The 142841-nt window shown below is 50.8% G+C and overlaps 4 protein-coding genes and 1 long non-coding RNA gene across 16 annotated transcripts; 2 read left to right on the forward strand and 3 right to left on the reverse strand.

The window, feature by feature from the left end:
- Nucleotides 1-12034: 12034 nt before the first annotated feature.
- On the reverse strand, nucleotides 12035-29567 carry dido1 (death inducer-obliterator 1). 4 transcript variants are annotated; one of them, XM_079242972.1, is made up of 16 exons: nucleotides 29460-29567; nucleotides 25574-25688; nucleotides 24072-24990; nucleotides 23587-23998; nucleotides 23148-23483; nucleotides 21281-21500; nucleotides 19086-19599; nucleotides 18856-19015; nucleotides 18649-18765; nucleotides 18470-18577; nucleotides 18083-18236; nucleotides 17506-18001; nucleotides 17240-17381; nucleotides 17059-17148; nucleotides 16781-16976; nucleotides 12035-15828 (listed from the first exon to the last, which is right to left on the reverse strand). In XM_079242972.1, the coding sequence occupies exons 2-16, from the start codon at nucleotides 25653-25655 to the stop codon at nucleotides 12470-12472; spliced, it is 7305 nt and encodes a 2434-aa protein (XP_079099098.1). In that variant the 5' UTR covers nucleotides 25656-25688; nucleotides 29460-29567; the 3' UTR covers nucleotides 12035-12469. The 4 variants fall into 4 exon arrangements, with proteins under 4 accessions (XP_079099098.1, XP_079099096.1, XP_079099097.1 ...); XM_079242970.1 differs by having other exon boundaries at nucleotides 18422-18577; XM_079242971.1 differs by having other exon boundaries at nucleotides 18422-18577; nucleotides 23148-23476; nucleotides 23583-23998.
- A 282-nt stretch (nucleotides 29568-29849) lies between these two features.
- On the forward strand, nucleotides 29850-31076 carry LOC306757226. The gene is made up of 2 exons (XR_013771345.1): nucleotides 29850-29962; nucleotides 30732-31076. It is a non-coding gene; the product is annotated as an uncharacterized lncRNA (long non-coding RNA).
- A 4400-nt stretch (nucleotides 31077-35476) lies between these two features.
- Nucleotides 35477-54210, reverse strand: zmynd8 (zinc finger, MYND-type containing 8). 6 transcript variants are annotated; one of them, XM_079242192.1, is made up of 21 exons: nucleotides 54104-54210; nucleotides 48815-48888; nucleotides 48501-48646; nucleotides 45219-45362; nucleotides 43920-44033; nucleotides 43525-43590; nucleotides 43233-43325; nucleotides 42923-43010; nucleotides 42662-42717; nucleotides 42512-42589; nucleotides 42315-42430; nucleotides 41724-42214; nucleotides 41140-41244; nucleotides 40864-41019; nucleotides 40275-40772; nucleotides 39744-40193; nucleotides 36736-36932; nucleotides 36548-36628; nucleotides 36386-36464; nucleotides 36055-36294; nucleotides 35477-35982 (listed from the first exon to the last, which is right to left on the reverse strand). In XM_079242192.1, the coding sequence occupies exons 1-21, from the start codon at nucleotides 54115-54117 to the stop codon at nucleotides 35819-35821; spliced, it is 3450 nt and encodes a 1149-aa protein (XP_079098318.1). In that variant the 5' UTR covers nucleotides 54118-54210; the 3' UTR covers nucleotides 35477-35818. The 6 variants fall into 6 exon arrangements, with proteins under 6 accessions (XP_079098318.1, XP_079098316.1, XP_079098315.1 ...); XM_079242190.1 differs by having other exon boundaries at nucleotides 41140-41241; nucleotides 45219-45440; XM_079242189.1 differs by having other exon boundaries at nucleotides 45219-45440.
- A 4527-nt stretch (nucleotides 54211-58737) lies between these two features.
- Nucleotides 58738-115187, forward strand: LOC306757220 (nuclear receptor coactivator 3-like). Of its 4 annotated transcripts, none has more exons than XM_079242185.1 (23): nucleotides 58738-58802; nucleotides 81154-81210; nucleotides 101442-101546; nucleotides 101653-101813; nucleotides 103111-103211; nucleotides 104412-104586; nucleotides 104680-104865; nucleotides 105206-105292; nucleotides 106651-106794; nucleotides 107712-107859; nucleotides 107933-108426; nucleotides 108557-109518; nucleotides 109611-109737; nucleotides 112086-112322; nucleotides 112421-112636; nucleotides 112714-112831; nucleotides 112912-113083; nucleotides 113506-113862; nucleotides 113957-114055; nucleotides 114137-114356; nucleotides 114429-114621; nucleotides 114698-114881; nucleotides 114954-115187. In XM_079242185.1, exons 3-23 carry the CDS (start codon nucleotides 101461-101463, stop codon nucleotides 114963-114965), a joined length of 4479 nt encoding a protein of 1492 aa, XP_079098311.1. In that variant the 5' UTR covers nucleotides 58738-58802; nucleotides 81154-81210; nucleotides 101442-101460; the 3' UTR covers nucleotides 114966-115187. The 4 variants fall into 4 exon arrangements, with proteins under 4 accessions (XP_079098311.1, XP_079098314.1, XP_079098312.1 ...); XM_079242188.1 differs by having other exon boundaries at nucleotides 114137-114347; XM_079242186.1 differs by lacking the exon at nucleotides 58738-58802 and adding an exon at nucleotides 73272-73411.
- A 3523-nt stretch (nucleotides 115188-118710) lies between these two features.
- On the reverse strand, nucleotides 118711-119650 carry id1 (inhibitor of DNA binding 1, HLH protein). Its single transcript, XM_079242200.1, has 2 exons — nucleotides 119242-119650; nucleotides 118711-119148 (listed from the first exon to the last, which is right to left on the reverse strand). Exons 1-2 carry the CDS (start codon nucleotides 119581-119583, stop codon nucleotides 119113-119115), a joined length of 378 nt encoding a protein of 125 aa, XP_079098326.1. The 5' UTR covers nucleotides 119584-119650; the 3' UTR covers nucleotides 118711-119112.
- Between the last annotated feature and the right edge of the window lie 23191 nt (nucleotides 119651-142841).

Consider the following 142841-nt stretch of genomic DNA (forward strand, 5'->3'; position numbering starts at 1 on the left):
CCACTCTCCACTGAGTCTTTAAACAGCTCATGTAAGGGCTGCAAAAGAATATGATGAAACAAGATTCCATCAGGTCCAGGGGTTTAGGCCCCCCTTACTTTTAATTGTAGATGCTAGTTCATCACACAAAATATTAAGGTCCAAATCAGCAAGAGAACTCCCATCTAATGATTTGATATTTAATGATTCTCGGAAATTTTTGCTTTTGCAACACTGAAGGGGTGACAGAGTAATACAATTTCTCACAAAAGGCTTGAAAAGCCTGATTAATTTGATAAAAGTCCCTTGTTTCTGTATTTCTGTTTATTTCCTGTTTTTATTTATGCTGAAAGGCTTCGCAGGTCACCTGCACTATGTCGTCTACTTTACCAGTAACAGTTCAACAAGTGGAAAATATAAATAAAAATATTTGCAATGAATTCAAATTAATCTACTATTTTACCAAATTCAGAGTTTTCCATCATTTTCTTCCTGAAATCCACCATAAATCCACCCTCGCTGCTGGGATCCGGATCCTCCTGGGTCAGTGTGATCCATCCATCCATTTTCTGCACCGCCTGGTCCAGTTCACGGTGGCGGGAAGCTGGAGTGTATCCCAGCAGATTTAAAGTAGAATTAAGATAAGGCGAATAAACGTGGTTTCCATAGAAACCTTTAGTCAGAATTACTATTTCCATGTAAAGTAGAAAAATACTTTCATTCTGATTTAAAAACTCTGAGAGCGCAGCTGTGGTGCCAGAAGCAACGATGAGGTTACGGGTGGATGGAAACCACACCAGAATCTTTACATTTCTTCTGGGACAACTGATCTGTTTGATGTATGTCTGACTCTGGACTCCTGCTGGTCTCTCTGGATTCCAGTCTGTTGAGGACTCTGGTGGTCTTCATTCACCCAGCAGGTACCAAACGCCTCTGCTATCTGGCCTTCAGCTCTTTCTGAATCTGATGACAGCCACTAATCATGAGAAAACAACTGAAACTAAATGATAAAAAGTCACCTGGAGAGGAAAAACCGGAACGTGCGCATTCCTGTGCGCGCGCAAAGTTTCGTTTCTCAGTAAAAGGCTTGAGAAGAGAAAGAGAAAGTAGTTCTCCGTGATGCGGCCTGCGTGCTGCTACTGCAGGTTCAACATGCTGTTTTTCCTGCTCAGCAGGACCCGTCCTGATCCCGGCTGGTTCTGGAGGATTCTGGAGAGGCTGTGGCGCCTTGCTGCCAGAATCTTCCAGATCTTGGTGACTTTCTCCGCCAGGTTGGCGCTGCCGTGGCGGGAGGAAGGCGGAACCGAGCCGGCCACCGGCGACCAGAACAAGCCGCCTGTCAGGCGATATTCTGAGGATGATGTGGAGGGCTTTCCTGGAGAGGAACCCGGAGAGAGAAGCTCCACAGACCCGGAGACCCCCCGCGAGAGGACCAGCGTGGACGCGGAGGAGCCTCGCGTGGAGCCCACGGATGAGTTCTACTGTAACTATGATTCAACCTGGGAGACCGAACCGAAGCAGGACGGGATCAAGGTGTTCAGGAAGTCTAGAAATGTAAGTAGACACAGAGAAACATTCCCTGCTTCCTTTCCCACCAAACGGACTGAATCTAGATGCATTTTGTGCTTCAGGAGAAGTTCAGGAGCTTCGAACGCGCTGCTAGAGACATGCAGAACTACAGACACAACTACCCGGTACCAGTAGACCCGCAGAATCCCGCAGAGTCCCGCAGAAAACTCCTGCTTTATCTCACGTTTCTCCTCAGATGCTGAACGGGGCGCAGTTCCAGAGACATCCAGTTTCTGTAAGTAGCAGTTTTTCCATTCTGCAAAACATACAAGAAAAATAAATGCTTCTTTCTGCAGGACAAGCCCAACCTGAGCTTCTACCTGGGACAGACGCCCTCCTTACCAGACGGTAGGCCTGATCCACAAGTCCCGTTTTTCCTCTAAACCTCGTTAAAAACACCGCAACAGCTGAACAAATTGTTTTACGAAGCAGAAGACAAATATTAAAGCCCAAAAACGGATAAAAATCACGAGAACTATCAATCATTTCCAATAAAAACAGCATCCAGACACAGATATGAACCTGAAAGACAGGAAATAAAAGTTTAAAAGCAACAAGACAAGCTTCAAGGTTCCTCTTCTCCATGCAGGACACCAGTTAGACCAGTAGCTTCTCCACGTCTCTTACCAGTAAGTTTAAACTCCACATCTCACTGATGAACCTGGAGTTCTCCGGTTCTAGTCTCCTTTTGGGTTTTAATCACAACTTGGAGGAAAAACGTCCCACTCCCGCCACCGTAACTCGCCCTGGTGGGACCCCTGGGCTTTAGGCCAGGAAACCCTGTGCCTTAAGGCGGCCTCTGCCGTACGACCATCTGGAGGATCTGGGGGGGGGGCTCATCTACGAAGCTGTCGCACAAAACCCGGCGTACGCCATTTATAGTCAACTTCTGGGATTTATCAAAACACGACCCGACCTCCACGCCAACTCTGACCCTGGCGTACGACAACATCTGGAGAAACGGCGACACCAAAGGCAGAAAATAAAACAAAAAAAAGGGTGTGAAATTTGAGACATTTGTTCAAAATCAAGTATAAACCTTTACGCAGAATGTTGGACATTAACAGCATCTGCAAAAGAAAAAAAATGCACATTTGATATCGTTCCTCCACCAAGTAAAACATCAACCACTAAAATCTGTTCTGAAACCAAGCAGTTCTACATGTTATAAAAACCATTTCACACAGTTAAGTCGTACAGAAGCTGCCTTAATAATAAAAGTCTAAATGAATAATTGCATTAAAATGACGTGTCGCCATGACAACAGCCCATCATCAGGCTGCTCAGGTGTTTCCTCCACCTGCAGATACAGAACATGAAGTGATGGTTGGATATAAAATGCTCCCCAACGTGGCTTATCTGTCCCTGCTGGTGGACATGGAACATGGAGACTCTGGACTCCAGTCCGGCACCTTCCAAAGGGAAGGGACTGACAGGTGGGGTCCGCTCCTTTTCCCAACCCAGAGCAGAGGAACAGAACGATGTTCTCCACAGCCAGACGTGGTGTAGCGGCCATCGGGCAGGTGGAGGCAGGTGGAGGTGCCTCCATGCCCAGGAGGAAACCTGTTGTACAGCTGCAGATGTGTGCAGATAGTGGAGACGCTACATAACATGCTACTAAATGGCGTCAGCGCTTCACCTGCGTTCACCTGATCAATCATCCAATCTGAATGATTGTGTTGTCAATCATCCTCTCACGTTGGAACCAAACGCTGCTGCTTTACGTCTAGAAGTGATGCAACACATCAGAGGAGGAGAATTCTCATTTATTCACAAGTTTATCTTTAGTGTGGTTTCTGTCAGGGTGGTGTTTATTTCTCTCCATCTCCTGCACCTCCTCCTTCATGGCAGTTATTGGTTCCTCTGCGAGGACACCGCAGCTAGGACACAAGGTGGAACCACTGCCCCCCCCTCTCCGACCACATCTGCAGCGCTGCAACCCAGCTGGGACACACAGGAACACCAGTATGTTCCCAGTAAATAAACTGGAGTCAGAGACGTCTCATTTATGTCCGTTCATTTTATAATCTGAAACCAAGGAATGAAGCACTTCCAGCATCATCTGGAGCATTTTGTTCCAGCGTATCTCTGGACTCCTTCATTTTCCCGCCAGCTTCTAATCTGTGGGAGTGGGCAGCGCCCCCCCTTCCTCCTCCTGTGGACCAAGATGTCCTCTCTCCCTACATTTTACTGTCTGACCACTTTATTTGTCCTTTCTGGATAAGTCCGGTGGTCTGATGAGACGCTGACAGCATCTGTCCCCTGCTGACCTCCTCTGTCTTTCTGCTGGTGCTGATGTCCATCCCGTCTCCACCAGATAAAATACTTTTACATTTTACTACTTTATCTGTTAGAATTTCTTCCTCATTTTCCCAAAAATTTCCTCTTCTTTTCCTGCAGAACCGTCATGGAAATGAGATGGATTAATATTTATCAGAGCGTCGGCCTGACCTTTTATGGCCAACATGTGGGCGTGACAAGATGCTCCCTCACGTGCGCAAAATTTAGTGTTGATTCTGATTTCTGAAGGAAACAGACGTGGGACGTGCTGCTTTGTAAATCGTGAAGTTTTTTTTAGGCCGCATTTCCGGTTTTCCGTACGCCACCTGTAGTCATCGTTGCTACGCACAGTTTGATAAATGAGGCTCCTGGTCTACCTGGTTGGATCATGATGAAGATCCTGGAGTTATCTGAATCTTCTGTGGAGAGGGGGTTGTTGTGAAAATAGTGGTCTGGTCCAGATGATGGTCCAGACCTGTAATGAGTGGTCCTTGCTGTGGTCTTTACACTCATCACCGCAGTAGATAGATTTTGTTTCCGTCATTTCTTCTTTCCAACTATCACCAATGAATTACTCTACGTTTTTAAAAAGTTTAATTAGTTTTTAGATGCTTCAAACCCATTTTCATCCATTAATATCTGCTAGGACGCACTCTGGAAATAACCTGCTTTAATTTAGGTTTATTATTTTATGTTGCTTTAGTCATCGTACGGTCACTTGTTGGATAAACTGATTTCTTTCTGCCATCGGGGTGATGCGATGAACATGGACACATTACTCACTGTTATAAATAACAATCTATAACGGTGGTCCGGACCATGGGCCACTTATTACAGCGGGGGTCCCGGTCCGGTCCTGGAGATCTGCAGCGGCCTGCTGGCCAGACGTTCATCTGACCAGGTGTGTTGAGAAGAGACGCTGCAGGTGGTAGATCTCCAGGACCGGACCGGGACGGAAGGTCCTGACCTCTGAAGGACGGGAACGGCTGCAGAGGTGAAACCAGGTGTGTTTTATGTCAACCAGGTGTGTTTTATGTCAACCAGGTGTGTTTATACACAATTTCCACAGTCAGTGGCACGGCGACTACATCCGCCTGGAGCACGTGCACACCTTCATTCAGTGGTAAGCTTCCCGGATCACAGGTGTGGAGCATCGGCTGCAGCTGCTAACAGGGTTTCCCATCACAGGTTGTTCCCGCTGAGGGAACCAGGGGTGAACGATGAAGCCAGGACGCTGAGTGAGGAGGAAATCCAGGTGATGTGGAGACGGAGGACTGCGGAGTGGATTCCGTCACGCGCAGCTTTTAACGCCTTTCCGACTTTCTTCCAGGAGTTCCGTGAGAATGGCGTCGCTAAAAGCAACCTGCTGAAGTCCTACAAGCTCATGCTGGACTTCTACGGCATGGAGCTGGTGGACGAGGCGACGGGGGAAGTGATGCGCGCGGCCAACTGGAGAGAGAGGTTCGACAACCTGAACAGGTGAGTCTCACGCTGCTTCTTCACAACATTCACGTCGAAGTGTTCTTCTCATCCGCTGTTTGTTCCGTCAGAAACACTCACAACAACCTGCGCATCACTCGCATCCTCAAGTGTCTGGGAACGCTGGGATTCGCCCACTTCCAGGCCCCCCTGGTCCGCTTCTTCCTCCGGGAGACGCTGGAGTTCCACCAGCTGCCGCGGGTCCGAGACAGCGTCCTGAACTACTTTGTGTTCTCCGTCCTGGACAAGTCGCAGCGCAGGAGCCTCCTCCGCTTCGCCTATCGGCACTACAGGCCCACAGAGGAGTTCGTGTGGTGCCCCAAGAAAATCCAGATGTTCTGGTCGAGACGAAGCGTCCCGACGTGACGAAAGAAGTCAGTCTGACGCTCAGAATGACGCAGAAACGGCTGATTGCGGCATTTATTCTTTAAAGCAAATGTAAATCAATAAACTCTGAGGATGATCCGTGTTGCTGCTTTTCATGAAGCGGAATAAACATGTGGAATTGTTGGTTTGGGGGATTTTTTTGTTTTTGCATTTGTTTTACATAAATTCTTTGTTTACAATAAAATCATTTAAATTAAAGCAGAAACAGTTTGAATCAGATTTCATGAAGCTAGAAGGAAAATTCTGGATCCTGGTCTGAATTCTGGTCTAGATTCTAGTCTCTGGTCTAGATTCTGGTCTGGATCCTGGTCTGGATTCTGGTCTAGATTCTGGTCTCTGGTCTGGATTCTAGTCTCTGGTCTAGATTCTGGTCTGGATCCTGGTCTCTGGTCAGGATTCTAGTCTCTGGTCTGGATCCTGGTCTCTGATCTGGATTCTGGTCTAGATTCTAGTCTCTGGTCTGGATCCTGGTCTGTGGTCTAGATTCTGGTCTCTGGTCTGGATCCTGCTCTCTGGTCTAGATTCTAGTCTCTAGTCTGGATTCTGGTCTACATTCTAGTCTGTGGTCTGGATCCTGATCTCTGATCTGGATTCTGGTCTAGATTCTAGTCTCTGGTCTGGATTCTGGTCTCTGGTCTGGATCCTGCTCTCTGGTCTAGATTCTAGTCCCTGGTCTGGATTCTGGTCTCTGGTCTGGATCCTGCTCTCTGGTCTGGATTCTAGTCTCTGGTCTAGATTCTAGTCTGTGGTCTGGATCCTGATCTCTGATCTGGATTCTGGTCTAGATTCTAGTCTCTGGTCTGGATCCTGGTCTCTGGTCTGGATTCTAGTCTAGATTCTAGTCTCTGGTCTGGATCCTGGTCTCTGGTCTGGATTCTAGTCTAGATTCTAGTCTCTGGTCTGGATCCTGCTCTCTGGTCTGGATTCTAGTCTAGATTCTAGTCTGCGGTCTGGATCCTGGTCTCTGGTCTGGATCCTGATCTCTGGTCTGGATTCTAGTCTCTGGTCTAGATTCTAGTCTCTAGTCTGGATCCTGGTCTCTGGTCTGGATCCTGATCTCTGGTCTGGATTCTAGTCTCTGGTCTAGATTCTAGTCTCTAGTCTGGATTCTGGTCTAGATTCTAGTCTGTGGTCTGGATCCTGATCTCTGATCTGGATTCTGGTCTAGATTCTAGTCTCTGGTCTGGATTCTGGTCTCTGATCTGGATCCTGCTCTCTGGTCTGGATTCTAGTCTCTGGTCTAGATTCTAGTCTCTGGTCTGGATCCTGATCTCTGATCTGGATTCTGGTCTAGATTCAAGTCTCTGGTCTGGATCCTGGTCTCTGATCTGGATTCTGGTCTGGATCCTGGTCTCTGGTCTGGATCCTGCTCTCTGGTCTAGATTCTAGTCTCTGGTCTGGATTCTGGTCTCAGGTCTGGATCCTGCTCTCTGGTCTAGATTCTAGTCTCTGGTCTGGATTCTGGTCTCAGGTCTGGATCCTGCTCTCTGGTCTAGATCCTAGTCTCTGGTCTGGATCCTGCTCTCTGGTCTAGATTCTGGTTTCTGGTCTGGATTCTAGACTCTGGTCTGGATCCTGCTCTCTGGTCTGGATCCTGCTCTCTGGTCTGGATTCTAGTCTCTGGTCTGGATCCTGGTCTCTGGTCTAGATTCTAGTCACTGGTCTGGATCCTGCTCTCTGATCTAGATTCTAGTCTCTGGTCTGGATCCTGGTCTCTGGTCTGGATCCTGCTCTCTGGTCTGGATCCTGCTCTCTGGTCTGGACTCTGGTCCAGATTTTAGTCTCTGGTCTGGATCCTGGTTTCTGGTCTAGATTCTAGTCTCTGGTCTGGATTCTAGTCTCTGATCTGGACTCTGGTCTGGATCCTGGTCTCTGGTCTGGATTCTAGTCTAGATTCTAGTCTGCGGTCTGGATCCTGGTCTCTGGTCTGGATCCTGATCTCTGGTCTGGATTCTAGTCTCTGGTCTAGATTCTAGTCTGTGGTCTGGATCCTGATCTCTGATCTGGATTCTGGTCTAGATTCTAGTCTCTGATCTGGATTCTGGTCTCTGGTCTGGATTCTAGTCTAGATTCTAGTCTGCGGTCTGGATCCTGGTCTCTGGACTGGATCCTGATCTCTGGTCTGGATTCTAGTCTCTGGTCTAGATTCTAGTCTCTAGTCTGGATTCTGGTCTAGATTCTAGTCTGTGGTCTGGATCCTGATCTCTGATCTGGATTCTGGTCTAGATTCTAGTCTCTGATCTGGACTCTGGTCTGGATCCTGGTCTCTGGTCTGGATTCTAGTCTAGATTCTAGTCTGCGGTCTGGATCCTGGTCTCTGGTCTGGATCCTGATCTCTGGTCTGGATTCTAGTCTCTGGTCTAGATTCTAGTCTCTAGTCTGGATTCTGGTCTACATTCTAGTCTGTGGTCTGGATCCTGATCTCTGATCTGGATTCTGGTCTAGATTCTAGTCTCTGGTCTGGATTCTGGTCTCTGGTCTGGATCCTGCTCTCTGGTCTAGATTCTAGTCTCTGGTCTGGATTCTGGTCTCTGGTCTGGATCCTGCTCTCTGGTCTAGATTCTAGTCTCTGGTCTGGATCCTGATCTCTGATCTGGATTCTGGTCTAGATTCAAGTCTCTGGTCTGGATCCTGGTCTCTGATCTGGATTCTGGTCTGGATCCTGCTCTCTGGTCTGGATTCTAGTCTCTGGTCTGGATCCTGCTCTCTGGTCTGGATCCTGCTCTCTGGTCTAGATTCTAGTCTCTGGTCTGGATTCTAGTCTAGATTCTAGTCTCTGGTCTGGATCCTGGTCTCTGGTCTGGATTCTAGTCTAGATTCTAGTCTCTGGTCTGGATCCTGGTCTCTGGTCTGGATTCTAGTCTAGATTCTAGTCTGCGGTCTGGATCCTGGTCTCTGGTCTGGATCCTGATCTCTGGTCTGGATTCTAGTCTCTGGTCTAGATTCTAGTCTCTAGTCTGGATCCTGGTCTCTGGTCTGGATCCTGATCTCTGGTCTGGATTCTAGTCTCTGGTCTAGATTCTAGTCTCTAGTCTGGATTCTGGTCTAGATTCTAGTCTGTGGTCTGGATCCTGATCTCTGATCTGGATTCTGGTCTAGATTTTAGTCTCTGGTCTGGATTCTGGTCTCTGGTCAGGATCCTGCTCTCTGGTCTAGATTCGAGTCTCTGGTCTAGATTCTAGTCTCTGGTCTGGATCCTGATCTCTGATCTGGATTCTGGTCTAGATTCAAGTCTCTGGTCTGGATCCTGGTCTCTGATCTGGATTCTGGTCTGGATTCTGGTCTCTGGTCTGGATCCTGCTCTCTGGTCTAGATTCTAGTCTCTGGTCTGGATCCTGCTCTCTGGTCTAGATTCTGGTTTCTGGTCTGGATCCTGCTCTCTGGTCTGGATTCTAGTCTCTGGTCTGGATCCTGGTCTCTGGTCTAGATTCTAGTCACTGGTCTGGATCCTGCTCTCTGGTCTGGATCCTGCTCTCTGATCTAGATTCTAGTCTCTGGTCTGGATCCTGCTCTCTGGTCTGGATCCTGCTCTCTGGTCTGGACTCTGGTCCAGATTTTAGTCTCTGGTCTGGATCCTGGTTTCTGGTCTAGATTCTAGTCTCTGATCTGGACTCTGGTCTGGATCCTGGTCTCTGGTCTGGATTCTAGTCTAGATTCTAGTCTGCGGTCTGGATCCTGGTCTCTGGTCTGGATCCTGATCTCTGGTCTGGATTCTAGTCTCTGGTCTAGATTCTAGTCTGTGGTCTGGATCCTGATCTCTGATCTGGATTCTGGTCTAGATTCTAGTCTCTGATCTGGATTCTGGTCTCTGGTCTGGATTCTAGTCTAGATTCTAGTCTGTGGTCTGGATCCTGATCTCTGATCTGGATTCTGGTCTAGATTCTAGTCTCTGATCTGGACTCTGGTCTGGATCCTGGTCTCTGGTCTGGATTCTAGTCTAGATTCTAGTCTGCGGTCTGGATCCTGGTCTCTGGTCTGGATCCTGATCTCTGGTCTGGATTCTAGTCTCTGGTCTAGATTCTAGTCTCTAGTCTGGATTCTGGTCTAGATTCTAGTCTGTGGTCTGGATCCTGATCTCTGATCTGGATTCTGGTCTAGATTCTAGTCTCTGGTCTGGATTCTGGTCTCTGGTCTGGATCCTGCTCTCTGGTCTAGATTCTAGTCTCTGGTCTGGATTCTGGTCTCTGGTCTGGATCCTGCTCTCTGGTCTGGATTCTAGTCTCTGGTCTGGATCCTGATCTCTGATCTGGATTCTGGTCTAGATTCAAGTCTCTGGTCTGGATCCTGGTCTCTGATCTGGATTCTGGTCTGGATTCTGCTCTCTGGTCTGGATTCTAGTCTCTGGTCTGGATCCTGCTCTCTGGTCTGGATCCTGCTCTCTGGTCTGGATTCTAGTCTCTGGTCTAGATTCTAGTCTCTAGTCTGGATTCTGGTCTAGATTCTAGTCTGTGGTCTGGATCCTGATCTCTGATCTGGATTCTGGTCTAGATTCTAGTCTCTGGTCTAGATTCTGGTCTCTGGTCTAGATCCTGGTCTCTGGTCTAGATCCTGGTCTCTGGTCTAGATCCTGGTCTCTGGTCTAGATCCTGGTCTCTGGTCAGGATTCTAGTCTCTGGTCTGAATCCTGGTCTCTGATCTGGATTCTAGTCTAGATTCTAGTCTCTGGTCTGGATTCTGGTCTCTGGTCAGGATCCTGCTCTCTGGTCTGGATTCTAGTCTCTGGTCTAGATTCTAGTCTCTGGTCTAGATTCTAGTCTCTGGTCTAGATTCTAGTCTCTGATCTGGATCCTGGTCTCTGGTCTGGATTCTAGTCTAGATTCTAGTCTGCGGTCTGGATCCTGGTCTCTGGTCTGGATCCTGATCTCTGGTCTGGATTCTAGTCTCTGGTCTAGATTCTAGTCTCTAGTCTGGATTCTGGTCTAGATTCTAGTCTGTGGTCTGGATCCTGATCTCTGATCTGGATTCTGGTCTAGATTCTAGTCTCTGGTCTGGATCCTGCTCTCTGGTCTAGATTCTAGTCTCTGGTCTGGATTCTGGTCTCTGGTCTGGATCCTGCTCTCTGGTCTGGATTCTAGTCTCTGGTCTAGATTCTAGTCTCTGGTCTGGATCCTGATCTCTGATCTGGATTCTGGTCTAGATTCAAGTCTCTGGTCTGGATTCTGGTCTGGATCCTGCTCTCTGGTCTGGATCCTGCTCTCTGGTCTGGATCCTGGTCTCTGGTCTAGATTCTAGTCTCTGGTCTGGATTCTGGTCTCTGGTCTGGATTCTGGTCTCTGGTCTGGATTCTGGTCTCTGGTCTGGATTCTGGTCTCTGGTCTGGATCCTGCTCTCTGGTCTAGATTCTAGTCTCTGGTCTGGATCCTGCTCTCTGGTCTGGATTCTAGTCTCTGGTCTAGATTCTAGTCTCTGGTCTGGATCCTGATCTCTGATCTGGATTCTGGTCTAGATTCAAGTCTCTGGTCTCTGATCTGGATTCTGGTCTGGATCCTGCTCTCTGGTCTAGATTCTAGTCTCTGGTCTGGATTCTAGTCTCTGGTCTGGATTCTGGTTTCTGGTCTGGAGTCTAGTCTCTGGTCTGGAGTCTAGTCTCTGGTCTGGAGTCTAGTCTCTGGTCTGGATCCTGGTCTCTGGTCTGGATTCTGGTCTCTGGTCTGGATCCTGCTCTCTGGTCTAGATTCTAGTCTCTGGTCTGGATCCTGCTCTCTGGTCTGGATTCTAGTCTCTGGTCTGGATCCTGATCTCTGGTCTGGATCCTGATCTCTGGTCTGGATCCTGATCTCTGATCTGGATTCTGGTCTAGATTCAAGTCTCTGGTCTCTGATCTGGATTCTGGTCTGGATCCTGCTCTCTGGTCTAGATTCTAGTCTCTGGTCTGGATTCTAGTCTCTGGTCTGGATTCTAGTCTCTGGTCTGGATTCTAGTCTCTGGTCTGGATTCTAGTCTCTTGTCTGGATTCTAGTCTCTGGTCTGGATTCTGGTTTCTGGTCTGGAGTCTAGTCTCTGGTCTAGATTCTAGTCTCTGGTCTGGATTCTAGTCTCTGGTCTGGATTCTGGTTTCTGGTCTGGATTCTAGTCTCTGGTCTGGATTCTGGTTTCTGGTCTGGATTCTAGTCTCTGGTCTGGATCCTGGTCTCTGGTCTGGATTCTGGACCAGTTTGAGGAACCTGAACCTGAAAGTGAGCTGAAGAGGAAGGACGAGTCAACATGGTGTCCAATCCGAGTTGGTGAACATCAGCGAGGTTTTGGTCTTCGCCACCTTCACCGTGAAGCGGTCGGAAGCCGGACTTCGGAACAAACATGACGACAACAACCAAGTTCACCAAACAGCTTTAATGGATGTGAAACTAAACGTGGACATTTCATCGACTGATTACGGATGTTTGCTGCTGACACGGACCGTCTCGGCTTTATGGCTTTTATTTTCTGCACTTACAAAACGTGGAATTAAAAACATCGGTGTATTTACAGATATCTTCATATTTACATCCTGCAAAGGCCCCTTCATCCGCTTCATTATTATCTTTTTAAAAAAGCTTCAACAGAAAAGTTTATATGAAAAACATCCTGAAAGGTTTCTGTTCTCCGAGTTTTCCTCCGATAACATCGTAAAAAGTAGAAACGAGACGCCGGCTTTTTGTCAGGAACCAAAGTTTAACATTTACATTTGTCCTCACCCGCTGCAAGGAAACCACAGCGTCCTTCAGAGATGCCGTCCACCGGAGACGGCGTCCACCGGAGACAACGTCCAGCGGAGACGCCGTCCACCAAACAGAGACTAGGACGTGGTCTTGTCATTTTCTGCAGTTTTTGTTTTGTCCTTGTTTGTCTCATATTTACTGTCCTTTCTGTCCTTGTCTCTGCTTCTGCTCTTTTCCCTGCGATCTCTGTCTTTGTCCCTGTCTCTGTCCTTCTCTCTGTCCCTCTCCCGGTCTCTGTCCCTCTCCCGGTCTCTGTCCCTCTCCCGGTCTCTGTCTCGGTCTCTGTCCCTATCTCTATCTCGATCCCTGTCCCTGGCCCGGTCTTTTCCACGGTCTCTGTCCCTGTCCCTGTCCCTGCTTCGGGATCTTTCGCGTCTTCTGTCTCGCTCACGTTCTCGTTCTCTGTCCCGGTTTCTCGCCCTGTCTCGGTCGTTGTCCTTCCGGTCAGAATCCCTGGCTCTGTCCCGGTCCCGATCCCGGTCTCTGTCTCGGTCCCTGTCTCTCCTCTTGTCCAAGTCTTGATCCTTGTGTCGTTCTCCTTCTGTCTCCCTTTGCTTCTCACTGTCCCTGCCTCTGCTTCGGTCTCGTCCTCGGTCCTGGTCCCGCTCCCTGTCTCTGCTCCTGTCCCAGTCTCGCTCTCGGCTCCAGTGCCTACCCTGCCCCCTGTCCCACGATGGCCGTCCACCATGAAGGACTTCCTTCTCCCTGTCCCTCCGCCGGTCCTCAGACGACTCCCTCTGTCTGTCCTCGGAGGACTGCGAGGAGCCGGGACCGAGTTCAAAGCGACTGAAACGTTCTGGATCTTCGTGGGCGGTGCTGCTCCTTCTCCTCGTTTCGGGAGAATGGCGGCGCCACAGTTCGTCTCTGAGTAGGTCTGGGCTGCTGGCGCCATGGCGACCAGAAGGACCCTCTGGAGGGGTCGGCAGCAGAGGCACAGCGTGGCGAGCCGCCCTACGCTCATCCGACGGCCAGTCAAAGCGGTACCGCTCCGATCCGCCGAAAGGCTGAGAACTGAGGGGTCTACTTTCCGGAGCGGAGGGGCCGCGGTGCTCATCGTAAGACCCTCGGTGCGGTGGCGAACAGGACAGCCTGGAGCTGCTATACTGGTGTTGTGGCTTGAAGAGCTGTCCAACCAACTCCCCAGTGGGAAGTGGACCTCTCCTGTCCTCGTACTGGTTTGGTGGGGGGGTCCGATAAGCCGGACCTGAAGGAGGACCCTGACTGTCCGTAAAAATGTGGAGCAGGTTTGGACTCTGGTCCATGTTTGGCTTGAAGGCGTTACTGGGAGAATCTTTGCTATACTGCTGGTCACCGTACTGAGCGGGGGAGGGGGCCCTGGGCCCTGAAAAGAGGGCTGGAGGAGGGAGCCTGTTATCAAAGGGACCAGGTGGTGCTGTGAAAGGTGAAGGGGGGGCTCTGCTTGCAGGAAAACTGAAAGGAGGCGGAGGAGCAGAGAATCTTGGAGGCAAGGTGCTCTGTCCGTCAAATGCAGGAGGGGGGGGCAGGCCTGGAGGGGGGCCTTGCCCAAGGTGCTGAGGGGGATTGGAGGGATCGTACATCTGAGGTGGGGGGCCTCTCTGGGGAAGTGCAGGGAATGGAAGGGGTGGTCCTCTGGGTGGCATGATATTCTGTGGTGGGGGTCCAGGAGGGGCCTGCTGCTGCGTGTTGGGCCACTGGTTCTGGTAGGAGGGGTACGAGGACGGAGGCGGGCCGTACTGCTGACCACTGTCACCTTGCATCGGGGGAGGAACGTGGATGGGCAGGGGGGGCGCCTGCATTGGAGGAGGGCCTGACATGGGAGGAAGACCCTGCATGGGCGGGGGCCTCATCATCAGGTTCTGGGGAACGGGGAAGCTGGACTGGGGGGGGATGTCAGCTGAGGGTCTGAAGTCGTTGTCGAAGCTCGGCGCCGACACATGATGCGGCACGTGACGGGGCTGAGAGTTGGCCATGGTGAGGACCGGGATGGTGGACGCTACGATGGAGGAGTCTCGGTAAAAGCCTGAAGCCGGCGCACCGCGACTGTTTTCCTCGTACTCCGATTCCTCGTTAGCTTTTAGGATACTGGCCGCATTCGGCCACAGACTGTATTTATCTATCTCTGTATCCGACTGGACCGGCTCCGCTTCCTCGGGCTTCTCTTCGTTTTTATCCATGAAGCTGGACTCCATGTCGGGCTCCACCTCCTCTCCTAATAAAGGAATCGACACCTCCTCCTGGTCCGACTGCATGAAGGGTAGAGCCTCACTTTTCACTTCCTCTTCAGGCTGCGACACCTCGGCGTCTTGCGAGGAATCTGCCGGTTGGCCGGGATCGGGCTGCTGTGGTTCAGGCTGTGAAGGAGGAGCAGGATCAGTGGATGGAACAGGAGGCTCCTCCTGCTCCTCGGATTCCTCGGAGGGTTTATTTCCGCCCGTAACCTGGCGAAGGTCTCTGCTCTGTCTGGGATCTCTCCTCTGGTTGATCGAGGGAGTAGCAGATGTAGACTTTACCAGTTCTTCTGCCTTTTTGCCAAGCTGAAGAGGCGAACCACCAGCACAGACAGACTGGGCAGGTTGCACCAGCGGTGTGTTCGGAAGCGCAGATGAAGCTGCAGGCGTGGAGGAGGTTTGCTGTTCGGCCCGTTTATGCGACGCCTGATCTCCCATCTTCTTAAGGTTCTCCAGGATCTTTTGAGGATCACTTGCACACTCCGTTGCAGGCTTAGCTTGACTAGGCACTGAAGTTTTGACCACTTCAAAAATAGAGTCGTCCTCTGGGTCGTACGCCACGTCATCGGGTTCGCCTCCCGCATCCTCGGCGTGCTTTGAGACCACAGGTTTGCTCACAACCTCAGTCAGCTTCTTGGGAACATTGTAACCTCTGCTGGGATCATATTCCTCTTCTGGGTCATATGGCCTGTCATCTTCATCATCCTCAGCCGATTTCTCCGTAGTATTCTTCGCGTACTGCCGCACGATGGGGTCTAACATTGCAGTGGGGGTGGCAAGCTCCCCGGCTATCTCAGGAGAGTTGGAAGCGTCTGAGTCGTGTTTCTTCTTCTTGAAAAGCGTGTTCAGGATGGTTTGAAGAGGACTAGCTGTCGCTATGGAGGCAGATATGGATGGAGAATCCCTGCCGGTGGCCATCGATACGGCTGAAGCTTTAACGGACGACAGGATGGACAGAACCGAGGACACAGCTGTGGTGCAGCTGGAGGTCTCGGAGCTAGATGGAGGCGACCCTGGCGGAGTCGTGCTGAAGGGGATTTCGAGACTCTGTCTTGAGCTCCGTTCCGCTCGGACAAAAGATGGTTTTGGAAGCCCAGTTTCTTCCACGTCTTTGGTTTGAGTCTTTGAGCGCTTGTCCTCGGACTCCAACGGAGCACCAACACGTTTTCTGTCCTTCTGGCAGATCAGCAGCCCAAGGAGGAGGTTGGGACGAGCTGGTTCAAGCCCTGCAGAAACAGGCATGGAATTAGGTGCTTTAACAGTCAGAATAAATTTTTAAAAAAAAGGGTTTGATCAGGTATTACCAACACAATAGCTGCCATTTTGGAAATTCGGTTTGTGTTCTAAGCTTTTTTCCAAATCAAACTTTATTAATAAAACGCTGTTTATGCAACAAGCAGCACAGAGAGCTTTACAGGATAAAACCATATCCCCGTGTAGGATCCCCATGAGGAAAACATTGGAGGTAAAACTAAAGTTAAATAACCATAAGAAACAATACGGAGAAATAAAAACGGTAATAAAAATACATACAAAAGTACCTCACATTAAATAATGTGCTAAAAAGAAGAGATTACAGAATGCATTAAATAAATAAAATTAAATAAATAAAAAAAAAAGATAAAATTCCGGTAAATGCTAAGCTAAAACGGTCCTGAGCCTGTTTTTTTAAAAGCACGGAGCATCTGCGCAGCGCTGAGGCTCTCTGGTGGCTGTTCCACAGTCGAGGACCATAATGATGGAAAGAAGTCTCACCGAATGTTCTGGTTCTGACCTGAGGAACAACTAAGTTCAGAACGTGCCAAACAGATCTGTAAGTTTCTTTAACAAACCTGTTTGTCGTATTTTACCATCAGTCAGTGTGAGAACATGAAGCCAGAAAAGTCTCACCTTGTTGGAATATAAACAGTAAATAAATAAATCGTGTTTATAATGAAGTCTTATAAAACAACGAGACTGGCCTGAAACGGCAACACCCTGCGACACAAACGGTCTTCATCTGAAACGTGGGACAGAACCGGGGATTCTGGAGGGACCCCAGCAGTAAACAAGCTCCCATCCAGTCAAACATCACAAGAAACAAACCGACGACGTGCAGAGCAGTGACGGACAAAGATAACTCGGCTAGAAGACGCTGTAGCCACAGAGGCAGGTCTCTGCTGCGTTCTCGGTGCTTACCTGGCCCATCGAAGGGCAACAGCTTGGAGGGTAGAGGGTCCTTCGAGCTGAGTGGGATGAGATAGAGGTCCTTGATGCGGCGGTTGTTGTTGGCCACCACACCAAATTTTTTCCTGCTGCTGAAGTACGAAAAGAGGGAGACATAAGCTACCTCCTCTTCTTCTGTTGCTGGGTGGAAGCGGATCAAACACAGCTCCTGCGACAGAAAAAGCCAAAGATTTAAAGCATTTAAAGCGAAAAACTAAACGGCTCTGTCAAAATTCTTTGTGACAACGAACCTTTGAAAGTGAAGTTTTCAGCTTCCCAACGTAGTCCCACACGGTGGTGGGAGAAATCCGTCCTCCCACATGAATGGTGTCCGGCAGATCCTGCACAACAGCAGTGGTTACTCAAGGTTTTATGCCAAATATGAAAACGATAATTTCCAAGGTTTATTGAAGACTGCGCTGCAGAAGCTACCTCTTTCAGGTGCTCAAAGGATCCTGAAACCAGATACGCTTTGGTCACAAACTTAGCAACCGACTGCATGTTGACAAATCCTTTCCAAATCTTTTCTTGACCGTGGAGGAAGATGGCCGTTTCTCCTTCGGGAGGAGGCTCACTGCAAACCAAAACACTTCCGGTTAGACAGCATTCCACACCAAATGCTAAAATTTACTGGTTTCTGCAGCGTCGTTGCCATAATGCCAGAAGCAAACACACGGCGACTGGAACAGAAGGAGTACCTTGTTTTTGAAGCTTTAGGAAGCAGCACAGATGCGGTCGGAGCCAGCGGCGGCGGCGGCGGCGGCGTGGGCAGCGGTGTCTTGGCAGCAGCCTCCGCTGGGACGCCAGCGGGGGCTGGAAGTGCTTCTGCTGCTTTCTCTGCAGCTGCTGGGAGGACGTTCACCCCGGAGGCGTGCCTGGCCATGCGAGGGTCTCTGCGGGTGATGCTGACCGAGGAGACGGCAGGGGGGACGGGTGCAGGGGTCTGAGGCGGAGCCGCCATCTTGTTGGGGTTCTCCGGAGCAGGTGACTCCATGTGGGGCTGGAAGGACGGGGGGGCCGGGGGCTGGTACGTTGCAGGGTCTAAGTGTTGGTAGGGTGAGGAGCCCGATGCTTGGCTGACGGCAGGGATGTCCCCGGGCCTGGACGGAACCGACTCGGGTCTGGGCGTCTTTGAGTCGGGTTTCTTGGCGAGTCGAGCTTTTTTAGCTGCAGGTTCTTCGTCTGTTTTCTGCCCTAAAAGGCAAAATTCAAAACATGAATAAAAGTCAAATTTTTAACAAAAATAATGAGCAATATATTTCCTTTCCATCTCACCGGTGCATATTTTACAGTTGAGGTCAAACAGATGAGTCCTGTGCTCAGCAGTGGTGTCTTTGAGCATGCTGCTGAAAACGTCGGCCACGTTGCTCCCGTCAGCTGCAGAGGACTGAGCAGAAGCCGAGGGAGGGAGGCCAGACTCGTCCTGGTCCTGCAAACACATCAACAAACAGTCCAGCTCAGAGTCTACCGGCACATATCATGCACGGCTGGCTTTGTGAGCAGGACGAGGAAAAGCAGAGGCGGAGCGCCGTTCTTTGCTGGTTTTGTGGCGCTGCGAGCGAAGTGAAGGTGAAAGGTGTGAAAGCAGCAGAAGAGCAGCCTGCCACCACTTACTGTAGCAGAAGCCAAGTGAGAAGCTGAAGAGCTGGCAGAAATACATACATCTGCATCGGATGTTGGAGGAGCGTCCTCCGCATCCACGCTGTGGGAGTCGTGCCTGTTTCCCAGTTTGGACTGGGCCGACGGAGCCCTGCCACCGGAGGACTGGCCCTGCACAGGAAAACCAAAGCTTTAACCACGTCGTTTCCTGATGGAACAGCAGGTCCTGGTACGTAACTCACCTCGGGAGTGTCGGGCTTCCTCCACTCGGAGATCTCTTTGGAAAGCAGCTCTTCGGCGCTCAGTCGGACCAGCCTGAAGGGGGTGAGCTCCCCACCGATCACCCGGTAGAACAGACCCTGAAACAAACCCAACGTGCACGTCAGGCGGCTTCTAAAAGGAAATCTCTGTTTTGGACTGGAAACAACAGCATGGTTGTGGAGACTCACTTTGTTTTTGGGGTCTTTCAGGTTGAACATGAGGGTCCGGTATTTGTTCTTGTACTTGCTGTCGGTGCACAGGCAGAGGTTAAACATTTCCTTCTCGATGCCGACAGCCAGTCTTCCCACCTCACTCTCCGTCATCTTCAGATCGTCGCTGTCGCTCACTCTGATGGAGGAAACGGAGCGTTTAGAAGCTTCCAGCGGCAGACAGAAAGTCGGCTTCGCCGGAGACTCACCTCTTAAACAGGATGTCGGTCAGCGAGCGCCTGATGTTCTGTCTCATCTGGTTATTGGGCGGAGGCCGCATGGGAGAGGCGGGGGCCGTCGAAGCAGGCGGGTGTGAGGATCTGGAAGATGAAGAGTGGCTGGAAGGAGCTGAGGACACCGGAGACGACGGGACTCTGGAGGATGAGGACTGGTTCTGGGAAGTGGATTCCTTGGGCTGAGGCTTTTTAGGAATGGTGAAGGTGGTCTTGGCGACTCTCAGCGCCCCCGTGATGTGAATTGGACCTGGAGGGAACGGAGAAGGGGCAGGAGCGAGCGACGGCTTCTTGGACTTCCCTGCAGGTTTTGGTGGCGGCGGCGGCGGCGCAGGCTTCTTGGAGGTCTTTGGTCCGGCAGCCTGCAGGGGGGTCTTCCTGCCTTTAGGGGAGACCTTGGCTTTGTTCTTTCCTTTGCTGGCTGCTGCAGAAGACTTCTCAGGAGACAGGGTGGCCTCCTTCTCGCCCTGCTTCTCGTCTTTGGGAGAAGCTGAAAGTCAAGAACAAGATCAAACATTTTAAATGAAAATAAACCTTTTCCTTGTTTTCACCAGTTTTCCCGGCTACGACATCCAAACGAAACTTCTCGTTTCATCTCTGCTAAAAGTGATCAGGTGGCTTCAGTGTGAAAGAAGAACAAAGCTGACAACAGATTACCAGACCCTCTTTATTAGCAGCAGAACAGCAGATACACTGAGCTGGCAACACAGCTGTTAAATAATAATCATCACGCAGATTTCCTCCTCAGTCCAACAAGGAACCGAGGTTCTAGCCTGAAATTATCCGTTTCCTCGCTTCAAGCACCTTTTCCTTCCCCTCACCTGCATCTACACCCCCCCCAAGCCAATTACATCACTATATCACGTCGTTTTACTGATAATCTGCTAATCACGATGATCCGCCACACAAACAGCAGCAACCGCCTCAAAAAGAAAAACTTTTCTCCTTCATGGAGGTTTCATGGAAACTCATTCAGAAACAAATTCCATTGTTTCAACATTCATGTAAAATATGATAAAAACTAAAACTGCTGCAGGTTTATATGCAACCCCCCCCCCCAAAATCACACACACACACACACACACACACACAGGCCAAAGCAGCCAAAACCAGGCAGGTTTCTGGCTGCTACTCGATGGTTTCTGCAACATTTCAGCAAATCCGTCCGAATCTCAAAGATCTTCATGCAAATCACGACGATGGGAAAAAAGTAGCAGCTGCTTCCTCCTCCGTCGTCGTCTTCAGTCTTCTTCTATCCTCCAACGCTGCTTCCTGAACTTTGCCACACCTCTCCCAGTCCGACCCCTCAGTCGGGCCAGCACCTCTCCCGGCCCGGTCCGACCCCTCAGTCGAGCCAGCACCTCTCCCGGCCCGGTCCGACCCCTCAGTCGAGCCAGCACCTCTCCCGGCCCGGTCCGACCCCTCAGTCGAGCCAGCACCTCTCCCGGCCCGATCCGACCCCTCAGTCGAGCCAGCACCTCTCCCGGCCCGATCCGACCCCTCAGTCGAGCCAGCACCTCTCCCGGCCCGATCCGACCCCTCAGTCGAGCCAGCACCTCTCCCGGCCCGGTCCGACCCACAGGCTCCACAACGTGCGCAGGTTAAACAGTTGTAAATTGTCAGAGTCCTACAGCAGGCCGACACGGCTCACATAATCAATAGAGGCATCCAAAAATCTGTTTTTCACCTTTTATTTTGAAGCCAGTTTCTCACCATCATTCAATATGAAGCAAGGAAAGAAAGAAACGCCAGGACAAGCTCAGTGCGAGCCGTGTTTGTGGATCCACCGCCAGCAGGGGGCGTCCACACACCTACCTGCTGCAGGAGGAGGGACAGCCGACCCAGGAAGCCGTTTTCTTCATACGGCTCCTGTCAGGCCGTGTGGCTTCGCTGGCGGCGTTAACGCCGGCGATGCATCCAGACTTATAGTTCTCCTGCATCGTGTGTACAGCTGCATGTTAACACCTCCAGCTGGCGGCGTTCCGGCTCCTGATCATCAACACTTACCTGCGAGACGCCGCCAACATTTCAGCGCATCCCCATACAGACCCGTTCATCATGTTCCCTCCCACATACGTGTCTACGTGCTGCTAGCATGACGGGAACCACATGTACGAGAGCAAAACAACGAGGCTTCAACAACAGCTGGAAACCTTCAAAGAGATACATACACTTTTTGTTTAACACTGTTGGTGAAACGGCTGAAGTCTTTTCTGGTGTTACTGCAATGTAATTATGGTCGCTGGACCAGGAAGCCGTAGCTGGCGGCGGCGGGTGCTCCTCAGCGTGCTCGTCTTCGTCGTTGTCCTCTGGATCTGGGCCGTCGTCTTCCTCGCTGTCTGACTCCTCCAGGGTCTTCCTCCTCGTCTTCCTCCCACCAGCACTGCTCCTCTGGGTGGAGAAGACGCAAGCATTCAGGCATCTCAGTAACTCACAGCAAAACACACAACTGGACAGCAGGCGTCCTCAAACGGCGGCCCTGTGGACCCCAGAGTCCCTGTGGACCCCAGAGTCCCTGTGGACTGTGGGGTCCCTGTACATCAGGCGTCGTCAAACGGCGGCCAACATGCCGCCCAGAACCAACTTTTATGTGGCCCAGCTCATGTAAAAGAATAAAGATATTTATTAAGAACCGTCAGTTGCTCCTACGCTGGTTAAGTAGTCTCCTATCCCACATGAATGCAACATCTGGTTGTCTAGCAACATTAACCCAGCAGGTGTTGTGTTCTGAAGCTGTAAGAGCGGCGCTCGCAAACATGTCGCTCTCTGTCCCAAAACACTAAATTGACAACAAAAAACGCAAATTTAACCCCACCTGGACTGATAAGTATTTGTTTATATTTCCGTCACATTGGAGCGCCAAACCGACGTGTTTACTTTGCAGTGAGTGTATGGCCGTGTGTAAAGATTATGTGAGGAGACGCCACATCGATTAGTTTAGTTTGATATGACCTTTTTATGTTAAAAGTCAGGAGAAAAACTGGCTCCAAATTTTCATTATTTTGTGCTTTCATCCTTGTCATGTGGGACTGAATTGAAAAAAATTAATAAACTGCTTATTTTTCGAAATGTAAATGTGTCTATGTTTTTTATTGATTTATTTTCCCTTACTTTATTTACTGGCTCTCATCATTGTTTCATTTGAAACTCTGGCCCACCTGAATGTCTAATTGAGTAGCCCTGCTCTACAGGGATTCCTTCTAGAACCTCCCCTCACTGCTGGTGGCGTTTCTGGAACCAGAAGCCGTCAACGCCGATCAGCACACGATGACCTGCAGGTCCCAGACCGGCTGCATCATGCTAAACCCCAGCTGGGGTTGTTTCTAACCCAGCAGCAGACCGCTGGATGTGTTTACAGTTTCATCTTCTAGCAGAGACAAACTCTGTTGGAAAAAGCTCCTCTTTGTCCGAGTGGGAAAGTCGATATTTGCTGAATGTTAATAATAAACAGAGAAATAACTCACTGGGATGCTCCCATCATTTCCCAGTAAATGTTCAGACATCCTTCGGGCTGCAGGATGTCCGCTGCGGTTTTTCATATCATATTGTATTTCCATCCTGTGGCGTTTACACCGCCGCTGTTTTCATTCGCCGCATCTTTAACGTCTTGCTCCCGTGTGCCGGCTGACCTGCGCATGCTGATTAGCTCTTAGCTAACTGTCACACCGCCGTCAGATGATTTAACACCGTTATGCTCCTGACAGAGATAAACCTGAATGAGACAAAAACGGTGTAGGTTTCCAGGTCTGTTCCCGACCCATCTGGCCCGCCAAAAATCCTCTGCTAAGGTCAAAGGTCAGCTTCCTTCTTCGGAAACAAGTTGGCTCAGGAGCAGCACCGGCTAACGTCCACGACAGCAGCAACATTCACAGCATTTTAATGCAGCAGACGTGGTTTATGAGGCAGACAGGCGGGTTATTTCAGTTGCTTTTCAGCTCGTCGACCATCAACCAATAAAACAGGAGGTTAATAAAGCTGGAGGGCTTCTGAACCTGAAGCAGTTTAAAGTCAGCTAACCCGTTAGCTTTCCGCTGTTACCTTAGCGGTGGATTTCTGAGCCTTGCTCTTGTCCTTCTTGGGCTCCTTGACGTCTGAGATGGACTTCATGGCGGCGGCGGCGTGCCTTAGGATGCAGTCGGGTCCGCAGTAGACCGAGTCGGGCTGGGCGCTGCTGTCGCAGCCGGGCCCAATGCATTTAGGAAGCGAAGCGTCCTCGGCCTTCTGCCTGGATGTGTCCTCCGACGCTCCCGCCGCCGGAGTGGTTTTCACCTCCACAACGGTCGCAACCTTCTGCTCGCCGTCAGCCGCCTTCGCTTCCACGGCCGCTGCAGCTTTCTGGTCGGTTTTGCACTCCGGCGGCGGCTGAACTACCTGCTGTGGGCGAAGGGAAAGTTAACGCCTCCCTGAGCAACGTTCAACCGATGAACGCCTGGAGTGAGACAGCGAAGCTCTGCAACGCCGCTGAGCGGAGACCTACCGGCTGAAAGATCTTTATCTTCTTCTTCCCAGTCGGGTTCGTGGCCTTCTCTATCCTGCCTTTGATGCCCAAGTCCTCCGTCCCGCTCGCCACGGAGGCCGGAGGCGGCGCTGCGGCCCGAACAGCTGGTGGACCCGAGTCGGCAGCACTGGCGGGGGGTTTCTCCGCTGCCATTGTGAGGGCGGCGGTGGGAGTGTTTCCTGGTGCAGCGCCCCCGGCCTTCAGCTTTAAGGCCTCAGCACCTGAAGGGAGGAGCGACGTGGCGGGCCGCACCACCTGGTTTTTCTTTGCCGTGCAGTTGGGACAGATGTAGTCCTCGCCGTTGCGCTCCATGAGCCGGCCGCGGGCCTCGGTGATGCCCACACAGTCGCCATGGAACCACTCCTCGCAGCGGTCGCAGCAGATCATAAACCTGGCGGGGAGAAGACGCCACATGAGGGAAACGCCACAACACGACAAGCACGCGCTGCTGGGTGGAAACGTACCGTTTGTTGTGTTTCTGCCGGCAGATGCAGTACAGAGCGTTGGGGTCGTAGCCGCCATCGTCAGACTCCACTGACGAAGAGGAGGAGGAGGAGGAGGAGGAAGACGTGGAGGATTCGTCTTCGTCCTCGTCGATGTGCGTGACTTTTCCCGCAGCCGGAGCAGCTCGGGGCTTCTTGCTGGCAGGAGGCGGAGCTTTCACTGGCGTAGCGTTCTTTTTAGCTGCTCTCTTCTTATTGATGTAAGTTCTGATTGGTCCACGTCTTGCCATCCCAGCTGCCGGCTGGTCAGCGCCGTCCTCTGCACTCTCCTTCCCTGCGTCGTCGTCGTCCTCCTCCTCCGGACCCTCCCTCTTCTCAGAGTCCTCCTGTTTAGTCTGCGCTGCGTTTTTACTCCCTGCATCTTCAGAGCCGGCTTCCTCTTTGTTCTCCTCCGGAAGCTGATCGCCGTCGCCGTCATTCTCAGAGCTTCCTTCGTCTTTGGCCGCCGCCGCTCTGCCGCCGCTTCTCGTGCGTCTCACCACCGTCCTTTCGGCCTGTTTCTTTGCGGCACTTCTCGTCCTCTGCTCTGGGGACTCTGCTTTGTCCTCGACGGTTTTGGAGTCGCCGCTGCCATCGAAGCTGGCTTCAGACGCCGTCTCTGCATCGGTCGGGGTTTGGGAAGGGGGATCGCCGCCTTCCACGCTGGGAGGAGCGCTCTTTCTAGACCCTCTTTTTGTAGTCTGGAGGAATTCCTCTAGTTTGTCGGTTCGCTTCGGCTGCCTGCCGCTGCGCCGCACGGGGCAGCGCTTCACCGTGCCGTCGGCCGCCGCCTCCACCGGCATCCCTCTCTTTGCAACCGTGGACCGACGGAAACCCCAAGTTTTCTTTACTTCGCTGTTAGCGTTCACCGTCTCCTTTCGCCTGCTGGCCGCTCCGAAGCCTGCAAACAATCACGGGTCAGTGAGCAAACTGCAGCAAAATATAACATGCAGATTTTTTATGTCTATGGAGCAATATTCTGACTTTCTGTTGGGCTTGCCGTCCTGTACGGCGTCTTCCTGCTGTCTGGTTATTCAGACGTTAATACCTCGTTTTAATTTACGTCCTGAGACGTCCTGGACCGTCAGCTTAAGCAGAAATAAAAAGCCAAATTCGTGCGACATGGAATCTGAACGGACAGTTTTCTGGAGAACCGACGAAGACGACGGTAAAAGTTGTTTGTTTGCATCTTCCTGAACAAAGACATGAAGCTCTCAGTTCTCCTTTTCAGATGCAAACGTTTCACCAGCAGTTAAAGTTGTTTTAGTGACACGAATAACCAGATGAAAGCTTAATAACCTGAATAATCACTAAATTTCTCTTCCTGCTGATGCTAAATGAGATGGAGTGGCTTTTAGCTCGCCGGATCGCGGCCTGTGATTGGTCAGCCATGCAACCAGACAAACACGACGTCTACATGAATCAGTAAACAGCTGGTTAAACTGGCTCCCAGTCTAACCTGTGTCATGTGGAGAGGGAGGTACCTGGAGAGCAGCTGTCCAAGAGGTCCTGGACCTGCTCTGGCTCAGGAGCTACACAGAGCTCAGGACTCACTTTCCCCTCCATAGATGATGGAGTCACTACTTTCAAACTCAACGTCTACAGTTAAGAGAAGAGCACAAGAAACCAGCGATGAGTCACTCGGTTACTGGGAGCAGTTTAGGAAGAGCTGGGATTGCTGGGAACACTGGGAACACTGTTGACGTTGCTGTGCTGTTCATCCGCCATTAGTTCTCAGAGGAAGGAAATAAATGTGACTTCATGAATTAAAGTTCCAACAAATGGGACCAGATCACATCAGAAACAAACAGGATCAGTATGATTGACGACTTATTAATAACTTGCAGAACTCAATACTTTCTGATGAATGAAACATGCTGGAAAAGTTTTAACAGGATAAAATGCCTTTTTAATGTGACAATATCACAGCTTCCAGCTCCGTTTTCTCCTTGAAAAGCTGGACTTTGTTTCTGATTTACAACATTTCTTCTTTTACGTAACATTTCCCAGAACACAAAGCCTTCCACAGAACGTAATCCTGCTTTTAAAGCTGGACGTGTGATGGTTCAGAGCACGCTCAATGCTCAAGTGCGGCAGATCATCTGGGTGAAAAGGCATCAAATTAGTGAAAATGTCATTGTCTGTTGCTGCTGTTCATGTAAAAGAATCCCTCTGACAGAACACACCGTCATTCTGGATGTGTTTGATCCGCATTGGGCTGGAAGGAAGCACCATGAGAGATACGTGGGGAGAGAAAACCCGAACCAAGGAGCTGTTTGTCCGACAACTTCATATTCAGACTTCACGTCAGTAATACCGAAGGCTGCTTGGCTGTAGGGCTGCAACGATTACTCAAGTAACTCGAGTACAAAAATTGATCGAGGCAAATTATCTGCCTTGAGGCTAAGTTTACTTAATACCATGTGGTGATATATTTAAATTTATGCATCATTGGAGCATTGTCATACCAGTGCACTGTTCGGAGGGACTACATCACTGTTTCACTAATCATATAAAACATTTAAACATGTATAAAATCTATAAAAACAGAGCCTGTGGCCTACGGTGTGTCTGTACAGTCTGACTGTTTCAGCCGGACTGATGACGGACATTTCCACCAGTGGCGGCGAGCGCTTTGCTTTCTGTCTGAAGATCCTCCTTGCTTTGGTCTCTAATGGCAGAGAATAAAAGAAGAGGGGAGGAAAAGACCAAAAAGTTGCAGTGTGGGACCATTTCACACTGAAAAGGACAGAAAACGTAGTGCAGTGTGTGTGCTGTAAAGCAGGTCTTAATGCTGCTGCACCTGAAACGAATGCAGAAAATTGTGACCGGTTCAGAACTGTTTCACCACACATGGAGCACAAACACGTCGGCACATTTTAAAATATGATACTTTTAAAACATTTTCCTCCTGCATTAGGTAGTAACAAGACATGCAACAGCTTCACAAATATAAATTTAGAGATATACTTTGGTTGAGTTTCTAGTATTTGTTTTACAAATTATAATAATAATAAAAAAATCTTTAGGGTACTCAATTACTCGAAGAAATAATCAACAGAGTACCCGATTACAAAAGTACTCGATAGTTGCAGCTCTACTTGGCTGTTCCACAGTTCAACAGCAAATAAAAAGCTGTGCTCCATGCCTGCTATTGAGCAGTGATTGGTAATAAGATGTTCAAACAAAATTATCAGTCGGAGGTCGAAGGATCTGCCAGTGGAAGGAGAAGAAAGTTACCAGTAATCCCTCCGTGCTGGTGTTTATAAGCCATGAAAGGACACAGATCAGTGCTCCCAACGACATATTACTTTATGGGATAGTCTGATGGCGTCTAAATGTCTTTCTAAAAAACGCAGCATGGAAATAGCGTGGAAACGGATTATTACTATGGCTGGGCGATGAATCAGATTTTAATCTCAGTACGATCTGGGTTTCCAACGATGATAAAACTAAAAGGGTGTGATTATTTTCTCTCTGCAGTTTCCTCTCCTGCTGTCTTCAGCTGCTAATCCAGCGTCTCTGGCGTTGCAGCGCTGTGCTGTAAACTCCTCCCACTCCTCCCAATTTGCTTTCATTCAGACACTGTTGCCAACTTGGAGACTTTCTCACTAAATCTGGAGACTTCTTTTGTCAAAAGCGACAAATCTAGCAGCTTTTACTGGAGTTATTAGAGACGTTTGTGGTGTTCTGGCGACTGACTTGAAGGCACATATTGTTCTGCAGTTCCTGTAAGGAAGGAGCAGCGGGAGCCTCTCCCGTCCTAAAGCACTCCCAGGCGGCCAGTCTCAGTCGGCTCCGGCTGCAGGTCCATGTAGAATAACTGCAGTAGGTTGTGGAAGTTCACCTAAACATAGTTTATACCATTGTCAGTGACAACTGGCTGCATTATTTTCCTATACATAGTTCGGCCAGTTAAACACTGTAATATCCCTCCGTTACGGGGCGTTACCATAGCAACGCGTTAACCAGCTGGGTCAGATCAGCCGTCTTTTAACAGGTGAATGAGAGAAACGCGCTGCAGCCTGACAGCGGTTGTTTGGCATAAAACGTACATCGAAGCCAACATAAAATAGTTCCTATACTCCAGCAAATGTTGTAGAAAAAAAATACAAACTTGTTATAAAATGTTAACTGTGTGGGACCATAGTATAAGCGGATTAAACAACTCATAACTGTGTGTTAGACTGTTATTATGCACAACATGAGAGTCGAGAACACCACGTCGTGCAGCGTTGTTTAATCCTTACTTATATTTATCCATACAGTTTAGATCAGTATTTGCACTTTGTCAAGGCAAAGCATCATGTTATTTGTTTGTTTTCTAAAATATGTGGAATCCCAAATGCATTTTTTTAAAGTCACATTTCAATGTTAAAAAAGAAAATCCGATTGTTAAAGATAAAAGGATGATCATGTTAAATAATCGAAATCTCAATTTCAGTCCAAATAATCGTGATTTTTTGCCATAATCAAGCAGTCCTACTCATTATTGAGACAAAAAAGCCTAGAAACAGATTATTAAAAAGATCAAATATCCTCTCTGTTCATCACCAAGCTGTGCCGTGCACGGCGGTCAGGCTGCGCATTCATTCACAAACAGCATTTGCTTTCCTGTCAACACCGGAGAAAAATCCCACCTGACGGCCGCGCGTGAGGCGGCACCGTGCCACGTGCACGGCAGGACAACAGGCCCATGAAGAGGCATCAGTTCAACACGACGCCGTTTATTTCCACATGTACAGGTGTTCAGAGAGAGCACACTGGAAGACTGGGGCGGGCCCAGTTGGCCCCCATGGCCACTAGCGCGACCTCAACGTGCAACCTGACCACGTGCGTGTTTGTTAAGCGTGACAAACAACATCAGACGGTTGAGATGGTAGCCGCACGCGCATCATTTTAAGAGTTAAGAACTCTTTACTCCGCGAAGTTCTGGTGATCGGAAGGGAACAGTTTGCAGCTTAAAACAGAAAAACAAACTTTTATCTTTTCATGTGGTGGTTTGTCGTCACATGACGTCATGTGTTGCAAAACGTGCGCGTGCAGCTGACAGACAAGCTAGCGACGTTAGCCGCTAATGCTAATCCTAAACCACACAAACATTCATCCTTTAACAAAACGAAATGAATAAATAACTACAGAAACATAAGCATGTACAGGTTTTGTGGCCACTGCTAATTAGGAGCAAAATTATTTTAAATTAAAAGACAACTGCGCAGAAGGAATGGAGGAAGCTAACGCTAGAAGCTAACGGCATCACGTTCCGCCGCTTCACCGGGACAATGCTAACACTACTACACACCACACGTTCCACAAACCCTCCAATGACACCTACATTACACATCAAACTTTTTTATTCTACCCACTTACATTCTGGAAATAAGGAAGATTTGCCCTCGTTCTTTCCTCGGTCAGTCCTCCATTTTCCTTTCCCGTTGGATCTGACTGCGGCAGATGGCTGCCGGCTTACAGGAGAGCAGACTCCGCAGCGCCGCCACTGGCCAGGAGGAGGAATTACATATGCGCAGATGCTTCCTTGATATCACCCGCAGGTTTCTGAAGAGCTGAATTGAAGCTCTGTGGGTGGTTCCCATAGACATGGGCTGTGTCTCAATCAGCGCACTAACACTACATCGCGCACTATGTTTCAGTGCGTAGTGCGTTTACACTGACTTTGGTGCAAAAAACTCTGAAAGTACCCGGATGCTGCCCTAAACCCGCCCATAAATGCAGTGTGGAACGATGGACACTTCGCGCACTAAATCGACGCCATTTTGCTGACGTAGCGGAAGAGGATGGACTTTCCATCAGTTTACCAGGTAAATAATGGCGGAGTTTAACGCCGGTCCAGGCGGGGATTCATTTGTATAAATGTAAGTATTAAATTATTCCGTTATGATTGTGATGTATACTGCAACCTGCTAATCTATCCCTGACGACAGTTATGGATCTGACCATTTGTCAGACTCGGTAGTTAGCACCGTAGGTTAGCACACTGTTAGCAGTTTTTATCCGCTGTAGTGGACGTATACAGGTTATATGTGTTATAAATGATGAATGTTATAGGTTCTGTATGTTCATTCATCCATGCTGAACGTCCAGATGAAGCATTGTGGTGTTTATAATGTAAACTATTAATACCAATATAGCGCCAGTTTTTAGAGCGCGGTCCGTTACTATGGTTACCACTGATGCCGTAAATCTGCATCGTATCGTCAGATCTGAACTGCTGAGACTGAACGAGAAAATATAGATATAAAATAAACATAGTAGTGAATTTAGTTGGTATAATTACTAGAGTGCAAAGTGTGAGGTGTGTAACTTTCTTCTGCATGGCTCCACCTCGTCTGTCCCTGATTGAAAATCCATCGAGTGAGTGTGTGTGTGTGTGTTTAGTTTACGTTGTAGTTGGTGTCATGTAATATTTACTGAATGTTTCGTGTGTTTTGTGTATGGTAATAAATTAATCATCACCAAATATTTAATTATATTAGAAAAATGTAAAGAGAAGTTCATTGTAGATCTTCATCATATAGAGACACACAATTTGTTTCCCATTCGCCAAATTATTTATTGTTTAGATATAAATGCAGTCATGATCTGGGGAGTAACACATCATTGCCATCCTCTGCCTCTCATCAGCCTCACAGATGGTTCCTGGAGATGCTGCTGGTTCTCCTTCTGGTTGTTCCCCAGCTGCCCACCTGACATCATCATCATCTGGCTCCAGAAGGTCAACATGCAGATGTTGTGGAGGACGGTGGATGTACTTCACATCCTTCCAGAGCCTTTAGGAAGACGGACCTCCACCTGGTCTCTAGGATCCTGAAAGACCTCTCCACACACACCTGGCTTCTGACAGGCAGCAGTTGAAGCGAGCTTGCAGGTGGATTCAGACAGGCTGCCTGAGGAGCGTCATGAGGAAGATGGACCGCTACAAGCAGGGGAGATTCAATAAAGGATTCAATAAAATGTTTCTGTAACAACTTTGCCCTGTGTCTGAGCATCTTCTTTACAGCATTACATTCCCGACATTATCATTTATAATCCTGATCCTAATCCTAATGTGCACAGCATCAGAGTAAACACCAGTTAAAACAGATGTGCTTCATGTAAAGGACATTTTTTCCACTGACAATATCTTTGCATATTTAAAAGCTGTTTTATTAGTGTTTTGATTTGCACTTTATGATACTAATAAGCCTGTGGGAGACATGCAGACACATGACAGTCTGATGTTGCTTTGTATTGTTAATAACTGAGATAGATCACTCTAGTGTAGGCCATAATATATGATGATATGATACATAAAGTTATGTTTGCTGGATTTGTTCATTTCTTTATTACAACTTCCTATAAAGAATTTAGTGGGACGAACCGTCTCTGAAACGATGAGCCAAAAATGATGCGAGACTGGCAACAGGTCCGCAGTCTGGGTACGTATGCAGGCGGGTCATACACGTTAGAAATAAATAAATATACATACCAACTCATGTTCAGCCAATCGGAGGAGGATCCTTTGCCATCTTTAATGCGATGTAGTTTCATGAGAGAAGCAAATTCATTCTCCTAATTTAGCGCTTTGTTTTACTTTTGGCGGCAGAATAATTGTGGACAAATGTGAGTTCGTCACGACCGGTTAGTGCTCTACGTCCATGTTCCATTTGGGACAGTACTTACCCACCGTAGTGCGCACTACAGAGAAAAGTGCGTAGTGCACACTATGCACTATCGAATTGAGACACAGCCATGGTTCCTACCGTCGCCATCTTGGTAGGGGCATGCGTGTCGTCTCGCCCGGAAATATGAGCAAAGAGGTGGAGCTGAGAGGGGGGCTGTTCGCGTCATGGTGGATGATTGACATCTAACAAACTCCAAGCTGCCTGTAACTAAGAGCTAACCGAGCTAATCCGGAGATAACAGGAGCTAACCAACTAACGGAGGTAAGCGGGCTAAAGCTAAGTCACGTTGTTAACCGGCTAAAAACCGCGGTTGTTCTACGTTCTTCTGACTTGAAGCGGGAGATTGGTACCTATCAATCAAAAGGACATGCCCCTATATATGCCGAACTTCGAGATTAAATTACTTTTAAATGGGTGAGTTAGAAAAAAATTCACTCCCTCCACAGTTGCCATGAAGGTAAACCTGACCTATTAAACCTGAAATGGATTTTTGAACCAGGCTGTAAACATGTTTATTTCTGCTGTAAACATGTTTGTTTCTGCTGTAAACATGGTTATTTCTGCCGTAAACATGTTTATTTCTGCTGTAAACATGTTTATTTCTGCTGTGAAGTTGGTATTTTTAACATGGGAGTCTATGGGGATTTGTTCTGTTTTGCAGCCCCTAGTGGATGAAGGGGGAACTGCAGCTTTATGCACTTCTGCATAGGATTTACTTTGAATCCGCCCATCTTTCATATATGGTCTATACTTACACAACAGTCTGTCTCTGCAGTGCCACCGCTGGTCAGGAGGAGGCATTACACGTGCCGATAGATGCAGGGACATCTCGGAGAAAATTTGAATACTATGAAAAAGTTCAACATTTTTCGTCCCTCATTTCAGAATGTGAAGCCCATATATATTATAGATTCATTACACATAGAGTGAAACATTTCAAACATTTATTTCTTAACATGTTGATGATTGTGGCTTATAGATAATGAAAACCCAAAATGCAGTGTCTCAGAAAATTAGAATATTACATAAGATCAAAGAAAAAAGGGTATTTTAAACAGAAATGTCAGCCTTCTGAACAGTATGTTCATTTTCATGCACTCAGTACTTGGTTGGGCCTCCTTTTGCATGAATTACTGCATCAATGCAGCATGGCAATGGAAGCGGTCAGTGTGTGGCACCACTCAGGAATAGTGGAAGCCCAGGTTGCTTTGATAGCAGCCTTGAGGTCATCATCAGGGATCCCCAACCCTGGTCCTCGAGGACCGGTGTCCTCCAGGTTTTCCAAGTGTTCCTGCTGGAACACACCAGTCTCAGACTCAGACAAGCTCTGCACATGTCTGCTAAATACACATTGATTTGAATCAGGTGTGTTCAGCAGGGACACTTGGAAAACCTGCAGGACACCGGTCCTCGAGGACCAGGGTTGGGGATCCCCGATCTACATAGTTGGGTCTGGTGTCTCTCATCTTCCTCTTGACAATACCCCACAGATTCTCTATGAAGTTCAGATCAGGTGAGTTTGTTGGCCAATCCAGCACAGTAACACCATGGTCATTGAATTCATTCATTCATTTTCTGAACCGCTTAATCCAAATCAGGGTCGCGGGGAAGCTGGAGCCTATCCCAGCTGGCTTTGGGCGACAGGCAGGGTACACCCTGGACAGCTCGCCAGTCCATTGCAGGGCCACACAGAGACGAACAACCACTCACGCTCACACTCACTCCTATGGGCAATTTAGAGTAACCAGTTAACCTAGCATGCATGTCTTTGGACCGTGGAAGGAAGCCATTGAATTCAATTCAGTCCAATTCAACTTTATTTATATAGCGTCAAATCACGGCAATGCCATCTCAAGACGCTTTACAGACAAGAAAAAAACGTAATGAAAGCCAATTCATAACAGCCTATATAAGGAAACCAACAGATTGAGTTGAGTCCAACTCAATCTCCTATCCTGAGCAAGCACACTGGCGACAGTGGGAAGGAAAAAACTCCCTTTTAACAGGAAGGAAACCTCCGGCAGAACCCGGCTCAGGACAGGCAGCCATCTGCCTCTGCTGTGTGGGGGGAAGAGGACAGAAAGACAACAGACAACAGGAACTGCTACTCCCGGCCAGGGAGACCTGCTGAGACAGGAGACATACATGTTAATGATATAACACTGTTATTGGGCATATTTAGGACAGCCCAGTAATAGAGAGTTACAGTAATCTAGCCTTGAAGTAACAAAAGCATGAACCAGTTTTTCTGCATCACTCTGAGACAGAATGTCCCTAATTTTGGCTTTATTACGTAAATGAAAGAAGGCTGTTTTAGTAACCTGCTTAATATGTGGGCCAAAGGACAGGTCCGAGTCAAATATAACTCCAAGGTTGAAGCAGCTTTTGGTACCTTTGGCAGTGTAGGCAGGTCCCAAGTCCTGCTGGGAAATGAAATCTACATCTCCATAAAGCTTGTCAGCAGAAGGAAGCATGAAGTGCTCTAAAATGTCCTGCTAGATGCTGTGTTGACTGTGACTATCAGATAACACAGTGGATCACCACTAGCAGATGACATGGCTCCCAAACCATCACTGACTGTGGAAACTTCACTCTGGACTTCCAGCAACGTGGATTCTGGGCCTCTCCACTCTTCCTCCAGACTCTGGGACCTTGGTTTCCAAATGAAATACAGAATCTGCTTCCATCTGAGATCCAGTCCTTTTCCTCCCTAGCCTAGGTGAGATGCTTCTGTCGGTGTCTCTGGTTCAGGAGTGGTTCGACACGAGGAATGGACATCTGTAGTCCATGTCTAGGATCCGTCTGTGCATAGCGGCTCTTGATGAGTCCAGCTTCAGTCCACTCCTTGTGAAGCTCCCCAGATTCTTGAATGGATGTTGCTTGACGATCCTCTCCAGACTGCAGTTCTGCCTTTTGCTGGTGCAGCTTTTCCTTTCACTCAACTTTCCATTAACATGCTTGGATCCAGCACTCTGTGGACAAGCAGCTTCTTTAGAAATGACCTTTTCTGGCTTTCCCTCCTTGTGGAGGGTCAATGATCGTCTTCTGGACATCTGTCAGGTCAGCAGTCTTCCCTATGGTTGGGTCGCCATCTGACCCAGACTGAGACCATTTAAAGATTTGGGAGACCTTTGCAGGATTTTGAGTTAATTAGTTGATCAGGGTGTGACACCATGACTTTCTAAGATTGAAGTTTTTCACAATATTCTAATTTTCAGAGACATTTTGGGTTTTCATGATCTATAAGCCGCAATTATCAACTTTTCAAGGATTGAATGGTTAAAATATTTCACTCTATGTGTAATAAATCTATAAAACATATAGGTTTCCCATCCTGAAATGACTGACAAAAATATTGAACTTTTTCATAATTTTTTAATTATCTGAGATGTAGATAGACAGACAGACAGATAGATAGATAGATGTCAGTTTATATGTGTATTTTTTAAGAGTTAGTTATATCTTTTGTATTTATTTTAATTTAAAATGGTATTTTTAATGTCCTACAAACTGTTTAATATGATATTATCGCCCCTGGTGTGGGATAATATACTCACGTTAAATCACAGAGATAGCTTGTTTAAAATTGTATTTATATTTTTTATTTTGCATTATACATAAGTCAACATCAGAATAACAAATCATTTAACCAAGAATAGAAAATAAGTCATATACAGACATTTCTGTCAACATTTGCAATCTAGAAATAAACTGGTCCATGAAACCATTAACTGTTTTCCATTGAACTACACTGGGATCTGTGATGCCTGCGCGTGGCAATAGCTTCTTTATACCAATAATAACTCTGAAGTGACCAGCAAAGTAGTGAAAAAACAAGCAGAACCGCTTTGTTAAACCGTGCCTCTGAACTTCAGCGCTGTGCAGCATGCACACCCTGAAAGGCAAATGGAAATGGAAGTAAAAAAAAATCATCTGATTCATTAATTTAGAACAGGTTCTTTAAACAACACAATGAACATAAATATGTCCTCATTTAAAAAAATATATACATCTCTAAATTTACATTTTCAAGTGCAAACAACCGTGTTAAAACAAAGTTACAGAAACGCTGTCGGAGCTCTTTTCGATGTCAGAGTCTTTGTCTGGTGGTGCAGAGGCTGGTGTGTCTCTGACGGAGTTTGTCTGCCCTGAACCTTTGTTCGGGGGCTCTGCAATGGGCTCAGCCTCAGGCTCTTGTTGGGGGGCTGTAGCTACAGACAGAAGAAAAGTAAATAAATGTCACCAGAAATTTTATTCATATCATTTTTATCCAGAAGTGTTACCTGACTGAGTGCAGGACTTCATGTGTTCTGGCCAGTGGGCCTGCTGGCAGGGGTAATCGCAGTAGCTGGTGTTCCAGCAGCAGTAGAAGATGGCTTCTTTCCTGCAGTTGGCACACCACTGCTTCTTCTTGGTCTCATCCACAGCCTGCTGCCTCTCCAGCTCCATTTGTTTCTTCACCTCATTCACCAGCCGCTCCCTCTCCTGCTCCAGACTCTGCCTCATCTCAGCCATCGTCAGCTCTGGGGTCGCAACACAAGAGACGCAAAAACGTCAAGAAGACATTGCATGTTGTGGGGAAGCAAACAAGGAAGTGATTCATGAAGATCTCACCAAGATTGTGCTTCATTTCTGACAGCTCCTGTTGATGCAACCACTGCAACTTTTCTATTTCGATTCTCAGTCGTTTAATCTGCAGGTTGGAATGAAATTCCCACATTAAGACACAGTTTTCATCTGGTTCTCTATTCTAAGGAGCCAAGCGATACCACCTACCTCTGCAATGGTATTCCCTGAAGCACTCTTGGAGAGGTCGTTGTAGATTTCAGACATTGTACCTTTGATTGCATCCATTATCTGAAGAAGAGGAAATCATATTCCATATAAATAAATACGTAACAGGCTGTTTATTATTATTTATAATTAAATAAGTGAAAAAATTAAAAAAGAAAATACAAACTAACTTTATTTGTGTATTTGGCAATGTCTGCAGCCACGTCTGCTGAGGCTGTGGGGACGTACAGATCTGTTGCCACCGGCGATGCCGTTGCAGCTGTGCCCAGACTGGACGCTGCTACCATGGCAACAGCAGCTGCACTGCTGGACACCAGCGTGACGGCCGACATGGAAGTGCTGAGCGGAGTGTCCTTCTGTTGAACGGCTAGAATCAAGAACGCCAGTGGCATCAACGATGACGCGCCAATCCAATCACACTGTATTTATAAAACACTTTTCATACGACACAAAACAATGCTTTCCACAACAAAAAAAAAACGTTTTTTAAAGTTTAAAATGTAAACCATTACACACTCAGCTGTGTTCCAGAATAATTTAGGAAACACACACAGGTACACAGCTGGAGAAACAATATCCTGGGTATCCTGAAGGATCCATAGCCATGATTCTGAGGTTATGCTGGCACTGCGTCGGTTATGCCGCCATTGCTCTACCAAGGCTCAACGCACACCACTTCCAGACCTGACGTGCACCTGCTTGCAGCGCTGTTGAGCGGAAGTACTTCCTCCCGATTGGTCGGTTTGTGATCAGATACTTCCTGATATTTGTTTGTGCTGTAAAAGGGAAGAGAAACAGCGACAGACGCCATAACCCTACGCTCGAGTGCAGCAGCACCTTTTGCCAGCCCTACCGTACGCAGACGAAGACCAATCCAACTTAAAGCAGCGCAGGGCCCAGGCGGCGCAGACAATCACAATGGCAGGAACCCTGCAGTCAGAGCAGGCCAGGCTCACAAGGTGGAGGACCCCATGAGGAAAACAGCAGAGAATGACTATACATAAGAGTTCATATCGATTCATTCCAGATTGCGTAGTCTGATGGCAGCAAACTGTATTGTATAGTAGTAGCTCTGACTTGCTATCTTGATTTTTTTAAAAGTACAAAGTCTTCTCACATAAATATTACCTCAAATTAGGTCTTTTTTTCCAGAGGATTTCATGCCGGTTCGGAGGGTGTGCTGCAAGGGAGATTTTTCTGCATATTTTTTGTTCTTTCAAGGCTTCTTATGATGAGTCTCCATGGCAACGAAAGACTTGTTTACAATCTGGATCAACTGATTAACCTCTCCCAAATCAGGATTATCAGCGAAACAACACATCAAATCCTGATGGAGTTGAAAAGAAAGAGAAGAGGATGCAGAGCGGGAGTGAGACAGAGGAGAAAGCGATGGAGAATTTAAACCATTTCTCCCGACCGTCATCATGGGTAATGTGAGATCGCTAGCTAACAAAACGGACGAGCTGGAGATGCTAACAAGGTCTCAGAAAGAATACAGAGAGTGCAGTATCATGTGCTTCACCGAGACATGGCTGCATGAACACATCCCTGACTGTAATGTGTCTGTACCGGGCTTTAAAACGGTCCGTGCAGACCGCAGTAGACAACACAGCGGAAAGCTAAAGGGTGGTGGAATTGCAGTGCTGGTTAACCAGCGTTGGTGTCATCCTGGACATGTTACTGTCAAGGAGAAGATATGCACAAGGGACATGGAACTGTTAGCTGTGAGCTTCCGTCCATATTATTTACGCAGAGAGTTTACCTGTGTTATTCTGGTAGTGGTTTATATAATACCTGGTACCGCACCAGACACAGCCTGTGATGTCATCAGCTCCGTCGTTGCTCGGCTACAAACACAGCATCCAAACTCATTCATGGCGATCTCCGGAGACTTCAACAACGTCTCCCTCTCTGCAACTCTACCAACATTCCAGCAGTTTGTCAGCTGCTCCACCAGAGAAAATAAGATGTTGGACTTATTTTATGCAAATATGAATAATGGATCCAGTTGTTCTGCCCTGCCTCCTTTAGGAAGATCTGACCATAATCTGGTTCTTCTCACCTCCACCTACAAGCCCATCGTTCAGCAGCAACCAGTCATCACAAAGACGATCAAAATCTGGTCTGCTGAAGCTGAAGATGCTCTTAGAGGAGGCTTTGAGGCTACAGACTGGAACGTCCTCTGTGAACCTCATGGAGACGATATCAACGCCATGACTGAGTGTGTGACAGATTACATAAACTTCTGTGTGGACAGCATCGTCCCAACAAGAACAGTGAGGTGCTTCCCCAATAACAAACCCTGGATCACCAGTGACCTGAAAAAGCTGCTGAACATCAAAAAGAAAGCCTTCAGGGATGGAGACAGGGAGTTATTGAGGGCAACACAAAAACAACTTAAAACACAAACTAAGAAGTGCAAGGAGGACTACAGGAAGAAGTTAGAAAGTCAGCTCCAGCAGAATAACCTGAGGGATGTGTGGTCTGGAATGAAGAAGATCACCGGCTTCAAGTTAAAGGGGGACCAGCCTGATGGAGGTCTGGACAGAGCTAATGAGCTGAACATATTCTTCAACAGGTTCAGTTCACCCCCTACCTCCAGCCCAACAGACCACACACCCTCCATAAGCCCACTGCTTTCCTGTCACGCCTCCAATCTGTCACCCTGCAGCTCAGTCATGGACCAGAACACAGCTTCATCTCCCTCCACATCAGGACATCCTGAGACCTCCACCTTGTTTGTCTCCTGCAATCAGGTTAAGAAGCAACTTGAGAAACTGAACCAGAACAAGGCTGCAGGTCCAGATGGTGTCAGTCCCAGAGTTCTCAAGACCTGCTCAGAACAACTATGTCCGATTCTCCAGCACCTTTTCAACACCAGTCTGAGACAAAATAGAGTCCCAGTGCTGTGGAAATCCTCCTGCCTTGTTCCAGTGCCTAAAGTTTACACGGACAGCATTCACTTTGCATAACAAGTTGTCACGTCGTCGTCAAGTTGTTACAGTTTTATCCACCTAAAACTGTGTCACGGTGGAAGCAAGCGGCCAGAACGTAACTAAGCTTTTCTGTCTCAGAGTTGTGGCATAAAGAGGCCCAGAAGACCAGAAGAGAGAACCTTAGGGTCTGCAGGGGCTCAGACGGTTACAGAAGCATGTGCGACAACCATCATTTGACTGACCCTTAACAGCCTGTCTGGTCTGGTAGCGCATGCTTTGTGAAGACTGCTGTGCTGAAGATGGGCCGTTTCCAGCTGTGTGCATCTGGCCTTGCTTTGGAGACGATGCCGCTGCTGCAGGTTGCTGGTTTTGCTGCTGCCGCTGAACCTTCTGCATGTGCCACTTTTGAGACGAGGTCTGAAACTTGGCCGTGGGACTCCACACGACAGCCCTCTGGACCACTGGTATGGTTTCTCTGGGCAGCAGAGGGCGCTGTTTCTTTAAAGCCGGAGTTGCAGAGGTTGATGAGGAAGACTGTGGAGTCATGGTGGCATTGGACACGGTGGCGAGGCTAATTGTTGCAGGAGTGGGGGCAGTAAAGGAGACCACGGTGACGGGGACGGCCAGCGGGGATGGTGCAGAGGGAGCTGTGCTGGCCTGAGATGTGGATGCTGACGTGGTCGGAGTGCTACCTACAAGAAAAACCCTTTTTAACAGCAAAGCAACAGGACTTTTCACACCTTATAAACACTGAGCGAAACCACAACTCTTACCTTCGGTTTTACCATCTGCCGGCTCTCTCGAACTGTTGCTGTTTTTTCTGCTCCTCTTTCTCTCTTTTCCACCCAGTTCATCTCCAAGATCGATAACCAGTTCCCTCTCAGAGTCAGAGTCCTCTGCTGGTGCAGCCTGCTTCGTCACCTGAGGTTTTTCTCTGGTAGCTACTGATTCCAGTGCCACTTCGCCCTCCTCTGGATTCTCCTTCTGCAACTCGCTGCTAGTTTTCTCTTTAGCTGGCTTTTCGGGCGGCGTTGGGTTGGAATCATCAGTCAGAGACAAATCCGCTTCACCGTCCTCCTCCCGGCTGGAGGAAGGTTGAGCTTTGCTCTGCTCCTTCTGGGGCTCCTCACTGGCTGCTGCATCTTGGCCATCTTTGGTCTTTTGCTCCTCATCACTGGCATCTTCACTCTCACTGGAGTCGGATTTGTCGGAGTCCTCCGAGTCGCTTTGTTCCACACTTTTGTAGACATCTACTGAGATCTCATTAATACCTGCAAAGCCAAAGAAAATGAAGACAATGATGTGAAGAAGTTTAAGGAAGCAAACTGTTGTCAGGGATGACACTGTGGAATGCATACAGACCCAGCTGGGCCTTGCAGCTCTCAATGGTTTTGTCCAAGTTCAGCTGGAATCGACTCTTGATCTGTCTTTTCGTGGAGGTGAGGACTGGTGCAGCGCCTTGTTTCTGCTGAACTGATTCACTCAGCTCCTTCAGGTCCATCTCAGCTTTACTTCGATCTGAAATCATGCAAGAACCCAGAATTCGTTCATATCGGAGAGAAAAAGATCCAGTTTCTGATTCTTTTAGCAGGTTTAAGATCATTATCTGTGTTTTAATCCAAACCATGAGAAATTCACCCAGATTCAGATTGAGGATGCTTCCTGTCGGTGGGGCCTTCTCCTGCTTGGTGGCGCCCAGGGCTGGACATTGCTGAGGTTTGGGGCTGTCCAGGGAGGTGCCTGCTGGAACAGGTGGAAGAAGAGAATCTCAGACTGAATGCAGAGTAAACAAATGTCAAACTGTTCTTCAGACACAAGTAGTTTCGGAAGTTAATGAGCCATTGGTCCACTCCAGGCTGGCCATTGGCTGGTTGAGGCTATGTTATTATTTATTTATTTGATCTCTTTATCTCTGTGTTGGGGGTTGACTCTGAATATCAAAGTTCTTAGTTAATACTAAAAAAGGACATTTAAACTGTCCAATGATGTGAAGTGTCTTCAGTATGGCAAACCTACATGATCTAAAAAACACTTCCTTTGCGTCCGTTAAATGGCAGAATTAGGACGTTTTACCAGTCAGAGAGAAAAATATGTGGAAATACTTTGTGTTGGGAGTGTCTACATCCCACCAAACAGCTACTACAGTCTGAAATGTGTATTTTGCTCCTCTTATCACTTGTAAACAGTTTGCAGCTTTTACCTGGCAGGCGGTCAAGTCCTACCTGCACAGTCCACAAACTCCTCCCCAGCGCTGTACCCGCTGTTTGCTGCTTTCGCCTGGGATTTGTCTGCTGATTCCTGTTCCCCATCCGAACCGGTGTGGCCGGACGAGTTGGTGCTCATGGGGGAGCGGGGCACGTCACTGAGAGCCGGCTGGCGTCCTGCCGCCACCCCAGCTCCAGGTAATGTGGTCCTCGTCAAGGAGATCTTGGGTGATGTGGTCATATCAAAGCTCAGCTTGATCTTCTCTTGTTTGTCAGGTTTGATGGGGGTGGATGAGGGGTCGGATGGATCCAGCAGCATCTGGAAGTTATTGTCTGGGGTGTAAGGCGTCCTGAAGGGGGCGTAGTTAAACACTCCCATTTTCTTCCTCATGTTCTCCACATAGACCTCCATCTCTTGCATGGCACTGTTGAAGATGCTTTTGGTCTTCTTCACAGAGAAAGGGATCTCTTTGGACATGAGGTAGCAGTTGTTTAAAGGAACCCAAGCCCTGAGGGTTGGGGGGGGGGTCAACAACACAAATCCACCATTATCACCACAGGCCCTGAACTGAACTCTCAAGTCCAAGCTGAAGCACAACGAGCTGATACCTGTCGTGCTGGCCGAAGAAGCGAGCGTCCACCTGTCCATCTTTGTCCCGCAGAGCTTTAGCCGGCCAGAACGGAAACCCCTTCAGTTTGGCCCAGACGAGGGGGTGCGGGTTACTCTGCAGACACATGGTAAAACACTGGAACTGAGTTAAAACAATGGGCGTGAAGGAGCTGGAGCTTCAGGAAAGCTTCCTTACACAAGGCTCACAGAACCAATTGTCCCTCTTCTGGCAAGCAGACAGATAGCACTCTGGACAAACTTCAATCTCATTCATCTGCAAAAAGAATGAAAGATATCAGAGAAGTTTCAGCCGCTACGTGGAGGCAGCACTGAACCATCAGCTTACCTCATGCTCGCAGATTTTTACTATCACTTTAGCCGTGGCTGTGAGTTTGTGGTTGCCTGTAACAAGAAGACGAGTCGGTGTTTATTCACACACAACCGCAGCAAATCCCACAATAAACACGCCGAAGTTGCTCAGATTTCTTCTGTCTGTTAAATGAAGGTTCACACAACGATTTACAGGTTTATTCATTAAATTTACTGAAACATTTAAAACATTTAACATTTAAAAGCAGATGTTAAAATCTATTAATCCACAACATACCTCCGTTGTATATAATACAGTTGTGCAAAATCCACTTGACATCAGCCAAAAAGGCTTCCGTGCAGCCGTACATTTTCTTTTTGATGTTCTGTAGGGCAAAAGGAAAAGAGGCTGAACAACTTCCAGACTCTCCAGACGTTTTGTGCAACAACACGTGTTGGAAGAAAGAATCAGATGATTTCTAATTCATTTAAACTCGTCTTAAAAAAGCCAAAGAAAAAAGAGAAGTAGTGACCGTGGAAAAGATTTCACCTTCTTTAAGGCTCATTTTTAACCAGTTTGTAACAAAGATGTAAAGCTTCGGATTTACCTTCTCAAGTGTGCAGAGGTCCATGGGGTGAAAAATGTACTCTGCATAGTCAGGATGCTGTTCAAGAGACACTGGCTTCTGGAAGGGTTCGGTCTGCACCATGGAGTCAAGACAGAAGAGAGGAAGGTTAGCGCACTCCACAGCTTGAACCCGTCCTTAGTTGCCCTCCACCGCACACCAACATGCCACCAGCATACTACCAAAAGCTCTAAAAGCTGCTTCAGACAAAAGGAGGGAAAACCAGAGAAGAAGGAAATCATGACGCCGTCTTGTTAGTGATGTGATTGATTACCCAATTAAAAGTCTTTCTCTGCGTGGAAGCTGCGTGGGGGGGGCGAGATGACAAGCGGGGATGATCCTGAAAGAGAGTGAGAGGGGCAGCTGTATCCTCACCACCAGCTAGCATGTTTCGCCGCATGGTTCCAGCCATGACAGGCCATACGGAACACACATAATGTCCTAGTTAGTTCTGTTACTGGAAATGATCTGCACATGCAAACCAATACATCAAGTTCATCATACTGGGCCCAAGGCGAACTTTAAGATCTTGCACAGCTGAAAGGAGTTTAATGGCCATTTAAAATCAGGACAATCCAACAAAACAGCGCATGTCTATAGCGAGGACTTTACACAAACGTAGAATCAGCAAACGGAGAATCAGCAAAGAAATGTGAAAAACATACTTACACCCGGCTGTTTCATCTTCTGCAAGGCAAACTTTAGCAGGTAAGAAAGCTGGTCTATAGTTAGCATCATCATGGCTTTGCTCTGTGTCTCTATGCACTCAGCAACTGTTATTTTCTGCAAGACATCCAACAAACATGGATATTTTACTGCAAACGGCGGCGCTCTACCGCTTCCATTGTTAAATTAACATTACAAAAGCTTTTGTACGGAAGCTGAAGGCGGTCACACTTGTGCTGTTTTAAACTGGTTAACTCATTTTCTCCTAATGGATTACTCAAATGCAGGGTCATGAGGGGTCTGGAGCCTCTCCCAGGTCTTCCTGGTCCATCACAAGACCAGCGCACACAAACTTTCCATCAGACTGGCGCTCAAATTAGCCAAACGTGTCTTTGGACCATTGGAGGACGCCACGACAACTCGCGCGTTCCGGATTGTCCAGACGATTATCTGCATTAGTCAAAAAATGCATCGTGAAGGGGAACAAAAAAATAAATAAGTTGCACTGGACTATGAGTCGCTTTTGTTCAGAAGGCCATTTGCTTGGTCCAGAGTGAGGAGACGTAACGTCCCGTCAGCACGTTGGCCTACAGCTCGCCATGAACCAGGTTCCTCAGGAACCTCAGCTTTCCACCAGTCTCTCTCACAACTTTCTCTCTCGCTCCAAACTCACTTTTTGCTGCTGGATTTTCTGTTTTCTGCTGCATGTTGTTACTGCTGGTAGCAGCAAAGCCTCTCGTGGGACAATCCAGCCCCGGATTACTTACAGTCTGGAAAATACGGTATTTGGAGAACATGCAAACTCCACACGCCCCCCCCCAAGGAACCTACATGTTCATGTACAAGAATTATACAAATATAGATAATCAATAATAAAGTATATTGGCCTTAATTGAGTGTGTTTGTGGCCGACTGGGAGCAGCTGGTTTCTCAGCGCTGCAGGAATCAGAAATCTTTTCATTCATACCAAGTCATACGATACAACCAGAACGTGACCCTGCGGTTACAGAGCTGGACCCCTTAGCCACCCAGACTAACGCCATCTCCATGGCAACAACCCTGCAGACCAAGCACGGAGGATCCTCACGAGAAACACCGGAGTTCAAACATCCTGGAGCAGAAAAGCAAATAAAGCAGAAAATAAGAAGTCTGGATGGAGAAACTCGGTGGAACAGCGGTACACAGTTCCTTCATATGCAGCAGTCTTTGTCTGACGGAGCTGCAAGAATCAAGTGTGGTCGTTCTCAGCTTCTGTACTTTTGACAATAAATTGAAAACATGGCTTTTAACCACAATTAGTACCTCACATTCTGGACAGAACCAGTCGCCTTCGGGCTCGGCCGGCAGTTTGAGGCACTTGGCGTGGTACACCCTGGGGCAGAGCTCACAGCAGAGCACCTGACCCTCGCGGTGGCACAGCCAGCAGTAAAAGTCGTTCCTGCCGTCCTGCGGTACAACATCAACAGGGTCTGTGGTGAGTGCTGGCTGCTTCACATAGTAAAAGGGACCATGTCTTAGTTCTGACTGGAATGCAGGCAAAAGAAACACAAAGTTGGGGAAGGTCAAAGTCAGGTCACAGAGCAGAGAAGCCAAGCAGACATGCAAAGCATCAAGTGAAAGATTTCCTCCAAACCCTGAGCTCAACGGCTTATAGCCTGGATTTCTAGCTGACATGCAGAATCATTCAATTCTTTAAACATAAAAGTAGCAAATACAGTCGATGAAAAACATTTTACAAGATAAACTACACGCAACCAAAGATCCCTTTTATAGATTTCACCAAGATACTGGAAGATAGTTCAGCTGCTGTGAATTTTACAAGTCAAACACTCCAGAAGTCAAAGCAAAGTGAGAACGTCTTTCTTTAAAACTGATGTAAGTTTCTCTTTCCTTTATCTGATCGGTTAGAATTACTGCCTGGCACTGAAACACACACTGTATAATGATACGATGCCACTCCTTAACCGTTAAATCTGGGGCCCAAGTCCGGTCCTGGAGATCTACAATCCTGCAACTTTTCCCTGTTTTAACTGGAGACTTTGAGAGCAGATGGTACCAGTTTCTGCCAAACTGGCCAGTGTAGGAGAGAACTGGGAGATCTGGCCTACAACGTCGCAGAGAAAATGCTCCCATGTTGCAGATTAAAGCCCAGCGTATTCTCCACCAGAAGCAGGAATGTTTTTCTTGTTCTCAAAGCCACAAGAACAAAAATAAAGTTCTCGCATCTCGGGAAAGACTGACGTGATTCGGGACATCTTGCGGCTTTTTCTCGAGCTGAGCAGAGCTTTCCGAGAAGCACTGTGCGATTGGTGGGACATTTGAGGTGGGCGTGGAAAAGCAGGAAGCGGAAAGTCGCTGCTGATACCGGTTGAACAGATAGCTTTGAAGAACAGCTGATGGAGCTGATGAGAAAGTAGGAACATGTTTAAAACGTGCCATTTAGAGACGTGGTCACTGCCGTGTGCACAACCCGCCCTGCTGCGAGCAATCGTTCTCGCTCAATAATAAATAAGTGGATTGACTGTTAGTTGAATGTAAAGGTCCACTAATGCTGGAAGCAGAAGACAGATGTGCAGATGGACGGACAGTTTCATCCATCTTCTGCATGGATTACGTACGTAATCTGGTCTGTTTGCAAGGATTTTAGCTCTTCATGACCTAATGTAGAAAACAGAGCAATACCACCGGAGACCACCGGGAGGCAGTGTTGAGAACTTAGTGTTTTTCTTCTTCTGGTGTTTCTGGACAATCGTAACCAACTTTTAGCAGTGTATTACCACTACTAATAACTGTCAGAACTCAGATCTCAGAAGATGAACTAATTTAGTAGCCATGGCAACATAAAAGTAGTATGAGGACGTCGACGTATGACAACATATGAAACGTACATATGTGAGCAGAAATGGACCTTTACACAGGTGGATGAATTGATCAATATGGACTTTCCTTCTTATTCCTGCGGCGTCTGCAACATGCTTTAGAGTACGCAGACAAACAATCCAACAAAGTACAGCAACACTACCAACGTATTCCACCTTTATGGCACAAACACAAACTGGTGCTGTGCCATAAAGTGATTGTCTGCCAGGAGCGCGCAGCCATGAAAGCCGTGTCGATCAGCGTCTCCAATCTGCTGCTGTTCCTCTCGCCACAAAGCCGATGTGACAGGCGACATCAGGCCCATTTTAAATGAGAAAGTAGGTTTTTGCTGCATGTTCGTGCTTTAACTGATTAACAACAAGTGAAAGGAAGAGATGAAATGATGTTCATGCATGTTGCATGTTTACTCCTCTGGTTATGCGTTTGCCTTGTGCTTCGTTTAGGATGTAAAGGCCAGTTAATGTCATTTATTCATTAATTTAATACTGAAAGATTTGTGTGGAGAACGCAGCGACTGTATTATTTCCAATGATATCCACGGATTATTATTACCTAAAGAATGGATCATGATGCATTTCTGGTCAATAAAATGTGGAATCTTCATAAATCCTCAAATGGCCTGATTTAATTTGAGAGTCAGCTGTTATTACATCCTCCCCATAACCTCTCTAGGTGGAATTTGATCTCAAAAGTAGAGTTTATACCTGCCAAAAAGTGATTACAGCTCATATACTGCTTAATAAACAAACTATTTTAATTTACATGGCTGCAGTTCATATAAGAGAATAATTTTATACAGTTATTGGGCCGACTACTTATTTACATCCACCCTCTTATCTTTTTAAGGTGGAATTTGACCTCAGGTGCACAGCGGCATAGTGGCCTCACAGCAAGGAGGTTGCTGGTTCGATCCTTGGCTGGGGCGAGGCTTGAACAGTGTTTGGAGTTTGCATGTTCTCCCATGTATGTGTGGGTTCCTCCCACCGTCCAAAAACAAGTATGTTAGGTCAATTGGTTACTCTAAATTGCCCATAGGAGTGAGTGTGCGCGTGACTGCATGTTTCTTGGTCTCGGTGTGGCCTTGCGGTGGACTGGCGAGTTGGGGTACCCCTCACTGGCGCGACCCTTCATTGGACTAAGCGGTTAGGAAAATGAATAGATGGAATTTGACCTCAGAAATACAGTTTTTAGTAGCCTTTAGTTTTATTTTGTTGATAGATTTATTTGGCTAAACTGGTGCAGATTTATTGCTACTGTGGCAAACGGAAGGAATCATCGGGGTAAATCTTTTTAGACCATATCGCCCATCTCTAAGATACAGACATATGTCCCGTTATATTTTTTAAAAAGTTTGTCCAAACCTTTGACTGGTGTCATGTATATTTTCACGTCAAACAGATTCTTCTTATTTTTGGGAGATCTAGTATGACAGGAGAACCTGATACTATCAATACTAATGATAAGTGATTGGTTACATTTCTGCGTGTTGGTCTGCGGTCTCCTGATATTTATTCCTGACCAGGTTTGGTGTCCAGTATCTGTTTCTATTACCATGAACCCAAGCAAGAAGTTACAGGAAAGCAGAAATTACTGAATGACTGCTTCTGCAGAACCGACCTGAACAGGTTTACCGTCCCAAATGCAGAAGCAGATAGAAAGTCCACGTTTTTTTTTCTATCCTGAATCCCTGAATAAGGCTAGTACCTGGTCTTTGCTGCTGCTAACAGCACCGGGCTTCTTCTTCTTTTTAAACGGGAAAGGTGAAACTTCAGCAGAGGAGTGGCCGTTGGATGAGTGAGAAGGACTGGGCATCTTTCGTTTTTGAGCCATGCGTTGTGTTGGTCCAGTGTCTGAAACAAGAAACAAATGTTACTGTAAACAAACCTGCCAGGGCAACTTAATGGCAAACCAGACCGAGTAAATCTGATCTCCTGAGAGCTTCTGGACCTTCATGATCCTTTGTGTCTTTATGCAGACGGTCTGGGTCTTTTCCTACAAAGACCATGGTATGCTCTTACCTTTAGACCTTGTTGAGATCTCCATTTTTTCTGTTGCAGCCTGTTTCTCTGGTTTTCCCTCTTCCTCAGACACACTGTCACACATAAACAAAAACACTGTCAAAGCTGTGCCCATCAGACACGACCTCCAGATGCAGATCTGCACTCTTCATTCTCTAAAAGCAGAAACGGCTGATTATTCAGCTGAGTTATGTGTTGGATTAACAGGTAGCTTCAGGTGCTCTGATTCACACAAACCCTTCCAACAAATAGGAAAATAGAACACCTCAAGGCATTTGAAATGTTACTGTTTCATCAATTATTTTCTCTGAAGCCTGAAAAATGTTGCCGTAGATGGAAATGACAAGACCCGCTTACCACCAAATGGCCTGATATCCGTCTCTGGGAAGAACTGTCAACAGGCCCAGTCAGGACGTGTTGCCACTGTGTCCTCGAAACAATAAGTTCTGACAACAGACTTCGTCATGCTCATTATAGACAAAGTACGTCTGGTCAGAGCCGCATGGACCAAATTATACAGATGCAAAACAGTCACCATCTGGATTCAACTAAGTAAACAGGTAAGAGTCTCTGTCAGGGTCCAAGATAACCAAACCCCAACTGCAACCCCATCCACAACCCCAACCCAATCCCCATCCCCATTCCTATCCCCAACCCAACCCCATCCACAACCCCCATCCCCAACCTGACCCAATCCCCATCCCCATTCCTATCCCCAACCCATCCCCAACCCAACCCCATCCACAACCTGACCCAATCCTCATCCCTATCCCTAACCCTAATCCAACCCCCGAACCCATCCCCAGTCCCACCCCTGACCTCAACCCAATCCCAATCCCCACCCCCAACCACAAACACCTAAATGCTAATTCTGTTACACAGCAACAGAATATGGCAAAGAGCGAACATCAAGTGTTCTGCAGCTTGTAAAACGCTTCCAAGCAGAAACGACATTACAGACAGACAACCTGTGAATGTGTTGGAGGATGAAACTGCAGCAACATCAGCTCATTGTCTGATCATTAGTAGCAGAAATCTTCCTCCACTGACCCACTGGTTTATAAACAGTCAACATGAAGACAAAAAAAACAGCAAAACCTTCATTTTTAACCACCTGACATCCAGCAAAACACTCACTGATCAATAAACATATATGATCATGAATAAAAGCACCATCTTGTGTGTCTGCTGGTTGATCTGCAGATGTACGGATGTCCATCTCATTGTTTCTGTTTTCTCTGAAGCCACAGCAGATGTAACATCACACCGTTCAGAAAACCCTCACACCTGAGGAGAGCTGCATTTCAACAAAAACCTTCATAACCCCCCCTCCACACACACGTTTCAGCCTCCTCTGTCACAACAGAAGGAAGGGATGACGTGCACAGACAGCAGATACAAAGAGCAGCGTCTGCTGGCCTCCTCGTCTACCCCGCCGCACAGTTTATTTGATCTTTTCCTGTCCAGACACAGAAAATCAACCGTGCTCATCCTCATCCAGTACCAGCCTGTGGAAACCCGGTGATACAACCCTGTCCACACCCACCGTTTCCATCACAACCAGAGAAGGAGAACGCCATACCTTTTCCTTTTCCACCTACAGATCCTTCTGCCTGTTCTTTTATCTTTATCAATTATTGAGAACGTTGGGGGATGATGGAAAAGATGGGTCCAGGTTTCCCAGAAGGCCTTCTCTCCCTGCTGTTCTCTTCTGCAATTGTCAATCTTTAACCTCAGCTGTGAGCTGCTGATTGGCTCAGGCACCGCACGGAGGCTTCTGATTGGCTGCAACACAGGCTCTCTTCTCCCCGCTTTCCTCCACCACAGTGCTGCAATGCAGAGAGGACTGATCCTTGTTTTAGCTGCAAAGCTCCTCCAAATCAAGTCCCAAGCTCACCCAGACTCCCACAACGAAGACCAGCCGTGTGCTTTTCATCATACATGTAAGACGCAGCCCTGTAGGCTGGACAGGGACGGATCAGATTCCCTCCGTCGCAGCGCCTTTCAGTGTGACGCCTCGCTCTCTCTCGCTCTCTCTCTCTCTCTCTCTCTCTCTCTCTCTCTCTGTCTCTCGCCCATGCACACAGAGCACGTACACACAGCACCATGCACATGGGCTGTACAGGCGCACACGCAGCTCATTATGAGCCTTGGCGTGTGGAAATGCAGCCGCAGTTCAGATGCTGGCGGTGAAGACGGGTCTGGAGCCAGCCTCCCAGACTCACCCCTGAGGGCAAAATGCTCCTCTCCAGCACACCCTTAGCCCAAATCTACACTCTCCTGGAAACCTGAGGTACAGCTGAGCTTTCTACTGGCTGAAAGTACTTCAGACGTACGAATACATGAGAGTACACACAAATGTACCAGACATCCTTCAAAACGGAGAGCAATCCAGACCAAAACATTGTCTGATCATCTGTCAGAGGTTCACTTGTTGCAACGAGCCTCGCCTCTTCGTGACAGTAGTTGGGTTTCCTTTACATGAAGCATGAGGCCAAACCTAAATATGGCGATAAAACCTGCGATTAGAAAAACCTCAAGTATCGCAAAAACGTTTTCATGCTCTGAGGAGTCCGTTTTTCACACGTCTCCATATGGATGTTTCTTCCCAAATGGAAACACTTTTATGGTCCCAAACGCAACACAGGGGTCATGTGACCCCTTCATTGCAGGTAAAGATGGTGCGGTGTGTACAGACGGAGGAGGACACAGAAACCTTTTTACTGATAAAAATAAACCTCCATCCGCAACAGCAAACAGCGAAAGTTTTAGCAGGAATCAGACACCAGGGAGAAGAACTTGGAAAAGCCGTGACGAATCCTCCACAGGAAGCAGAAACCCTGCATGGCGACAGCAGGATACCCGGCATGAGCCATAATCACCGTAAAATCTCTTCCTTCTGCTTGGTGTGATGCACTCTGCTGCTCTTTCTGATGTGAACTCCCTGTAAATACATCTTGATTCGATTTGAAGGGAAATGCATCTTTAAAAGGGGCGGGGCTTCATTTGAATGGCACCCTGTGCAATCAATCGGCCGTGGGAACCGCTAAGCATTATGGGTCAGGCACGCCATGTTGGCATCTGTTGCCATGGAAACGGTAGTTTAGTCCATCATTCAGGGGGAGCTGGGACACGGAGTGCTGCTGCAGAAAACACGCTGAAAGGAAAAGGATTTACGAGACACACTGAGCAACGAGCCGGAGAACGTTGTCTGCAGAAAATCTGCATGAAGAATAATGTGGAGCTTCATTTGATCGAAACCAGACGGTGAGCAGCAACATGAGGTCAGGACATGCCGCTCGCAGGTATATTACTATTATAAGGTCATTACTGGCTCTTTTCTCTTCCTCCAGGGCAGCGAAAAATTAGTCTGGGTCTCTTTTCTTTGATGCGAGACGTTGAAGCAACCGATAATACAAACGTCACCAGAACGTCAGACAGACAGATACTGGAAGTTACATGTCGGAGATGACCCATGGCGGTGTGACATTCCCATCCCATTCTACACAGAGGACCAGGACCGGACTGCTACGTAAAGAGGGAGGGGCCTATTAGAAAAGTAGGAGTGGGGGGTGCAGACCAGGTACACAGAGAGACCTGGAGGCCTGATTTAATTCAGTTCTGGCCAAAGCACCAGATTTTCTTCTTCCTTCTTCCTGAACAGTGGCTGTTTCAGGGACTATCGCCCTCTAGCGAGCAGTTGTTGAAACTACAACAGGTTGTTCTGCTTGTTCTGTGATGCTAACATGAACCAAAGCAAGCAAAGGAACGAAACTTGTCAGAATTCCTCGCCACATTGAGTCGAGTCCCCGGGCCATTTTTTCTTTTACCTTTAAAGGTGCAGCAGGAAATAAAATAGAACACTTTTCATAACTGAAACCTGCTTTGACTGGTCACTTTACCGGAGTAAACATTATGTTTTCATCTCTCAGGATGAACCACGTTCACTGTTGGTCTCGCATTTAGGGCCACTTACATGAGAACCGCCATACTTGTGCCACCATTTGGTGGTGTCTGTGAATGGAAAAACACCATAGAAGAAGAAGTTACAGAGCAGTACTGACTGCACGTGAAGCCACTGAATCAACACACCTGAAAACATCTTTAGGTATGGAAGAATTATGGCCACTAGCGGCCACCGTACACTCCCAGCATGCTACCCCCTCCTTTACCTCTAGACGTCATTAATTTCACACACTGCAGCTTTGAAGGGACCTTCATAGACCTACAGGTGATAGAAGGGCACCTTTCCTCACACTGCAGTGGAATGAAGGGAAACCATAACCGAAGCACTGAGTCGGATTTACTGCCTCAGTTCCTACAAACACAGTTCAGAATGTTTCCTATTAAACTCCAGCCATAGTTTCATTTACTACAAAATCTCTCACAAATCATCCACCTATTAGAAAACAAATCACCTTCTCAATTTAGATAAATGTGTAAAGTATAAAGAGTGATCTATGTAATAAAACTAGACCAACATCTGAATATGAACTATGGTGATAAATAAACAGAATCCAGTCCAACCTGGTCGGTGTGGAAAGCCTTCTCAGAGGAAGTCCTTCCTTCCTTCCGTCTTTCCTTCTCCCTGCAAACCGGCGGTGTGTTTGGATCAGAGGGACAGAAAGGGGAAGCTTCTAAAATGGCCGACACTCTGCAGCAGAGAGCAACGCTGGGAGGCCGTGCCCTCCATCAGGCTCTGCAAATTCCTCCAGTCCTACCATGAATAAGCTGCTGGGACACATTTGGTATGCAGAGAACTGATGTTTAAGAAAACTCCAGGATTAGGCCCTTCAAAGACGCGCTTCCCCTTTTCTTTTTTCTTTTAATTACTCCAAAAACAATCATAATGAAAAGAGGGAATGTTTTTAGACGACTTAGTGAGGTGACTTGTAGTCAGTCTGGAAACAATGAGGAAGCTGCTTCGCTCTTATTGCAGTTTGAGGCCTAAATTAAACTTGCTGTGCTGTCAGTTTACCATCTGCTACTGCCTCCTGGGACTCCTCTCTGCACAGCTCCCTGGTTCTCCCATCCTGCCTGGTTCCCCTCGCAGGGATCCTAACGCAGGCAAAGCAGTAAAACAGCTTTAACACAGAAAACAAGCATTTGAATTTTGGATTTGGACTGTGGCTTCTACTGTGGAGCAGGATGGAGGTACTGCAACATACCCAAGCTGTTCTCATACGCTGTGGGGTGACACACACTCCTACCCCCACCCCATTCCTTCAGACAAATTAGTCAGCTACAGATCAGACGGTGTATATGTCTAAAGACAAAAATAAGGCTTACCTCTGTGGATGCATGGTTAACAACTCTGTGATATGACAATGCTTATTAAAACATGGAGGACAGCCCTTTCAGCCCTCACCCTGCTCAGAGTGCAGCTCTCCAAGCTGTCTGACTGCACTGTTCTGATGAAAGCCAGGCTGAGACTGGCCCCACGTGCACGCCGAATGTAAGGCAGCTGATGATTGGCTTCTGCATTTCCTGCTTGCTTGTCTTTTGTGTAGCACAAGCAAGCTGCAACACAGCGAGAAAACCCGAGGCCCAGACCAAAGTGATCGGCCGGCTCATCTCTGGACAGCCGTTTCAGGATTCTGCAGCAGAGGAGGGAACTGTGAGGGTTGTCATGTGCACACTGGGCTTGTTTCAGCTTAGGAAACCCCCCCCAGTCAAACTAACCGTCATGGGAAAGATAAAGAAAGAAGCAGCTCTGTGAGTAAAACAAGGCGATGAGCTGAAAACAAAGCCATGTGAGTCACCTCCCAGTGGCCTCCCACTGCTCTTACACACACACATATACACATACATTTACATGCACACACACATATATGTATATATATATATATATATATATATATATATATATATACATACATATATATATATATATATATATATATATATACACACACACATATATGTGCATGTATGCTAGATTGGATCGAGCACCAACAGAGAGCTGAACAAGTCCCATCAATGTCTGGAGAGAGCTGGACTGAAGGATGGCAAGATCCCAGATCTACCAGACCAGGCAGGATCCCAGATCTACCAGACCAGGCAGGGTCCCAGATCTATCAGACCAGGCAGGATCCCAGATCTACCAGACCAGGCAGGATCCCAGATCTACCAGACCAGGCAGGATCCCAGATCTACCAGACCAGACAGGATCCCAGATCCACCAGACCAGGCAAGATCCCAGATCTACCAGACCAGGCAGGATCCCAGATCTACCAGACCAGGCAGGATCCCAGATCTACCATACCAGGCAGGATCCCAGATCTACCATACCAGGCAGGATCCCAGATCTACCAGACCAGGCAGGATCCCAGATCTACCAGACCAGGCAGGATCCCAGATCTACCAGACCAGGCAGGATCCCAGATCTACCAGACCAGACAGGATCCCAGATCTACCAGACCAGGCAGGATCCCAGATCTACCAGACCAGGCAGGATCCCAGATCTACCAGAGGAAAGCCGTAGTGATCGATGGATCCATCCCCAATGATGGAAACATCAGGAAAAAGGAGAAACTGGAGAAGTACCAAGGCCTCAAGGAAGACCTGGAGAAGGCCTGGAGGGTGGAAGCAACAGTAGTACCCATAGTGATGGGAGCACTGGGGGCCGTGTCCCCCCCACTGGAGACGTGGCTCCAACAGATACCTGGTGGAACATCAGACATCTCCGTCCAGAAGAGATCAGTCCTAGGAACAGCTGAGATACTGAAGGAGCCTCCCAGGACTCTGGTAGAGAACCTGAGCTGGAGAGATGAACAGTCGGCCTACCCTGGGAGGTGGGAGGGGGGGGAAGGCGTTAAATCAGACTAAACTTCTCCTTTCTTTGGTCAGTTAGGATTACAGAAACTATTGTTTCCTCAACGCTGCAAAAACAGGAGAGATTTTTTTCCCTTTATTCTCATTACTGTGACATTTATCAAACAGAATCAGTTTAATAATCCGAACTCGTGTGAAACAGCAGAAGTTTGGTCTGATTTGACTTCTGGCGTAGAGAAAACGTCTTTCAGCGTTTCATGGTGCAGCAGCTCCAACCGTTATTTTCTCCCATGCAACAGGTCTCATTTGTTCAAACTTCTCTGCGTCTTCTCTTCTCCTGCAGCTATGCTTTCATAACAACAGCTTTTGGATTATTTTAACCCTTCCTGTCACATTTTAATGGAAGGTGTCTGAAAAGTAAAAATAAGAGCATGTTAACAAATAAAATAAAACTAGATAAAACATGAGATGTTGTGGGTTCACTCTTTCTGCAATGACAGAAAAGTCCAAGTTATGTAAAAATATTTCTTTTCCCTGCAGCTGTTGCCATTAAATCTTCATGTAAGATATGACGCTGAGAGGACACACGCCATAACAAACAGTAAGATGTTTTCATTTGGCATCGAACTCTTAGAGACGATCCCAGTTTGCTGCTTGGGGTCATGGTGGGACTCAGCTGGCTGCAGACTGGGAGGTGGAGGTGCAAACTGGTATTTTATGGGGTTACATCTCATCAGATCATGGTTTAGATGTCAGACTGGTGCGGTTTGGCTGTGAAATGCTGGTCTGCAAAGCAGGGGGGGGTTTAGAAGTTTCCCTGCTGCACCCAACCTGGCTCAGTGTTTCCCAGTCCAGGTCCTCAGCCCCCCCTGCCCCAAAACACCTGAGTCAGGGTCCTGAACTTCCTCATCAGGTTCTTTGCAGCCTATCAATGCGCCTTCATCTCATTCAGGTGTATTGAAGGGCTGAAACATGCAGGGGGGGCTGAGGACCTGGAAACCTTGGCTGTGTGGAACCAGGAGGACCCCGACCCTTCAGGACCAGGACGGAGGAGCCCTGGTTTAGTTAGACCCCACCAGCTGCGTAAAAACGACGTCAAACAAACCTGCAGAGCTTCGTTTCCAACTTCCAGCTTCACGTGAAATAAAAACTACTTCGGCAGGCGACGCAGGCCTGGGGGGGGGGGGGGGTCGGGGTCCAGTGACACCCCCAGACACGCATTTCCACCACATTAGTCATGTTTTATGGTGCAGACTGCAGGTTGGGACGTGTGGAGCTGCTGGTGATGAGAGCTGCAGGCCTCCAGGTGGCGCACGCTTCACCTTCTGCACGCGGAGCTCCATCACGTCCCACATCTGACCCTGTTTTCCTCTTTAAAGTACATTCTGGATATATGTAGGAAAATCATTCATTAAAAAATGACTTTGGCTGCTTTTCATTAAGCTCTGTCATCTTTATTTAAATAAATAAAAACCAGGATCATCTGAGACTTTGGTCAAATAAAAATCATGAAAATAACGTGAAGATTAAAAATGACTGTTGTTTTCTTTTACTTTAGCTTTATTAAACCTTTACCAAATCATTTCTTCATCAAATAAATCATGCAAGCTCAGGAAGCAGCAGTAAGTCTGCATGTAAAGAAGCAGCAGGTTTAAAAACAGAAAAAATAAAAGTTCAGAGGAAAAGATTTCTACCTTGGACATACTTCTAACTACATTTATGTCTGAAGCTATTAAAACAAAACAAACTTATCAAATGTGTCTTTTGTCAACTAAAGATGAAATAAACAGAAATTATTCGGAAATTAGATTTCTAAATTTATTTGAAGTGGTATCTTTAATAGATCTAAAAGAATTTTTTATCATTTACCAGTTCTGCATGGTGTGTGTGTGTGTTGGGGGTGGGGTGAGGGGGGGGGGGGGGTGTCAGCTCTTTACAGGTAAACCAATCTGAATACATTCATGACTGTGGGGCTATCTCCTGCCCTTTCAAACTGTTATCTCTTGTCCTTTCAATGCAGAGAAGGGCCGTGTGTGTGTGTGTGTGTGTGTGTGTGTGTGTGTGTGTGTGTGTGTGTGTGTGTGTGAGAAGTGTTTCACACTGGGGAGGCAGTTTGCCATGTTCAGTGGGGGAAGGGGCACACAGAGGGCCACAGGCCCCTCTTTTGGTCCCACTGGAATGTAATCGAGGCTTTCTCACGCAGAAAGATTCATGTTAAAACAGATGAAATGAAAATGTACTTTTTATGTTTGGGGAGTTAATCAGCTCATGAATGATTTAAATCTCTTCAGTAAGAAAATATAGCAGAGAATGGACGCTTTTCCTTCAGTCGGGTTTGGAATATTTCTGGGAAATTTACAGTTGTGTCTTTTAACATTTCAGGGGAAAAACAATCATGTCTTTCCAGTAGTTATATGTCAGGTTTAACATGTGACATGTTTTTCATTTTATATGTTAAGATACATCTAAAATAATGCATCGATGCATTCTTTATACTTGTCAAAGATTTGGTCAAAATATCAAAGATTTCTTTAAAAAAAGCTATTTCTCTTCAGAAAGAAAATGCAAGCAAAAAGCTAAATTGCCTGTCAGTTAATCCCCCCCTCCCCACGCACACAAACACACACAAACACACACACACACACACACACACACACACACACACACACACACACACCAACCTTGGCTTTCACTCCCTCATCATTCAAAGAGTTCAAGAACCAAGACATCTCAAAGACACACTTTCTTCCATTATCTGAGACAAATGTTTGGTGCTTTGTTAAAAAAAAAAAAAAAAAAAAAAAAACCATTATTATGACTAGTTATACAAATAACAGTGCACCAATATAATAATAATAATAATAATAATAATAATAATAATAATAATAATAATAATAACTGGTAAAATACTTGTTAGAAACTGCTTCTCCGCCAGTTTATAAATAACCATTTAAATCTCTCCTCCTAGTATAGCTGACCACTGGTCACGTCACCTCGGGGTACGTGTAGTGCACTTCCGGGACTATCCGTGCAGTTTTGATGCGACATGCGCAGAGAAAGAACTACATTACCCAGAAGGCGCTGCGCGCCCCACAAGCTGGCTCCCTCCGCTCTGGGAGTGTTTCCCATTTAAACAAACACGGCTTTGCCGAAGATGGCGGAGAGTTTGTAGAGGCCAAAAGAAACTGGAGAGTCAATGAAAGCATCGAAGCCGGTGAGTTTGTGGAAGTGTTTGACTTTTAGTTCAGAAACCGGTTTAAAATCCGCGCTAGCTCGTGTTTTTAGCGCGGATTAGTGGCGGAAGCAGCCGGCGTGGCTTCGCCTCTGACGGGCTGCTGTGGAAGCCGCGGCGGAGAAAGCAGCCGCCGTGTCGCTGGCTGTTGTGGAATGTCGGGCTGGAGGTTGTTCAGCGGTTCTTCACCACCATCTCTGCCCCTCCGGGTTGGGAATTGTCCGCTAGCCGGGAAGTTAGCGGCACGGCGGCTGTCTCGGTCTGCAGATCCACGCTGCGTGGAAGTGGAGCCGTTTGGAAAACAAACCTCAGTTTGTGCTGAAAGCTGTTGGTTGGACTTCAGATGCTTCCAGGGAAGGAAGAGAGAAATAATCTCTGTTTGCGTGTGGTTGGTAAAAGCTCCTGTTTTATTCACTTCAACTGATTTAAAATCGCAACGTTACAAAGGAAACGTGGGTTTTTGGTGAAAAGTTTAGGATGAGAAGCATCTTGAAGTTGGGATTTCTAACCTGGTTATCCTTCATTGCTGACGAGTAAACTTAAACCAACCAGGTCAGCATGTTTTAGGTGGTTAGAGATGACCTCTGCGTGATCATAGAGGCCATCATCATGCGGAGGGATGGAGGGAGGGAGGGATCCGGTCTGGAGCCGGGATCCGGGTCTGGAGCCGGGATCCGGGTCTGGAGCCGGGATCCGGGGTCTGGAGCCGGGATCCGGGGTCTGGAGCCGGGATCCGGGGTCTGGAGCCGGGTCTGGAGCCGGGATCGGGGTCTGGAGCCGGGATCGGGGTCTGGAGCCGGGATCCGGGTCTGGAGCCGGGATCCGGGTCTGGAGCCGGGATCCGGGTCTGGAGCTGAAGAGGATGTTCTTGGAAGCAACCAGGGACCTATTTGCATAAAGAGTGTCAGAAACTACGTTGAAACGATCCCGTTTGGTAGAGGGGTTATTTGGTAACTTATTCTGCAGAAGGGGCGTAAACTGGTGTGAAACTGGGAATGAACGGAGAGAATGGTGCTGATGGCCGTTTCCAGCCATGGGATGCGCTGACTCGTCTTTATCTGAAGCCTGATAGAACGCCCATTACTCAAGCAGCGGTATGTGGGACGTAGAAGAACCTCCACTGTGGGAACCTGTCCAGTGAACTTCTTCTGCTCATATTCTTGGCAAATGGAGCCCCTGTCCTCCATTCTCTGCTCCTTTATCGGCCACTTTCTTTCTCTCACACACAGGGTGTCAGGCTGGGTTAACAATGAATCAATCTTTCTTTGACTGCAGAAGCGACTGCGATCCACGGCTTTCGCTCTTTGTCTGCCATCCCCTGTGTTCTCAATAATTCATTAACTTATCACTTTTTCTCATGGGTCTCCCTGCGGCGGCAGATTCTGAAGTTGCATCACATGATTGATGTTGAAATGAGCATAAATTTAGTGGCATTGCATTCTCATTGGCTACTTCTCATTGCTTCTTTTTACCTCAACCTAATTTCCTGTCATGTTTGGGGTTTAGCGTCCATTTAAGAACTCATAAAACACTTTAATATCTTGTATATTGTGTCACATCGCTGAAAGAAAAATCAAGTCATAGTGATAGTTCAGTTAACAACAGGATACCGGGAGCATCTTCATCAGCCTCGGATGCAGCCCGACTACGTTGGATAGGATCCGCAGCAGAAAACTGGGGTGAACGAAGTCTTGGGGCTTCCGTGGCCACACAGACGTCATCAGGAAGGTTCAGCGTTATTTTACCTCGACTAACCGCGTAGCGCTGCCGAGACACGACGATAATTCCACTGCAGAAGTTCCTTCTGGAATCTTTAAGCCAAGAGGGGAATCCTCACCAGGGCAGTCCGCGGTTTCTGTTCCATTATCTATGGGCCTGAGGCCGCTGTCCGGTCAAAGAGGAGCGACGGCCGCCCCGTCGGCGAAGGGGAGCGACGGCCGCCCCGTCGGCGAAGGGGAGCGACGGCCGCCCCGTCGGCGAAGGGGAGCGACGGCCGCCCCGTCGGCGAAGGGGAGCGACGGCCGCCCCGTCGGCGAAGGGGAGCGACGGCCGCCCCGGCCGGCGGCGAAGACAGCGTCTGAGCGGTTAGAGGACCAAACAGCAGCAGGGTTAGGGGACCATAAAAATATTTATTTTCAGTTAAAACAGGAAGATCAGAGGTAAAAAATGAGGAAAAAGTTTGGTTCCACTCGCTGGAACCTTTTTCATCTTTACACTGTGAAAAATAAAGAAAACTGGTTTTCTTGTCAAGTTGTTTTATTTTTGGACCAGAATAAAAAGCAAACGGTTGAATAAAAGTTATTAATAATGCAATTATATTCATCATACTTTGGTTAGTAATAACGATACCCAAAGCTTTAGCTAGAAATGGCTCCAGAAGGTTTATTTCATCAGTCTTCATCAAAGTAGTTTTTATTCAACCAGGGGAAACCCCCCCCCCCCCCCCCTCCCCCACATAGTTAAAGAATTATTTCTATTTATGTTTTATCATTTTCATTTAGCTGCACATTAACTACAAACTCTGCTTCTGATGATCGTCTGAAAGTAAAACACGGCGTTTAGTGCCCATCCCAGGTCACCCTGGTGTGTTGGTGGATAAAACTCCACAGGTAGGTTGGCTTTTCTTCTTCCGTCAGGCTAAATATAGAAATATCTGCTCAACAAGATCGTCATGTTTCCACTGCTAAAATATTTAGTCGCTTTCGCCCAAACAGAGTAAGAGTGTGAAGTGAGGCGCTGCTGCAGCCAGACAGACCAGAGAAAGCCATATTTCCTGTTAAGTGCTGCAGTCTTGTGTTTAAAGTGACATCTTGTTGGTCTTCCTCCACACTGAGATGGAAGCGTTGGGCTGGTTGAGCCATATGTGATCCATGCACACGTCTGAAAGCCAAACGGGCAGCCTGGAGCAATCATTGCACCTAATTCAGTTATAACCAGCGCAGATTTGGAAGAGTTCTCGCTCTAGTCCCCGCTGATTGGACGACAGCAAGAGTTTATTAGGAAAAGGAGTGCCAACAGCTTTGTCCCCCTCCTGTTCTTGCTTTTCCTCTTTAACTTCAACTCCCCCCTTTAACTTTCGCTCCCCCGGCTGAGGAATGCTCATAAAACGGGTTCACCTGAACACTGAGGGGGGGGGACTCTGGCCTGGTTTTGTTGCTATTGTAAACGTGAGCAAGACCTTGTTTGTATTTTTTTTAGGGCTGATTTTTATTGAAAGAGAAGAAGTTTGAGGAGAGGACACAAACAGTCTGGTTGTCGTTCAGCAGAAAGAGGCTGAGAGCGGGGAACGCTGCGTAAACTTTTCCTTCCGATGAACCTGCGCCGGTGGCGGACGCACTTTGTCACAAGTCATCAACAAGAATAGAAGCTAAAACTGAACATTTAAGTCAAAAGGATGGAAATCACAGTGGGGTGAGGAGGTGGTTGATCTGAAACTCCACGGTAATAAAGTTAAATTGTTTGGAACCACGCTGCAGAGTTCAGCTGGACCGAGTCACAAGTTGGGCTGATGGCGAGATTAGCATCGGAGGTACTCACCGATCCTGGCAAAAGTAAGGGGATCCGGATGCTAACACCACCCGTTACCATGGCAACGGCACCATGATTCGCTTTTCCTGCCCCCCCCCCCCCCCCCCCCCCCCCCCCACACACACACACACACACACCCAAACGTCTTGCATGACTATTGCTTGTAGGCAACAGGTAAACACACACCTGAGTCACTGTTGTGTTAGCGTTTAGCATTAGCGTTATGTTAGCAGTTTAGTGTCATTATTCACAAGAATCTCCCACAAGCAGCACAGCAACATGCCTCACCTGCAGGGCGGAAGACACCAGCTACCGTATGACGGAATCACGTCAGCGCAGCAACAAACACGAAAACCGCCTTTAAACGAATGTGGAAAAACCAGAAATCAACCATAACGGAGGAGGTTTTAAAGCCGATTGCCACGACAACCACCTGCTGTCCACGCCCAGTTCCCAGGTTTTTTATGGAAACTCTTTGAGTTTATTCACTCGATGTTAGGGGAAACTTGTTACGTGTTACTCACGGCGTTCATTTGATTCGTTTGTATAGTTGAAGCCGTTGAATGATGTCATGCATCAAAGTCTGTCATTTATTTAAATGGTAGATTAAATATAAATGTTAATGTCACACTCGGTGTCAGCAGCGGTCTTTCCAGGAGACGTTCCCAGTACTCTGATCCAGTTGTTGCTTTTTATTTTATTATCTCTGCTCCTGTGTTGGTGTGAAGATCTGAGATGAAGCTGTTTTTGGTGTACTGGTGCGGTTTGATGGTCCGAGACAGTCCTGCAGGTTTTGGATGTTTCCTGCTTCAGCAGCTGGATCAGGTGACTGGGTCCACATGTTTACTTAGCCCTCTTCTCTTTGTCATGTTCTCTTTGATTTACATCAGGTGTGTTCAGCAGGGAAACATCTAAAACCTGCAGGACTGTCCGTCCAGACCAGAGACCCCTGGTCACCACGTAGACACGACTGTTTCATTAAACGCAGGTTGGAATGAGCGCAGAGACATATTTTTATTTTCTCTGTGAAGTCACGTCCTTTCTGCCTCGAGTTCGTAGAGAAGTCATAAATGACGGACTTCCTCGCCATCATTTCAGGCTCCAGACGTAATGCAGCGTGTCAACGCCGGCCAAGCATGCGTTGCAGAATTTATGACACTTATTTCTTAATTGGCCTGTTTTTCATATTCCCTCTACATCGAGTGGAAAATTTTCCTTCCTCCATGACTGGTCTTCCCTCTGCCCGGTGAAGTCACTGCTGTTTATATGGCTGGTCGTCATGGCAACGCCTTCAGTACACAGCAGGATGCTGTGGTCCAGCCGATGGTTGCCTCTGAACTGCATCGCATGGAGCTCGACGTCGGCAAAGTTGGGTGGACGACGGGATTGGCTCTGATGCAGCGACTTTCACATCGTTCCTACAATAAACAGCTGCGGTACGATGCGGTGCGGGCGACTCGGTACGATGCGGTGCAAGCGGCTCGGTACGCGGTGCAAGCGGCTCGGTACGCGGTGCGGGCGACTCGGTACGCGGTGCGGGCGGCTCGGTACGCGGTGCGGGCGACTCGGTACGATGCGGTGCGGGCGACTCGGTACGCGGTGCAAGCGGCTCGGTACGCGGTGCGGGCGACTCGGTACGATGCGGTGCGGGCGACTCGGTACGATGCGGTGCGGGCGACTCGGTACGATGCGGTGCAAGCGGCTCGGTACGCGGTGCGGGCGGCTCGGTACGCGGTGCGGGCGACTCGGTACGATGCGGTGCGGGCGACTCGGTACGCGGTGCGGGCGACTCGGTACGCGGTGCGGGCGACTCGGTACGCGGTGCGGGCGACTCGGTACGCGGTGCGGGCGACTCGGTACGATGCGGTGCGGGCGGCTCGGTACGATGCGGTGCAAGCGGCTCGGTACGCGGTGCGGGCGACTCGGTACGATGCGGTGCGGGCGACTCGGTACGATGCGGTGCGGGCGACTCGGTACGATGCGGTGCAAGCAGCTCGGTACGCGGTGCAAGCGGCTCGGTACGCGGTGCAAGCGGCTCGGTACGCGGTGCGGGCGACTCGGTACGCGGTGCGGGCGACTCGGTACGCGGTGCGGGCGACTCGGTACGATGCGGTGCGAGCGGCTCGGTACGATGCGGTGCGAGCGGCTCGGTACGCGGTGCGAGCGGCTCGGTACGCGGTGCGAGCGGCTCGGTACGATGCGGTGCGAGCGGCTCGGTACGATGCGGTGCGAGCGGCTCGGTACGATGCGGTGCGAGCGGCTCGGTACGATGCGGTGCAGGCGACTCGGTACGATGCGGTGCGAGCGACTCGGTACGATGCGGTGCGAGCGACTCGGTACGATGCGGTGCGAGCGGCTCGGTACGATGCGGTGCGAGCGGCTCGGTACGATGCGGTGCAAGCGACTCGGTACGATGCGGTGCAAGCGACTCGGTACGATGCGGTGCAAGCGGCTCGGTACGCGGTGCAAGCGGCTCGGTACGCGGTGCAAGCGGCTCGGTACGCGGTGCAAGCGGCTCGGTACGCGGTGCAAGCGGCTCGGTACGCGGTGCAAGCGGCTCGGTACGCGGTACGGGCGACTCGGTACGATGCGGTGCGGGCGACTCGGTACGATGCGGTGCGGGCGACTCGGTACGATGCGGTGCGGGCGACTCGGTACGATGCGGTGCGGGCGACTCGGTACGATGCGGTGCAAGCGGCTCGGTACGATGCGGTGCAAGCGGCTCGGTACGCGGTGCGGGCGACTCGGTACGCGGTGCGGGCGACTCGGTACGATGCGGTGCGGGCGGCTCGGTACGATGCGGTGCAAGCGGCTCGGTACGCGGTGCGGGCGACTCGGTACGATGCGGTGCGGGCGACTCGGTACGATGCGGTGCGGGCGACTCGGTACGATGCGGTGCGGGCGACTCGGTACGATGCGGTGCAAGCAGCTCGGTACGCGGTGCAAGCGGCTCGGTACGCGGTGCAAGCGGCTCGGTACGCGGTGCGGGCGACTCGGTACGCGGTGCGGGCGACTCGGTACGATGCGGTGCGGGCGGCTCGGTACAATGCGGTGCGGGCGGCTCGGTACGCGGTGCGGGCGACTCGGTACGATGCGGTGCAGGCGGCTCGGTACGATGCGGTGCAAGCGGCTCGGTACGCGGTGCGGGCGACTCGGTACGCGGTGCGGGCGACTCGGTACGCGGTGCGGGCGACTCGGTACGATGCGGTGCGGGCGACTCGGTACGATGCGGTGCGGGCGACTCGGTACGATGCGGTGCAAGCAGCTCGGTACGATGCGGTGCAAGCGGCTCGGTACGATGCGGTGCAAGCGGCTCGGTACGCGGTGCGGGCGACTCGGTACGATGCGGTGCGGGCGGCTCGGTACGATGCGGTGCAAGCGACTCGGTACGATGCGGTGCAGGCGGCTCGGTACGCGGTGCAGGCGGCTCGGTACGATGCGGTGCAAGCGACTCGGTACGCGGTGCAGGCGGCTCGGTACGCGGTGCAGGCGGCTCGGTACGCGGTGCAGGCGGCTCGGTACGATGCGGTGCAGGCGGCTCGGTACGATGCGGTGCAAGCGACTCGGTACGATGCGGTGCAAGCGACTCGGTACGATGCGGTGCAGGCGGCTCGGTACGATGCGGTGCAAGCGACTCGGTACGATGCGGTGCAAGCGACTCGGTACGATGCGGTGCAGGCGGCTCGGTACGATGCGGTGCAAGCGACTCGGTACGATGCGGTGCAGGCGGCTCGGTACGATGCGGTGCAAGCGACTCGGTACGATGCGGTGCAAGCGGCTCGGTACGCGGTGCAAGCGGCTCGGTACGCGGTGCAAGCGGCTCGGTACGCGGTGCGGGCGGCTCGGTACGCGGTGCAAGCGGCTCGGTACGCGGTGCAAGCGGCTCGGTACGCGGTGCAAGCGGCTCGGTACGCGGTGCGGGCGGCTCGGTACGCGGTGCAAGCGGCTCGGTACGCGGTGCAAGCGGCTCGGTACGCGGTGCGGGCGGCTCGGTACGCGGTGCGGGCGGCTCGGTACGCGGTGCGGGCGGCTCGGTACGCGGTGCGGGCGGCTCGGTACGCGGTGCAAGCGGCTCGGTACGCGGTGCGGGCGGCTCGGTACGCGGTGCAAGCGGCTCGGTACGCGGTGCAAGCGACTCGGTACGCGGTGCGGGCGACTCGGTACGCGGTGCGGGCGACTCGGTACGCGGTGCGGGCGACTCGGTACGCGGTGCGGGCGACTCGGTACGATGCGGTGCAAGCGACTCGGTACGCGGTGCAAGCGGCTCGGTACGCGGTGCGGGCGGCTCGGTACGCGGTGCAAGCGACTCGGTACGCGGTGCAAGCGACTCGATACGCGGTGCAAGCGACTCGATACGCGGTGCAAGCGACTCGGTACGCGGTGCGGGCGACTCGGTACGCGGTGCGGGCGACTCGGTACGCGGTGCAAGCGACTCGGTACGCGGTGCAAGCGACTCGGTACGCGGTGCAAGCGACTCGATACGCGGTGCAAGCGACTCGGTACGCGGTGCAAGCGACTCGATACGCGGTGCAAGCGACTCGGTACGCGGTGCAAGCGACTCGGTACGCGGTGCAAGCGACTCGGTACGCGGTGCAAGCGACTCGGTACGCGGTGCGGGCGGCTCGGTACGCGGTGCGGGCGGCTCGGTACGATGCGGTGCGAGCGGCTCGGTACGATGCGGTGCAGGCGACTCGGTACGATGCGGTGCAGGCGGCTCGGTACGATGCGGTGCGATGGAATGCGGCGCCACTAAGACAAACAGCCACAGTCAGATGATGCCGTGTCTGTCCGTGCACACGTGTGCACGTGCAGGTTTATGTCCGGCTTTGTTTTGGTTCTGAAACAGATTTCCAGGTCATGTGACACCTAGGGCTGGACGATATATCGAATATACTGGAGATATCGTGGCTAGTCCTCTGTGCGATATAGAAAATGTCTATATTCGTCATATTGGAGTATCCTGTTGTCACGCAGGTGTTTTTAGCTGTGGGCGGGGTTTCCTCCCTCCTCCTCGACTCTGCACCGCTTTGCACGGAGAGTTAAAGCAAGCGCACCTCGTTACGTACATAACGTGAGCTACGTGCTACGTCATGAGAGGCAGCGTGGAGACACTTTCTCGCTAAATCTGGCGACTTCTTGTGAGAAGCGACAAATCTAGCAGCTTTTACAGGAGTTATTGGAGACTTTCCTGGTGTTTTGGCGACTGACTTTAAAGCGCATATTGTAAAGTTATTGTCAGAAGGAGAGTCTCTCCCCGTCCTAAAGCACTCAGTCGCTCCGGCTGCAGCTGCAGCCAGTCAGAGGAGCAGAGAGGACACCTGCACGACTCCACCTACAGTCACAATGAACAGCCAAATCCACCACTGATCCCGCTCTGGATTACAGAGTGGGACGTAAATTACAGTTTTTCATGTCACGCAAAAATAATTCATTCTATTTGATTACATTCACAGCCTCTGTCACTTACTCACCTCATCCACTGTGTGTGACACAAGCATATTTATCTAGCTCCTCATGTCTCTAGAAAGTACAGAAAGCAGTGGGAATCAAACCCTGAATTAAAAACTGTCTGAAGCCGTTTATTGGAGACGATACGAGGACATTCTGCCTGGATTATAAGACTGATTTCTACGCTAAACTCTGCGATTAAAAAAATACACGACAACTCAAAAACGTATCCATAAAGCAAAGCCTTATAATAGTTCATCATTTGAAAAGTCCCCCCTAGAGCACCTATTTTCATACGTTGCATTTATTACATCATGCAAAGGCACTTTATTTTGTTTTAAAATGACATGTTTCTGCCGATGCTTTAACTGTTCAATAAATACGGTTTTGATCAGTTTGCTTCGTTACAATTTCATCTTTTTGGCATGAATGTTTAAAATCAGCATATCTTAATGCAGTATGAACAATTATGTTTTAATAAGACACAAAATCATCTTACTGATGTGATTGTATGCACCAAAGCATTCATTCAAGGCTGAGGTAAATATCGAGATATATATCGTATAACGTGACATGGCATAAAAATATCAGGATATTACTAAAAGGTCACATCGCCCAGCCCTAGTGACACAGTTCCAGCCATCATTTGTCGCTTCTCTTCCTCCTCGCCTTCGTTATCGACCTCTGAACAATCAATGATAGTCCTCGTCGTCATTTAGCTGTTAGTCATCCTGTGCCGCATTTATGTCTTTTTCTTCTTCTTCTGCATGATGAGCAGAATTTTATCAGTTTTGTTTTATTTCGTGTATTTTAAAAGATCTTAAGAGATAAAACCGGTTTTGCAAGTTTCCTCTGCTGTTGTTTCGCCCTAAACGCCGTCTCTGGAATCTCGCCTGGTTCAGCACATGAATGGAGGAGGAGGAGGAGGAGGAGGGGGAGGAGGAGGAGGAGGTGGGGGAGGGGGAGGAGGAGGGGGAGGGGGTGGAGGAGGAGGAGGAGGGGGAGGAGGAGGAGGAGGTGGAGGTGGAGGTGGAGGAGGAGGTGGAGGAGGAGGAGGAGGTGGAGGAGGAGGAGGGGGTGGTGGAGGGGGAGGAGGAGGAGGAGGTGGAGGAGGGGGAGGAGGAGGAGGAGGAGGAGGTGGAGGAGGGGGAGGGGGTGGAGGAGGAGGAGGTGGAGGAGGAGGAGGAGGAGGAGGAGGAGGAGGTGGAGGAGGAGGAGGAGGTGGAGGAGGAGGTGGAGGAGGAGGAGGAGGAGGAGGAGGAGGAGGTGGAGGAGGAGGAGGGGGTGGTGGAGGGGGAGGGGGAGGGGAGGGGGTGGAGGAGGAGGAGGGGGTGGAGGAGGAGGGGGTGGAGGAGGAGGAGGAGGGGGAGGAGGAGGAGGAGGAGGGGGAGGAGGAGGAGGGGGAGGAGGAGGAGGTGGGGGAGGAGGAGGAGGTGGAGGAGGTGGAGGAGGTGGAGGGGGTGGAGGAGGAGGTGGAGGAGGAGGAGGGGGTGGTGGAGGGGGAGGAGGAGGAGGAGGGGGATGAGGAGGGGGAGGGGGGGGAGGAGGAGGAGGTGGAGGAGGAGGAGGAGGAGGAGGAGGAGGTGGAGGAGGAGGAGGGGGGTGGTGGAGGGGGAGGAGGAGGAGGAGGGGGATGAGGAGGGGGAGGGGGTGGAGGAGGAGGAGGTGGAGGAGGAGGTGGAGGAGGAGGAGGGGGTGGTGGAGGAGGAGGGGGAGGGGGAGGAGGGGGAGGGGGTGGAGGAGGAGGAGGTGGGGGAGGAGGAGGTGGAGGGGGAGGAGGTGGAGGAGGAGGGGGTGGAGGGGGAGGGGGTGGAGGGGGAGGAGGAGGAGGAGGTGGAGGGGGTGGAGGAGGTGGAGGAAGAGGAGGAGGAGGTGGAGGAGGAGGAGGTGGAGGGGGAGGAGGAGGAGGGGGTGGAGGAGGTGGAGGAGGAGGAGGAGGAGGTGGAGGAGGAGGAGGTGGAGGGGGAGGAGGAGGAGGTGGAGGGGGAGGGGGTGGAGGAGGAGGAGGAGGAGGTGGAGGGGGAGAGGGGTGGAGGGGGAGGAGGTGGAGGAGGAGGAGGTGGAGGGGGAGGAGGTGGAGGAGGAGGAGGTGGAGGAGGAGGAGGAAAAAGGGAGATGGGAGGGGCTGGAGTTGTGAAACTGGCGTCAGACCTTCTTTTGAGTGGAATTCTTTAGAAGGGTCGGAGTTCATGCGCTGCAGCGTGGCGCTGTGATTGGCTGAGGAAAGGTGACATGAAAACCAGGGTAAACTTTTGACCCCGGCGCAGCAGCTCTGCAGGAACGCCCAGGCTGAGTGGCGTGGTGGAACAGAGCGCGCTCTCTTCCTGTGTTTACTCCGCCGATCCAGCAGGACGGGGGGAGAGGAGGGGGATGGAGCACAGACGGGGAGGACGGAAACACGAGGGGGGAGGGGGGATGGGGAAATGCTCAGAGAGCCTCAGTTTAAATGTTCACATCAACCATGCCGTTCGCTTCTGGACTGCGAAGTTCAAAGTGTTTGATTACCGTCTGATCAGTTATTTAGCGGCGCGGACGATGTGTTAGGAGGGTCGGCCGCATGCCGGCTGGGCAGACGTTCTGGATGCTCCGATAAAAGGCTGTTCCCTCACTGATTAATGAACTCATTTCCATAATGTCAGCCTTGTGTTTGGACTGCTTGCTCCGACCGTGGCCGATTCGCTGCTGATGGCGTCATGTGCTGATGTAGAATGAAGGGATTATTAAAGATGAGTTCGTATCGACGCCCTTCTTGATCCTGTAGCGGTCCTCTTTCAGCGGTGATGACGGATCGCTGGAGGCGACGCTAACAGGAGAATCTGCCATCCCTTTGTTTTCTCCTTCATTTGTTGTCCCTGGTTTTCTCTTTCTAAGAGCTTGCATGAGGAAAATGCCTCTTTGGGGCGAGTCAAGCCGCGGTGGGGGAGGATTTTTCCTTTTCCACAGGAAACGGGCAGCGCTATGAAAGGGTCTGACTCAACACATTCACCGTTGTAGTTTTTCATTTCTGCTGTTTCCTATTTTAGCTCTGCAGTGAAGTTTGTCTGAATCATTTTCACAACTTTAAATGTTTGTCCTGTGATTAGTTTAGAGCTGCAGAGCTTCAGGAAAATCTGCAATCTGCGATTTTACTGTCAAGACATCATTTAATAAATAAATAAAATTTAATACCTCTGATCATTTCTCATGCAGAGCCTGAAAAACTGTCACGGACATCGGCTGAACTTTCTAGCTTGTGCTGTCTTAACGCTACTAGCATTGTTTTCGCTAATGCTGGAGTTTAGTAACTTTTCTCCTTTACAGAAATCCTTTGGTCAGAACCTATCTCGCCGTGTCCTGCAGCCAAAAGACGAGACATAACGTAAAGTTTGAAGCCGTCTATACGAACCTTTGATAACTTGTTAATGCACTGACATCTCGGTAACATGGCCGCTGTCTGATGTCTTTAGTCTGATTGTCCATGTCTGCAGATACGATGTCATCGAGACTCGTGTCACCGTAAGATGATCTGCCGGATCCGTCTACAGCTTGGTGGTTGTCTTGTAGAAGGCGGGGGTTGGAACACGTCTCCGAAACTTCCTGCAGAGTTCCTGTCAGTCGCGTCTCATCTCCAGTAACCAGCCTGTGGTTGTTTCTTCTGCCACACATCGCTGCTGGTTATCGTCCACAACTACACCGCTCCTTCGTGTTCTCTACAGCAGCTGCCGTTGGCGCCGTCGCTCCGTCAGCCGCCGGCGCCGTCGCTCCGTCAGCCGTCAGCCGCCGTCTTCTTGGCGTCTTCTTAGCTCTGAAATGTTCGCTTTGTTCCAGTCTGAACGGCTCTGAGCTGAAGCTTTTCGCTGGAAACGTCAACTTTCGAAGATCCTTTTGGTCATTTTCATTCACAACCTGGAATTTATTTCAGTGCATTAGAGGGAAAAGTTTGCATCTCCACCAGACGCGCTGTGTGATGGTTGGAATTCATCCTTTCCTCAGCAGCACCGTCAGACACGGGTCCAGACAGGGCTCGGCGTGGCCGGTGTGAAAAACGGGTGGAGTTAACGTTCTACCAGTTGAACCAGGAGTGTTTGAGTGGGAAGAGAAGCGCTTTCCCACCCTGGAGGTGCATGCTGGGAGTGAGGAGAGGAATATGGAATATGTTCACACTGCAGCTCTCTCAGCGCAGATCAGTTTTCTGATTTTGTTTTGCAGGGTTGTTGACATTATCAGTTAAATGTGACTTCTTATCATTTATTAAGAGCCATGGCGTGGAGAGATCTGCACGCCCAGAGTCACTGGCATCCTGCCGTGCCACGTGGACACTGCACATGTTGCTGCATCCATTTGGAAGCTGAGAAAATAACCGATGAGGGAAAGAAGGCGTGAAGAAGAGGGCTGTACCTCGGAGAACCAGAACCCGGGCACATTTCTGACGTCTGTCTTGCTTCGATGACATAAAAGCAGCGACATGACTGTTCAGAATGAGGAAGGTCATGTTTATGCTTGAATGAGTCGCTCTCCCATCTTGAGTCTCTTACTGGTACCAGTAGCAGAGCGTACCGCCTAACTTTCATCCCTGCACACTACCGACTTGCACAGCGAGCGTCTCCCGGCTTGTTTTCAGATGAAGTCAGAGTGGCTACGGCAGAGCGAGAGGGTCAAACTAAGCAGTCTGAGAGCGCGCTGCCTCTTCCTCTTGAAACTTTACTTCAACCTTTACTTTCTGCGACTTCGGGTTTTACTTCATCATTTTTTCTTCTGGTCCAACTTTCACACTTAAAGAAATGAATCTGTGGAATAAAACGTCATTTTTTCCAAATGCATCAACACCTAAACGCAAGTTAAATTAACCTGCGTTGCAGCTTGACTCCATTTCCTGCCACGCTTACCTCTCCAATGTTCTCTTCCCAATTTTTCTCTTTTTCTTGTTTGGTTTTATTGTTTCAGCTGTTGGGAGTTTGTTCACTGCTCCTGATGCCTCCGAAAGCCACTAAACCGGGTCAGAAGTCTGACACTGAAGAGCTCCTCTAGCTGACCCCAGACCAGCCGCTCTCAGAGCCCAAGAGAATTTATGATGAACTGGACGGAGTCCACGTTGCTCGCCGCCACAGCGGCCTGCTGTCACCATTCAGCAGCGGCTGCAAGACGTAGGAACGTTCCTGCTTCAGACTGGCAGGAAGAAGCTAAATGCTAAGCTAACTGACCTGGAGGAGCGAATATGCAACATTCGGCTGATTGGACATCTTCGGGTCTGCTTGCAACTTCTTTTGGTGAGCAAATGTTCACTTCTTCCTGGAACTGGACCGGCCCAACCGAACTGGACCAGGCTCGCGGAACTGGACCGGGCCAACCGAACTGGACCAGGCTCGCGGAACTGGACCGGGCCAACTGAACTGGACCGGGCCAACAGCAGCACGACCTTCTGTCACTAGCAACCTGGTCCAGGAGGCTCGTCGGAGAGGAACACTGCTTTCCGGGTCATGGAGACTCCTGGTGCTGGACCAGTAGAAGGAAACTGGGACAGTGAGGTTTTCCCTTTACAAGATGGAATTGAAGTCCTCTGTCCTGGACCCCTCCAGACTTTGCATCTCCCAGTTGGATTGGTTATTGTCAAAGAAATCACAACTTTACTGATGTGTGTGAGTGCAATTCATTATATTATCACCACGACTGAGTTCCTGTTTCTCTTTCTTCTTTATTACTGGGAATGCTCATTTTTTCAACGCTTCTGCCGGTGTGCAGCTGTGCCGGTGTAGTGGTTAAAGGAACGGGCTCTTGTTCACATGTTCTTGGGTTTGGACCTCGATGCGGTACCTTGATAAATCAAGTTGGATGGTTGTGCTGCCTCTCCAAATGGTTATGCAACTGCATATCAATCATTCGCTATAAAAGGGCATTCAGTTGTTTTTCTGCAAGAAGAGCAAAATTTCTATTTCTTATTGTTCTGCCAATATTTGGCATGCTGCTATTCCTACACCGTTAAAGTCTCTTCAACAGTTGAGATATTAAACCCTGCAGCTCCTTCAGGACATGTGTGCTTCGACTTTTGTCATTTCAAATCTTTGTAGTTTTTGAGAAATGTAGCATTTTGTAAAAATCTGCCTTTTGATCGGATGAAAGTCCTTCAAACTTGACTGGACGATGAAGAGATTCAGCTCAGCGATTGGTCGGTTTTTGAGCTGAAAACGCCTTCAGCGGGGGCTTGAAGCTCTGCACCGGTTTGCAGTGTCCGGTTCGTCTCGGTCCAGTGTCTTTCCTGCAAAATGTTTGAAACGCTACTCCTCCGACACAGTTTGTCACTTCAACCATTCAGGAGATATGTTCTACGATTGGGATCCCTTAAGTTATGACTTAAACTAATTTAACTCAGACTCAACCATAAAACATTTCTAAAGATTTATACATTTGACAGAAATATAATAAATGTAGGATCCTGCTTGTGAAGCTTTCCACTAGTCATGGAGCAGCTTGCCAATCACTCATATTGATGGATCCCTGTTGGTTAAAGTCGGCCTGCATCAGTTTTTATTGTTTTGGAAACCCACTGCGATTATTTGTACCAGTCTGAGACGGTAAAATGTCGGATATTTTACATCAACGCCACGAAGTGCAAGAATCCATGGAAGAGTTTGTGCGACGTGTGACTGGAGGGTTAACATGACTGAATGCAAGCTGTGGAATCACATGAATACTTCTCTCTGTCCTCTGAACACACAAACATAAAGCTTCCTGCTGAGGCGTGTTCACGCTTCTTCTGCAACTTTCAGCAAAGCCGGCGTCACAAACAAACAGCATCCTCTAATCTGACATGACTGGCTGAAGACACTCAAATAAAAACTCCAATCAAAATTATTTCCTTCTCGGCTACAAAAGTACCAGATATGCCTTCATGAACTCATCGTAAGTCTGGCAAATGATCTGAAAACTAAAGGAGTTTGTTGTTTTTGCTGGCGCGCCACATGGCACCAGGCTGGGACTGGTAGACGCTCCGCATCCAGTGAGACCAGTACCCAGCTGGTTTTACGCTCTGCTGGAGGAGGAGAAGGTCTGTGAGGAAAACGGGAAGTCTTCTGTCCTTTTGTTTGCGATTTGCACCTGATGTCCCAGACTGCAGTGGAAACCTTTTGTTGTTTTATTGCGCTGCCTCTGTTGTGTAAATCTGATCCAAAGAAATCATGGAGTTTTTTTACGTAGCGCCGAACAGCGATGACTTAAACGTGGCATTATGAACGCGCTCCAGATGGTGTGATCCTCCTTTTGGGTGAGACGGAGTGTAGTTTTGTTGGACTCTTTGTCTTGGAGAGCTCAGATTGCAGGTTTTATTTCAGGCACTGCAGGAATGTCCTCCTCGCTATTCTGGGTCAAACTGTTGCTGCTCTGGCCGTCACCCAAACAACTGGACATCAAATCCAAGCTAATTCATGCTAATGCTAACTGAAAATATGAGTGCAGAAAACGTTAAAATTAAAATTAGGCAGACTGTAACTTGTCCCTCTACTAGGGCTGGGCGATATATCGAATATACTGGAGATATCGTGGCTAGTCCTCTGTGCGATATAGAAAATGTCTATATTCGTCATATTGGAGTATCCTGTTGTCATGCAGGTGTTTTTAGCTGTGGGCGGGGTTTCCTCCCTCCTCCCCGACTCTGCACCGCTTTGCACGGAGAGTTAAAGCAAGCGCACCTCGTTACGTACATAACGTGAGCTACGTGCTACGTCATGAGAGGCAGCGTGGAGACACTTTCTCACTAAACCTGGCGACTTCTTGTGAGAAGCGACAAATCTAGCAGCTTTTACAGGAGTTATTGGAGACTTTCCTGGTGTTTTGGCGACTGACTTTAAAGCGCATATTGTAAAGTTATTGTCAGAAGGAGAGTCTCTCCCCGTCCTAAAGCACTCAGTCGCTCCGGCTGCAGCTGCAGCCAGTCAGAGGAGCAGAGAGGACACCTGCACGACTCCACCTACAGTCACAATGAACAGCCAAATCCACCACTGATCCCGCTCTGGATTACAGAGTGGGACGGAAATTACAACGTTTTTCACGTCATGCAAAAATAATTCATTCTATTTGATTACATTCACAGCCTCTGTCACTTACTCACCTCATCCACTGTGTGTGACACAAGCATATTTATCTAGCTCGTCATGTCTCTAGAAAGTACAGAAAGGAGTGGGAATCAAACCCTGAATTAAAAGCTGGCTGAAGCCGTTTATTGGAGACGATACGAGGACATTCTGCCTGGATTATAAGACTGATTTCTACGCTAAACTCTGCGATTAAAAAAACAAAACACGACAACTCAAAAACGTATCCATAAAGCAAAGCCTTATAATAGTTCACCATTTGAAAAGTCCCCCCTAGAGCCCCTATTTTCATACGTTGCATTTATTACATCATGTAAAGGCACTTTATTTTGTTTTAAAATTACATGTTTCTGCCGCTGCTTTAACTGTTCAGTAAATACGTTGTTGGCATGAATGTTTAAAATCAGCATATCTTAATTCAGTATGAACAATTATGTTTTAATGGAGACACAAAATCATCTTACTGATGTGATTGTATGCACCAAAGCATTAATTCAAGGTTGAGGTAAATATCGAGATATATATCATATATCATGACATGGCATAAAAATATCGGGATATTACTCTACTAGTTACTATTACTATTAGTATTACCATCAATATTACTATTAGTATGTAATGTTAAACGGAAATGTCCTTCTGCCTTAGACAAAGTATTTTTTATTTGAGGAAAAGAAACCAAAAACTGTAATTAAATATTAAATAAAAACACAAATAAATTGATCAGATAAATAATACATGAGTAAAAAATATGTAAATAAAGTAAATTAATAATAACCTCTCCCTGAGTCGTCACCTTATCGTGGTGGAGAGGTTTGTGCGTCCCGAAGATCCTAGCAGCTATGTTTTCGGGGGCTTTATGACCCTGGTAGGGTCACCCATGGCAAACAGGTGTCTAGGGGAGGGACCAGACCAAGCACGGCTCAAAGACCTCTATGATGACGACCAACCTGGGCATGAATGTTCCCTTGCCCGGACGCAGGTTACCGGGACCCCCCTCTGGAGCCAGGCCTGGAGGTGGGGTACGAGAGCGAGCGTCTGGTGGCCGGGCCTTCGCCCATGGGGCCCAGTCGGGCTCAGCCCGAAAGGGTTACATGGGCCCCACTTCTCGTGGGCTCACCATCTGCAGGAGGAGCCGTAGGGGTCGGGTGCAGTGTGAGCTGGGCGGCAGCAAGGGGCGGGGACCCTGGAGGTCCGATCCCCGGCTGCAGAAGCTGGCTCTAGGGACGTGGAACGTCACCTCTCTGGTGGGGAAGGAGCCTGAGCTTGTGCGCGAGGTTGAGCGGTTCCGGCTAGATATAGTTGGACTCACCTCGACGCATGGCTTGGGCTCTGGAACCAGTACCCTCGAGAGGGGCTGGACCTTCTTCCACTCTGGAGTTGCTCATGGTGAGAGGCGCCGAGCAGGTGTGGGCATTCTCATCAGCCCCCAGCTTGGTGCCTGCACGTTGGGGTTTACCCCGGTGGATGAAAGGGTAGTTTCCCTCCGCCTCCGGGTGGGGGGACGGGTCCTGACTGTTGTCTGTGCTTATGCGCGAAAAGCAGTTCAGAGTACCCACCCTTTCTGGAGTCCTTGGAGGGAGTGCTGGAGGGTGCTCCTTCTGGGGACTCCATTGTTCTGCTGGAGGACTTCAATGCTCATGTGGGCAATGACAGCGAGACCTGGAGGGGAGTGATTGGGAGGCATGGTCCCCCCCCTCTGAACCCAAATGGTGTTTTGTTATTGGACTTCTGTGCTCGTCATGGATTGTCTATAACGAACACCATGTTCCAACATAAGAGTGTCCATATGTACACCTGGCATCAGGACTCCCTGGGCCGCAGTTCGATGATGGATTTTGTAGTCGTATCGTCGGACCTGCGGCCACATGCCTTGGACACTCGGGTGAAGAAGGGGGCGGAGCTTCAACTGATCACCACCTGATGGTGAGTTGGCTCAGATGGTGGGGGAGGAAGCCGGTCAGATCTGGCAGGCCCAAACGTGTTGTGAGGGTCTGCTGGGAACGTCTGGCTGAGTCCCCTGTCAGAGCGAGCTTCAACTCCCACCTTCAGCAGAGCTTCAACCATGTCCCGAGTGAGGCGGGGGACATTGAGTCCGAATGGGCTGTGTTCCGTGCCTCTATTGTTGAGGCGGCTAGCCGGAGCTGTGGCCTGTTGTGACAGTAATCCCAAAACTCGTTGGTGGACACCAGCAGTGAGGGATGCCATCAAGCTGAAGAAGGAGTCCTATCGGGCCTTCTTGGCCTGTGGGACTCTGGAGGCAGCTGATGGGTACCGACGGGCTAAGCGGCATGCTGCTTCGGCTGTCGCCAAGGCAAAAACTCGGGCATGGAAGGAGTTCGGCGAGGCCATGGAGAAAGATTTCCGGACGGCTTCGAGGCGATTCTCGTCCACCATCCGGCGGCTCAGGAGGGGGAAGCAGTGCTCCATCAATACTGTGTACAGTGGAGATTGGGAGCTGCTGACCTCAACTCGGGACGTTGTGGGTCGGTGGAAAGAATACTTCGAAGACCTCCTCAATCCTACCAACACGTCTTCCGATGAGGAGGCAGAGCTGGTGGACTCGGGGGTGGACTCTCCTATCTCTGGGGCTGAGGTCGCTGAGGTGGTCAAAAAGCTCCTTGGCGGCAAGGCCCCGGGGGTGGATGAGATCTGCCCGGAGTTCCTTAAGGCTCTGGATGCTGTGGGGCTGTCCTGGCTGACACGCCTCTGCAGCATCGCGTGGACATCGGGGGCAGTACCGCTGGATTGGCAGACTGGGGTGGTGGTCCCCCTTTTTAAGAAGGGGGACCGGAGGGTGTGTTCCAATTACAGGGGAATCACACTCCTCAGCCTCCCTGGTAAGGTCTATTCAGGGGTCCTGGAGAGGAGGGTCCGCCGGATAGTCGAATCCCGGATTGAGGAGGAGCAGTGTGGTTTTTGTCCTGGTTGCGGAACAGTGGACCAGCTCTATACCCTCTCTGGGGTCCTGGAGGGGGCATGGGAGTTTGCCCAACCAGTCTACATGTGCTTTGTGGACCTGGAGAAGGCATTCGACCGTGTCCCCCGTGGGCTCCTGTGGGGGGTACTCCGGGAGTATGGGGTACCGGACCCCCTTGTACGAGCTGTCCGGTTCCTGTACGACAGGTGTCAGAGCTTGGTCCACATTGCAGGCAGTAAGTCGGATTAGTTTCCGGTGAGGGTTGGACTCCCCCAAGGCTGCCCTTTATCACCGATTCTGTTCATAACTTATATGGACAGAATTTCTAGGCGCAGCCGAGGTGTTGAGGGGATCCGACTTGGTGGCCTCAGGAATGGGTCCCTGCTTTTTGCGGATGACGTGGTCCTGTTGGCTTCATCTGGTCGTGATCTCCAGCTCTTACTTGAGTGATTCGCAGCCGAGTGTGAAGCGGCTGGGATGAGAATCTGAGACCATGGTCCTCAGCCGGAATAGGGTGGATTGCCCTCTCCGGGTCGGGAGTGAGGTCCTGCCTCAAGTGGAGGAGTTTAAATATCTCGGGGTCTTGTTCACGAGTGAGGGAAGGATGGAGATCGACAGACGGATCGGTGCTGCATCTGCAGTAATGCGGACTCTGCGCCGGTCTGTCGTGGTGAAGAAGGAGCTGAGCCAGAAGGCGAAGCTCTCGATTTACCAGTCGATCTACGTTCCTACCTTCACCTATGGTCATGAGCTGTGGGTCGTGACCGAAAGAAGGAGATCTCGTATACAGGCGGCTGAAATGAGTTTCCTCCGCAGGGTGGCTGGGCTCTCCCTTAGAGATAGGGTGAGGAGCTCGGTCATCCGGGAGGAGATCAGAGTAGAGCCGCTGCTCCTCCACATCGAGAGGAACCAATTGAGGTGGCTCGGGCATCTGGTCAGGATGCCTCCTGGACCTCCCTGGTGAGGTGTTCCAGGCACGTCCCTCTGGGAGGAGACCCCGGGGAAGACCCAGGACACGCTGGAGGGATTATATCTCTCGGCTGGCCTGGGAACGCCTCGGGATCCCCCCGCAGAGTTGGCAGATGTGGCTGGGAAGAGTCTGGGCTTCCCTGCTTAGGCTGCTGCCCCCGCGACCCGACCCTGGATAAGCAGCTGAAGATGAAGATGAAGTAAATTAATAAAAATGAATCGATCTTTTGCTGTTATTCCACATCAACAGCTAACATTATGAACAGCATTGTTTGTTTTTTTTTAGAAATCTCTGATAAGTTGTTGAAATCAACCTAACGGAGGTAAGCAGGCTAAAGCTAAGTCACGTTCTTAACCGGCTACGTTCTTCTGACTTGAAGTGGGAGATTGGTTACCTGTCAATCAAAAGGACACACCCCTAAATATGCCGAACTTCAAGAATAGATTACATTGAAACGGACAAGTTAGAAAAAATTCACTCCCCCCACAGTTGTCATGAAGGTAAACCTGACCTATTAAACCGAAAATTATTTTTGAACCAGGCTGTAAACATGTTTATTTCTGCTGTAAACATGTTTATTCATGCTGGGGGGGGTATGGGAGTGGTGGGTGGGGTGTAAATAATGCAGCGGCAGCGTTGGCTCAGTTGCATCTCAGTGTTCGGGACTGTTGTGATCAGTGGTGTGTGATGGGGGATCACGCTTGGTGGAGCAGCGGCTGGCGCTGGGGTCATGATAACGGCTGGATATGAGACTCATCCTTCATGGATATGCCGCGCAAGGATTTTTACTCTTTTTGCCACGTTTTATGTCCTTGGGGAGAAAAAGCACCACAAGTTCATTTCCAGCTAATAACGTCAGATTTTAGTCTTGCTGCATTTAAAGGGTGATTCCGTCTTATCCGTGGCGATAGGATTGTGCTGCTAAAGGTCGTCTGCACCCAGTAACACTGTCCTGCATTTGGGTTACGACTGTTCAGTCTTTAAAATAAATTTCTATGTACAGAAATGAGAAAACTACAAATCTGTTGTTTGATATGTTAAGCCCTCCAGTCACGCTCAGTCGTTTCTTAGTGGAGATACTCCGTGTTTGCAGCGATTTCAGTGCATTTTACCAGAACTATTTAACATTTTAGGAATGGCAGGGAAGCAGACTGATCACCAGGATATGTATATGTTCTGGATGAGTGGTCACATTTCCAGGAAAGGGAAGTGATGACGTGCTGGAACAGGCAGAGGAGAACGCAAACAGGATCTCCTGCAACTTTAGAACTGAGACTTTCCCATGAATATCAGAAAGGCAACGGCCACGAGAGCAACAGATGTTTTCACAGAAGCAGTCATGCTGAGACGTCTGATCATGCAGACGTCCGCAGAGCAACCATGACCTTATCTTTCTATTTTCAGGAGATGTTGAGACACTGAGGCCCTGAATGGAGATTGGCTGGGTTCCTTCTGGCTGAGGTGAGCACCGAGCAAAGACTGAAACACGTCAAGCATCATTAAAATGTCAAACACTCGCAAGCACATTTACACCTCCATCCCTCCATCCATCCCCCTATCCATCCATCCACCCCTCCATCCCTCCATCCATCCCCCTATCCATCCATCCACCCCTCCATCCATCCATCCATCCATCCATCCATCCCCCTATCCATCCATCCACCCCTCCATCCATCCACCCCTCCATCCACCCCTCCATCCATCCCTCCATCCATCCCCCTATCCATCCATCCCCCTATCCATCCATCCACCCCTCCATCCATCCATCCATCCATCCATCCCCCTATCCATCCATCCACCCCTCCATCCATCCATCCATCCATCCCCCTATCCATCCATCCACCCCTCCATCCATCCATCCCCCTATCCATCCATCCACCCCTCCATCCATCCATCCATCCATCCCCCTATCCATCCATCCACCCCTCCATCCATCCATCCCCCTATCCATCCATCTCCCTATCCATCCATCCATCCATCCATCCATCCATCCATCCACCCCTCCATCCATCCATCCATCCATCCCCCTATCCATCCCTCCATCCATCCATCCCCTATCCATCCATCCATCCATCCACCCCTCCATCCATCCATCCATCCATCCATCCATCCCCCTATCCATCCCTCCATCCATCCATCCCCTATACATCCATCCATCCATCCATCCATCCACCCCTCCATCCATCCATCCCCCTATCCATCCCTCCATCCATCCATCCCCTATACATCCATCCATCCATCCATCCATCCACCCCTCCATCCATCCATCCCCCTATCCATCCCTCCATCCATCCATCCACCCCTCCATCCATCCATCCATCCATCCCCCTATACATCCATCCATCCATCCCCTATACATCCATCCATCCATCCCCCTATACATCCATCCCCCTATACATCCATCCATCCATCCATCCATCCCCTATACATCCATCCATCCATCCATCATCCATCCACCCCTCCCTCCATCCATCCATCCACCCCTCTATCCATCCATCCATCCCTCCATCCATCCATCCACCCCTCCATCCATCCATCCATCCAACCCCCTATCATCCATCCATCCAACCCCCTATCATCCATCCATCGACCCCTCCATCCATCCATCCTTCCACCCTATATCCATCCATCCAACCAACCATCCATCCAACCATCCCCCTATCCATCCATCCATCCACCGCTCCATCCACCCCTCCATCCATCCATCCATCCACCCCTCCATCATCCATCCACCCCTCTATCCATCCATCCATCCACCCCTCTATCCATCCATCCATCCATCCATCATCCATCCACCCCTCCATCCATCCATTCATCCATCCACCCCTCCATCCATCCATCCACCCCTCTATCCATCCATCCATCCATCCATCATCCATCCACCCCTCCATCCATCCATCCCCCTATACATCCATCCATCCACCGCTCCATCCACCCCTCCATCCATCCATCCACCCCTCTATCCATCCATCCACCCCTCTATCCATACATCCATCCATCCATCCGTCCATCCATCCTTCCACCCCTCCATCCATCCATCCACCCCTCTATCATTCATCCATCCATTCATCCATCCATCCACCCCTCTATCCATCCATCCATTCATCCCTCCATCCATCCACCCCTCCATCCATCCATCCATCCATCCACCGCTCCATCCACCACTCCATCCATCCATCCACCACTCCATCCATCCATCCACCCCTCCATCCATCCATCCATCCAACCCCCTATCATCCATCCATCCACCCCTCCATCCATCCATCCTTCCACCCTATATCCATCCATCCAACCAACCATCCATCCAACCATCCCCCTATCCATCCATCCATCCACCGCTCCATCCACCCCTCCATCCATCCATCCATCCATCCACCCCTCTATCCATCCATCCATCCATCCATCATCCATCCATCCATTCATCCATCCACCCCTCCATCCAATTCAATTCAATTCAATTCAACTTTATTTATATAGCGTCAAATCACGGCAATGCCATCTCAAGACGCTTTACAGACAGAGGGGAAAACATAATGAAGGCCAATTCATAACAACCTATATAAGGAAACCAACAGATTGAGTTGAGTCCAACTCAATCTCCCATCCTGAGCAAGCACACTGGCGACAGTGGGAAGGAAAAAACTCCCTTTTAACAGGAAGGAAACCTCCGGCAGAACCCGGCTCAGGACAGGCAGCCATCTGCCTCTGCTGTGTGGGGGGAAGAGGACAGAAAGACAACAAACAACAGGAACTGCTACTCCCAGCCAGGGAGACCTGCTGAGACAGGAGACATACATGTTAATGATGCTACACTGTTATGGGGGGGGTGGTAAAAGAGAGATAAAGAGAAAGAAGCTCAGTGTATCAGGAAATGTCCCTCAGCAGTCTAAACCTATAGCAGCATAACTAAGGGATGCTAACCATCCCTAGCTATAGGACTTATCAAAAAGATAAGTCTTCAGCCTAGTCTTAAAGGTGGGGAGGGTGTCTGCTTCCCTAACACTAACTGGGAGCTTATTCCATAAGAGAGGGGCCTGATAACCAAAGGCTCTGCCTCCTGCTCGGCTCTTTGAGACTCTAGGAACCACAAGTAAGCCTGCAGTCTGCGAACGAAGTACTCTGCTTGGTATACAACCCCCTATCCATCCATCCATCCACCCCTCCATCCATCCATCCAACCAACCATCCATCCATCCATCCACCCCTCTATCCATCCATCCACCCCTCTATCCATACATCCATCCATCCATCCATCCTTCCACCCCTCTATCATCCATCCATCCATGCATCCATCCATCCACCCCTCTATCCATCCATCCATCCATCCATCCATCCACCCCTCCATCCATCCATCCATCCACCCCCCAATCCATCCATCCATCCACCCCTCCATCCATCCATCCATCCAACCCCCTATGCATCCATCCATCCACCCCTCCATCCATCCATCCAACCAACCATCCCCCTATCCATCCATCCATCCACCGCTCCATCCCACCCCTCCATCCATCCATCCACCCCTCTATCCATCCATCCCTCCATCCATCCCTCCACCCCTCTATCCATCCATCCATCCATCCGTCCATCCATCCGTCCATCCATCCTTCCACCCCTCCATCCATCCATCCACCCCTCTATCATCCATCCATCCATGCATCCATCCATCCATCATCCATCCCTCCATCCATCCCTCCACCCCTATCCATCCATCCATCCATCCATCCATCCACCCCTCTATCCATCCACCCCTCTATCCATTCATCCATCTCTCCATCCATCCATCCACCCCTCCATCCATCCCTCCACCCCTATCCATCCATCCCTCCATCCATCCATCCACCCCTCTATCCATTCATCCATCTCTCCATCCATCCATCCACCCCTCCATCCATCCACTCCTCCATCCATCCATCCACCCCTCCATCCATCCATTCATTCACCCCTCCATCCATCCATCCCTCCATCCCTGCCCCATCCATCCATCCATCCACCGCTCCATCCATCCATCCATCCATCCATCCACCCACCCCTCTTTCCATCCATCCATCCCTCCATCCATCCATCCATCCACCCCTCCATCCATCCATCCATCCACCCCTCCATCCATCCATCCAACCATCCATCTATCCATCCATCCATCCAACCATCCATCTATCCATCCATCCATCTATCCATCCATCCATCCATCCACCCCTCCATCCATCCATCCACCCACCCCTCTATCGATCCATCCATCCATCCACCCCTCCATCCATCCATCCATCCACCGCTCCATCCACCCCTCCATCCATCCATCCATCCATCCATCCACCCACCCCTCTATCCATCCATCCATCCCTGCATCCATCCATCCATCCATCCATCCAACCCTCCATCCATCCATCCTTCCACCCCTCATCCATCTCCCTATCCATCCATCCATCTCCCTATCCATCCATCCATCCATCCATCCACCCCTCCATCCATCCATCCACCCCTCTATCCATCCATCCATCTATCCATCCATCCATCCATCCACCCCTCCATCCATCCATCCATCCACCCACCCCTCTATCCATCCACCCATCCCTCCATCCATCCATCCAACCATCCATCCATACATCCATCTACCCCTCCATCCATCCATCCTTCCACCCCTCTATCCATCCATCCATCCACCGCTCCATCCATCCATCCACCCCTCCATCCACCCCTCTATCCATCCATCCATCCACCCCTCTATCCATCCATCCGTCCAGCCCTCCATCCATCCACCCCTCCATCCAACCATCCATCCATCCACCCCTCCATCCATCCATTCATTCACCCCTCCATCCATCCATCCCTCCCCCTATCCTTCCATCCACCCCTCCATCCATCCATCCACCGCTCCATCCATCCATCCATCCATCCACCCCTCTATCCATCCATCCATCTATCCATCCATCCATCCATCCACCCCTCCATCCATCCATCCATCCACCCCTCTATCCATCCATCCATCTATCCATCCATCCACCCACCCCTCTATCCATCCATCCATCCCTTCATCCGTCCAGCCCTCCATCCATCCATCCATCCACCCCTCCATCCAACCATCCATCCATCCATCCATCCACCCCTCTATCCATCCCTCCATCCACCCCTCTATCCATCCATCATCCATCCACCCCTCCATCCATCCTTCCATTCATCCATCCACCCCTCCATCCATCCATCCATCCATCCACCCCTCCATCCATCCATCCAGCCACCGCTCCATCCACCACTCCATCCATCCACCCCTCCCTCCATCCATCCATCCATCCACCCCTCTATCCATCCATCCATCCCTCCATCCATCCATCCACCCCTCCATCCATCCATCCATCCAACCCCCTATCCATCCATCCATCCCTCCATCCATCCATCCACCCCTCCATCCATCCATCCATCCAACCCCCTATCCATCCATCCACCCCTCCATCCATCCATCCATCCACCCCTCCATCCATCCATCCATCCACCCCTCTATCCATCCATCCATCTATCCATCCATCCACCCACCCCTCTATCCATCCATCCATCCCTTCATCCGTCCAGCCCTCCATCCATCCATCCATCCACCCCTCCATCCAACCATCCATCCATCCATCCATCCACCCCTCTATCCATCCCTCCATCCACCCCTCTATCCATCCATCATCCATCCACCCCTCCATCCATCCTTCCATTCATCCATCCACCCCTCCATCCATCCATCCATCCATCCACCCCTCCATCCATCCATCCAGCCACCGCTCCATCCACCACTCCATCCATCCACCCCTCCCTCCATCCATCCATCCATCCACCCCTCTATCCATCCATCCATCCCTCCATCCATCCATCCACCCCTCCATCCATCCATCCATCCCTGCATCCATCCATCCATCCATCCATCCAACCCTCCATCCATCCATCCTTCCACCCCTCATCCATCTCCCTATCCATCCATCCATCTCCCTATCCATCCATCCATCCATCCATCCATCCATCCACCCCTCCATCCATCCATCCACCCCTCTATCCATCCATCCATCTATCCATCCATCCATCCATCCACCCCTCCATCCATCCATCCATCCACCCACCCCTCTATCCATCCACCCATCCCTCCATCCATCCATCCAACCATCCATCCATACATCCATCTACCCCTCCATCCATCCATCCTTCCACCCCTCTATCCATCCATCCATCCACCGCTCCATCCATCCATCCACCGCTCCATCCACCCCTCTATCCATCCATCCATCCACCCCTCTATCCATCCATCCGTCCAGCCCTCCATCCATCCACCCCTCCATCCAACCATCCATCCATCCACCCCTCCATCCATCCATTCATTCACCCCTCCATCCATCCATCCCTCCCCCTATCCTTCCATCCACCCCTCCATCCATCCATCCACCGCTCCATCCATCCATCCATCCATCCACCCCTCTATCCATCCATCCATCTATCCATCCATCCATCCATCCACCCCTCCATCCATCCATCCATCCACCCCTCTATCCATCCATCCACCCACCCCTCTATCCATCCATCCATCCCTTCATCCGTCCAGCCCTCCATCCATCCATCCATCCACCCCTCCATCCAACCATCCATCCATCCATCCATCCACCCCTCTATCCATCCCTCCATCCACCCCTCTATCCATCCATCATCCATCCACCCCTCCATCCATCCTTCCATTCATCCATCCACCCCTCCATCCATCCATCCAGCCACCGCTCCATCCACCACTCCATCCATCCACCCCTCCCTCCATCCATCCATCCATCCACCCCTCTATCCATCCATCCATCCCTCCATCCATCCATCCACCCCTCCATCCATCCATCCATCCAACCCCCTATCCATCCATCCATCCCTCCATCCATCCATCCACCCCTCCATCCATCCATCCATCCAACCCCCTATCCATCCATCCACCCCTCCATCCATCCATCCATCCACCCCTCCATCCATCCATCCATCCACCCCTCTATCCATCCATCCATCTATCCATCCATCCACCCACCCCTCTATCCATCCATCCATCCCTTCATCCGTCCAGCCCTCCATCCATCCATCCATCCATCCACCCCTCCATCCAACCATCCATCCATCCATCCATCCACCCCTCTATCCATCCCTCCATCCACCCCTCTATCCATCCATCATCCATCCACCCCTCCATCCATCCTTCCATTCATCCATCCACCCCTCCATCCATCCATCCATCCATCCACCCCTCCATCCATCCATCCAGCCACCGCTCCATCCACCACTCCATCCATCCACCCCTCCCTCCATCCATCCATCCATCCACCCCTCTATCCATCCATCCATCCCTCCATCCATCCATCCACCCCTCCATCCATCCATCCATCCAACCCCCTATCCATCCATCCATCCATCCATCCCCCTATCCATCCCTCCATCCATCCATCCCCTATACATCCATCCATCCATCCATCCATCCACCCCTCCATCCATCCATCCCCCTATCCATCCCTCCATCCATCCATCCATCCATCCATCCCCCTATACATCCATCCATCCATCCCCTATACATCCATCCATCCATCCCCTATACATCCATCCCCCTATACATCCATCCCCTATACATCCATCCATCCATCATCCATCCACCCCTCCCTCCATCCATCCATCCACCCCTCCCTCCATCCATCCATCCACCCCTCCATCCATCCATCCATCCAACCCCCTATCATCCATCCATCCAACCCCCTATCATCCATCCATCGACCCCTCCATCCATCCATCCTTCCACCCTATATCCATCCATCCAACCAACCATCCATCCAACCATCCCCCTATCCATCCACCCCTCCATCCATCCATCCATCCACCCCTCCATCATCCATCCACCCCTCTATCCATCCATCCATCCACCCCTCTATCCATCCATCCATCATCCATCCACCCCTCCATCCATCCATTCATCCATCCACCCCTCCATCCATCCATCCACCCCTCTATCCATCCATCCATCCATCCATCATCCATCCACCCCTCCATCCATCCATCCCCCTATACATCCATCCATCCACCGCTCCATCCACCCCTCCATCCATCCATCCATCCACCCACCCCTCTATCCATCCACCCATCCCTCCATCCATCCATCCACCTCTCCATCCATCCATCCAACCATCCATCCATACATCCATCTACCCCTCCATCCATCCATCCTTCCACCCCTCTATCCATTCATCCATCCACCGCTCCATCCATCCATCCACCGCTCCATCCACCCCTCTATCCATCCATCCACCCCTCTATCCATCCATCCATCCACCCCTCTATCCATCCATCCGTCCAGCCCTCCATCCATCCATCCATCCACCCCTCCATCCAACCATCCATCCATCCATCCATCCACCCCTCCATCCATCCATTCATTCACCCCTCCATCCATCCATCCCTCCCCCTATCCTTCCATCCACCCCTCCATCCATCCATCCACCGCTCCATCCATCCATCCACCCGTCTATCCATCCACCCGTCTATCCATCCATCCATCTATCCATCCATCCATCCATCCACCCCTCCATCCATCCATCCATCCACCCCTCTATCCATCCATCCATCTATCCATCCATCCATCCATCCACCCACCCCTCTATCCATCCATCCATCCCTCCATCCGTCCAGCCCTCCATCCATCCATCCATCCACCCCTCCATCCAACCATCCATCCATCCATCCATCCACCCCTCTATCCATCCCTCCATCCACCCCTCTATCCATCCATCATCCATCCACCCCTCCATCCATCCTTCCATTCATCCATCCACCCCTCCATCCTTCCACTCCTCTATCCATCCATCCATCCATCCATCCAGCCACCGCTCCATCCACCGCTCCATCCATCCACCCCTCCCTCCATCCATCCATCCCTCCATCCATCCATCCACCCCTCCATCCATCCATCCATCCAACCCCCTATCCATCCATCCATCCATCCACCCCTCCATCCATCCATCCTTCCACCCCTCTATCCATCCATCCATCCATCCACAGCTCCATCCACCCCTCCATCCATCCATCCACCCCTCTATCATCCATCCACCCCTCTTTCCATCCATCCACCCCTCTATCCATCCATCCATCCAGCCCTCCATCCATCCATCCATCCACCCCTCTATCCATCCATCCATCCATGCATCCATCCATCCACCCCTCTATCCATCCACCCACCCACCCCTCTATCCATCCCTCCATCCGCCCAGCCCTCCATCCATCCATCCATCCACCCCTCCATCCAACCATCCATCCATCCATCCATCCATCCACCCCTCTGTCCATCCCTCCATCCACCCCTCTATCCATCCCTCCATCCACCCCTCTATCCATCCATCCATCCATCATCCATCCACCCCTCCATCCATCCTTCCATTCATCCATCCACCCCTCCATCCATCCATCCATCCATCCACCCCTCCATCCATCCATCCAGCCACCGCTCCGTCCATCCACCCCTCCCTCCATCCATCCATCCATCCACCCCTCTATCCATCCATCCATCCCTCCATCCATCCATCCACCCCTCCATCCATCCATCCATCCAACCCCCTATCCATCCATCCATCCATCCACCCCTCCATCCATCCATCCATCCATCCTTCCACCCCTCTATCCATCCATCCATCCACAACTCCATCCACCCCTCCATCCATCCATCCACCCCTCTATCCATCCATCCACCCCTCTTTCCATCCATCCACCCCTCTATCCATCAATCCATCCACCCCTCTATCCATCCATCCATCCATGCATCCATCCATCCATCCCTCCATCCATCCATCCACCCCTCCATCCATCCATCCATCCACCCGTCCATCCATCCATCCAACCATTCATCCATCCATCCATCCACCCCTCTATCCATCCATCCATTCATCCACCCCTCTATCCATCCACCCATCCCTCCATCCATCCATCCACCTCTCCATCCATCCATCCCTCCACCCCTCTATCCACTCCTATATCCACCCCTCCATCCATCCCTCCATCCATCTCTCCACCCCTCCATCCATCCACCCCCCCACTCCTCCACCCCTCCATCCATCCACCCCTCCATCCATCCATCCATCCATCCATCTACCCCTCTATCCATCCATCCATCCACCCCTCCATCCATCCATCCCTCCACCCCTCTATCCACTCCTATATCCACCCCTCCATCCATCCCTCCACCCCTCCATCCATCCCTCCATCCATCCCTCCACCCCTCCATCCATCCACCCCCCCACCCCTCCATCCATCCACCCCTCCATCCATCCATCCATCCATCCATCCATCTACCCCTCTATCCATCCATCCATCCATCCATCCAACCCCCTATCCATCCATCCATCCAACCCCCTATCCATCCACCCCTCTATCCATCCATCCATCCACCCCTCCATCCATCCATCCTTCCACCCCTCCATCCATCCATCCACCCCTCTTTTCATCCATCCACCCCTCTATCCATCCATCCATCCATCCATCCACCCCTCTATCCATCCATCCATCCATCCATCCATCCATCCGTCCATCCATCCTTCCACCCCTCCATCCATCCATTCACCCCTCTATCATCCATCCATCCACCCCTCTATCCATCCATCCATCCATCCCTCCATTCATCCATCCACCCCTCCATCCATCCATCCATCCCTCCACCCCCTATCCATCCATTCCTCCATCTATCCATTCACCCCTCCATCCATCCATCCATCCATCCACCCCTCCATCCATCAACCCCCCCACCCCTCCATCCATCCACTCCTCCACCCCTCCATCCATCCACCCCTCCATCCATCCACTCCTCCATCCATCCATTCATCCACCCCCCCACCCCTCCATCCACCCCTCCATCCATCCACCCCTCCATCCATCCATCCCTCCATCCCTCCCTCCCCCTATCCATCCATCCATCCATCCATCCACCCCTCCATCCATCCATCCACCCCTCTATCCATCCACCCACCCACCCCTCTATCCATCCCTCCATCCGTCCACCCCTCCATCCATCCATCCACCCACCCCTCCATCCAACCATCCATCCATCCATCCATCCATCCACCCCTCTATCCATCCCTCCATCCACCCCTCTATCCATCCATCCATCTACCCCTCTATCCATCCATCCATCCATCCATCCATCCAACCCCCTATCCATCCATCCATCCATCCACCGCTCCATCCACCCCTCTATCCATCCATCCATCCACCCCTCCATCCATCCATCCTTCCACCCCTCCATCCATCCATCCACCGCTCCATCCACCCCTCCATCCATCCATCCACCCACCCCTCCATCCAACCATCCATCCATCCATCCATCCATCCACCCCTCTATCCATCCGTCCATCCATCCATCCATCCGTCCATCCATCCTTCCACCCCTCCATCCATCCATCCACCCCTCTATCATCCATCCATCCACCCCTCTATCCATCCATCCATCCCTCCATTCATCCATCCACCCCTCTATCCATCCATCCATCCCTCCATCCATCCATCCACCCCTCTATCCATCCCTCCATCCACCCCTCTATCCATCCATCATCCATCCACCCCTCCATCCATCCTTCCATTCATCCATCCACCCCTCCATCCATCCATCCATCCATCCATCCACCCCTCCATCCATCCATCCAGCCACCGCTCCATCCACCACTCCATCCATCCACCCCTCCCTCCATCCATCCACCCCTCTATCCATCCATCCATCCCTCCATCCATCCATCCACCCCTCCATCCATCCATCCATCCAACCCCCTATCCATCCATCCATCCATCCATCCATCCACCCCTCCATCCATCCATCCCCCTATCCATCCCTCCATCCATCCATCCATCCATCCATCCCCTATACATCCATCCATCCATCCCCTATACATCCATCCCCCTATACATCCATCCATCCATCATCCATCCACCCCTCCCTCCATCCATCCATCCACCCCTCCCTCCATCCATCCATCCACCCCTCCATCCATCCATCCATCCAACCCCCTATCATCCATCCATCCAACCCCCTATCATCCATCCATCGACCCCTCCATCCATCCATCCTTCCACCCTATATCCATCCATCCAACCAACCATCCATCCAACCATCCCCCTATCCATCCACCCCTCCATCCATCCATCCATCCACCCCTCCATCATCCATCCACCCCTCTATCCATCCATCCATCCACCCCTCTATCCATCCATCCATCATCCATCCACCCCTCCATCCATCCATTCATCCATCCACCCCTCCATCCATCCATCCACCCCTCTATCCATCCATCCATCCATCCATCATCCATCCACCCCTCCATCCATCCATCCCCCTATACATCCATCCATCCACCGCTCCATCCACCCCTCCATCCATCCATCCACCCACCCCTCCATCCAACCATCCATCCATCCATCCATCCATCCACCCCTCTATCCATCCGTCCATCCATCCATCCATCCGTCCATCCATCCTTCCACCCCTCCATCCATCCATCCACCCCTCTATCATCCATCCATCCACCCCTCTATCCATCCATCCATCCCTCCATTCATCCATCCACCCCTCTATCCATCCATCCATCCCTCCATCCATCCATCCACCCCTCTATCCATCCCTCCATCCACCCCTCTATCCATCCATCATCCATCCACCCCTCCATCCATCCTTCCATTCATCCATCCACCCCTCCATCCATCCATCCATCCATCCATCCACCCCTCCATCCATCCATCCAGCCACCGCTCCATCCACCACTCCATCCATCCACCCCTCCCTCCATCCATCCACCCCTCTATCCATCCATCCATCCCTCCATCCATCCATCCACCCCTCCATCCATCCATCCATCCAACCCCCTATCCATCCATCCATCCATCCACCCCTCCATCCATCCATCCCCCTATCCATCCCTCCATCCATCCATCCATCCATCCATCCCCTATACATCCATCCATCCATCCCCTATACATCCATCCCCCTATACATCCATCCATCCATCATCCATCCACCCCTCCCTCCATCCATCCATCCACCCCTCCCTCCATCCATCCATCCACCCCTCCATCCATCCATCCATCCAACCCCCTATCATCCATCCATCCAACCCCCTATCATCCATCCATCGACCCCTCCATCCATCCATCCTTCCACCCTATATCCATCCATCCAACCAACCATCCATCCAACCATCCCCCTATCCATCCACCCCTCCATCCATCCATCCATCCACCCCTCCATCATCCATCCACCCCTCTATCCATCCATCCATCCACCCCTCTATCCATCCATCCATCATCCATCCACCCCTCCATCCATCCATTCATCCATCCACCCCTCCATCCATCCATCCACCCCTCTATCCATCCATCCATCCATCCATCATCCATCCACCCCTCCATCCATCCATCCCCCTATACATCCATCCATCCACCGCTCCATCCACCCCTCCATCCATCCATCCATCCACCCACCCCTCTATCCATCCACCCATCCCTCCATCCATCCATCCACCTCTCCATCCATCCATACATCCATCTACCCCTCCATCCATCCATCCTTCCACCCCTCTATCCATTCATCCATCCACCGCTCCATCCATCCATCCACCGCTCCATCCACCCCTCTATCCATCCATCCACCCCTCTATCCATCCATCCATCCACCCCTCTATCCATCCATCCGTCCAGCCCTCCATCCATCCATCCATCCACCCCTCCATCCAACCATCCATCCATCCATCCATCCATCCACCCCTCCATCCATCCATTCATTCACCCCTCCATCCATCCATCCCTCCCCCTATCCTTCCATCCACCCCTCCATCCATCCATCCACCGCTCCATCCATCCATCCATCCATCCATCCACCCGTCTATCCATCCATCCATCTATCCATCCATCCATCCATCCACCCCTCCATCCATCCATCCATCCACCCCTCTATCCATCCATCCATCTATCCATCCATCCATCCATCCACCCCTCCATCCATCCATCCACCCACCCCTCTATCCATCCATCCATCCCTCCATCCGTCCAGCCCTCCATCCATCCATCCATCCACCCCTCCATCCAACCATCCATCCATCCATCCATCCACCCCTCTATCCATCCCTCCATCCACCCCTCTATCCATCCATCCATCCATCATCCATCCACCCCTCCATCCATCCTTCCATTCATCCATCCACCCCTCCATCCTTCCACTCCTCCATCCATCCATCCATCCATCCATCCATCCATCCAGCCACCGCTCCATCCACCGCTCCATCCATCCACCCCTCCCTCCATCCATCCATCCATCCACCCCTCTATCCATCCATCCATCCCTCCATCCATCCATCCACCCCTCCATCCATCCATCCATCCAACCCCCTATCCATCCATCCATCCATCCACCCCTCCATCCATCCATCCTTCCACCCCTCTATCCATCCATCCATCCATCCACAGCTCCATCCACCCCTCCATCCATCCATCCACCCCTCTATCATCCATCCACCCCTCTTTCCATCCATCCACCCCTCTATCCATCCATCCATCCAGCCCTCCATCCATCCATCCATCCACCCCTCTATCCATCCATCCATCCATGCATCCATCCATCCACCCCTCTATCCATCCACCCACCCACCCCTCTATCCATCCCTCCATCCGTCCAGCCCTCCATCCATCCATCCATCCACCCCTCCATCCAACCATCCATCCATCCATCCATCCATCCATCCACCCCTCTATCCATCCCTCCATCCACCCCTCTATCCATCCCTCCATCCACCCCTCTATCCATCCATCCATCCATCATCCATCCACCCCTCCATCCATCCTTCCATTCATCCATCCACCCCTCCATCCATCCATCCATCCATCCACCCCTCCATCCATCCATCCAGCCACCGCTCCGTCCATCCACCCCTCCCTCCATCCATCCATCCATCCACCCCTCTATCCATCCATCCATCCCTCCATCCATCCATCCACCCCTCCATCCATCCATCCATCCAACCCCCTATCCATCCATCCATCCATCCACCCCTCCATCCATCCATCCATCCATCCTTCCACCCCTCTATCCATCCATCCATCCACAACTCCATCCACCCCTCCATCCATCCATCCACCCCTCTATCCATCCATCCACCCCTCTTTCCATCCATCCACCCCTCTATCCATCAATCCATCCACCCCTCTATCCATCCATCCATCCATGCATCCATCCATCCACCCCTCTATCCATCCACCCACCCCTCTATCATCCATCCATCCCTCCATCCATCCATCCACCCCTCCATCCATCCATCCATCCACCCGTCCATCCATCCATCCAACCATTCATCCATCCATCCATCCACCCCTCTATCCATCCATCCATCCATCTATCCATCCATCCATTCATCCACCCCTCTATCCATCCACCCATCCCTCCATCCATCCATCCACCTCTCCATCCATCCATCCCTCCACCCCTCTATCCACTCCTATATCCACCCCTCCATCCATCCCTCCATCCATCTCTCCACCCCTCCATCCATCCACCCCCCCACTCCTCCACCCCTCCATCCATCCACCCCTCCATCCATCCATCCATCCATCCATCTACCCCTCTATCCATCCATCCATCCACCCCTCCATCCATCCATCCCTCCACCCCTCTATCCACTCCTATATCCACCCCTCCATCCATCCCTCCACCCCTCCATCCATCCCTCCATCCATCCCTCCACCCCTCCATCCATCCACCCCCCCACCCCTCCATCCATCCACTCCTCCACCCCTCCATCCATCCACCCCTCCATCCATCCATCCATCCATCCATCTACCCCTCTATCCATCCATCCATCCATCCATCCAACCCCCTATCCATCCATCCATCCAACCCCCTATCCATCCACCCCTCTATCCATCCATCCATCCACCCCTCCATCCATCCATCCTTCCACCCCTCCATCCATCCATCCACCGCTCCATCCACCCCTCCATCCATCCATCCACCCCTCTATCCATCCATCCACCCCTCTTTTCATCCATCCACCCCTCTATCCATCCATCCATCCATCCATCCACCCCTCTATCCATCCATCCATCCATCCATCCATCCATCCGTCCATCCATCCTTCCACCCCTCCATCCATCCATTCACCCCTCTATCATCCATCCATCCATCCCTCCATTCATCCATCCACCCCTCCATCCATCCATCCATCCACCCCTCTATCCATCCATCCATCCATCCATCCATCCATCCATCCGTCCATCCATCCTTCCACCCCTCCATCCATCCATTCACCCCTCTATCATCCATCCATCCACCCCTCTATCCATCCATCCATCCACCCCTCCATCCAACCATCCATCCATCCATCCATCCATCCACCCCTCCATCCATCCATTCATTCACCCCTCCATCCATCCATCCCTCCCCCTATCCTTCCATCCACCCCTCCATCCATCCATCCACCGCTCCATCCATCCATCCATCCATCCATCCACCCGTCTATCCATCCATCCATCTATCCATCCATCCATCCATCCACCCCTCCATCCATCCATCCATCCACCCCTCTATCCATCCATCCATCTATCCATCCATCCATCCATCCACCCCTCCATCCATCCATCCACCCACCCCTCTATCCATCCATCCATCCCTCCATCCGTCCAGCCCTCCATCCATCCATCCATCCACCCCTCCATCCAACCATCCATCCATCCACCCCTCTATCCATCCCTCCATCCACCCCTCTATCCATCCATCCATCCATCATCCATCCACCCCTCCATCCATCCTTCCATTCATCCATCCACCCCTCCATCCTTCCACTCCTCCATCCATCCATCCATCCATCCATCCAGCCACCGCTCCATCCACCGCTCCATCCATCCACCCCTCCCTCCATCCATCCATCCATCCACCCCTCTATCCATCCATCCATCCCTCCATCCATCCATCCACCCCTCCATCCATCCATCCATCCAACCCCCTATCCATCCATCCATCCATCCACCCCTCCATCCATCCATCCTTCCACCCCTCTATCCATCCATCCATCCATCCACAGCTCCATCCACCCCTCCATCCATCCATCCACCCCTCTATCATCCATCCACCCCTCTTTCCATCCATCCACCCCTCTATCCACCCCTCCATCCATCCCTCCATCCATCTCTCCACCCCTCCATCCATCCACCCCCCCACTCCTCCACCCCTCCATCCATCCACCCCTCCATCCATCCATCCATCCATCCATCCATCTACCCCTCTATCCATCCATCCATCCACCCCTCCATCCATCCATCCCTCCACCCCTCTATCCACTCCTATATCCACCCCTCCATCCATCCCTCCACCCCTCCATCCATCCCTCCATCCATCCCTCCACCCCTCCATCCATCCACCCCCCCACCCCTCCATCCATCCACTCCTCCACCCCTCCATCCATCCATCCATCCATCCATCTACCCCTCTATCCATCCATCCATCCATCCATCCAACCCCCTATCCATCCATCCATCCAACCCCCTATCCATCCACCCCTCTATCCATCCATCCATCCACCCCTCCATCCATCCATCCTTCCACCCCTCCATCCATCCATCCATCCATCCCTCCATCCACCCCTCCATCCATCCATCCACCCCTCTATCCATCCATCCACCCCTCTTTTCATCCATCCACCCCTCTATCCATCCATCCATCCATCCATCCACCCCTCTATCCATCCATCCATCCATCCATCCATCCATCCGTCCATCCATCCTTCCACCCCTCCATCCATCCATTCACCCCTCTATCATCCATCCATCCACCCCTCTATCCATCCATCCATCCATCCCTCCATTCATCCATCCACCCCTCCATCCATCCATCCATCCACCCCTCTATCCATCCATCCATCCATCCATCCATCCATCCGTCCATCCATCCTTCCACCCCTCCATCCATCCATTCACCCCTCTATCATCCATCCATCCACCCCTCTATCCATCCATCCATCCACCCCTCCATTCATCCATCCACCCCTCCATCTATCCATTCACCCCTCCATCCATCCATCCATCCATCCACCCCTCCATCCATCAACCCCCCCACCCCTCCATCCATCCACTCCTCCACCCCTCCATCCATCCACCCCTCCATCCATCCACTCCTCCATCCATCCATTCATCCACCCCCCCACCCCTCCATCCACCCCTCCATCCATCCACCCCTCCATCCATCCATCCCTCCATCCCTCCCTCCCCCTATCCATCCATCCATCCATCCATCCACCCCTCCATCCATCCATCCACCCCTCTATCCATCCACCCACCCACCCCTCTATCCATCCCTCCATCCGTCCAGCCCTCCATCCATCCATCCATCCACCCCTCCATCCAACCATCCATCCATCCATCCATCCATCCACCCCTCTATCCATCCCTCCATCCACCCCTCTATCCATCCATCCATCTACCCCTCTATCCATCCATCCATCCATCCATCCATCCAACCCCCTATCCATCCATCCATCCATCCACCGCTCCATCCACCCCTCTATCCATCCATCCATCCACCCCTCCATCCATCCATCCTTCCACCCCTCCATCCATCCATCCACCGCTCCATCCACCCCTCCATCCATCCATCCACCCCTCTATCCATCCATCCACCCCTCTTTTCATCCATCCACCCCTCTATCCATCCATCCATCCACCCCTCTATCCATCCGTCCATCCATCCATCCATCCGTCCATCCATCCTTCCACCCCTCCATCCATCCATCCACCCCTCTATCATCCATCCATCCACCCCTCTATCCATCCATCCATCCCTCTATCCATCCATCCACCCCTCTATCCATCCATCCATCCCTCCATCCATCCATCCACCCCTCCATCCATCCATCCATCCAACCCCCTATCCATCCATCCTTCCACCCCTCTATCCATCCATCCAATCATCCATCCATCCATCCAACCATCCCCCTATCCATCCATCCTTCCACCCCTCTATCCATCCATCCAACCATCCATCCATCCATCCAACCATCCCCCTATCCATCCATCCATCCACCCCTCCATCCATCCATCCACCCCTCCATCCATCCATCCACCCCTCCATCTATCCACTCCTCCATCCATCCATTCACCCCTCCATCCATCCATCCACCCCTCTATCCATCCATCCCTCCATCCATTTTCTCCCTGCTTATCCGGGGTCGGGTGGCGGTGGCAACAGTCTCAGCAGGGAACCCCAGATTTCGCTGGTTGATGACGGTAATGGCGTGACGCTGGTGGGGTTAAACCTTGCAGGCCGTCAGATAGGCGGCGTGATGTGTTAACCACTGGTTGCCATGTCACATGGCCTGTCAGAATATTTTTTCCACTAAAGGCAGTGGAGGAGGAGTCCTTTAGCAATGTTTATTATTGATCCCTGATGGTGTCTCGTGGCGGACGCTTGCAGCCCGTTGGGAACTGCGGTTCTGGTGGTTTAACTTCTGTCTAAACTCCTGCCAGCGTTCACCGTAACATGTCCTCAGCGTGATCCTGTAAGGCAGTTGCATCACATGACCTGCTAGAGTTGTAACGGGTTCTGCTTCCATGTTGGAAGCTGTTTACATGCCCGACCATTTAGTCCGTGTTCCCAGCCACAGCTCTGCTGCTTCAGGATGTGAGCCCTCATGTCATCTTTCTGCACTGCTGCAGAGGTGAGCCTGAGGACAGAAGTCAGGAAGGAAGCAAGAGAAAAAGGAGGGCAGCAGGAGTCACAGCCGGAGCACGGCAGCCAGATTTAGGCTGCTGAAAGGTGGATGGACACGAAGCACGCCGTGCAGATTTATGTCTGAGAGCTGCTGCTCTTTTAGGTTGCAGCTAGAGGAAGACTGGGCTGCATGTCCCAGCCTGCAGTTAACGGAGCAGGGGTTGCATAATGCCTTCCATCTGCTGCTCTCTGGAATGAGCTCACTATGAGCGTGCACACAAGCAGACACGAAGTCCAGGAGGAGGTTGTAGAACGGCAAACTGCTCGAGTACAGCTGGGGGGGAGCTTTGACCACAGAAGCAAGGGGCTTCCTCTGAGGGGTCAGACACAGGGCAATGCCAGAGCGAGAAAACAAGGGCAGGGTCCTCCGCTCAGCAGTGCTTCTTCCAGGGAGGGGCTGCATCAGAAAGGTAAGTTTGTTGGAGCGGATGTAGCCTTGTATGCAGACGGCGGCTTACTGGAGGATTCTCTGGAGGCTTGCCTCGATAGTTTCAAGGCTCCACGAGCTGCTTCTTTCTGCCTGAGCGTTCGGCAGAGGAGGCTGGTGAATATGTTCCTTGGTGGAACCTACAAGCGCTCTTCCCTCTCGCAGACTGACATGCCTGAGCACGCACTGGGAAGGGTTTGCGTAAGCTGAGAATGCGTGTTGTTGCTGCCAGCAGAGTGGTTCTGGCGGGTAAGCTGGCTGAACGGAGGATGACCCATCTCCCCTGAGGCTCCAGATCACTACATCATCATCAGTCGCTCCTCTCTGGAACAGATGAGATTTCCTTCCCATCAAACATGAAGCAGAAAGCAGGGCGGCTTTTCTAAAGGAGAGTCTGTCGCAGTCTCACATCTAACTGTTCCCATGAAAGTCACTCAGTCTTAGTCATTAGTCTCTTCCCCTCCACACTCAGACCATTGATATGAAGCCATCACAGCTCTCTGCTTCCAGGTGCTGATGTGCGCTGAAGATGAGTGGCGTCGGAGACAAGTCACTAGAGCCGCTGTGCTCCGACCGCAAACGGAAACTGTCAACATGTGACACACCTGGACTGGGGTGAGTGCTGCATCTCCTTCACCGGGCCGGTGTACGGCCTGCAGACGGGCATGGCGAGGTAAGTTCGTCATGGCAACCTGTCTAATCCCACTTCGCTCCCTGGCAGGTGTGACAAGCGTCGGAGGGAACAGGAGAGCAAGTACATCGAGGAGCTGGCTGAGCTCATCTCCGCCAACCTTTCTAACATTGACAGCTTCAACGTCAAGCCTGACAAATGCGCCATCCTCAAGGAAACCGTGAGACAGATCCGACAAATCAAAGAGCAAGGTAACGCCGCGCCCCCCCCCCCCCCCCCCCATGCCACGCCAGCATGGGCGGTGAACATCTTGTTTTTCTCAATAATCTGGGACATAAACAGTGGGCAGAGTCGGTACGTTGCTGCAGAACAGATGATGTGGGGAAGGGGTGTGCTCGGTTCAGGGCCACGACAGGGTTTGTGTTGCTACGGGGAGCGAAGGGTTTGTGTTGCTACGGGGAGCGAAGGGTTTGTGTTGCTACGGGGAGCGAAGGGTTTGTGTTGCTACGGGGAGCGAAGGGTTTGTGTTGCTACGGGGAGCGAAGGGTTTGTGTTGCTACGGGGAGCGAAGGGTTTGTGTTGCTACGGGGAGCGAAGGGTTTGTGTTGCTACGGGGAGCGAAGGGTTTGTGTTGCTACGGGGAGCAAAGGGTTTGTGTTGCTACGGGGAGCGAAGGGTTTGTGTTGCTACGGGGAGCGAAGGGTTTGTGTTGCTACGGGGAGCAAAGGGTTTGTGTTGCTACGGGGAGCGAAGGGTTTGTGTTGCTACGGGGAGCGAAGGGTTTGTGTTGCTACGGGGAGCGAAGGGTTTGTGTTGCTACGGGGAGCGAAGGGTTTGTGTTGCTACGGGGAGCGAAGGGTTTGTGTTGCTACGGGGAGCGAAGGGTTTGTGTTGCTACGGGGAGCGAAGGGTTTGTGTTGCTACGGGGAGCGAAGGGTTTGTGTTGCTATGGGGAGCGAAGGGTTTGTGTTGCTACGGGGAGCGAAGGGTTTGTGTTGCTACGGGGAACGAAGGGTTTGTGTTGCTACGGGGAGCGAACAGCAGCTTGGCCGTCACGGCTCGAGGCCGACGAACCCCGCATCCCTCTGGGAGACAAAGGACTTCAGAGTCCAGATGTTCCTCTCCAAACACCTGAAAAAGGTGAAAGCAGGTGAATATTCCTTCCTGGGTAGGAGGAGCTTGGCGGGCATCCGGCAGGAGGTCGTGGTGTTGTCCAGACAGGCTACTATAGTTACAGGATAGAAAGGGTTACGGGCCTCGCTGTGTTTTTATCTGAGTGTTGTCCTTTAAACGCATCTACCCCCCCCCCTCCGGTTTCTGTTCCTTGTTTTCCTGTTCATGCAGCTTTTGGTCTGAAAGGGTTTAAATCAGTCGCGTCTCGCTGCTCGTACGGGATGACCTTGCTAGACTGAGTGGTATCTGGTAAACCCTCAGACACATGTCATTTTAAAAATAGAAAGGCATGCAAGCCGTGCACGTAGGACTGGTGCTGCCATCTGGTGGCCAGTCAGAAGGTTCTGCTGTGTGACGTGCTGCTTCTGTCCTCAGGGAAGAGCGCCTGCAGCGACGACGATGTGCAGAAAGCAGACGTGTCTTCCACTGGTCAGGGGGTCATCGACAAGGACCACCTGGGACCGCTGCTCCTACAGGTCAGCCGGGGACGATGGATGAGGAGCGCCGCATGCTGCTGGTGCTCCACTGGTGTCGTCACTCACATCCCCATAAATCTGTCCTGTGCTTCTGCAGCAGCGCTTCTCGCACGGAGCGACAGGATGGAAAACTGTCGTTTCATTTCTGTGTTTCTGACTGAATGAGTCTTATTTCAGTCGGGTGGTCAGGGTTACTGCACGCACGTTAAAACAACGTGTAGATCTGGAAAGATTATCAGAGAAACACACAGAACATCAGATACGTTGTCATTTTAAAGGTTTAACACACACTAGGTGTCTGTGGGAGTGTGTGTGTGTCTGTGTGTGTGTGTGTGTGTGTGTGTGTGTGTGTGTGTGTGTGTGTGTGTGTGTGTGTGTGTGTATTATACATATGAATATTTGTATATGTGTATATATAGATATATATGAGAAAGAGGAGACTGTGTGTCTGAAGCATTAAACTTTTGTTTTATTCAATAAATCAAAACATATTTTAAAATTTGAACATATCTTCAAGTTAAACTTGAATAAAATTAAAGCAGAAGTCAATTCTTATCTTCCCCTTTTCATCCAACCATCATTAGAGTATATCATCAAACAAACCAAAAATGTATACAAAATGAAAATAAATCTCCAGAACTTGGAACATTGCGTGGCGTCCCGCAGACTAAATCATTTTCTTGTGTCTCCCAGTTTAACACACATTTTAGGCATTTCTTTCAACATTGGACATTTTGTAATTTTCACATTATACATAATATCTGTTTAATAAATTTTCTTTAATTCTCCTTTCAAACAAAAAGTTTGATGTTAATTTTTTCACTTCTTGGTCCAAATTATTCCACAAACTGACTCCTTTCACTGAAACACATCGTTCCTTCAACATAGTCCTAAAATACCTGAAATACCCACATTTTTAAATGAATATTGACTTTATAACTTTATAAAAATTTATAAAAACTGCATTTGTTTTCCAGAAATTTCCGATTGTTTAGGACATTTTCTAAAAGGACAGATGATTAAATTAAACATGCTGACAGTGTATTTAAACGTCTTTGTATTGAAACAAAGCACTGCGGACCAGTTTGGGACAAACTTGGTTTTAATGTCGGAAAGGAGCGGAGAAGCACCCGTTTAGGTGAGATTTTATTGCTTTTCATGGTATGTTTTGCTTGTGAACATCCCCCCGTCTGCTCTCAGGCTTTAGATGGATTCCTGTTCGTGGTTAACCGAGAGGGGAGCATCGTGTTCGTGTCCGACAATGTGACCCAGTACCTGCAGTACAGGCAGGAGGAGCTGATCAACACCAGCGTGTACAGCATCATCCACCATGAAGACCGAGAAGAATTTCACAAGAATTTACCCAAATCTAACGGTGAGGCAGGGTTCTCCCTGTGTTGGGAGGAATCCCGTTTGAAAGGACGCTGGCTGGAATCACGGAGCTCTTCCTGTTTTTATTCCATTTCAGCACCAAACGGTGCGTCTTGGGCCGGAGAGGCGCCCCGCCAGAAAAGCCACACCTTCAGTTGTCGCATGCTGGTGAACCTTTTTCACAGTCATGGGTTGTTGGAGGAACGGCTGGGGGGCCAGCGCTACGAGACCATGCAGTGTTTCGCCCTCACTCAGCCCCGGGCCATGCTGGAGGAAGGAGACGGTAAAAGTTCCCCTTCACAGCTCTCAAAGGCTTTTTTAGACACAGTTTCCATTTCTTCTAACTGAGAACTTTTTTCTGCTGCAAAGCGTCGTCATTTTCTGTTCTATGAACTGCTTCTGCTTTGTTTTTAGGCTTTTTGTCTGAACATGTTGCAATAAAAGCTCCGGTTTGAGTTTTTTATCCCAGAAACTTAAATGTGTTGAAGCCTGATCATGAAAGTTACGTTCTCCATAAAAAGAAATATTTTTCCACTTTTCAGCGTGTAAACATGTGAAAAGCATCCAGACGGTGTCGTTAAGCAGTGGAGACACACCAGAATCTAACATGCTTCTGTTTCCAGATTTACAGTCATGTATGATCTGCGTGGCTCGGCGCATCATAGCGGTGGAGAGGACGGAGAGGTTCAGCACCCGCCACGAGCTGTCCGGTAAGGTTCTGCACGAAACCTGCACAGCAAACAGGAATTAAAGTCTTGCGACTTCATTCCTTCGGCTCTGAGTGACTCAAGGTTTAAATGGAAGGTGAGGAAAAGCTTCGTTAGTCCCCCGACACGTCCAACCTTGGAGCTGCGCTGCGTTACTGACAGAGCAGCTCTACATCCTGGTCCGTTCATCTCTACACACCCCTCTGTCGGTCGCCTCCTACCCTCTGTCTGCACCCCGCTCAGTAACTAGTCCGCTGTTACAACAACCCAGGGTTCAGAAAAGGCTTCGGACTCAGACATCTGCAGTAGGTTGTCAGATCTGGAGCCATAGTCATCAAACTTTGTAGAATTGTAAAAAAGTTTAAAAAAAAAAAAAAAGTTTTGTTTTAGAAGTAACTTCAAACGTCTCATTCACACTTTTATGGAGATGCAGGACTCCGTGTCAAAGCGGCGTGACGACAGTACCGGGTCCCGTTAACGGAATTCTAGACATGTCCGTCAAAATGACCTCGCCGAATGGAACCGCTTAACAGAAATATCGTCTGAGTCATTTAATAAATCAACAAAGTTATGCAAAATATAGACATGAGGACTGAATCCAATCTACGTGTTTCCAGACTGAACTCTGTAAAAACGATGGTTCCGTTGTGCGTCTGCATTTTAGGATGATGCCGCGCCGTCACCCTCACAAAAAGCTGAGACTTTACCACGTTAACAGGATAGTTTTATTCTGAGAACATTAAACTTATCGCATCATAACGTGATCCGCTCTGCAGACGTGGAATATTAACGCTTCGGTCTCTGAATGATGAAAAGGGATGAAGATGGTCTTCATCGGACGGACGGCGATGCTGGAGGACGCTGCGAGACCCGTCTTCCTGTCCTGGTGCCACTTCAAGCCGTCATCGTTTCCACATTGGTCTCCAGCAGGCGGCGAAACACCAGAAGCCGTGCGCTGCAGGCGTGTCGCTCATACACACATTCCTACATTAAACCAGACAAACGGAACAGAAACATCTGGGCTGCTGCAGGATGAAAACGCTTCACCTGTTTCCAGTAAACCATCATGTTAACGTCCCGTTTCAGGGAAGATGGCAGCAGAGCCGACTGTAGCGGATGTTTGTGTTCGCGCTCAGGATCCTCGATCGTCCTGATGGTCAGAAGCTGAAAATAAAAAAGACATTCTCTGAATAAGAATTGCACACGTAAGAAGCGTTACAATCATACATATATGATAAATATAGACGCAACCCTTTCTGAACATGGTGTTTCATGCATCAGGTTATTCCAGTAATCTGATTACTCTCAGGTCTGTGATTGTGCTCATGTCAGCGGGCTCAGACATTTTTCCCTTGTTGTAGGTAAACTGATAGAAATTGAACAGCAGAGTTCTCTTCACACCACGATGCGTCCAGGCTGGGAGGACCTGGTCAGACGGTGCATGCAGATGTTCCTCCACAGAAGTGATGGACAACCATGGTCCTACAAACGCCACTATCAAGACGGTACACCTGTCGCTACTGTTGTCCTCTGTTAAGCGGAGTGGGTTACGTCTGAGCGGATGGATTTGGATAGAATCCATCCTGACTGGTGTGGGAGTTAAAGCAGGAACGGACTGGAACATGGAATCTCATGAAGTCGTTTGCTGTTCGGTACAAACAAGAATGAAGACAGAATTATACATTTCTCCCAGTTCTGAGCTGCTTCAGCATCTTTCTACTGCGGTCTGCACGGACCGTTTTAAAGCCCGGTACAGACACATTACAGTCAGGGATGTGTTCATGCAGCCATGTCTCGGTGAAGCACATAATACTGCACTCTCTGTATTCTTTCTGAGACCTTGTTAGCATCTCGAGCTCGTCCGTTTTGTTAGCTAGCGATCTCACATCACCCATGACTGTGGTTGGGAGAAATGGTTTAAATCTCCATCGCTTTTTCCTCTGTCTCACTCCTGCTCTGCATCCTCTTCTCTTTCTTTTCAACTCCATCAGGATTTGATGTGTTGTTTCGCTGATAATCCTGATTTGGGAGAAGTTAATCAGTTGATCCCGATTGTAAACAAGTCTTTAGTTGCCATGAAGACTCATCATAAGAAGCCTTGAGAGAGCCAAAAATATGCAGAATAATCTCCCTTGCAGCACACCCTCCGACCTAATTTGAGCTAATATCTATGTGAGAAGAGTTTGAACGTTTAAAAAAAATCAAGATAGCAAGTCAAAGCTACTACAGTTAGAGGCCATCAGACGGCGCAATCTAGATGGTCTGGTTAAACATGAAATGGTTAAACATAATTACCAGAAGCAAAATCATTTCATAACCTTCAGCATCACAGTTATCTGTGCATGATGAGCAGATCAGCGAGCAGAGAGAGCAAGATGTCGGAGAAAAAAAAAAGACTTTCATGCATTTTTTTCTGCTCCAGCTTTCCATACGGGCCATGCGGAGACGCCGCTGTATCGCTTCTCGCTGTCTGACGGCACCGCGGTCACAGCTCAGACCAGGAGTGACCTCTGTAGGAACCCCAGCAGCAACGAGCCACACTCCTTCCTCTCCACACACTTCCTGCAAAGGTACGGACGCTCTGAACTTTGACCATTTTCTGCTCTGGAGCTGTTGGTTATCCTTATTTTTCTCTTTGTAAAGGGAAAATAACTGTTACCGTGGGAACCAGAGTGGCAGTATGAGGCCCCAAAGCATGAATGTGAACAACCCCAGTCTGCAGATGAACATGGGTTTGAACAGGGGCTACAGCATGGCTGAACAGGGCAACATGACACAAAGAGGACTGGCTCCATACACAGGGGGTGGCTGCATGAATCCCATGAACCAGATGAATCCCATGAACCAGATGAATCCCATGAACCAGATGAATCCCATGAACCAGATGAATCCCATGAACCAGATGAGCAACATGGGGCAGATGAGTCCAGTGAACTCGATGGGCCACCATGGGATCCATCAGCAGATGGGTCAGTTCCACAGCGGTGGAGGTGGACCTGTCGGTAGCGGGTATGGGATGGGTATGACCAGCCCTCCCCAGGCCAGTCCAGGGTTTAACGGTCCTCCGCACAATGTCATGGGTTCACCCAGAGTCCGAGGAAGCCCCAAAACAGGAGCCAGCCCCTTCTCCCCTGGAGGTACAAGACTAAGTGTTGATCAATCATGTGTTCAATATAATAATCCTCTTTGCTTTATTTGTCCTGATGGGAAATTGGGGCGGGGAGGGTCATACTGCAGCTTATGCATATTACCGATTGTGTTTTGCAGCTATTAACTCTCCCATGAGCTCCAGTCACACTGGGAACTCTGCAGGTGGTGGAGGCTCCAGCTTCTCCAGCAGCTCATTGAATGCCCTCCAAGCCATCAGCGAAGGAGTGGGCAATCCACTGCCGTCGCCGCTCACATCTCCTCCTCCTCCTCCTCACAAGCCGGACGGCTCTCCAAGCATCAACTCCACCAATCAGACAGCGGGGGGACCCTGTAAACCTGGTCTTCCACCTTACTCTGAATCAAAAAGCCCAGGCAGCTTGTTGGGGACATGTGGAGAGCAGCACCCACACACCCCCACCAGCGATGGTCCTCCTGACAAGACTGACAGCCAGGCCTGCCTCGGAGGAGGGGAGTCCAGTCGACGGGTTCCCGACAAGTGCAACAAAAAGCTTCTTCAGCTCCTCACCTCCCCCACAGATGAGCTAGCACAACCTAATCACGCACCAAGCTTTGGAGCCAGCTCTACGCCCGACGCAAAGGATGGAAGCGCTGCCGTTAACAGCCCCTCCTCCACCACAGGTGTGTCCTCCTCCACGGGGGGGGCGCACGGGTCTGTGTCCTCCTCTGGTGGCGCTGGACATGTACCGAGCCAGTCCCTGCAGGAGAAGCACAAGATTCTCCACAAGCTCCTGCAGAACGGAAACACTCCTGATGACGTAGCTCGTATAACAGCTGAGGCCACCGGCAAGACCAGCCTGGAGTCCGGGCCACCAGAACCGGGACCTGCACCCGGCGGAGGGCTGAAGGGATCAGAATTAAAGAAAGAGCAGCACAGCCCCAAGAAGGAGAAACCTCATGCCCTCCTTCACTATCTCCTCAACAAAGATGACTCCAAAGAAGTTGGCGATATGAAGTCCAAACTGGAGGACCTGGATGGGAGAGGAGCTCAGGGGTCAGGGGTCACGAGCTCGGAGTCCCAGTGCATGGATGGCAAAGTGAAACTGGAGCCATCTGATGAGGTACGGCTTTTAACCAAAGTTTCTCTTGCTTGCACCTTGTGAAGCTGAGTTCAGATCAACTTTTCACTGCTTTGGCTTTTCTCCTGCTTCAGGCGGAAACTCTGGAGACCATTCTGGGCGTCCCGAGGAAGGGCTCTGGTTTCTATCCTGAACCAGACTCCAGGGCCGGAAAGCAGGCGGGAGGAAACAAACCAGGAACGATTCCAGAAAGTTTACATGGTGAGTCAGTTTAACCGTTAAAACTCTGCTAGATGGTCTGAGTGCTGCCGCTTTTTCATCACCAGTCACCAGGACCAGTAGTGTGGAACTGGGATGGTCATGTGACCCTCCATGAGGAAAGAAATGTTTTAACCTGCTTCTCCATGTTCAATCTGGACTCTGGTCTCTGTTCTGGACTCTGGTCTAGACTCTGGACTCTGATCTAGACTCTGGACTCTGCTCTGGTCTCTGTTCTGGACTCTGGACTCTGGTCTAGACTCTGTTCTGGACTCTGGACTCTGGTCTAGACTCTGGACTCTGGACTCTGGACTGGTCTCTTGTCTAGACTCTGGACTCTGGACTAGACTCTGTTCTGGACTCTGGACTCTGGTCTAGACTCTGTTCTGGACTCTGGACTCTGATCTAGACTCTGGACTCTGCTCTGGTCTCTGTTCTGGACTCTGGACTAGACTCTGGACTCTGGACTAGACTCTGTTCTGGACTCTGGACTCTGGACTAGACTCTGTTCTGGACTCTGGACTCTGGTCTAGACTCTGTTCTGGACTCTGGACTCTGGTCTAGACTCTGGACTCTGGACTCTGGACTGGTCTCTTGTCTAGACTCTGGACTCTGGTCTAGACTCTGTTCTGGACTCTGGACTCTGGTCTAGACTCTGGACTCTGGACTGGTCTCTTGTCTAGACTCTGGACTAGACTCTGTTCTGGACTCTGGACTCTGGTCTAGACTCTGTTCTGGACTCTGGACTCTGATCTAGACTCTGGACTCTGCTCTGGTCTCTGTTCTGGACTCTGGACTCTGGTCTAGACTCTGTTCTGGACTCTGGTCTAGACTCTGGACTCTGGACTCTGGACTGGTCTCTTGTCTAGACTCTGGACTCTGGTCTAGACTCTGTTCTGGACTCTGGACTCTGGTCTAGACTCTGTTCTGGACTCTGGTCTAGACTCTGGACTCTGGACTCTGGACTGGTCTCTTGTCTAGACTCTGGACTCTGGACTCTGGTCTAGACTCTGTTCTGGACTCTGGACTCTGGTCTAGACTCTGGACTCTGGACTGGTCTCTTGTCTAGACTCTGGACTCTGGACTCTGGTCTAGACTCTGTTCTGGACTCTGGACTCTGATCTAGACTCTGGACTCTGCTCTGGTCTCTGTTCTGGACTCTGGACTCTGGTCTAGACTCTGTTCTGGACTCTGGACTCTGGTCTAGACTCTGGACTCTGGACTCTGGACTGGTCTCTTGTCTAGACTCTGGACTCTGGTCTAGACTCTGTTCTGGACTCTGGACTCTGGTCTAGACTCTGTTCTGGACTCTGGACTCTGGTCTAGACTCTGGACTCTGGACTCTGGACTGGTCTCTTGTCTAGACTCTGGACTCTGGTCTAGACTCTGTTCTGGACTCTGGACTCTGGTCTAGACTCTGGACTCTGGACTGGTCTCTTGTCTAGACTCTGGACTCTGGACTCTGGTCTAGACTCTGTTCTGGACTCTGGACTCTTGTCTAGACTCTGGACTCTGGTCTAGACTCTGGTATCTGGTCTAGACTCTGGACTAGTTGACCTGAATTAAAGCACCAGCAGCATCTGGATAAGGCGCAAATGTTAATCCTGTTCATTACGGAAGCGCCTCGTCTCCATGGAAGCGTCTCGTCTCCATGGAAGCGTCTCGTCTCCATGGAAGCGCCTCGTCTCCATGGAAGCGTCTCGTCTCCATGGAAGCGCCTCGTCTCCATGGAAGCGTCTCGTCTCCATGGAAGCGTCTCGTCTCCATGGAAGCGTCTCGTCTCCATGGAAGCGTCTCGTCTCCATGGAAGCGCCTCGTCTCCATGGAAGCGCCTCGTCTCCATGGAAGCGTCTCGTCTCCATGGAAGCGTCTCGTCTCCATGGAAGCGCCTCGTCTCCATGGAAGCGTCTCGTCTCCATGGAAGCGCCTCGTCTCCATGGAAGCGCCTCGTCTCCATGGAAACGTCTCGTCTCCATGGAAGCGTCTCGTCTCCATGGAAGCGTCTCGTCTCCATGGAAGCGCCTCGTCTCCATGGAAGCGTCTCGTCTCCATGGAAGCGCCTCGTCTCCATGGAAGCGTCTCGTCTCCATGGAAGCGCCTCGTCTCCATGGAAGCGCCTCGTCTCCATGGAAGCGCCTCGTCTCCATGGAAGCGTCTCGTCTCCATGGAAGCGCCTCGTCTCCATGGAAGCGTCTCGTCTCCATGGAAACGTCTCGTCTTCATGCTGACTGAGATTAAAATGGAATTGAAAAAGCAGGAAGAAACGACCTCGCAGCGTCTTCGTCCCCCTCTGGCTCCTCATTCTGCTGCAGGAGCGCGAAGCCGTTTTAACCCCTTATGGTGTGTTTCAGACGATGAGCGGGTCCCGCTTCATCCGGCTCAGCGTGGATCCTTTCAGAGATCCTCGTCTTTGGATCCGAAGCCCAGTGGAGAAGTTGGGGTGGGACGTGGCCTGGCAACAAGACGGAACGTTCCCTGTCCCACTCTGGTGAAACAGGAGAACATGGATGTTCCAATCAGAGCTGGCGCTGTGCCTAACGGCTTCCCTGGAGGCGTGGGAGGGTGTCCACCGCGGGGAAACCCAACAAGTAACTCAAACACTTCCTCCTGAGTCCCACACAGAAGAATACAGACTGCGCGGTGAACTCATGTAGCAGCTGGACGCTGACGTGTCTCTGTCGTTTAGGAGGACTCGCCAGAGGTATGGCTGTCAGTCAGCGCCCCCCCATGGCCGCTCCAGGCGAATGGGGAGCGCCAAGATGCAAAAACAGCCCTGCAGCGGGGCCTGGACATCCAGCTATGAGTCGCGCCAGCCAAGTGGGCGTACCTGTGATGAACCGCTCCATCAGCGCACCTGAGAACACCAGCAGGTCCATGCTGCAGCAGCAACTCATGGAGATGGGTATGTGTGTGTCGTAGCGGAGAACATGCCGCTTGTCTCTCACGTTGGTCGCGCATGAACCACGTCCACCTCTGCAGGAAACAACGAGGCTAACATGGGCATGAGCCCATTCGGCGCACACGGGCCCCCACCTCAGTCCCCGTCCTGGCCGGACTCTGCCATGGGGATGGACAGAGCGCCGAGCGGCGTGAACAGGTGAAGCCGCCGCCGCTGCTACACAGCTTCATACTTTCATCTCCTCTCTGCTGGGACTTGATGTGTCTCTGTTGGCTTAGGGAGCAGTTTGTGCACCACCTGGAGGAGCTACTGGGACCGCTGACCAGCAGTGACGGTCCAAGTGATGAAAGAGCCCTTTTGGACCAGCTGGACTCTCTGCTCAATACTGCAGATGTCATTGCTCTCCAGGAGATAGACCGAGCCCTCGGCATCCCGGAGATAGTCGGCCAGGTACGAGACCATCACACAAGTCCTGATGCAGATCAGTTCCAGTGATTTCATTCTGACATTTTCTCTGACTGTGAAATGTTGGTGTTTATCTGAGTCAGCCTCAGCAGAAGGCGAGTTGTTCCTGCGTTTGTCTCACCTAGCAACGTAAGCCGACCCTGCGGCTGCTTAAATAAAGTGCTCGGGCTTTAAGAACTCTTAAAGTTCAGGAAAAAGCTGCTGCTGAAGTTATTGAAGCTATTTTCCATTTCTAAAAATAAAAGTTTGTTTGCGACTGAACATCATGTTTCATCTCCGAGCGCGTCTGGGACGCAGCGCCGCTCTTTCCTTTCACCACACGCTCTTGCAGAAATCCTGTCTGAGCTGCGATCCGGCTCCGTTTCACCCCTTCAGCTTCATCTGCACCGATGTTCTGTCCTCACCAGGCTCATGGACCTGAAGGCCCGCAGCAGGCCCATGATCAGGGCCAGGGCCCTCCATCAGAGCAGTTCCCAGGTTTGGACTCCTCTGTAGGCATGGACCAAAAGCCCATGTATGGCCAGGGCTACCCAGGGCCCCCAGGGCCCCCAGGGCCCCCTGCCATGGGAATGCAGCCCGGCTACGCCAGCAGCTCCATGCAAGGCCAGTCCTCTGGAGGCTTCAACCACATGATGGGCCAGACAAGGGGCTTCCACGGCATGGCAGGCATGGGGAACCCCCGTGCGAACATGATGAGACCTCGCATGATGACGGCCACCAAACCTCTCCGCCTGCAGCTCCAGCAGAGACTTCAGGGACAGCAGGTGACCGCACGCCGCACGTCTGTTTCCTTCCGCGAACTGAGCATCATGAAAAGCAAACGGACGCCACAAACCGCTTCTTCGTCTCATCTTGCAGTTCATGAACCAGACGCGACAAGGCATGAAGATGGAGAACGCCCCTGGAGGGACCGCCGCCATGCGTCCCGGCATGCCGCCTGCAGGGATGACTGCTCCGGTGTGTAGTCGCCACTGTGGATGCTGAGTCACCGGTGGCTGTTGAGGCCGCAGTGCCTCAGGACGTGTTGTGTTTTTCCAGGCTGGCTTCATGAACACACAGATGATGGTGCAGCGCAGCAGGGAGGTGATGACCATGCAGATGAGGAGGCAGAGGATGATGATGCTGATGCAACAGCAGCAGGGTCAGGCAGCAGCAGCAGGAGGCTTCAGTCCTCCTCCTAACGTCACAGCACCGGGAGGCATGGACCCCCCCATGAGCCAGCCTGGCCAGCAGGCTTTCAGCTACGGTGGTAACTATGGTGCGTGGACTGAGGCGACGCAGCAGCTGCATCTTTTCTACGTGCTGAATGTCTTTGCGGATGTGTTTGCAGGGATGAGCCAGCAGGGGGAGCCGTCCTTCATGGCTCCTGGTAGCAGTCCGCCGGGAAACATGATGCCGGGCCGAATGGGAGCTTCTCCACAGAACGCCATGGTGCCGGCGATGCAGGGGAACCCACAGGGAGGACACATGTACCAGCCTGGAGACATGAATGGATGGCCGCAGGGCGGCATGCCGTGTAACGCGTAGGTTCCACCAAACTGCTGAGTCGTTGTTACTCCACTCATCTGTTTCATTTCTTCTAACGTCTTTGTTTTGCAGCCCGTACCCCCCCCAGCAGTTCCCCCAGCAGGGCAGCCAGTTTGGACCTGTGATGATGAATAACACGATGGGCGGACCCGGACCAGTGAGTGGATCTGGTGGGGGGGGGCAGATGCCCCAGATGCAGGGCCAGATGGGCATGAATCCCATCGGAATGGGCCGAATGCCAATGGGACCCGATCGGGTAGGGATGGCCTGGCGGCCGACATTGGCCCCCCCAGGAGGCTTCGTTTGTCTCACTTCTCTGTCTTTGCAGAAGTATTGCTGAGGACCTGGTGAAGACCGGACCAGGACGGGACCGGGACAAATACGCGCCGACAGAGCGGAATGTGATGCCAGACTCTGTCCTGAGACTAAATCTGTGCACGTTGGGACCCCAGCAGCTGCGTTTCTGTTCAGGTGGCTGACCTGAAGCTGGGGGGCAGTATTTAGCGTCTCTGTCGGGCGACGGAGTGGAACGACGGTACGACTGGCTGCGGCGGCACTTTACCAGGAGGATCCTTCATTGGGGGGGGGGGGGGGGGGGGGGGTGCAATATTTCTTCATCATTACAGCCTTACTAGAGATTCGATGCCTTCACAACGACGACTTCATCCAGTTTGTTTCGCCTCATCTCAGCCGTGGAGAAGCTGGAAGCGTTATGCAGATCGGAGCAATAATTCTTGCCTCTTTGCTTGGACTGTAACTTAGCAACGGTACTGCAGTATTACGTGTCCTCTGTGAAAAGAAACTGTAAATATTCAACAAAGTATATCTAATGTGCTTTTTAAAGGCCCCTTCTTGCACAAAGTCTGAGAGCTGGTCGTGTTTTCTGTCAATCTTTATGTGCTTGCTTTAAGTTTTTCTTGTTTTAGGCTTTTGCTGATAATTTCGGCACATTCAGGTTTCTGTTGGCTGGTTTGTCTGAAAGGCTTTTCAGTGTTTGTCATGTTGTTACTGGTGATGAGTTTGACGTGTTGAAGGTTTGGCAGGAAGCTGATGGGTTTTGTCTGCAGTCCAGCGACGATGAGAACTGCAACCACTTTCTAATCCCACCACGTTGTTTTGACTGTTAACTGAATCTGCCTTTTCAACATGCGCAATCCAAAGAGATTTTTCCACGTCTGTGTAAAGTTTCTAAACTTTCTGCTGTACATTTTTCTCTTTTGTTCCATGAAATGTGTTCTGAGATGGTGAATGGGTACATATCATGCCTCTGTAAGGACTGTCGTGGACATGCAGGACGTTGCTCCGATGTGGGAAAGCCTGAAAAAAGGACCTGAAAGTCGAACCCAGCAGTTTTACATCCAGACAAAAAAAAAACCAAAACATGTTTTGCTTTGAATAAAAAAAGAAGAATGAAATGTACTTTAAAACATATCAGCATCTCCTGTATTTTTCACCAAGCAACTTCTTTATGTCCACGTTTTGTTACTTCAGGAAAAAGGAACTTTGTAGAGTTGAATGAAGTGCAAAAAGACCTTTAGTCTTCCTGTCTGGAGGTCACAAAGATGTCGTTTTACACAATGTATAAGGCAGATTTTCCTGTTGATGTTGATATTTATGTAAATACAAATTTATATTTAAACACTCGTGAGTCTGCAGTTATTCTGAGCCGGAACGCCGCTGCAGCTGGTCTGGAAGCAAATCTGATCATTCGTCAATTAGATCCAACTGAGAGCAAAACAATAAATTCTTCTTTACAATGTTGGCCTGGAAACTCCATCAGTTACTTCTGTTTACACTTTTCATACACGATGCAGCTGCACTGTGAAGGTTTCCATGGTAACAAGTCAGTCCAACCCGCCCGAGACCCGAAAACCATTAAACACCTGGTTGCTCCACCTGCAGCGTCACTGACACCTGGCGGTCAGTCCTTCATACGGCTGTGGAGGAGATTCAGTCTCTTCTCCACAGACTGTTGTAACTGGCCCACAGTGGAGGTTTTTCCATGAACTGGTCCCACTCATGGCTGGATTATCCAATGGGCCGTGCCCACTTGGGGCCCGTTCGGAGGCCAGCGGGGCCCACATTGGCCATACTGCAGCAGTTTGGACAGCAGTGTGCCCTTGGAACACGCTGGGACCGCTGGTCCCGCCACAGCCTTCCAGCTGGATTCAGGTCTGAACTTCCAGAACCTTCCTTTAGTTTGTCTGAAGCCGTTCAGAGGTGGACTTGCTACTGAGTTTCAGGTCGTCGTCCTGTTGGCTGGATGTTCCATGGATCCCACTAAGTCCAGGTCCTGAAGCAGCCCAGACCACCACACTACCACCACCATGCCTGGCTGTTGCCATGACGGTCTCATGTTTATTTTTACGTCTGATCTACCGGGACGAACACCTTCCAGAAAGTTCTGCTTCTGTCTCGTCAGTCAGAGAACATTTTCCAGAAGTTTTGAGGATCATCCAGATGTTTCCTGGCAGATGTGATTTTGGAGTTCTCCCTTGATGCATTTCTGCCCAGCCTCTCTCTGATTGGTGCATCATGAACACTGAGCTTAATGGGGGGCCCAGTGAGTTGTTTCCATGACGTTCTGGCTTCTTCTGCGGCTCCTGGACGAGTTGTCGCGTTCTCAGAGTAACGTTGGAAGGCCGAGCGCTCTGAGGAAGGTCTGTGGACGGCTCTGACTGGTCGGCTGGAGGAATGAGTGGAAAGGGAACATTCATCTGTGAAACTGTTGTCATGGAGACCAGAGACCAGCCTCTCCTGGAAACTCATGTTGGTCTGTTTCTGGTTAATAAAGTAGTTCTTCTGTATCAGACAGAAACTTCAGACCTTTGTTTCACATTTTCTGCGAATCACAAGTTTTTTACATGAGAAATATATTTTAGTACTTTTTATCTGAGTATTTTATTTGTCAGCTATTTACTGTGAATCCTGGTTTTGGCAGCATGACTCTACCTGGCCAGCAGATGGCGCTGTTGGCTCCCATTTCCAGGCTTCACGCGCCTGTACTTCGCGTCCTGCCCGCGGGGGGGCGCTACCTGCAGGCCGGAGCTTCACAGTTCAACTTTTTGGATTTTGAAGAAAAAAAATTAACATCAAAACCCTGGAAGTTGTTTTTTTTATGGTTCTGTTTGTTAATTTTACAAAAGGAAAAAGCCTTGTTTTCTTTTTTGTAATTGTCTCCACAAGATGTAATAAAGTGTGGAAAAAACAACAAAAAAAAACATTTAAAGAAGGAAATGCAGCTCAGAGCCCCATTAGGTTTAAAAGTCACGTGATCTTCTGTTGCGCAACACACTGGATATAAACCTGAAAGTGACGTCAGGGCAGAAACAGGTAATAAACAGGATTAAATGTTTTGTGTCTCTGCCTCCTGAATGCTTTTTGTTTTGGCTTTTTATTCCTGTTCGCAGCACTGTGGGAACCTCCTCCCTCTCCTGGCGCGCTTCCCAGCCCATCTGGATGTTTAATGTTTCAATCAGCTGTGTGGAGGAATGTGCAGCTATTTAACCTGAACTTCCCCAGGTGTGCCGCGGCGCCGCTCAGTCTGGGCCCCCCCCGCCCTCCGCTGCCCTTGGCACAAAGCGATCACACAAACACAATCACGCCGCGGGCACGCGGGGCTGCAGCTGCGCGCGGCGCACCGCAGGGAAATGGGAAAAACATGGAGACAGAATAAATCTTACAGGATCCAGTTTAACCCCTGCGGTGCCGGAACAGCCAGAAACTTCACATTTCAGACGCTTTATGACGTCAAACCATGAAAATACTTTCCTGATAACATTCCTGCAGAAAGTGGTTCCTTTAACACGTGGAATGTCCCAACATATAAACGTCATGTTCCACATACATGTAACATGCGTTAGAGGCATTAGAATGGACCATGATCTGGGTTCAGCTCCTGTAATGTGACCCCCCTGCTGGGAACCATCATGTTTGCTCCCAGTTACCTGGATGACTTAACAGCTAACCCCCCCCCCCACACACACACACACACACACACACACACACACACACACACACAGCCTCCAGTTATTGTGACGATGAAACAACTTCTCTCAGACACAAAGCAGGAGTTCTTGTTTAAAAAGCTTTTGGTTTTAATAAAAACACATAAGGTAGGAAACATCTCCACATCATTGTAATATACAATACAGTTCTTCACTCAGGAATCTGAGAAATTATTTGCTTTTACAAAATGTTCCATTTTTCTACAGAAGAAACAGTTTTAGAGTCTGCAGCAGCTAGCTGCTCTGAGCCTGCAGGGTCCGCCGGCTGGTCTGGACCCGGACCCAGCTGGACCCGGATCCGGTCTGAACCCAGCTGGACCCGGCCGTGTGGATGGACCAGGAACCGGGCTCCCAGAGCCAGGGGAACTGGAGACGTCCCCATGGGTTCCGGGTTCTGGATGCCGATGTGGTCCAGTAGTCCCACCGAACCGGTCCCTCCCCGCTGCGGGATGTGGGGGGGGGGGCGACGCCGCACGCGCCTCAGCGGCACATGATCCTGTCGTCTGCGCAGCCGTTCTGCGGGAGAGACACAACAAGCGGGTCACGCACGCTGCTCGCAACAGTGCGCGTGGCACGTCCACGCACGCGGAGTGTTTTGGGGATATTTACCTCCACGGAGATGCTGGCCAGCTCCGCGTTGAGCGCCGTGAGCGGCGTGCGCGGCGCTGCGCCCTGCGGCCGGCTCCGGTCCGGGTCGTCCAGCTCCACCTGCAGGTCCCAGATGTAGTCGATGACGTGCTGCAGGATCTCCACCTTGCTGGCCTTCTTGTTGGTGGGCAGCGTGGGCACGAGCTCCTTCAGCTTGCTGTAGCAGCTGTTCATGTCCTGCAGGAAGACGCTCATCTGCTCGTCCAGCATCTTGCACTTGGAGATGGTCAGGCTCTGGTCGGACAGCCCCCCCTCCCCCCCCACCTTGCTCTTCAGGGCGCAGGTAGATCCAACAACCTTCATCTTCTCCACGTTTACTTCCCAAAAACCAGACAAGTTTCGGCTGCTTCGCCTGGAGAACTACGGCAAGCCAGAGTTGACAGATCGCTACGTCCACATGGAGGAAGCTGCGGGATTTATACCCACGCAGCCGCGCGAGGCGTGGCCAAGTGGGGGCGTGGTGGCCAATCAGACAGCTACGTTTGTATTGATGAGGCGGTCCTACAGCGAGCTTTCAGCCAATCAGGATCCCCGGCTGCTTATCTGGGTTTACAATCCGGTGGGGGGGGGGGGGGGTGTTATGTGGGAATCCAGCTGTCCGTGGCGTGGGGACTCTGCAGGTGGAGGGTCAGTGGGAGGTGTGTGTGTGTGTGTGTGTGATGGAAGGCTGATGACAATTAGTCCAAAGTGGTCCAGATCTGCCTTTCTGCACAAGACACAGTTCAGGATGACAGTTTTGGACCGGGTCACTGTTCTGGTTCTGCTTCTGGGTTCTGGGTTCTGGGTTCTGGTTCTGGTTCTGGTTCTGGTTCTGGGTTCTGGTTCTGGTTTCTGGTTCTGCTTCTGGTTCTGGGTTCTGGTTCTGGTTCTGGTTCTGGTTCTGCTTCTGGTTCTGGGTTCTGGTTCTGGTTTCTGGTTCTGGTTCTGGTTCGGCTTCTGGGTTCTGGCTTCTGGTTCTGGTTTCTGGTTCTGCTTCTGGTTCTGGTTCTGCTTCTGGGTTCTGGCTTCTGGTTCTGGTTTCTGGTTTCTGGTTCTGCTTCTGCTTCTGGTTCTGGGTTCTGGTTCTGGTTTCTGGTTCTGGTTCTGGTTCGGCTTCTGGTTCTGGTTCTGGTTCTGCTTCTGGGTTCTGGGTTCTGGTTCTGGTTCTGGTTCTGGTTTCTGGTTCTGCTTCTGGTTCTGGTTCTGCTTCTGGTTCTGGTTCTGGTTCTGGTTCTGGGTTCTGGTTCTGGTTCTGGTTCTGCTTCTGGGTTCTGGGTTCTGGTTCTGGTTCTGCTTCTGGTTCTGGTTCTGGGTTTCTGGTTCTGGTTCTGGTTTCTGGTTTCTGGTTCTGCTTCTGGTTCTGGTTCTGGTTCTGGGTTCTGGTTCTGGTTTCTGGTTCTGGTTCTGGTTTCTGCTGAATCTCTACAAACATGTCGTCTCTCCCTGCGCGCGCGCGGAAGAAAGCGCGAGCGCAGCAGATTCCTTCACATGTCTCTGCAGCGCATGCTCAGCTTTGTGCGCGAGCAGACTGGCGGGCGCCAGCGCGGTGACGTCACCCATTCATCGGTCCTGACGCCTGTCAGCCTGGCGCCGCGCGGGCGGTCTCCATGGAGACGGCAAACAAGAGCGCGCCAGCGCGAGACACTCCTCCTCTCACCTGCACGGCGCGCGGAGCCTCCTGTGTCCTCATCCTCACCTCCAGGCTGGGGGGAGGAGGAGCAGAAAGAGGAGGAAGAGGAGCAGGAGGAGGAGGATGAACAGGAGGAAGAGGAGGAGGAGGAGGAGGAGGATGAACAGGAGGATGAACAGGAGGAAGAGGAGGAGGAGGAGGATGAACAGGAGGAAGAGGAGGAGGAGGAGGAGGAGGATGAACAGGAGGATGAACAGGAGGAAGAGGAGGAGGAGGAGGATGAACAGGAGGAAGAGGAGGAGGAGGATGAACAGGAGGAGGAGGAGGATGAACAGGAGGAAGAGGAGGAGGAGGAGGAGGATGAACAGGAGGAGGAGGAGGATGAACAGGAGGAAGAGGAGGAGGAGGAGGAGGATGAACAGGAGGATGAACAGGAGGAGGAGGAGGATGAACAGGAGGAAGAGGAGGAGGAGGAGGAGGATGAACAGGAGGATGAACAGGAGGAGGAGGAGGATGAACAGGAGGAAGAGGAGGAGGAGGAGGAGGATGAACAGGAGGAGGAGGAGGATGAACAGGAGGAGGAGGAGGATGAACAGGAGGAAGAGGAGGAGGAGGAGGAAGAGGAGGAGGATGAACAGGAGGAAGAGGAGGAGGAGGAGGATGAACAGGAGGAGGATGAACAGGAGGAAGAGGAGGAGGATGAACAGGAGGAGGAGGAGGATGAACAGGAGGAAGAGGAGGAGGATGAACAGGAGGAAGAGGAGGAGGAGGATGAACAGGAGGAAGAGGAGGAGGATGAACAGGAGGAAGAGGAGGATGAACAGGAGGAGGAGGAGGAGGATGAACAGGAGGAGGAGGATGAACAGGAGGATGAACAGGAGGAGGAGGAGGATGAACAGGAGGAGGAGGAGGAGGATGAACAGGAGGAAGAGGAGGAGGAGGAGGAGGATGAACAGGAGGAGGAGGAGGAGGATGAACAGGAGGAGGAGGAGGAGGAGGATGAACAGGAGGAAGAGGAGGAGGAGGAGGAGGATGAACAGGAGGAAGAGGAGGAGGATGAACAGGAGGAAGAGGAGGAGGAGGAGGATGAACAGGAGGAGGATGAACAGGAGGAAGAGGAGGAGGATGAACAGGAGGAAGAGGAGGAGGAGGAGGATGAACAGGAGGAAGAGGAGGAGGATGAACAGGAGGAGGATGAACAGGAGGAAGAGGAGGAGGAGGAGGAGGATGAACAGGAGGAGGAGGAGGAGGATGAACAGGAGGAGGAGGAGGAGGATGAACAGGAGGAGGAGGAGGAGGATGAACAGGAGGAAGAGGAGGAGGATGAACAGGAGGAAGAGGAGGAGGAGGATGAACAGGAGGAGGAGGAGGAGGATGAACAGGAGGAGGAGGAGGAGGATGAACAGGAGGAGGAGGAGGAGGATGAACAGGAGGAAGAGGAGGAGGATGAACAGGAGGAGGAGGAGGAGGATGAACAGGAGGAAGAGGAGGAGGATGAACAGGAGGAAGAGGAGGAGGAGGAGGATGAACAGGAGGAAGAGGAGGAGGAGGAGGAGGATGAACAGGAGGAGGATGAACAGGAGGAAGAGGAGGAGGATGAACAGGAGGAGGATGAACAGGAGGAAGAGGAGGAGGAGGAGGAGGATGAACAGGAGGAGGAGGAGGAGGATGAACAGGAGGAAGAGGAGGAGGATGAACAGGAGGAAGAGGAGGAGGAGGATGAACAGGAGGAAGAGGAGGAGGATGAACAGGAGGAGGATGAACAGGAGGAAGAGGAGGAGGAGGAGGAGGAGGAGGATGAACAGGAGGAGGAGGAGGAGGATGAACAGGAGGAAGAGGAGGAGGATGAACAGGAGGAAGAGGAGGAGGATGAACAGGAGGAGGATGAACAGGAGGAAGAGGAGGAGGAGGAGGAGGAGGAGGAGGATGAACAGGAGGAAGAGGAGGAGGAGGAGGAGGAGGAGGATGAACAGGAGGAGGAAGCCGTAACCCCCCACTATCTGGCCAGGTTATCGTCACTAACCAGGTTAACTGTTGCAGAAGCCAATAAAAACTTTCCCTCTCCTCGTTCTGCCCTCTGTCCCAGGCCGCAGCTGGGGGGGGGGGGGGGGGGGGGGGGGGGGGGGGGGGGCAGGGGGAGGCAGAACAATGGGAGGGAGGAGGGATTGTGGGAGAAAATCCAGGCTGGAGCCACAGAGTCTGGACCCCCCCTCTCCCCCCCCCCCAGCTTTTGTTCAGCTGCAAAAACTATCAGAACTTCCTACTGACAGAAACAATAACTCCTCACAGCTGCTCCTTTCAGCCTGGAGGAGGAGGGGAGGAGGAGGAGAGGAGGGGAGGAGGAGAGGAGAGGAGGAGGAGGAGGGGAGGAGGAGAGGAGGGGAGGAGGAGGAGTGGAGGAGGAGAGGAGGGGAGGAGAGGAGAGGAGGAGGAGGAGGGGAGGAGGAGGAGAGGAGGGGAGGAGGAGGAGAGGAGACACATCAGCTCCTGCTTCCTGCAACGTCACAACAAAGATGGCAGCACATGGTGGGGGGGACGATGAGCAACATGAAACATGAAAAGAGGCGGAGTCATGGCGGATGGACGCTTTCTCCGACAGGAAGGTTTCACCTGAGTGGGAGGAGTTTGATGAGGAGAACAAAGTGGGAGGAGTTTGATGAGAACAAAGTGGGAGGAGTTTGATGAGGAGAACAAAGTGGGAGGAGTTTGATGAGGAGAACAAAGTGGGAGGAGTTTGATGAGGAGAACAAAGTGGGAGGAGTTTGATGAGGAGAACAAAGAGGGAGGAGTTTGATGAGAACAAAGTGGGAGGAGTTTGATGAGGAGAACAAAGTGGGAGGAGTTTGATGAAGAGAACAAAGTGGGAGGAGTTTGATGAGGAGAACAAAGTGGGAGGAGTTTGATGAAGAGAACAAAGTGGGAGGAGTTTGATGAAGAGAACAAAGTGGGAGGAGTTTGATGAGGAGAACAAAGTGGGAGGAGTTTGATGAAGAGAACAAAGTGGGAGGAGTTTGATGAGGAGAACAAAGTGGGAGGAGTTTGATGAGGAGAACAAAGTGGGAGGAGTTTGATGAGGAGAACAAAGTGGGAGGAGTTTGATGAGGAGAACAAAGTGGGAGGAGTTTGATGAGGAGAACAAAGAGGGAGGAGTTTGATGAGAACAAAGTGGGAGGAGTTTGATGAAGAGAACAAAGTGGGAGGAGTTTGATGAAGAGAACAAAGTGGGAGGAGTTTGATGAGGAGAACAAAGTGGGAGGAGTTTGATGAAGAGAACAAAGTGGGAGGAGTTTGATGAGGAGAACAAAGTGGGAGGAGTTTGATGAGGAGAACAAAGTGGGAGGAGTTTGATGAGGAGAACAAAGTGGGAGGAGTTTGATGAGGAGAACAAAGAGGGAGGAGTTTGATGAGAACAAAGTGGGAGGAGTTTGATGAAGAGAACAAAGTGGGAGGAGTTTGATGAGGAGAACAAAGAGGGAGGAGTTTTTATGAGGAGAACGCCGCGCTACCTGGAAGTTTTCAACATGAACACACTCAGGCCGTCTGATGCGGGATCAGTTTCCAGTTCCCAGTCAGGCTCTTCCTGTTTGCCGGATAAGGATCACACCTGTGTGCAGGTGTGTGGGGGGGGGTGCGTGGCGTCAGGTAGGAAAAACCTGTAGCGCCCCGTTTCACATTGGAGAGATGATTGGCACTTGAGACCTGTAAGGTACAAGTTTGGAGAGTGTAAGAGTTGGCGAGGCTCCTGTGTGTGTGTTCTGTTTGGCCTGGCAGCACCTGGCGCCCCACCCAGTGCGCCCCCCCCCCCCCCCCGGGCTCTGGGCATGGTGGTCAGGTCTCCCTTCCTGTGGGAGTCCTGGTTCAGATGTATCATCCACAGCGCAGACTGACTGGAGCCTGTTGGGGCGGGGGGTGCATGGACACCGGCCCAGTGAGAAACCCACAGGTGTCCTGTGCTCTGCGTCAGAGAGGAGTCCTGGGGACAGTTCTCTATATCTAGTTCTCTAGACCCCCCCCCAGCCTGGTTCCCACACACACTATCAAAGCCTTTAATGGCTTCTAATTAGCTCCCCATCTGCTGGTGACGGCGTACTGGTGGCCACAGCTCCCATTGAGAGCGCCGCCATTGTCCTCTCGAATACTTTCCACTCCAGTGGCAATTGCCTGGAGAGACAGCTTTAGTGTGTGTGTGTGTGTGTGTGTGTGTGTGTGTGTGTGAGTGTGTGTATGTGTGAGGGGTGGGGGTAGTTCAGGGAGTTGGGGGGGGGGGGTGAAGGAATGTACAATGGAAGACAGTGTTACAGCTTGTTGCAAATCTAATAACGCCAGAGTCCTGTTTCCGTTCAGCGGTCATCACACACACACACACACACACACACACACACACACACACATACACACACACACATCTTCCTTTAGCTGCTTAAACACAGCAGCAGTTTGGACCACTGACCACGTTAACGCTGAAACTGGAGAAACGCCGAGTCGTCGGCCGGGAGCCCCGTAAGGTCTCCTCCTCCGCTGGACTTCCAGCGGGGACCGGGTCCGCTGGAAGCAGACTGGGAGGCCAGCTGTTCCCAGCTGGGAGCCAGAAGAGGCCTGGGGGGTTGGGTTGGGGGGGGGGGGGGGGGGGGAGGAGGGGGGGGGGTGAAGAACAGGTTAAATAAAAGCTTCTGTCTTCACTGATTATTATTATTATTCATGCTGATGGAAGTGAAAAATCAATATTTAATGAAAACATTCATGGTTTTGACTTTGAGGAAATTTTGGTCCATCGGATCGACGGACGGAACCAGAAACTCCACGGCAACCAAACGCACCACTCTGAAATGACAAGGAAGACCCTGTGTCAGGCCACATGTGTGTGTGTGTGTGTGTGTGTGTGTGTGTTGTGAGACAAATGGCTTGTCACCTGACCTCTCTACATCACACAAACACACACACACACACACACACACAGCTGCACAGAGGCGTCCAGTCAGCCGGCCAGGGGACATGGGAGCCCACAGCGTGGACAGTGGCAGCTGGGGAGCTGACAAAGCCCCATTCAGAGGACGGGGTCTGGGGACAATGGCTGGGCCCGCTCCTACACTCTTCCACCAAGAGATTAATACTTCAGATGGGCTTCCCGGTGGCAGGCCGGGCTAAAAGGAGAGCCCTCCTGTTTGTCACTGGGCATTGTGCGAGTCGCCTGAGAACCAACCTCTTGGATGGGCTTGACAAACGAGCGCCGCCATTGACAGTGAACAGATTGAGCCCGTCACTTTTGTTGTGATTGTGGCGCTGGTATAATCAAGTTATTTGGGCCTCGGGGAGTTTTTGTGTCTTCCTCCTGATGCTCTTGACACTTCAGTCCAATCTGAAGAGAGCGCTGGTTCAGCTGTGATCTGAGCTGCTCCAGTTTCGCCTCCATTTGTTTTCTGTTTGTTCGGCGGCGAGAGGAATCGCTTTGCTTGGTGTGGGAATCGGTGCAGGTGCAGCAGGTGTAGGTGTGTGTTTTTGTTGCGGAGCGGGGGTATTGTCATGTTTTTCTAAGCCGAAGTCCCCCGGTGAGCCTGACCTAAATAAAGTGTAGAAAGGAGCGGTTCAGTCAGAGGACTACAGTAACCAGAAACCTCTTTTAGCTGAAGGTGTGTAGGCGGTGAAGTCAAGCGCCCCCCCCAGTCCGCACCTTTCTCTGGAAACCTGTGAGAGCAGCACAGGTGTTTAGCCCCCAGCAAGGCGGCGTTTCAGCTAAACGGCAGGAACGCTGCCCCACCCTCACACCGGGAAATGGCCACAAAGCGTCACACCTGCACACCTGTGTGTGATCTCATCACCTGATTTCCCAACAGGAAGTGCTTCGCCACAGAACCTCGTCAGGGGAAGAAAACGTGCATTCAGTCACTATTTTACATGCAAATGCCTTTTTTCTTCTTCTTTGGCAAACGGCAGAACCTCCACGTGCTGCAGCTTCAGACCTGGCGCCATCTGTCCCGCCGCCATTCTCACGCTAAGGAATGTGTCCTCCTCATAGACATACACCGACCCCCCCGCAGGTTCCTCCCTCTCCTGCCTGGGTGTCCCCTCCTCTGGCCCACTCATGTCCACGCCTCCGCTGAGCCGGCGTTCTGCTGCCAGGCTGGCGTCTCCATGCTGGCCGGCGCAGATCCTCCTCCGGTTCCCACGGCGAGCCGAGGAGCGCCCGGCTTTTCTCCTTCCAGGAATCCGTTTGTGTGAAACTTGGATGCAGCAGAAGGTGCCCTACTTCTAAACTTCATTCTTCTCCCCGGATTGTTCCGGAGAGTTTTTAACAAAGGGGGGGGGGGTGCATCTAGGTTTGTTCTCGTGTGTTTGGGTGCACGCCTGCATGCATGTGTGTGCGTGCACGTGAGGGGAGGGCTTTGGGATTATAAAGAGGAAGTGAATGGGAAGTACACACTCAGTGACAAAGTAAGAGGGAGACATTCCCTTGCTGCCGCCCCCCCCCCCCCCCCCCCCCTCCCTCCGCTGTGGGAAAATCAAACAGGTGGTTTGTGCCTGGCAGGAAAGCTGGCTGGGCCTGGGGAGGGCAGGCCTACAGGCTGCTGGGGGCTATCAAAAGCTCTTAGCCCCAGCTTTAGGCCAGCGCCATGAATGGCCCCGGGCTTCATTATCATGTGAATTCTGGGAACTGCCCCGGGCCCCCACTAACACCAGTGAGCCGCCCATATGGTCTTCGCTTGGCAACTAGGGAGACCCAGCACTCCCCCCCTCTCACCCCCACCCTTCCCCTCCATTCCAGCACTGCTGATATGAAGGAGGCAGGAGAAGCAGCGCCCTCCCCGGCCTTGCTGGATGAGGGTGTGGGGGGGCGAGTGGACCACACAGAGCAGGACGGTGAGGCCTGAGGCACACGGGGGGCACAGTCCGCCCAGCATGGCTGCATTAAATCATTGTTTCTCTGTCAGTTCAGCATCGGAAGCCTCGACTGATAGAGACGTCTCCACTTGACATGGTCCGCCGTCAGAGAGTCACGTTCAGCCACAACGATGACGACGTGCTGCTGGACGATGGTTTATTCTGCTCATTTTCCTCCAACGCTGCTTTAATAAAAGTTCTTCTACTGAGTGATTACAGAACGTTTCTGCTGATGAAAGTCCTTTGTGCCGCGGCTTCAGACCAAGCGTTGGGCCGGACCAAGCCCTCGCTGCCCAGGACGTTAAACTCTTTGCCAAACCTTTGGGACATTATCTTTTGGGGGATCTGTGTTTCTGGGATCAAGCTGCTGAAGTGAAGCAAATCTCCGCGCTTAGCATGAACACACAGGTCGTCATCGGTCCCTGCTGATGTAAATTAAGTCATTCATGTTTGGCAGTGTAGCCGTGAAATGTTCTGTTCTGTGTCTTAGAAAGGTCCAACTAGTAAAACCTGCAGGAACCCTGTATTATATGAAAGGGACTCTGTCGCCGTGCAGCCCACCGTCCTCTCTGTGGGCGCGTAGCGGTTGGCGTGGGCAGCTAACAAGTGCTGGAAAACAGCGATGCTTTCATCGTTTCTACACTTTGTGTCTGAAAAAGATGAAGAAACTGGAACAAACAATAAAGAAGCGAAGTGCAGTCGCTCCAATCCTCCGTTTAAGCTGTGGGCTTCTGCTGGTCCAGGAGCTCCAACGCTAAACGCCGCCATTTTCTACCTTTTTGGTTCAAAGCGTCACATGCAGCAATGAATTGTGGGACTTCGGTGAAGTCTGCATGTATCCAGGCTTAGCTGAAGTGTGGACTGAGGGTGTAGGGGGGCATGTCTCCCCCACCAACTACTTCTGATCTTTATGTATTTATTTATGTTTCATGGTTGTTTACATCGATGAACGCAACGCAGACCACATGACGTCTCACACAGAGCGCCGTTTACACAAATATGAAGCGAAACCGATCAGAGGGGCACATGGAAAACTCTAATCATGATTTCTTCTTTCATTTTTACCGATACTGATGCATGAGGAGGGAATTCGGGTAACTGACCCTTCCTCTGCACCAGACTCTCAGGGACGCGAACGTCCATCCAGGAGGACGACGTGTGAATGTTGGCACTCGGACAGAGGTGGCAGTTCCTGGTCCAGAAAGTAGAAGTTCTGCCATGTTTATGGATCTACCTGAACATTTAGAACAGGTGTTTTCACTAACACTTCATTTACCTAACGTTTACCTAGGTTACCTATCGTTTACCTTAACACCACTAACTCGTTTACCTGGCAGATACACTCTGCTCATGAAGTTCAGCTGGTTTGGTCGGAACAGCCGCCAAACCAAACAGGACTTTTACCTTCTGGACCAGGAACTGCCACCTCTGGACTGGGAGCACTTTACGCTGCTGATGGTCACATAGATTTACTTCCTGATGAAGAGCTTGTAATGCTGATCAGAACAAACCGCCTGAAAGTCAGAAGTCTGGCGTTGATGAAAACCTCTCCGTGATGTAAAGAAGCTCGTGAGCCGTGTGGATGGCGACGCCTCTGCTGCTGCAGTCGGACAGCAAAGTGCAGCAGGTTAGCTGCAGGAAGTGTGTTATATGTGATGTCATCCTGATGAGGACGCTTCGGACGCCTCCTGCATTTAGTCATTGTGATCACCGTGGCGTGTTTGTGAGATTAGACAGTTCTGCTGTTGCACATGTGGACAAAGCTTACTTCACAGCTTGCACCTGTGATGACGGCGGTGAGGTAGAGGAGGGTGAAGCAGGGAGGAGGGAGGGAAATGTGTGTGTGAGAGAGAAACGAGGCGAACTGAAAGTGTGATTTGACTTCTGAGGAACTCCTCGGGTGATTCATGCTGTTACACACAGACAGATTGACTCCCTGTGCAGCTGTGCTGGCCACATGGCAGGATGATTTCACAACATCTCCCCGTCCTTGGAAACCCCTCTCAACCCCCCCGTCCCTCCTGTCAGTGTGCTGGCCGTGTTTTCCTGACAGCAAGGCAGGTGCATAACTTAGTCATTCTTCTCCGAACAGCTCAGTATGTCAGCTCAACCAAAAGGCCTGTCAGAGTCATGTGATTATCACCGTCGGCTGGTGATGGCTTGTTGTTGCCCACAGCCCCCCTCCCATGCCAGCGCTCCACTGGGATCCGGTCGGGATTTGTCTGCTTGTGATGCTCGAGTGACTCAGCAAATCTGAAGGCCTTCCTGCATTTTACCCAAAGTTAGTTTTTATCTCTTATCGTCAGGATGTCCAGCTGGGATCCGGGGGGAACATCCACGTGATCCCAGCCAAGATGCTGAATCATCCCGGCCGACTTCTGACTGCAGCAGCAGTTCCATTAACCAGGTATCAGGATTGTTCTGCGCTCTGCTCGCGTCACATTTGGACTCTGTCAGAGCTGCGATGGCACTGTATGGAAGCGGTTCCCAGTCCAGGTCCTCAGGACCCCCTGCCCCACAGTGTGTGGTGCTTTTTCCCTGATGCCAATCAGGAACCAGTTGGAGTCAAAACAAACCAGTTAAAACAAGTTAAGTCAGTTTGGGAAAACGCTGTAGCAGAGGAACACAGTCCATCATGATGTTAAAGCAGGATTCCTCAGGCTAACTGAGGCTCTATTCCCATCAGGACGGTCCGCTAGACTGGGTCCGGTTGGGGTCCAGCTGTAGGGGGGTGTATCCATGCAGACCGTGTTCACGCTGCACTTTGGTGAAACCAGCCAAACCATTAGAATAATATCTCCCCATTCCCACCAGAGGTGGCGCTGCACTAGTATTTAGCAGAAGAGAGGACCAGACCGGCGTGAAGAAGAAAACTCTGTTTCCTCCACCTGCCAGTTAAACATGGAGACCAAACTATGGCTGTTTTGGGTTTTTATTGTGTCTTATGCAAGTATCCTGCAGAAATCCACTGCAACAATGGACGCAGTATGAACACCAGACGAGGCAGAGGACCCTTAACGCCATCGCTATGGATTTACCCACAATGCAATGCTACGCCACATGCAGGAAGGGACTTGGTTTGTAGTCCGCTTCCTGTATTTGGTCCGCTTGGAACGGGCCCAGACCTGCGTTTGTAGGCGGACCGAGTCCGGTACTTTGGTCTGAATCAGGAATTGTTTGGTGCGTTCCCATTTCCCCAAACGAAGCGACTTTCCGACAAATGGACTCTAATCAGAACGGCTGATGTGGACGTGTCCTCTGTCTGTCCGTCGGGTCGGTCTGTGAAATGAGGAGACTGAGAAAAAGGAGAGAAGACATTTTAACAACAGTCTATTTTAGTACAGAAACGTGCACAGACGCTGCAGCCGGGTTCGTATATGCACCCTTCCTGCCCGAACCCGTTAGCATGATCACCAAACCCGACACAATGTCAGCAGATATCTCCAGTGAAACCCGACCTGTTGATGTAAAACCGCCAGCCGACCCGCCTCTCCCTTCCATCTTTACCTTCTTTTATTGGTTTGAAGTGATGCTGTTGTGTTTTCAGTGTTTTCATTTCAATCAGGAAAAGACAACAACACAGTAAGTATATTTGAAAGTTAGTGATGTTTATGTCAGAGGTCACTTCCACACAGATTGGATAAGAATCCCATTTAGGACCACATTAGACAGCCTGGGTGCGCTTCTGCGTCGTTCAGACTGTCATTAATAAGTTTGACGAGTCACATCTGGGAAGAAATGTGCTGCAGTGTGAATGGAGTCTCAACTGGTGTCATAAAGATGCTCGGTAGTATCACAGTGATGTGTACACTACCAGTCAGAAGACGTTTCCATGAAATCCAGTGGGAAAGTGATTTTTTCCCAAAGCTGCTTGTGAAGACATATCTACAGCTGGGTACTAAGGTCTGATGCCGTCGCTAGTTTTCATCATTTACTCCCATTTTATCAAAAGCAAGTTCATATTTTCTGAATAAGTGTGAAATTCTTGAGACAACGTCCAACAAGTCAAACTTTCTATGACGTGTGAAACAACAGCTGCTCCTGACCGCTATGATCTTCAAGCTAACCTGCATCTCCACTAAACTGGGCCAGTATATTCCCTTGGATAATGGCAACCCCCCAGCCCCATGCACATCTCTTGTCCTCTCTTGGCGCCAAAAGAGCCAGCAGAAGCAGAAATAAAGGAGAAATGGGCTTGTAAAGGCTCGGGATGGGAGCTGAGTTGGGAGACAAGCGAGTGAGCTTCAGAAGGAGAAAATGAGAAGGAGAGACAGCATTGATTCTTTTCTTTGGGGCTTTAAAGACATGTTTCCCTCAGATGTTGGCTCTTCTTCAGATGCTAATGGTTCCTCTTATTTCCAAGCTGTGCTTTAGCATAACAATGCAGTGGAAGTGAAAGAGCTAAACCTCTGCTTTCTTTAAGGAGCCAAGGCTGAGGCTTTTCTGCTGGACTAATGCCCCCCCCCCTCTTTGTGCTCCGACTGAAAGGCCCGTGGAACGCCAAGGCAAGGTGATCACAGCGTTTGCTGAGAATGAGACTGAAAGAACACGTGCTTCGGCAAAGTCGCTGAACGCCAGCAGAAATGACCAAACATAGAGCGGTGAGCCGGCTGGCCGCGAGCCGCTCATCGTTTTTTAAATCAGCTTTTGCTTTTAAAGCTCTGCTGAATTATGACTGTTGGAAGAGTCCAAGCTAAATGTTATGGCTGACTCCTGGATGACAGCGTCCCATCTGAAGAAGCAGGCTGTGACCTTGATGAGGCTGTGATACAGCTAGAAGGTCCACACAACCTCTGACAACAAGCACAGATATTTAATCTGACTTCTTGCTTGTGGTTTATCAGCTGGGATGATAAAGGACAAGCAGGAGGACGAACTGGTTGCAGGGAGATGAGATGACGGAAACATATCCATGTTCAGCTTTTTGTTAGATCTTGTCTAAAACCGAGGAACGGACCAATGCAGTTTCTTCTTTTTTATCTTTTGATGAATTTAAGAAACACAAATAAATCAGGAAATAAATGTGAAGCAAAGTTTAGCTGCTGATACCTGCGATGCTCCATCTTTTCCCTCCGTCCCTGCAGTTCTGCTTCACCCCCCCCGTGACTTTCCTTTCATGCAGATGAACAGTTGGTCCAGGTGCAAAGCAGAGAGGAAGTTAGCACCTCCTCGGCACAGCAACACTCTCTATTTACATGCAAAACACTGAGATGTGTGAACACAGGTGTGTGTGGGATGTTGCTGCAGCAGCTGATCTGTTTGTCCGGAGCTTCTCTGGAGCGGCTGAAAGGCAGCATTGTGTGACTCCATGCTTTGTGGAGACGCATGTCGGACTCTGCAGGAGAAGCCTGCTGCTTGTGGAGGCTGAGAGGAAGTTGGTGGTTTGAAGCGTAGCGCCTGGCGCCGCAGCGTGGGGAACATCCCTCCCTGGTGCCAGGCTCGTTTTATAGGCGCTCAGTAAATGACACACAGCCGTCACTACGCCCTGATCTTTCCTCCTCTCTCACACTCTGCTGTTCAGCTGGGCGGCCTCCCTTCCTCCCCCTCCTCCCTCCCCTCAGGGTCCAGACTTCATGGAGCCGAAGCTGCAAAAATGCACTTCCTGCAACTGCTGCTGGCTTCCTCTTCTTTTTGTCGGACTTCCTGTGCTGCGCCTGTGATGAAGCTGACTCTGGGAGAGACTTCCTGGTGCTCAGACAGCTGGGGAGATCTTTCATCCTTTCTGCTTGGCTCAGGACTTTTTCAGAGGATCTTTCCTCATTTACTCAGCGCTGCAGGTTGATGTTGTGACGAAGCAAAGCGAAGGAGATCCTCCAGAGACGGATCATCCTCTGGGACCGATGAAGGAAACGGACCTAACAGCTCCAACACCAGACGGTCCGCAGCAAAACCATGTCAGACACGACAGAACCAGACGGATTCTGTCTTCATCTAGAACCTCACAGTCCCGCTTGGCCGAGAACCGGAAGGGGGGGGGCACCAGAGGGTGTACAAACAGAAACAGGCAGCGAAGCAGTGAGACGGGAGGACAGGGCAGATTTAAGCCGACAAAACGTCTCAAACTTTATCCTCACTTTGATTTTAACCCTTTCATTCTGAAACGTAGCGTGATGTTTCCTCGTCTTTCTCTCTCTGGTCCGTACGTCGCTTCTTCCCTTCTGTCCACCTGGACAGCAGGCGGTCAGGTCCACCGGGCCGGGCCCCACCGGGCCGGGCCCCACCGGGCCGGGCCCCACCGGGCCGGGCTCCACCGGGCCGGGTGTCATGGCAACAGGAGACGGTTGAACCCCCCCCCCCCCCGACCCCCCCTGACATCGGTTGTCAGGGAAACCATGGCAACCAGGTAGTTGTTAACATATATGCTGAATGAAAGAGGAATTAAAAGTTGTGAATTTGGCCAAGAGATAAGAAGAAGGCAGCTGAGGGTTTCTAGTCGGGACTTTGGGCCGTGCTAACAGAAACTGTTTCACTGCGTCTGGAAGCTTCCAGAAGCTCCTTATTCCTTCCACAACATATAAAAAACGAGGCGTTCTGACACAATTTCCATCTTAGTCACAATCAAGGTGATCAGGTTGAAACCTCTAGTTTGTTTGCATGCAGGTCATGATCTGCATGACCTGGCCCGGCCTGGTCTGGCCCGGCCCGGCCTGGCCTGGCCTGGTCTGGCCCGGCCTAGTCTGGTCCGGCCCGGCCTGGCCTGGCCTGGCCCGGCCTGGTCCGGCCTGGTCTGGCCCGGCCTAGTCTGGCCCGGCCTGGCCCGGCCTAGTCTGGCCCGGCCTGGTCCGGCCCGGCCTAGTCTGGTCCGGCCTGGCCTGGTCTGGCCCGGCCTGGCCTGGCCTGGCCCGGCCTGGTCCGGCCCGGCCTGACCTGGCCTGGTCCGGCCTGGCCCGGCCTGGTCCGGCCCGGCCTGGTCCGGCCCGGCCTGACCTGGCCTGGTCTGGCCCGGCCTGGTCCGGCCCGGCCTAGTCTGGTCCGGCCTGGCCTGGTCTGGCCCGGCCTGGCCTGGCCTGGCCCGGCCTGGTCCGGCCCGGCCTGACCTGGCCTGGCCCGGCCTGGTCCGGCCTGGTCTGGCCCGGCCTAGTCTGGCCCGGCCTGGCCCGGCCTAGTCTGGCCCGGCCTGGTCCGGCCCGGCCTAGTCTGGTCCGGCCTGGCCTGGTCTGGCCCGGCCTGGCCTGGCCTGGCCCGGCCTGGTCCGGCCCGGCCTGACCTGGCCTGGTCCGGCCTGGCCCGGCCTGGTCCGGCCCGGCCTGGTCCGGCCCGGCCTGACCTGGCCTGGTCTGGCCCGGCCTAGTCTGGTCCGGCCCGGCCTGGCCTGGCCTGGTCTGGCCCGGCCTGGTCTGGCCCGGCCCGGCCTGGTCTGGCCTGGTCTGGCCCGGCCTAGTCTGGTCCGGCCCGGCCTGGCCTGGCCTGGTCTGGCCCGGCCTGGCCTGGCCCGGCCTGGTCTGGCCCGGCCTAGTCTGGCCCGGCCTGGCCTGGCCCGGCCTAGTCTGGCCTGGCCTGGTCCGGCCCGGCCTAGTCTGGTCCGGCCTGGCCTGGTCTGGCCCGGCCTGGCCTGGCCTGGCCCGGCCTGGTCCGGCCCGGCCTGACCTGGCCTGGTCCGGCCTGGTCCGGCCTGGTCCGGCCCGGCCTGGTCCGGCCTGGCCTGCAGTGGTTCCACCTCGCCTACAGCTGGACTCAGCAGCTCCCCATGCAGCGGACCGAGTCCACACACAGGAAGAGGCGACATCTGAAAAGGCGAAAGCTGCAGCAGGTCGTGCATGTGTGTGCACGTGTGCGTTAACCCGGCGTCTCTCCACAACATCTGCATTCATCAAACATCTGTAGGAGACCAGAGCGGCCTGTTTGGAAAACACAACCGGAGAAAAGATTCATGCGTATCTGGGAATGTGTCGACTCCAGCCAAGTTTTTATTTTCTTTCTCTTTTTGTTAAAAATCATCAAAACTGATGAAGAATTCAGAGGAACGGCTGAACTGGACGTTTCTTCATACCAAAACAGATGCTTCAGAAAATCCCAGGGATGAATGTGTAATGAGCTCGAAATAACCTTTCTCTTTTTCTCTGTCTGCGTCCTCCTCCCCTCCCCGTCCTTTTTTTCTCCTCTTTTGGGAAACATGCCTTTCCCAGCTGCACAGCCCCCACAGCGAGGCCAGGCCAGGAGCACAGCTGGCCAGACTTGGTGGAGCCAGTCGACAGGCGCATGGAGCGCCGCCCGCCCAGGGCCCGCTTCCTCCGCAAACATGCCCAGGTGTGGGGCCTCCGAGCTGGGCTTCTGATCTCCACCAAACAGCACTGTGTGTGTGTGTGTGTGTGTGTGTGTGTGTGTGCGCAGGGATGAGGATCAAGAAGGCAAAAAGGAGGAGGGGAGTGGGCTGTGTCAACATTGTGTGCTAAAATGTGTGATTGTGTGCATCTGTGTGTGTGTGTGTGTGTTTGGGGAAGTGAGGGGTCACCCCTGGGGGAGACAGTGGGTAAAAACAAGCCTTGTAGCCGACCTGTGTGCGGACGGTCGCTGCAGAGAGAGGAGCAGCGGCGTGGCGGGAAGTACCGATGCGTCGCTGCTTAGTAGCATGGAACAGGACAGAAAGCGTCTCCTGCAGGAGGAGGACGCACTCACACCCACGGGATGGTGTGCACATTTCCATTACATTTCCTGCTAAATGAAAGCAATATTTGTACGTTTTGACAAACAATTGCGATTTGCAGTTGTTTCCACTGAACAGCGTTAGCCTCAAGCTAAACTCTCACTCCTCTCGCAAGGTTTTACCAAAACTGTGGTCTATCCAAGGTAGCCACGTCGAGTTTGGGAGGTTTTCTACTTGCTCCAACTTATTAAAGCTTTTCTCTGTTTTCTTTTCTAAAACTCTGAAATTTGCTGTTGTTTGTTCTGCACGGTGCCATCTTTACTGGAAACAAACTGGTCACATGATGTTGGTGTGGTTTTAACCCTCATAAAGAGAGAAACAGAGCCGGCCCGAGGGACATTATTCGCCTCTTGAATCCTGAGTGAAATGGACACGAAGCCGTTTCCGCTGCCTTCCATCAGTAACATGACAACCTCCAGCCTTGTTACAGCTGACGGCGACCTCACACTGGCCTGGTTGACGTCTAACACAAACATTTACCGTTATAACCACATTCCAGCATGCATGTCTTCAAATGCACACCTAGGAATGCACCAGAGGAAACATGATGTCCCAGGAGGCGCATGAGCTGGGTCAGATCAGATAAGACGAGGCCAGACAGCCTCAGAAAAGCTCTTGGAACGGCTCTATGTGCAGCAGCGACGCTTCACAAGATGACTGCTAGCCAGGGACTTCTGCGGGTTTGTTAGGGGCCTAGCCCTGCTACTAATTAACTGGGAGAGCCCTGGGCCTCTGACTGACGGTCTTCTCTCAGGATCGCTCATGCATGCTAGCACTGGTGTAAATACACACATGTAGACTCAGAGACGCCTGACTTGCAGACCTCCAAGAGGGAGTGAGATGGAGTATGTGGCCCTCTGGTGGTGCAACATGAAGGCTGTAGCGAGCAGTGAAGTCTGTGTTGGTGGGCTCTTCTGGCCCTGAAGAATGCAGAAGGTCAGAATCTTTTATTTAAACATGTACGAAGTAAAACCGAAACATGATCGGTAGAATTACAGCAATAGATTGCTCAGAAATAACTGAGTGATGATCCATCTATAATGAAGATTGTCGGGCTTGAAGAGAAGGACAGTCAGGTCTGGCTGTCGTCGCTCTACGGTTACACGCCTCTTAATAAGAACTATGATCGTTTTATCACATTTGATCCTATGATGGTAGTCCTCCACGCTGGGGCCTTTGCCGGCTCGATCTGGGGGTCGTTGCCATGGTGATCACCCCGGTCTGGGTGGCAGGAGGTCCTGCGTCGCGGCCTTACGGCTGTGGGATGGAGCCCGGCCGGCGGTCATCTGGGTGGTTGCTGTGGACGTGGGGGGGCCTGGCTGCTGGTGCAGATGGATCCCAAACGTATCGTCTCGTCGCATCAGCATCAGGCCAGATGTTTATTAGTTCATATTTCATTTTGTTTTATTTTTTATTTACTTTCATTCAGTTCAGAGACAGACGCAGGGAGTCATGTTGCCGGCGGTGTGTGTGTGTGTGTGTGTGTGTGTGTGTGTGTATACAGGAGGTAAATTCCAGGCCTGCAGTCTTTCATGTCCTCTTGCTGTTGTGCGCGCTACACATGCACGCTACACATGCACGCTACACATGCACGACCCGACTGGCCTGGTCGATCCCTGCAACACAAACTCGAACTGTGGAAGCAGCTCGGAGTCAAAGCCACCATCTGCTTTGTGACATTTAGACGTTTTAAACATGAGAAAATGTTTCTACTTCCTGTTCCACCAACAGTAAATATGCACCAAGCTGGAGACGACGAAGCTTTTATTGCCTCGTGTTTAATGTCTGTAGGAGAATTATCATTATTTAATCCCAGAAAGCAACGCTGCTGGAGTGTGACAGATCTTCTGAAACCAGATCCGTCTCCCAGTCTTCGTGTCTCTAGGATCTTCTACTCTTCGTTCTGTAACATGAGCTTCTGATGACGCTTCGGTCAGAGGTCCGAGCTGTGTGAAGAGACGTGGAGCAGCTCCACCTGGATGCAAGTGCTGTTGGGTGCAAACCGCAGCTGGAGAGGGGTGTTGCAGCTGGGATTTCTATGTAGGACTCTGAGAGAGTTGGTGTTTTTCTGTGTTTAACCCACTATGTTTGTGGTGGCTTGTCTCCCCCCCCTCAGCTCACCTGTTTGCTCAGAGGAGCTGCAGCCTGATCAACCTGAACACACCTCAGTGTTTCTACCTGTTTGAACAGCTGAGCTCCTCAGGCCTCCTCCTCTTCTGGGATGGATTTACGCTGAAACTCCGTGTTTCCCCTTTAAAACAGCTTCTCCTGGTCCGACAGAGTCCAGTAGGAAATCTGCTTCCCAGCGCTGGTTTGTGGTTCGCATTGCTGACTATATCTGGGCTCGGCTTCTGGCTCCAACATCTAATTATGTGTTGAATACTGATGGGAAAGGACTACACACACACACACACACACACACACACACACACACACAGAGTGGCATTCAGCAGGAATCGGGGGGAACGTTCTGTGAATCCTGCAGTGGGTGTGCAGTCTGGAAGGGCTGCAGGTTGTGGTGGAGCTGAATGAGGATGGAGACACGTTCCAGGCATCAGCTGCGTTTCGCCGACACACACATAAAGAGTCAGAGGAGGTGGATGTGGAAAAGAGCGGTAACCTTTAAACCTTTCCATCTCATTGGGGGGGGGGCTGTGATGGCGGCCTCAGCGGCGTCCGCCTGTCGCTGGCCGGTCTGCTCTGGGGGTCCGGGTGGAGGGGGTTTTGTGGCTGCGGTGCTGCCGGAGGCCTGGCTGGGCTGATTTACAGGCGGTGTGGGGACATGTGCAGCCTGGGGGGGGGGGGCAGGACAGCCACACTGCTGCTGCCTGCACATCTGGAGTCTAGACTGAGTGGCTCTGCTGAGCGCCTTCCTACTCCCTTCGTCCACATCCATCCCTCTGTCTCAGCTGCCCCCCCCCCCTCCAAACGCTGCCTCTTCCCTTCAGCCTTTCTCTCCTCCTTCCTCCAACAAGGCCGATGACGGACAGAAAGAGGAGTGCACGTCGTGGAGCGCATGTGGAAGAGAGGATTGCTATTGCAAGCCAAGTGTTCACAGAGGGACCCCCCCGGGGGTCTTCCAACCAACCGAAGATCAGGCTGTTGAGTCAGAGAGTGGTGGTAGAAACATATTGGCTCTGTCATTCATCATAAACAGCTGTGATAAAGACTTCTGCTTCTGTCAGGACAAATGTTCCTGTTCTAACATGAAGACCACCATCTGATCTCTGACTGGCTTTTCTCCCCGTTTGGACGCTCTTGTCTCACTGTCTCTGTCAGGTTTCATTCGTCTTGCTGCTTGTTAGCCAGGTTTTGGATAATTAAACCTACTTAACTGGATCCAGACAGACGCAGAAGAGGAACCTTATCGCAGGTGTTTTCAGGTGTACATCCCATGAGAGCATTAGCTTTGCACATGAGAACATAACGTATAAACAGAGACGTGTTGACATGATGGATGAAGCTCACAGTCAGGAGATAAATCCCGTTCTGGTGTCTGGATGGTCTTGAGAGGGAATTTGGAGCTAGCTGGGACAGCAGTTGTTACACAGATTATAATTTGTTCCTTTAAATTTTCATCTTAACTCTGGTAAACAGTGTGGATGTGGCTTTCCCGTTGGAGCAGGAGCGCCACTCAAAGCGTGGAAAGTTTCAGCAGAGAACCGAGAGCCAGACGTCACGGTGACGTGGGCTTTCTGACTCTTCTGTTGGAGTCCCGCTGCGCTCAGCTCTGCTCCATCAGGGTTTGAACCTGCCTCCTTTCCCCCAAAATGGAACAAATGATGCTGCCATTTAGGTAAAACAATGTAAGATTCACTTTTAGCAAGAAGTTCAGAAAGAAAAGACTGCAGGTTGCATCTGGGTGGGTGTCTGCCTCCTCTGGAAGCCATTAGAAGAAATTGTTTTCCTGGCTGGCTCTCTTTCTCACATTTCACTGTGGTTGAACTTCGCACATCCTCTCGCCACCTGTAGCGGCTCTGGTTCCCAGCCTGGCTTTTTGTCGCAGGACAGACACAGAAGGCGAGAGATAGAAGAGAGACACCAGATACAACAGAGGGAGGGAGTTATGTATGAAAAACAAAGAGAACAAGCAGTCCCAAGTGCTCGGTGTGACCTCAGCTCTTCAGATTACAGGTGCAAACTGCCGGCAAGGGTCTCACCTGCGTCAAGGCCACGGGGTTTGAGTGTCTCCCATGACAAAAGTCAAAGAGCCACGTTTGCTGCTCTGTGACACGCTATGTTCTCGCCGAGTGCCAAGTTGAGCCTGGGGAGGAAAAACTGCTTTTGATGACTTAAAAAGTTTGCAGTGGTCAGAATATGTGTCTGTTTTTCCTGTTGACGGTAATGAATAACCCCAAAAGGCAAGCAGTTCATCCCACAGTAAACTTTGCCCTCATTCACAGCTAAATGCTGCATCAAACTGTCCACCGACACCCGTACAGAACGCACAGGAACACGTTCAAGCCCAGAAGAGACGACGCCAGCTTTACTTTGCAACCCATGAGGAAACACGCGTTTCGTTTGGGTGTGTGTGTTGTTGGTGTGTTGAAATCCGCAGATTGGCACAACATTGTCTGTGAATCATGGAGCTTACTTTGGCATCGCCGTTGTCAACGCGGGCCGTCCAGAACCCCGCTGCTGGTGCAGATGGGCTGGCAGGAGCTCAGTTTGTATGCAGACACTTCAGCAAACACCGTCAAGAAAGCGATGCAACTGCAGCAGCAGGTGAAAAGCTGGGATCTGATTTGTGAAGAGAAGTAACTACGAGGCGATGATGAGCGATGATAACTGCCTCTGGTTTGGTCCTGAATGAGCTGCTCTGATCATCATCAGTCACTTTGAACATCTGGATGTAAAATGATAAAACGGTTACAGAAAGTTGGCTCAAATGTGGCTTTAAGCAGCAGCGTTGACGAAACCTGTGAGAGTCTGCCAGAACTCGGCCACGACTGCCACAAAAATGCAGTAAGACCGTGTATTAAATGACATCTAGAGGGTATGGTTTTATTTTGTTTTAATTATATATATATATATATATATATATATATATATATATATATATATATATATATATATATATATATATATATATATATATATATGTGTGTGTGTGTGTGTGTGTGTGTGTGTGTGTGTGTGTGTGTGTGTGTGTGTGTGTACATGTATGAAACTGTCAAAGCACTGGAACCTGTAGCAGGTGGATGAAAATGTCAAATGGCAGCATCAGGTCCTGTCAGGTAGCCTATAGCACAGCATCAGTGTTTTTATGGCAGCCACTCCACGGGGCCATGTGTCTGCCACACCAGTCAGTCGTGTAAAACGCCTTTCGGTGCATCAGCTCAGTGTGTAAACAGTGTGTTTGTAACAGACTGCCCTAACAGGTCTTTTTACGGCTGTGTAATGACGTTGTGCATGTTCTGCAGGTGGCACGTGACCTTTCCTCACCTTTCCTCGCTCATAGTTAGGTTACTCTCACAGTTGATTCACGGCGCTCAGCACATGAAGAGAAGTAATCTGGCCGCTATCCATCATCCAGCTGTTGCTGCCATCTGTGATCTCACCAAACCTCAGTCACATCTACTGGAAGGCCTGTAATAACAACCCTGTCAGTGATGACACAAACAATTCTCAGAGACACATTTAGAACATGGGATGATCCGTCTGGCTGGAGCCTGCTGTTTGTTCTCCATCTGACAAGCAGAATGGCGATGCCATTTGCTCTTTGCAGCAATGGTAAATTTTCAAGAAAAAGAGCTGTTAAGAAGAATGGTGTAGCGTGGATGGGATTGTGTGTAGAGGCCTCTTCTGCCTCTGGGAAATAATGAAAAATAAACACAGAGACTTTATGTTGACTCAGGGAGAAGAGATCCACAGGTTATTACCGTGCTCCCTCTCCTGCTCTCCCATGGCTGTTGGATGAGTTTTTGTAAGCTTAGCAGATCCCCCTCCTCCAACCCTCTCCAAACATACACTTCGGCCTCTGGGGCAATGGAAGTCAGATGCTGCTGTCACATCTCCTTTACACCTCTTGTTTTGCAGCTGTAATGGATAGTATTTATGATAGAAGCTCACATTTCTCATCTGAGATTGAGTTGTTTTTTTGTTTTTTGTTTTTTTTATCCAAGTGAGTAATAAATCTAAATGAGGCACAATCAAGTCATTTAGATTGCAAAACAACTCTGGAAACAAAACCTTCATTCCCAACATCATATGAGATGATGGGGATCAAGTGCTACTGATTTGTGTTCTTGATAGAAAAATAGTTTGTCCAAAAATTCTGAAAACTCATCTTCAGTGTGTTCACATGACACCGGTAATAGAAATAAAACGGTACTTAAGGTAGAAACTATGCCGAGTCTAGATGACGCAAGCAGTTTTAAGCTGGAGACTAGATCTGACGCTAGTATAGACTGAAAATTATCTTTTATCTTC

This window comes from Telmatherina bonti (assembly GCF_933228915.1).
Source record: "Telmatherina bonti genome assembly, chromosome: 6".
NCBI lineage: Eukaryota > Metazoa > Chordata > Actinopteri > Atheriniformes > Telmatherinidae > Telmatherina > Telmatherina bonti.

Bases quoted from the DNA above. Each gene is read 5' to 3' on its own strand.
- dido1 (XM_079242970.1), bottom strand. From the start codon at position 25,655: ATGGAGGGGAAAGTGAGTCCTGAGCTCTGTGTAGCTCCTGAGCCAGAG. The intron at 18,766-18,855 runs GTGAGTCTCCAC...GGTTTGTTTCAG, and splicing joins TGAAAGACCCCAAAAACAAA to GGTCTGTTCTACCGGGTGAT. The intron at 15,829-16,780 runs GTAAGCACCGAG...CTGTTTCTGCAG, and splicing joins GTTGCCCTTCGATGGGCCAG to GGCTTGAACCAGCTCGTCCC.
- zmynd8 (XM_079242189.1), bottom strand. The intron at 42,590-42,661 runs GTAAGCTGATGG...TTCTTTTTGCAG, and splicing joins TAAAAATCTGCGAGCATGAG to ATGAATGAGATTGAAGTTTG. The intron at 36,295-36,385 runs GTGAGATCTTCA...TTGCGACCCCAG, and splicing joins AGAAATGAAGCACAATCTTG to AGCTGACGATGGCTGAGATG.
- LOC306757220 (XM_079242185.1), top strand. From the start codon at position 101,461: ATGAGTGGCGTCGGAGACAAGTCACTAGAGCCGCTGTGCTCCGACCGC. The intron at 106,795-107,711 runs GTACACCTGTCG...TTTCTGCTCCAG, and splicing joins CAAACGCCACTATCAAGACG to CTTTCCATACGGGCCATGCG. The intron at 107,860-107,932 runs GTACGGACGCTC...CTCTTTGTAAAG, and splicing joins TCCACACACTTCCTGCAAAG to GGAAAATAACTGTTACCGTG.
- id1 (XM_079242200.1), bottom strand. From the start codon at position 119,583: ATGAAGGTTGTTGGATCTACCTGCGCCCTGAAGAGCAAGGTGGGGGGG. The intron at 119,149-119,241 runs GTAAATATCCCC...TCTCTCCCGCAG, and splicing joins TGGCCAGCATCTCCGTGGAG to AACGGCTGCGCAGACGACAG.